The following is a 144179-nucleotide window of genomic DNA, read 5'->3' as shown; positions in this document are numbered from 1 at the left end:
AGAGGCGGAAGAAAAAAAAGAGCATGTGTTAATAACATTCTCCAACTTCCGGGAGAAGTTTCAGACTTGATGCAGCCACTACGGAGAACAGTATGGAAGTTCCTTGAAAAACTAACAATAGAGCTACCATTTGACCCTGAAATACCATTTCTTGGCATATATCCAGAGAAAAACCTGATCCAAAAGGATACATGCACCCCAGTGTTCATTGCAGCACTGCTTACAATAGCTAAGATGTAGAAACTACCAAAATGTCTATCAACAGAGGAATGGATTAAGATTTTGTATGTATGTGCTTAGTCGCTCAGTCATGTCTGGCTCTTTGTGACCCCATAGATTGTAGCCCATCAGGCTTCTCTGTCCATGGGGATTCTTCAGGCAAGAATACTGGAGTGGGTTGCCATGCCTTCTTCCAGGGGATCTTCCCAATCCAGGGATTGAACCCAGATCTCCTGCATTGCAGGTGGATTCTTTACCATCTGAGTCATCAGGGAAGCCCAGAAGATGTGGTGTATATACATACATACAATGGAATATATTACTCAGCCATTGAAATAAATGAAATAATGCCATTTGCAGCAACATGGATGGAGCTTAGCTTCCCTGGTAGCTCAGCTGGTAAAGAATCCGCCAATAATGCAGGAGACCCTGGTTCAATTCCTGGGTCAGGAAGATTCACTGGAGAAGGGATAGACTTCCTACTTCAGTGTTCTTGGGCTTTCCTGGTGGCTCAGCTGGTAAAGAAGCCACTTGCAATGTGGGAGACCACCTGCAATGGGGGATGGACCTAGAGAGGGTCATACTGAGTGAAGGAAGTCAGATAGAGAAGGAAATCCCTTATATGGGTAATCTAAAAAGACATGATACAAATGAACTTAATATACTTATTAAGTTCATTAAACTGAAACAGAAACAAACTCACAGATTTAGAGAACAAACTTATGGTTGCCAAGGCAGGAGCTGGAGGGAGGAAATGATGGGGGAAAGTGATAGAGAGTTTGGGATGGACATGTACACACAGTTATATTTAAAATGGATAATCAACAAGAACCTACTATATAGCACATGGAGCTCTGCTCAGTATTATGTGGTGGTCTGGATGGGAGGGAAGTTTGAAGGATGGATACATGTATGTGTTTGATTGAGTCCCTTTGTGTCCATATGAAACTATTACAGTACTGTTAACTGGCTATATTCCAGTGCAAAACAAAAAGCTAAAACAAACAATCAAACAAACAAACAAAAAGAAAAACACCTCTCTCACATACATTACTCCAGAAGAGAAAGGACTCTGTATTTTTTTCTTGATAGCTGGACATTATGTACCAGGTAAAAGGAACAGCTTTAAATAGGCCCTTGTTAACGTGTGGTAAGGCATGGGGTAGGGAAAGCATCCTGTAGTCCTGTGATTAGGTCTCAGTGTTTTAGTGAGTCTAAAGAGTTCACAGAGCCCCTGAACTGAGAACTTCACAAGTGTTTCTTTTCTTTTTTTTTTTTAAATTCTCTCCCTTACATAGAATAGGAAGGCTAGTGCGGGCTGAAGTTGGGTATTCCTTCCCCCAGGACAGTTAGGAGCTGATAATACCCCTGCAGTTTAGCCTCTGATTAACTAGTTTTTACCTACGACTGGCCTTCTTGAAAAGAACAAGTGCTCTGGCATATTTCAAAATGGTCCCTTTCCCCTTCTCCCTACAGGGAGCACAAGGGAATTTTTCTCACATTTACTATGGAAACTTTGAAAAACTCCTGAAAGTAAATAAAACAATATTTTAGGGAACCCCTATTACAGGGTTCCCTTGGGGTTTTTCTAACTCTCAAACTTGTTTACTCTGAATCCCTAGCACTCCATCAGTAACAGCTCAGTTTCCTACCCCACCAGTTTTTCTCAGTTGCTGCTGAGCCTGGACTCCCAGATTGGGAATTTGGCACGATCATCTCCTTTTCCAGAGCAGAAGACAATCTTCCAATGGCAATGACATCATTTCTCTTCCCTGGAGTTCACATTAAGGAAAAGAAAATTTAGTCCTGAGGGAATGCACTAGTCAAAGGGGGAACATGCCCTTTAGAGTATTTAAAGCACCAAAGTGTAGTGCTGATCAAGCACCTAGCTGGGCAGAGCCAAGTACCTTGAACACAAAAATATGCTATCTTGGCTCTGGAGTTGCAAATACCCTGCTCAGGACACCTATGCTTCCCTGAAAAACTATCTGCATCAAGATCCACTGTGTTTTCATTATTCTCTTATGCCCGTATTCAGTGGCTTTCTCTACCTATAAGAAATTCCCGTGCTTGGCAGACTGGAGAACCAGCCAACCTGTCTACACCTGAAAGAAGTCTTCAAAGGTGAAAAAAATGGGTAATGAATTAATATCTAATATATTTGAAGAATTTAGGAAGAAGAAAGAGAAGTCAAGTGATAGGATGACCATAGCTTGTGTAAAATCACTGTTTTGGGATAGGTCAGAGGTACAGATTGCCATGTCCCTGAAAGGGACAATTGTCCCAAGCAATTGTCCTCAGAGGCTTCTCAAAAGAGCTCTGGGATGGTATTATTAATTCATGTCCAGGCATAGACAGAAGATATGATAGGAACCCATGTACTAAAATCTCTGGTCTCTGAAAATACTGCTATCTGATATTAACTAAAAACGATGATGTTAAAAATGACAACAATAATAATTTAAGTATTCCCTCTATCTCACTGTCAAGTAAATTATACACTGCTGCTGCTGCTAAGTCACTTCAGTCGTGTCCAACTCTGTGCGACCCCATAGACGGCAACCTACCAGGCTCCCCCATCCCTGGAATTCTCCAGGCAAGAACACTGGAGTGGGTTGCCATTTCCTTCTCCAATGCATGAAAGTGAAAAGTGAAAGTGAAGTCGCTCAGTCGTGTCCGACTCTTTGCGACTGCATGGACTGCAGCCTACCAGGCTCCTCCATCCATGGGATTTTCCAGGCAAGAGTACTGGAGTGGGTGCCATCGCCTTCTCTGAAATCATGCACACTTAGCAATATTATTGGGTTGGCCAAAAAGATCATTTAGGTTTTTCTATAAGCTCTTAAAATACAAGCCAAAAAGAGAATTAAGCAAAGTGATTCTGAAGAAAAGCCCTGAGGAATAATACTTATAAGTGATAACTTGGGCACTCCAGGTTACACCTGATTTTGGTTACTAGTGCACAGGGCTGATATGCTTAAGACTGTGGCTACTTTAGCATTTCCATCACCATTTTGCTTCACTTAAGTCCCAAATGTCTCCTAGGTCTTGGAAACTATGCCAAAATTTCAGATATATGTTCTTGAATCTCTTAAATATTATATAAAGTTATACAATTCCCAATTTTATGCTCAAAAATTTTCTTAGTCTTCCAAAGTGACAGAACCAGTGAATGACAATTATCTTCAGATTTTCTGTGACTCTGGAGAAACAGCCACTGGGAGCTGACTGCTTACGTCTGTACCAGACAGACTCCTCTATGGAAGATGGATTAGGAATATCCTAAGTCAGAGACTTTTGTACAAAGTAGGAGAAAGTGATCTTAGAGGGAAGACCTGGAATATGTAGGCAGGATGGAATTTCTGAAGGTATTCAAAGATTTGAGGAAGAGTATCAAGGACAAAGAAAATGATTGTGTGTAAGACTCAAAGGAACGACAATTATCATTCAGTGATGATATAAGAGATCAGGAGAAATCTGTGATATAAAAAGCTAGGAAATAAAGGGAAATGTGAAAGACCAGTATTACCTAATATGCTATGATTAGCATAGTGCATAAACTACATGACAAGAATATATAAAGCAATTATTCTAATTGAATCTGTTCCTGCAAAGGAAGGAAAATGATATCAGAGAGAAAATCTCCTTTAATCCATATAGAGAAATAAGAAATTATTTACTTTTTTTTTAAGTGTGTCAGAGGAAACTATAAAGTATAATTGAATTAGTGCAACAGGGTAGATTGGGGATCATATGACAGCAATATAGTACAAATATGGTTGAATTTTTCCCTTTTTGTTAAAATGTCTTTCTTATATCTTTTAAGATTATGTTCAAGATCTTTATATTTATGCATAAATTCCTCCTGAAATTTTGGTCCATATATGCAGTCTTAATTCCAATAACCGTCTGAAAAGCCTACCTACCCTATGCCTGTGTGCTAAGTCGCTTCAGTCCTGTCCAACTCTTTGTAACTCTATGGGCTGTAGTCTGCCAGACTCCTCTATCCATGGATTCTACAGGTAACAATACTGGAATGGGTTTGCATGCCCTCCTCCAGAGGGTCTTCCCAGACCAGGGATTGATTCTGCCTATCCTGAGGCTCCTGCATTGCAGGCAGATTCTTTACTGCTGAGTCACGGGGCACTTCTGTCCCTAACCTATAGCTTTATTCAATTATATTCACTTACACTAATACCTCTCTGTATTTACATGTGTGTTGATCAGCATAGACCACCCAACACAGTCCTTTGTTTCCATCTAACTCATGTTTGTCATTTGAGACCTAATTCAAGAATTACTTTTAGGAAATCTTCTCTGACCTCTCTGCATTGTCAGTTTTCTCTTTCTGTATTTTAAAGGACCTTGCATCTAAACTAACACTTTATTTTAATTTTAACTCTCTCGATCCACTAGATTGTTAATACCTGAAGGTATTTCTCATATTAGGTTGGCCAAAAGGTTCGTTTGGGTTTTTCTGCAAGATGTTAGGGAAAAATCTGTATGAACAGTTTATCCAGACCAATATATTTATCTATATTTTAGCTTACCCAGATTTCCTTTAATAAAATATGTTCTCAATAAATGCACAATGAAGAAAAGTAAATAAGTTGTAAAATAAGAAATACAGGTGGTAATTATACATAATGAGCATAGGAGTGACTGAAAGAGCAGAATACATCAGAGTGTTGTTTCTTTGTGCATTTCACCCTAACTGTTCTGTGTTTTTGTCTCCCCACCTAGACTGAAGGTGCCTCCATCAGCACAATGTCTGTCTTTAATGACTCTGTCCAATACCCCTGCTTCCTCCTGACAGGCTTCTCAGGCCTTGAAAGCAGATATGGCTTAATTTCCCTCCCTATTTTCTTGGTTTATGCCACCTCAGTTGCAGGGAACATTACCATTCTATTTATCATCAGAACTGAGCCTTCCCTCCACCAACCAATGTATTACTTCCTGTCAATGCTGGCATTTACTGATCTGGGCCTATCCACTACAACCTTGCCTACCATGTTCAGCGTTTTCTGGTTCCATGCCTGGGAGATCTCTTTCAATGGCTGTCTGGTCCAGATGTACTTCATTCATGTTTTCTCAATTATTGAGTCAGCTGTGCTTTTGGCTATGGCCTTTGACCGCCTGGTAGCCATCCGAGCACCCCTGCGTTATGCAGCCATTTTAACCAATGATGTAATCATTGGGATTGCTTTGGCAATCACTGGAAGGGCCTTGGCTCTGGTCTTTCCAGCTTCTTTCCTCTTAAAAAGGCTTCAATATCGTCCTGTCAATATTCTCTCCTACCCTTTCTGCCTGCACCAAGACCTCATCAAGACAACTGTATCCAGCCGTCGGGTCAGCAGCATCTATGGCCTCGTGGTGGTCATCTGCTCCATGGGACTTGATTCAGTCCTCCTCCTCCTTTCCTATATCCTCATCCTTGGCACAGTTTTGAGTATAGCCTCCAGGACAGAAAGAGTGAAAGCTCTTAATACCTGCATCTCTCATATCTGTGCTGTACTCACTTTCTATACACCAATGATTGGACTATCTATGATCCATCGCTATGGGCAGAATGCTTCCCCATTTGTCCATGTGTTCATGGCCAATGTCTATTTGCTGGTGCCACCCCTCATGAACCCCATTGTCTATAGTGTCAAGACCAAGCAGATTCGTGACAGAATCCTCAAGAAATTCAACCAACAGAAAGTTTGAAAGAAACTCTAAAACATACTTTTCTCTTCCCCCTCTTTATGTTGATTTCATATTAATGTAGATTTTTTATTTTAAATATTAAAATTGATGTTTTGTTTTTAAGATAATAGTACTATTATGTGAGTTCGTGCTCAAATGTGTCTGACTCTGCCATCCCATGGACTGTAGCTCTCCAGGCTCTTCTGTCAATATTATCCAGGAAAGAATACCAGAGTGGATTGCCATTTACTGGGTTTCCCTGATAGCTCAGTTGGTAAAGAATCAGCCTGAAATGCAGGGGATCTCAGTTCGATTCCTGGGTCATGAAGATCTGCTAGAGAAGGGATAGGCTACTCACTCCAAGGGATAGGCTATGCACTCCAGTATTCTTGGACTTCACTTGTGGTCAGCTGGTAAAGAATCTGCCTGCAATGTGGGAGACCTGGGTTCAATCCCTGGGTTGGGAAGATCCCCTGGAGAAGGGAAAAGTTACCCACTCTAGTATTCTGGCCTGGAGAATTCCATGAACTGTATAGTCCACAGAGTTGCAAAGAGTCAGACACAACTGAGCAACTTTCACCTTCACTTGTCATTTCCTACTCAAAGGTATTTCCTTGACCCAGGGATCAAACCCACATCTCCTGCATCTCTTTCATTGCCAGGTGGATTTTTTACCACTGTGTCACCTGGGAAGTCCAATAGTATTATAGTAGTATGATAATACTATAATAGTAACCTGTATTTTTTCACTATACAGAATAAAAGCATGATTTTGATTTATATTCATACTGATATACTAGAGAATATGCTCACTAAATCCAGGTTAGACTATTCTTAATAGAACTATGATTTTAATAATTAGCACTAAATGTTTATGAAACTAAAAGGGTCATCAAGACAATATTCTAGTGAAGTTATTAGTTATAACTTGTAAAGTCCTTACTTTATGAAAAGGATTTGGATTTCAAGATTACTTCAAGCCTAATATAGGGACTTCCCTCATAGCTCAGTTGGGAAAGAATACGTCTGCGATGCAGGAGACCCTGGTTCGATTCCTGGGTCAGGAAGATCTGTTGGAGAAGGGAAAGGCTACCCACTCTAGTATTCTTGGACTTCCCTTGTGGCTCAGCTGGTGAAGAATCTCCCTGCATTGTGGGAGACCAGGGTTCAATCTCTGGGTTGGGAAGATCCTCTGGAGAAGGGAAAGGCTACCCACTCTAGTACTCTGGCCTGGAGAATTCCATGGACTAAGTCCATGGGGTCGCAAAGAGTCAGACATGACTGAGCGACTTTCACTTCAAGTATAATATAGACTCTGTAGTCTACATCAACAATATTTCCCACAAAATTGATATAAAAATATTTTAATATAATGTGTATTCTATATTAATGTAAAATATTAAATATATTTATATTAATATATTATATTATAAAGTCTTTGTTCAAGAGAGAAAAAAATTTCCATCAGGTAAGGCTTCTATTAAAAGAAAATTATAACTGAATGAATATCAGTACACTTTCATAAACATAAAAGAAAGAAAACTTGGGCTAAAATAATTGAACTGATTTGGTTAGCTCTCAAATAATCCAGAAACCATAGGTTCTGTGTGTAGGAACTAGGAAGGCCTTTCTTCACTGAATGATATAGATACTTCTGAGACCCAGATTTTCATCTGTTTTCTGCTTGATTTTGACCTATTAGTTATTGAAAAAAACATGTTAAATTCTCTAAATATCATAGTGGATTTCTCTATTTCTCCTTGTCATTCTATCAGTTTTACCTCAGAATTTAGAGGTTTGTTGTCTGGTGCATAGATATTAAGATTTATCTTTGAAATTATTTTATCGAAATATAATATCCCTGATATTTATCCCTGATACTTGTTCTCATTTTCTGAAATTAATATAGCTTATCCCATTTTCTTTGGATTAGTGATAGCATTGCATAGCTTTCTCCACTTCTTTACTTTAAAAAATGTATGTCTTTAGTATGGAGGTTCTTCAAAAAACTAAAAATAGAGTTACCAGATGATCCAGCAATCTCAATCCTGGGCATATATCTGGAAAAGATGAAAACTCTAATTCAAGAAGATTCATGCATCTCAATGTTCATAGCAGCACTATTCACAATAGCCATGACATAGAAGCAACTTAAATGTCCATAGACAGAAGAATGGATAAAGAAGATGTGTGAGATGTATATTCCATTTTATATACACACATACAATAGAATATATGCTAAGCCATAAAAAAGAATGAAATCATGCCATGTGTAGCAACATGGATGGACCTAGAGACTGTGATTATCATACTATGTGAAGTAAATCAGACAGAAAGAGACAAGCATCATATGATATCCCTTGTATATGGAATCTGGAAAAAAAAATGATACAAAGGAACTTATTTACAAAACAGAAATAGACTCATAGATACAGAAAACAAACTTAGGGTTACCAAAGGGGAAAGTAAGGTGGAGGGATAAATTAGGAATCTGGGATTAACAGATAAATGCTACTATATATAAAACAGATAACCAATAAGGATCTGTTGTTTCAGTCGTGTTCAACTCTATGCGACTCGGTGGACTGTAACCTGCCAGGCTCCTCTATCCGCAGGATTCTCCAGGCAAGAATACTGGAGTGGATTTCTGTGCCCTCCTTCAGGGGATCTTCCCAACTCAGGGATCGAACCCATGTCTCTTATATCTTCTGCATTGGCAAGCAGGGTCTTTACCATTAGTGGTACCTGAGCACAAGAACTATTTTTAATAATTTAAAATAACCTACAAAGAAAATTGATCTGAAAAAGACTATGTCTCAAGGAACCACTAATCTAATTTCTGGTCTAACAGATGTCCCTATTTTGGACTTTCCTATGAATATAATTTGCCAACAAAAGTTCATCTAGTGAAGGCTATGGTTTTTCCAGTAGTCATGTATGGATGTTAGAGTTGAAATAAAGCTGAGTGCTAAAGAGCTGATGCTTTTGAACTGTGGTATTGAAGACTCTTGAGAGTCCCACTGACTGCAAGGAAATCCAACCAGTCCACCCTAAAGGAAATCAGTCCTGAATGTCATTGGAAGGACTGATGTTGAAGCTGAAACTCCAATACTTTGGCCACCTGATTCGAAGAGCTGACTCATTTGAAAAGACCAAAGTGCTGGGATAGATTGAAGGCAGGAGGAGAAGGGGATGACAGAGGATGAGATGGTTGGATGGCGTCACCGACTCGATGGACATTAGTTTGAGTAGGCTCCAAGAGTTGGTGATGGACAGGGAGGCCTGGTGTGCTGCAGTCCATGGGTTTGCAGAGTCAGACACAACTGAGTGACTGGACTGAACTGAACTGAACTGATGAATGTAATAATACATAATATGTTTTGTAGCTAACATTTTATTTAGCATACTGGTGTATAATGATTCAGTACTTCAGTCCTTTTTATTGCTGAATGATTTTTGACTTTATGGTATTATGTAAATGGATTAAAGATAGAACCTGTTTATTGACTTGTATGTTGTTTACTTCTTTATAGCAAGCAGGACTTTAATCTCAAGCTCACTGGCACCAAATTGAAATTCTTTACATGCAGTCCCTGTCAATATATCCCACATAAACATAATTGTAACCACACAGAGACTGCCTGATTGGTATACTCACAAAGCTGACCCAACTTCTATTAGCTATAGATAAGACAAATCCAGAAGCTATAAAAAATTCCAAATCACTGTTGCCCTTGAGGGCTCTCTGACCCAGTGTCTACCTTCCATGAGAGTGAAAGATATTATCAAGAAACATAGTAGTGGAGCTTAGTCGCTCAGTTGTGTCTGACCTTTTGTGACCCCATGGACTGTAGCCCTCCAGGCTCCTCTGTCCATGGAGTTCTTCAGGCAGGAATACTGGAATGGGTTGCCATTCCCTTCTCCAGGGGGTCTTCCTGACCCAGGGATCAAATCCAAGTCACCTGTATTGGCAGGCAGATTCTTTACCATCTGACCCACCAGGGAAGTCCCAAGAAACATACGTCCTGCCTAATTACCCATTTGTCTCAGGAGTTTCCTTGTTCTTTTCCCCTTGGAGTGGTGGCACTGACCACTACCCCTGGGAAGTCCCGCGGTGTGGGACTTCTCTTACTATAGCTGTCCCAGTGCTGCCCAAGAAATCTAAAGTTATGCTGCTGCCATTTTATGGTTAAGCCTTTTCCTGATCCTCAAATCCTCAAACTCAGTACAATGTTTATCATACATTTTGTTTATCATTCAGATTGTTGATAACCATTTGATTTAATTCCACATTATATTATAATGCGAAGAACTGACTCATTGGAAAGGATCCTGATACTGGGAAGGATTGAGAGCAGAAGGAAAAGGGGACGACACAGGATGGCTTTGTTGGATGGCATCACCGACTCGATGGACAAGAGTTTGAGTGGGCTCCGGGGATTGGTGATAAACAGGAAGGCCTGGAGTGCTGCTGTCCATGGGGTCACAGGGAGTCGGATACGACTGAGCGATTGAACAGAACTGATTATAATGCTGATATGTATATTCTTGTATATATTTTTGTGTGGACACATTTTCATTTCTTTCAGATATTTATTTTAGAGTGGAATTCTTGGATTATACAGGAACTCTAAGCTTAACTGCTTAAAGAATTTTGCCAGACTTTTCCAAAGTAGCTTCAAATTTTATATTCTCACAGTAGTGTATGAGGATTCTAGTTTCTCCACCTTCTCAGAAACACTTGTTTCATTTTTTAATTCTGTTTTAATGAATATGTAATATTTCATTGTGGCTCTGATTATCATTTCACTAATGACAAGCCTTTTTTCATATTCATATTGACTATTTGTGTATTCTCCTTGCTGCTGCTGCTGCTGCTGCTGCTGCTAAGTGGCTTCAGTCATGTCCGACTCTGTGCAACCCCATAGATGGCAGCCCACTAGGCTCACCCTTGCCTGGGATTCTCCAGGCAAGAACACTGGAGTGGGTTGCCACTTCCTTCTCCAATGCATGAAAGTGAAGTCGCTCAGTAGTGTCTGACTCTTAGTAACCCCGTGGACTGCAGCCTACCAGGCTCCTCCATCCATGGGATTTGCCAGGCAAGAGTGCTGGAGTGGGTTGCCATTGTATTCTCCTTAAGAAATGTTTATTCAGATCTCTTGGTTATTTTTAACTGTTTTTTTTTTGTCTTTCTATTATTTTACATATTTTAGACATAAGGCTCTTATCATATACATGATTATAGGTATTTCCTACCAATTTTGGGTTTATAATTTCATTTTCTTGGTGATATCCTTTGAAGCATAAAATTAGTTAATTTTGATGAAGTCTATTTCTTTTTACTTTTGTAGCTCATGCTTCTGGTGTCCTAATAGTTCAGTTCAGTTCAGTTCAGTCGCTCAGTCATGTCCAACTCTTTTCAACTCCATGAATTGCAGCACGCCAGGCCTCCCTGTCCATCACCAACTCCCGGAGTTCACTCAGACTCCTCTGCCAAATCTGAGATCATTAAAATTTTACTCTATGTTTTACTTTAAGCATTTTACAGCTTTATCTCTTTCATTAATACATTTGACTCACTTATAAGTTAATTTTTATGTATTGTGAACTAAGATTTTTATTTTTAAAGAATAAGACTATGTTCAGGTGGCAATACGTATCAAATTTATCTACAGATTCATTAAAACCATATCAAAATCACAGTTGATGTCTTTGTGCAAAATGTCAAGCATATTCTAAAATTCATATATCCTAAAGGAAATTAGTCCTGAATATTCACTGGAAGGGCTGACGCTGAAGCTGAAGCTCCAATACTTGAGCCACCAGATGTGAAGAACTGACTCACTGGAAATAACCCTGATGCTGGGAAAGATTGAAGGCAAGAGGAGAAGGGAACGACAGAGGATGAGGTGCTTAGATGGCATCACTGACTTGATGGACACGAGTTGGGAGACTGGGAGCTGACTGTGACTCAGATCATGAACTCCTTATTGACACATTCAGACTTATATTGAAGAAAGTAGGGAAAACCACTAGACCATTCAGGTATGACCTTGATCAAATCATTATGATTATAGAGTAGAAGTGAGAAACAGATTTAAGATCAGACAGACAGACAGAGTGCCTGATGAACTGTGGACGGAGGTTCGTGACATTGTACAGGAGACAGAGAGCAAGAACATCCCCAAGAAAAAGAAATGCAAAGAAAGCAAAATGGCTATCTAAGGAGGCCTTGCAAATAGCTGAGAAAAGAAAGGAAGCAAAAAGCAAAGGAAAAAAGGAAAGATATATCCATTTGAATGCAGAGTTCCAAAGAATAGCAAGGAGAAATAAGAAAGCCTTCTTCAGTGATCAGTGCAAAGAAATAAAGGAAAACAATAGAATGGGAAAGACCAGAGATCTCTTCAAGAAAATTAGAGACACCAAGGGAACATTTCATGCAAAGATGGGCTCAATAAAGGACAGAAATGGTAGGGATCTAACAGAAGCAGAAGATATTAAGAAGAGGTGGCAAGAATACACAAAAGAACTGTACAAAAAAAGAGCTTCACGACCTAGATAATCACGATGGTGTGATCACTCATCTAGAGCCAGACATCCTGGAACATGAAGTCAAGTGGATCTTAGGAAGCATTGATACAAACAAAGCTAGTGGAGGTGATGCAATTTCAGTTGAGCTATTTCAGATCCTGAAAGATGACGCTATGAAAGTGCTGCACTCAATATGTCAGCAAATTTGGAAAACTCAGCAGTGGCCACAGGACTGGAAAAGGTCAGTTTTCATTCCAATCCAAAGGCAATGCCAAAGAATGCTCAAACTACCACACAATGGCACTCATCTTACACGCTAGTAAAGTAATGCTCAAAATCCTCCAAGCCAGGCTTCAATAATATGTGAACTGTGAACTTCCAGGTGTTCAAGCTGGTTTTAGAAAAGGCAGAGGAACCAGAGATCAAATTGCCAACATCCGCTGGATCATCATAAAAGCAAGAGAGTTCCAGAAAAACATCTATTTCTACTTTATTGAGTATGCTAAAGCCTTTGACTGTGTGGATCACAAGAATCTGTGGAAAATTCTGAAAGAGATGGGAATACCAGACCACCTGACCTGCCTTTGAGAAATCTGTATGCAGGTCAGGAAGCAAGTTAGAACTGAACATGAAACAACACATTGGGCACAGACTCAGTTCTCATACACCTCTCCTATGTCCTAATTCTCCATGCTATTCTTGGGGTTGCATCTCATGAAGAAAGACTAAAGCACTCAATACTTGTTTATCCCATGTATGTGTGGCACTTAGCTTCCTCGTCCCTGTATTTGGCGTATGCATGTTTCATCGCTTCGGGAAACACTTTCCTCCCACAGTCCATATTCTCATGCTGGACACATACCTGCTTCTCCCACCAGTACTTAATCCCATTACCTACAGTGTCAGGACCAAGAAGATTCGTCTAGGCATTTTTCACATGTTTAGGCAAAGAAAGAGGCTTTAGAAAGCATCCCACTTTTATCAGTTAGCATTGATTTGGAGGAATATTTTCTCCACTGGAATCTTAACTTTCCAACATATAAGATATGTTATTTTGGAGAATTCCCTAGTTTTTATTCTATTTCCATGTTTTTGTTTTTTTTTTTTTTTTTGGTAAATTTGGGATTTTATCCTTGTTCTGATTTTATTCCAGCATTATATGAAGATCACTTCACAAATATATTATGAAGATTTTAATATAACAAAGCAAACTGATTTATAACGTGTTTTACAGTTTTTAAAAATAATAAATCCATTGAAATCTCTTAATCCAAAGACTCAATTGTGGTTATCATTCATTGTTAGTCCATGATTAGTTATTCCTTTGTCAAGTGCCAGAATTTTGTGCAAACTTTTGTTTGTTTTAATGATCTATGCATTTGGCATGTATTGGGCCTGAAATTTTAAAGACCTTACCAAACCCAATCTTTACTCTGCCAAATATCATGACCGTAACTGACTTTTTTCTTTATCATTTGCTCGTACCTTAGTTTCCTCTTCAGTTATTCCCTTGTATAGCTATTAGAATCATGCTCACTTTCTAGTGTTGAGATAAACACAAGGCCATGATTATTCACTCAAGGTTGACATATAATAAGCTGAAATATCAAAACAGGCATTCATTCCTTTGACAGCAAGGGAGTGAGACTAAATCTAGAACACTGATGGTTTTAGAGTGTGTTTACCCACACATTCAGATTATAATTTGGGATTAAAACAATGACGCAAACAATTATATGCAAAATAAACATCCAATTTCTCTTCATTGCTGTGATGGAGCAACAAAGATCAGATATAGTCCCTCACTTTAAACAACAGAAAATGTGGGAAGTGTATGAAAGAATAGTTCTCAGAAGTTGGGTAAAAGGTAACAAAGAGTGGAGAGAAGGAGAAACATGAGGTGAGCCTGGTGATTGCCCTGGTTTATTTATTGGAAATTTATTGAGTCTTGAAGTGAGGAGAACCCTAACAGAGTCGGGTGGTCTCCCTGAATTATGAGGCAGAGTAACAGAGAGCAGAAAGTTGCACATAGACAGATATGTGACGCGTAGGACACTCCTCAGAGGTCTTCAGTTCTGTATTGATCACCGTATGTTTGTGAAGGAACTACTGAGGCTGGGAAAAAATCATCAGAAAGGAGTATATAGAATGATTTTTTTAAACTTTCTATATGACTGAGAAGAGTTTATATTCTCATAGCCAGAGTAGAGAAACTTTGCAATACACAGAACATCTGTTTGTATATTGCCTTAGCCTTCTAAATATACAAACAGATGTTCTGTGTATTGGCAATGGGGCAAATTATCCCTAAATTAAAAACTGTCTTGGTTATTGCTAACCTTGTGTAAAGAAAAATCTCGAAAGAATTAAACCATTTATATGTAATTTATTAGACACAAAAAATAAAGATAAAATTTATATTTAAAGAAATACAGAAAAAAAATCTTTTGCTCAACAGTATAAAATTTACAATGTATAAAATTCAATTAAAAAATTGTAAGACATGGAAAGATGAGTAATAGCAGAATCCACATTGATGACTCAATCCATAGAAACACATGCTGAGATAAGACTAATGATGGGATAAGTAGACAAGAACATTAAAAAAATATAAATATGATCATTATATTCAAGAATGTAAAGGAAAGCATTAACATATTAAATAGAGCTATGATTATTTTAAAGATGAAATTTAAGTTCTAGAATGAAAATTAGTATGGGAGAGATGAAAAGCATACTGAATGTATTTAAATGAGAGGGAATAGACTCAAAAGTGAACTAAGCATCTTTGAAATACTGGAGATCATCACACTATCTAATATATGCACATAACTGGAAATTTAAAAAGAGAAGAGAAGAGAAAAAAAAGTATAAACAATAGTATGTTTCCTGAATTTAATAAAACTAAGTCCACAATCCAAGAAGCTCAATAAACCCAATCTGGAAAAGAATATGAATAAAACCATAGAGAAGCACATCCTAATCAATTTGCTTAAAAGCAATGGAACTGTCTGAAAGCTGTCAGAAAAATGACATCAAATTTACAGAGAGACAAAATAAGAATGAAGACAGCCTTCTTGCCAGAAATCATGCAACCCAAAAGACAGTGGAGCTATATCTTCATAGTACTAGAAAAAGCAGAAATAGCAACCAAACACCCTAAAATGCTATACTCAGCAAAAACATTCTTCAAAAATGAGGACCAAGTAAAGACAATATCATATATTCAGCACCTGAAACAATTTAACTCAAACAGAGCAGCAATACAATATTAAAGGATCACTTACAGCAAATATAATAATAATGCATTGTGGTATTAATTACATAGGTAGAAATAAAACATATGACAAAAATAGCAAAAAGACCAAGGTGTGGGTAATATTAGTATATTCTTATAAGATTCTTGTTTTTTTAACTGTTAAGAATAATAGGATTCTTATTCTATATGCAAAATGATACATGACAGGAAAGTAGATAATGATAAGCTAAAGATGTATACTAAAATTTCTGAAGGTGTTACTAATATATACAGCTAAAAAAGGTATAGGTAATAAGTAATAAATGGTTATATTAAATCATAATTCTATTCCATTCATTAGAAATATAGGAAAAGTGGAAAAGGGGAAAAGACCAAATTAACTATAAAACAAATAGTAAGATGGTGGTAAATGGAAACATTTACTCTTCTGTTTCTCAGACACATATATTCTTTCTTTAGAATAATTGATAATTTAGAGTGTGTACTGTATCCTGGATGGTTTATGCATCATTGTAGATAGCAATTTATAAGCTGACAACTAAGACATACACACAATAGGTAAATCTACCACTTCATTAGTTTGCCAGCTTAATAGTATAAGATATAATCAAGGCATCTCATGGACATGTGTCCACTGCTGTAACTCACTGAACACCTCTTGTTGTAAAATGGGTCCCTTGTTTCTATATGGTATTATGCAAATTCTATATCAATGTATTACTGCTACTCAGTCGCTTCAGTTGTGTCTGACTCTGTGCAACCCCATGGATTGAAGTCCACCAGGTTCCTCTGTCCATGGGATTCTCCAGGCAAGAATACTGGAGTGGGTGCCATTTCCTTCTCCAGAGTGATGGTGGTGGTGGTTTAGTGGCTAAGACATGTCTGACTCTTGTGATCCCATGGACTGTAGCCTGCCAGGCTTCTCTCTCTATGAGATTCTCCAGGCGAGAATACTGGAGTGGGTTGCCATTTCCTTCTCCAGAGGATTTTCCCTACCCAGGAATCAAACCCGGTTCTCCTGCATCACAGGCAGATTCTTTACTGAGCTATGAAAGAAGTCCCCACTAGCTTCTCCAGGGTATCAATGTATTGAGCATGCTATAGTCCTTGGGATGATGAGTGAAACTCCATGGGAAGGAAAGTCAAACTCATGCTTAGAAAATATGTCCAATCTAGAATTGAAAGAGATAAATGTACCCCAATGTTCATTGCAGCACTGTTTATAATAGCCAGGACATGGAAACAACCTAGATGTCCATCAGCAGACGAATGGATAAGAAAGCTGTGGTACATATACACAATGGAGTATTACTCAGCCATCAAAAGAATACGTTTGAATCAGTTCTGATGAGATGGATGATACTGGAGCTGATTATACAGAGTGAAGTAATCCAGAAAGAAAAACACCAATACAGTATACTAACACATATATATGGAATTTAGAAAGATGGCAATGATGACCCTGTATGCAAGACAGCAAAAAAGACACAGATGTGTATAGCGGACTTTTGGACTCAGAGGGAGAGGGAGAGGGTGGGATGATTTGGGAGAATGGCATTGAAACATGTATACGATCATGTAAGAATCAAATCGCCAGTCTATGTCCGATGCAGGATACAGCATGCTTGGGGCTGGTGCATGGGGATGACCCAGAGAGATGTTATGGGGAGGGAGGTGGGAGGGGGGTTCATGTTTGGGAACGCATGTACACCCGTGGTGGATTCATGTCAATGTATGGCAAAACCAATACAGTATTGTAAAGTAAAATAAAGTAAAAATAAAAATAAAAAGAAAAAAAACTAAAATAAATAAATAAGAGAGAAAAAAAAAATAAATGAAATGCTGCCCTTTTTAGAGTATAAATGTGTAGTGTAACCAAGTTGCCACCAAACAGTTGGTCTTCTTAGAAGATGGTGCCATATTGGGGTTTATTACTCGTCTTTTGCTAAGGTTTGGGTATTCGGCACTGGCAAGAGTAGTACAAAAAAGATCTTCATGACCCAGATAATCATGATGGTGTGATCACTCACCTAGAGCCAGACATCTTGGAATGTGAAGTCAAGTGGGCCTTAGAAAGTATCACTACGAACAAAGCTAGCGGAGGTGATGGAATTCCAGTTGAGCTATTTCAAATCCTGAAAGATGATGCTGTGAAAGTGCTGCACTCAATATGCCAGCAAATTTGGAAAATTCAGCAGTGGCCACAGGACTGGAAGAGGTAAGTTGTCATTCCAATGCCAAAGAAAGGCAATGCAAAAGAATGCTCAAACTACCGCACAATTGCACTCATGTTACATGCTAGTAAAGTAATGCTCAAAATTCTCCAAGCCAGGCTTCAATAATATGTGAACTGTGAACTTCCAGATGTTCAAGTTGGTTTTAGAAAAGGCAGAGGAACCAGAGATCAAATTGCCAGCATCCACTGGATCATGGAAAAAGCAAGAGAGTTCCAGAAAAACATCTATTTCTGCTTTATTGATTATGCCAAAGCCTTTGAGTGTGTGGATCACAATAAACTGTGGAAAGTTCTGAAAGAAATGGGAATACCAAACCACTTCACCCGCCTCTTGAGAAACCTATATGCAGGTCAGGAAGCAACAGTTGGAACTCGGCATGGAACAACAGACAGGTTCAAAAAGGAAAAGGAGTATGTCAAGGTTGTATATTGTCACCCTGCTTATTTAACTTACATGCAGAGTACATCATGAGAAATGCTGGGCTGGAAGAAGCACAAGCTGGAATCAAGATTGCTGGAAGAAATATCAATAACTGAGAGGGTAACAGGAGGGAAGGTCAGGGGTCTCCAAAGGGAGGAAATAGCCTGCAAGTGTCAGACATTTTTATCTCCCTTAAGCAGCAGGAGGAAACAAACTATCGATATTTTTTTTCCTTCTCTATACAAATTTAAAAGGAGGTTTCCCTAAAATACTGTGTTGCCATGATGACACCTGGTTTCACCTGAACTTAACTATTCTCAAACCTAGAGATAACCAACCCACGCCAGTACTCTTGCCTGGAAAATCCCATGGATGGAGGAGCATGGTAGGCTGCAGTCCACGGGGTCACTGAGGGTCGGACATGACTGAACGACTTCACTTTCACTTTTCACTTTCATGCATTGGAGAAGGAAATAGCAACCCACTGAGTGTTCTTGCCTGGAGAATCCCAGGGATGGGGGAGCCTGGTGAGCTGCCATCTATGGGGTCGCACAGAGTCGGACACGACTGAAGCGACTTAGCAGCAGCAGCAGCAGCAGAGATAACCAATGCATTTCTCTTCTGGAGATGCTTATCTTAAGCTATGCTAATGTACTATGCATTTACCCCAAACTCTGTCTTCAAGTTGGTTCTACCTCTTTGCTCAGAACCTACCTGACAAACCAGTATATTATACTCAGATATTGTTCCCCTAATCTATGTAAATGAAACTATTTGTATGGTAATCTGCCCTCCTTCAAGATTCATGTTAATCATTTTATGGCCCAGGATGAACCATTTGGTGCCAAGATTATCCCCAAATGCATCTTATGGGCGAGGGGCCTGGTGCCATTTTGAGCTTTAAGAGATTCCTTTCTTTCATTAACAGACTGCTGGTGACTATATAACATCCAGCTGAAGACTGCCCCCTTCTGATGCCTATATCAGAAGCTTTCTGTATCTCCTTTATACTTTAATAAAACTTTATTACACAAAAGCTCTGAGCGATCAAGCCTTGTCTCTGGCCCTGGATTGAATTCTTCTCCTCCAGGGGCCAAAAATCCCGGCATCTTTATGCGATTCAGCAACAACCTTTCATAACCTCAGATGACCCAACCATTATGGCAGAAAGTGAAGAGGAACGAAAAAGCCTCCTGATGAAATTGAAAGAGGAGAGTGAAAAAATTGGCTTAAAGCTCAACATTCAGAAAATGAAGATCATGGCATCTGGTCCCATCACTTCATGGCAAATAGACGGGGAAACAGTGGAAACAGTGTCAGAGTTTAGTTTTCTGGGCTCCAAAATCACTGCAGATGGACTGCAGCCATGAAATTAAAAGACGCTTACTCCTTGGAAGGAAAGTTATGACCAATCTAGATAGCATATTAAAAAGCAGAGACATTACTTTGCCAACAAAGGTCCATCTAGTTAAGGCTATGTTTTTTTCCAGTAGTCATGTCTGGATGTGAGAGTTGGACTGCCGAATAATTGATGCTTTTGAACTGTGGTGCTGGAGAAGACTCTTAAGAGTCCCTTGGACTGCAAGGAGATCCAACCAGTCCATTCTAAAGTGTCCTGGGTGTTCATTGGAAAGACTAATGCTAAAGCTGAAACTCCAATACTTTGGCCATCTCATGCGGAATTGGCTCACTGGAAAAGACTCTGATGCTGGGAGGGATTAGGGGCAGGGGGAGAAGGGGACAACAGAGGATTGAATGGCTGGATGGCATCACCAACTTGATGGACATGAGTTTGAGTAAACTCTGGGAGTTGGTGATGGCCAGGGAGGCCTGGTGTGCTGTGATTCATGGGGTCGCAGAGTCGGACATGACTGAGTGACTGAACTGAATTGAAAATTAGAAAATATTTAATATCTTTAGAGATTTCAGAAGGAAAACGGGTATAGAATTGGAAGTGATTCCTTAATCAGTTTTGCATGAATAATATCTATGGACTTGTTCTGGTGAGTTTAAACCCAAAAGAGACAGTCAGATGTACGAAAAGGTGCCAACATCACTAATCACCAAGGACATGCAAATCAAAACCATAGTGAAATATCACTCACACCCATTAGGCATTCTCTCATCAACAAGCATTGACAAGGATGTGGAGAAGAAACCCTCACAGGTAGAATTGTAAATCGGTGCAGCCACTATTCAAAACAACGTGGAAGATCCTCAAAAACTTAAAACTACAATTGTCATATGATCCAGAAATTTCACTTCTGGGTATTTACCTGAAGAAAGCAAAAACAGTAATGCAAAAACATATGTGTACCCTAATATCCACTGCAGCATTATTTATAATAGCCAAGATACGGAAGCAATCTAAGTGCCCATCAATAGATGGATAAAGAGAATGTGGTATACACCTATATTGGAAAATTACTCAGTCATGAAAATGACTGGACTTTTGCCATTTTTGACAACAGAGATGGACCTAGTGGGTACCATGTTAAGTTGAACAAATCAGCCCAGAAAGGCAAGTAACATGATTTCACTTATGTGTAGAAATTTTAAAAAATGAGATAATTGAACAAACATAACAAAACAGAAACAGATTCATAGATGCAGCGAAGAAACAAGTGGTTGCCATAGAGAAGTGGCATAAAGGGATGAGTAAAATAGATGGGGGAGATGATGAGGCAGAAACTTCCAGTTATAAAATAAGTAAGTTACAGAAATATAATTTACAACATTGGTGAAAGTGAGAGTGTTAGTCACTCAATTATGTCCAACTCTTTGGGACCCCATGGACCAAAGCCCACCAGGCTCCTCTGGCCATGGAATTCTCCAGGCAAGAATAATGGAGTGGGTTGCCATTTCCTTCTCCAGGGGATCTTCCCGATCCAGAGATCAAACCTGTGTCTCTTGTGTCTCCTCCATTGGCAGGAAGTTTCTTTACCATTACACCACTTGGAAAGGTAATATAGTCAATATTATTTTAATAACTTTGTATAGAGAAAAATGATAATTGGACTTATCCTGGTGACCATTTTGCAATATGGAATCATTATGTTGTATACCAGAAGCTAATATTATAAATAAGTTATATTTTAATTAAATTTGTTGCTAAAATAAAATAATAATAATGATAATAATAATAATAATAAGATGAACTATAATTGACCATTTACAATGTACAGGATAGTGTTCTGAATGTACAAGAAAATTATAATTTATTCCCAAATTTTCTCAAGAAGGAAGGCAGTATTTTGAGTCCCTTTTTATTTTTAGGGAAACTGAGGTGTAGAAATATGTAAGTCACTGAAAGTGACATGGCTAGTATGTGGCAGGGCCATGACTTAGACAATAGCACTCTAAATCTAGGATTGAAATTTAGGCATTTATAATTAGCAGGATTTCAGAATTCGTACATGTGAAATTGTGAGGATAGTGCTAGGGAAAGTATGTACAGAAAACAGTGTGAAAAACTAATGATTAATCTGTGTCAAGACAGACATATAGATCAATGGAACAAAATAGAAAGCCCAGAGATAAATCCACACACATATGGACACCTTATCTTTGACAAAGGAGGCAAGAATATACAATGGAGTAAAGACAATCTCTTTAACAAGTGGTGCTGGGAAAACTGGTCAACCACTTGTAAAAGAATGAAACTAGATCACTTTCTAACACCGCACACAAAAATAAACTCAAAATGGATTAAAGATCTAAATGTAAGATCAGAAACTATAAAACTCCTAGAGGAGAACATAGGCAAAACACTCTCAGACATAAATCACAGCAGGATCCTCTATGATCCACCTCCCAGAATTCTGGAAATAAAAGCAAAAATAAACAAATGGGATCTAATTAAAATTAAAAGCTTCTGCACAACAAAGGAAAATATAAGCAAGGTGAAAAGACAGCCTTCTGAATGGGAGAAAATAATAACAAATGAAGCAACTGACAAACAACTAATCTCAAAAATATACAAGCAACTTATGCAGCTCAATTCCAGAAAAATAAACGACCCAGTCAAAAAATGGGCCAAAGAACTAAATAGACATTTCTCCAAAGAAGACATACGGATGGCTAACAAACACATGAAAAGATGCTCAACATCACTCATTATTAGAGAAATGCAAATCAAAACCACAATGAGGTACCACTTCACACCAGTCAGAATGGCTGCGATCCAAAAATCTGCAAGCAATAAATGCTGGAGAGGGTGTGGAGAAAAGGGAACCCTCCTACACTGTTGGTGGGAATGCAAACTAGTACAGCCACTATGGAGAACAGTGTGGAGATTCCTTAAAAAATTGCAAATAGAACTACCTTATGACCCAGCAATCCCACTGCTGGGCATACACACCGAGGAAACCAGAATTGAAAGAGACACATGCACCCCAATGTTCATCGCAGCACTGTGTATAATAGCCAGGACATGGAAACAACCTAGATGTCCATCAGCAGATGAATGGATAAGAAAGCTGTGGTACATATACACAATGGAGTATTACTCAGCCATTAAAAAGAATTCATTTGAATCAGTTCTGATGAGATGGATGAAACTGGAGCCGATTATACAGAGTGAAGTAATCCAGAAAGAAAAACACCAATACAGTATACTAACACATATATATGGAATTTAGGAATATGGCAATGACGACCCTGTATGCAAGACAGGGAAAGAGACACAGATGTGTATAACGGACTTTTGGACTCAGAGGGAGAGGGAGAGGGTGGGATGATTTGGGAGAATGACATTCTAACATGTATACTATCATGTGAATTGAATCGCCAGTCTGTGTCTGACGCGGGATGCAGCATGCTTGGGGCTGGTGCATGGGGATGACCCAGAAAGATGTTATGGGGAGGGAGGTGGGAGGGGGGTTCATGTTTGGGAATGCATGTAAGAATTAAAGATTTTAAAATTTAAAAAATAAAAAACTAAAATTTAAAAAAAAAAAAAGAAAAAAAGCAAAAAAAAAAAAAAAGACTAATCAGGGAAACTCAGTGGTTACTATAGCTTATGGTATATGATGTCAGATTCGTGATCTCTGAAGAAGAAGATTTAGCTTTCGGACCAGGGACCAGACTTGATCACTCAAGAGCTTTTGTGTAGCAGAGTTTTATTAAAATAAAAGAGGACAGAGAAGGCTTCTAACATAGACATCAGAAGGGGGACAGAGAGGGCCCCCCTTGCTAGTCTTATACTTTTTCAGTGGGCTATTACAGTAAATCAAAAGAATGTCTCAAGATTGTAAAGGTCTTACCAGACCCATTCACACAACATAACTTTAAGATGACAGGATTATTCAGAAGGTTCTTAAGAAGGAGAAACATGTCCTCAAGCAGGACACATTGCGGCTATATAATCATTGGTACAGTGTTTAAGGGAAAAACATATCCTTGAGCAAGATGAGTTGTTTTGTTGTATAATCATTAGCTCTGGGCTTAGAGGGGCTTCACTGGTGGCTCAGAGGTTAAAGTGTCTGCCTCCAACGCGGGAGACCTGGGTTCGATCCCTGGGTCGGGAAGATCCCCTGGAGAAGGAAATGGTAACCCACTCCAGTATTCTTGCCTAGAGAATCCCATGGACAGAGAAGCCTGGTAGGCTACAGTCCACGGGGTCACAAAGAGTCGGACACAACTGAGCGAATTCACTTTCACTTTCACTTTCACTGGGCTTAGAGAGAGAGAGTTTTTCCTTTTCTCCTTCTTGAGAACTCCAGACCTCTATCTCTTCCTTGGGGATCCCAGACTTATCAACCTGCCTAGGAATTGACTCTCTCAGTTATGAGGCTGGAAAAAAACAAATTATCAGTGAAGAGAAAGAGTAAAATCTAAAGCAAAAGGAAAAAAAACTTCATATTTTTAAAAACATTTTAAATTAAATTAGTTTATTCTCTGTGTAGAATGTCAGTAACACATAGAATTGGGCCATGTATTCACATTCACATGAAGGTACAATAATATATATCTTTTCACATATGTCAAGTATAGATGAACTGTTTTATTGCCACTTGTTAACTTTTATTTACATACACTTCAGTCTGCTTCTATATCCTTTGGAGTTTTCGGCCTCTAGAGTAGAATCTTGAAGTTTGTGAGCAGTCCCTGAGGGTTCAGTCCCAGAGCTCTGTGCAAAGTTGCAGTGTTTTCTCAGAAATATCTCTTGAATACTCAATCTCTAATATAAACGTGCCCTCCATGCCCTATTCAGAATGAGGGGTAAGTATTGTGCCGCTTGACGCTGTGCATAAGACCCAGGCACACATGCAAAAGATGAATCAGCTGCTGATTTCTGGTGAATAGATCTCTCTAGTAAATGGAGAGACACATGGGCAGAACAGGCTAAGAATGGATTATGTTGCCGGACTGCACTAGGTAGGAAAAAATAATGTTTTTAAATGGTGATAAGTTCATTCTTTGGAGAAGGAAATGGCAACCCACTCCAGTACTCTTGCTTAGAAAATTCCATGGATGGAGGAACCTGGTGGGGTATAGTCCATGGGGTCACAAAGAGTCGGACACGACTGAGTGACTTCACTTTCACTTTCAAGCTTATTCTTTAAAACGCTCAGAAAGACCCAAGTCATGAAATATCATCTTGTCAATCACACTACATAATATATATTTCTCTGGCAGTAGGAAGGATTGAAGCTAGTGGTGATCCTCTGTTGAAGGTGGACTCCTAGAGTTGCTACAAAATAAGCAACAGGGACTCTATAGCCTTGGCCATGGCCATGGCCGTGGCCATGATTTTTCTACTGGACAGTGGCATTTTAATTGCCCAGTTTGCTTATGTGTTTATAGATCACAAACAAGAGTCAGTGCACTTGGCAGCACTAATTCTCTCTCTGTTGGACTGAACTCACAAAAAAAGGAAAGTTTGGTTTTTTACCATGGTATGTTTTCTATATCAAAAGAGAATGAAGTAAAACTGTAACAAAGTTCAACAATGCAAGGACAAAAAGGAAGGATCTCTATGCCTTATTCTGAATTACAAGTGCTGTAGCACAACCCTGGGACAACTTTCTTTACCTCATTTTGAGTATTTTGAGTGGTTTAATTCATTCTGTAGCTTTATTTTTTAAAAATGTAGTTGTTTTACACTGCCGTGTCAGTTCCTGTTGTACAGCAAAGTGAATGAGCCATATGCATACACATATCCCCTCTTTTTTGGATTTCCTTCCCACTTTAACAGTTTAAGAAGGTTCTCTTTTTTCCACACCCTGTTAAGCATTATTGTTTGTAGATTTTTTGATGGTGGCCATTCTGACCAGTGTGAGGTGATATTTTATTGTAGTTTTGATTTGCATTTCTCAATCAGGACAGTATGGTACTAGCACAAAAACAGAAATATAGATCGATGGAACAAACTGGGAAGCCCAGAGATAAACCCACACAACTATGGTCACCTAACCTATGACAAAGGAGGCAAGAATATACAGCGGAGAAAAGATAGTCTCTTCAATAAGTAGCGTTGAGAAAATTGGGCACTACATGTAAAAAGAATGAAATTAGAGACTCCCCAACTCCAATACTTTGGCCACCTCATGCGAAGAGTTGACTCATTGGAAAAGACCCTGATGCTGGGAGGGATTGGGGGCGGGAGGAGAAGGGGACAACAGAGGATGAGATGGCTGGATGGCATCACCAACTCGATGGACATGAGTTTGGGTAAACTCCGGGAGTTGGTGATGGACAGGGAGGCCTGGCCTGCTGCGATTCATGGTGTTGCAAAGAGTCGGATACGACTGAGCAACTGAACTGAACACCATGTACAAAAATTCAAAATGGATTCAATACTTAAATGTAAGTCTGGACACTAAAAAACTCTTAGAGGAAAACAGTCAGAAACTCTTTGTGATAAACCCCAGCAAGATCTTTTTTGACCTATCTCCTAGAGTTATGACAATTAAAAACAAAAATAAACAAATGGTCCCTAATTAAACTGAAAAGCTTTTGCACAGCAAAGGAAACCATAAGCAAGCAAAAAGACAGCCTGAAGAATGGGAGAAAAATACTTGTAAATGAAGCAACTGACATAGGATTAATCTCCAAAATATGTAAACAATTCTTGTAGCTCAATATCAAAACAACAAGCCCAAATAAAAATTGGGCAGAAGTCCTAAACAGACATTTCTCTAAGGCAGACATACAGATGGCCACCAAACACATGACAAGATGCTCAACATTCTGCTGTATTTTGAAAGCATCTCTCAAGTATCTTTCTCCACACCTTTAGTTCACTGCAGAGGTAGATTCTTCTCTATTGAGACACTGATATCCCAGAGAGCTACCAAAAATACCTCCTCTAGTACCAAAATGATCTTAGGCTTTCAGATTTTTCTACCTACTTCCAGTGTATTGAGCTTGTAGGAGTAACCAAGCAAGTGTTGGCTCAACAGCAATGGTAAAATTAACTCAAGTAAAATTAACAGCTGTTCTGAGAGTACCTGATAAGCTATGGACAGAGAAAAGAGTGTAAATGACACTAGAAAACACTCCCCTTCTCCAACTGATACTCCGTGCAGTCTGTAACTCATGAACAATGGCTGTCTCTGCTCCTGGCCAGACATCTCAAGGGGTCAGTAATTTGTCTGAGAACTTGTAGCTGTGTCTCTTATGATCTGATTTGATTTCTGTGAGAGGCTACTGGGCTTGGGTCAGAATTTTTGCATGTACGTCTCTATGTGAATAATGGGGAATCAGAAGAATTCAGGCTTGAATTGTACAAGCTCCTATACACCTATATCTATAATTTATTCTCCTTATGGAGCCCTTGAAGGCAGTTTTGAATGCCTCTGTAATGCATTAACTTGTTCTCATGTGTAGTCTTGATTTTTCTAGAGTCACTTACCAGAGTATATTTCCCCAAATAGAATCACATCCAACTCTCTTTCAAAGTGAATGGCACAGTCTAATTATTGGCACTCTGCACTGAGCTTGCTGTAAAGCTTCACATTTGGAATTAGAGATCAATCAGCAGGCAGAATAAAAACTGAATATGACTCTGACCTTGTATATTAAATGCTAGAGGGAACGACTCCATACATGTGATTCAGTAACAGGCCTACTTACCTAGTAAACATGACATAAACTCTGTGCTAACACACTGAGCTAGGAATTGATGAAACAAATCATTCTCCCTCTGATCTCTCTCTCTCCCCCTCTCTCTTTCACTTTTTCTGTTGACGGGAGCAAGAGAACCAGATTCACTTTCTTCAAGAAGTAACAGGATGACATGTCACAATGGGAGCAATTTTCGCCCAATCACATTTTTCCTCATTGGAATCCCAGGTCTGGAAGAGGTCCATGGCTGGATCTCCTTGCCTTTCTGCTTTATTTATATAGTGGCTTTAGTGGGCAATGTCACAATTCTGCTGGTCATCAAGATGGACCAGACCCTCAGGGAGCCCACGTTCTACTTCTTGGTCATTCTTTCAACAATTGATCTGGCCCTTTCAACAACCTCAGTACCCTGTATGCTGGGTATCTTCTGGTTTAATGCTCATGAGATCAACTTTGGAGCTTGTGTGGCCCAGATGTTCCTGATCCATGCTTTCACTTGCATAGAGGCTGGGGTCCTGGTAGCAATGGCCTTTGACTGTTATGTGGCAATCTGTGCTCCACTCCACTACACAGCCATCCTGACGTCCCAGGTACTCATGAGCATTACTTTGTACATTGTAATTTTTACAGTCTTGCTTACCCTTCCCATGATCTATCTCATCTCCTGCCTACCCTTTTGCCAGGCTCATGTAATAATACCTCATTCCTACTGTGAGCACATGGGAATTGCAAACCTGTCCTGTGAAAACATCCGTGCCAGTGGTATTTATGGGCTCGTTGTGGTCTCTGTTTTTCTCCTGGACCCAGTCCCTATTGGCATCTCTTATGTTTATATACTCCACGCTGTTTTCCGTCTGCCATCCCAAGATGCACGGCTAAAAGCCCTAAGCACATGTGGCTCCCATATTGCTGTCCTCTGTGTTTTCTATATCCCCTCACTCTTCTCTTTCCTCAGCCACCAATTTGGACACAACATACCCAACCATATTCACATTCTTGTTGCCAACCTCTATTTGGTTATCCCACCATCGCTCAACCCCATCATTTATGGTGTGAGGACCAAACAAATATGGGAGCGAGTGCTCCATATGTTATTAAAAAATAAAACACCTACCATATTATTTTACTAAGGATTTTGATCTCTCTAGGAAAATTTGTGTGTTCTTGTCTTAACAAGTATCTCCTGGTTCTGACCTATTGCTGCCAGATTGCAACACAAGTTGGTTTGTTCCGGACTGCTGACTAATGAATTTTAGAACTTGTGGAAACTCACTGGAACTTTAGTTCAAAGGTTGATGGGCTGTCCTGAAAGGGAGTTGTGTGACCCCTATTTGTATGCTATCATGCATTGTCCTTGATAACATGAAATCTCTTCTTTTCTGGAGATGATTTACTATACTGTGTGTTTATTGCTCTGTAATTAGAGAAATGCGGTGCTAGAACTTTGACCCTGTTTCCTGTGTCCACTCATTCACTCATTCATCCATTCATGTTTTACTCAGTTTGTACTCATTTGTGTTTATTGTATGTCTTCAATGATTCTTACCACTGAGGGTAAATCAATGACCGCAACTAACAGGAACATCTATTCTTATGGAGCTTGCATCCTGCTGTACCCTTTAAAAAAGCCAAGCTGGTAGTTTCAATAAAAATTATTACCAACTCTGTATCCTGAAGTGGAAAGGTCTGCCAAACATGTAATACTCAGTGTAATGAGAAGCCAAAACAAACATAAAATTCAAATACAATTTATCATTAATGTCATCAGTGCCATTTAGGTGATTTTTTCTTTGCACTCAAGCTCATAATGTAAATGTGGTCTTGAGGTTTATTATATAGTATTGCTGTCTATGTGATGCATGCTGGACTTCTTCCTATCAATTTATTGCCTTGTTCTCTCAATCTACACTTGACCCTGAGGTATTCCATCCTCAAATCCAAGACCTCTCTTTCTAAACCCATGATCTATCCCTAATGCCTTCACTGACTTTAAAGTACAGATTATCAGATACATCTAAGAATAGTCAATTTTTTATGTGACCAGGACTTTTGATTGATTCAATAAGATTTTCCAAGACCAAATAATAAGCTTTTAGATCAACAAACTTGTTACATTACTATTTTCAAAGTGGCAGATTCATGTTGATATATGGCAAAACCAATACAATATTGTAAAGTAAAAAAAATGATAATAAAATAAAGAAAAAGAAAAGACATTTCAAACAGACACACACACACACACAAATCATTTTATTTTTCAGTCTTTTAACAAATGGAGGAGCCTGGTGGGCTACAGTCCATGGGGTCACTAAGAGTTGGACACGACTGAGCAATTTCACTTTCACTTTTCACTTTCATGCATTGGAGAAGGAAATGGCAACCCACTCCAGTGTTCTTGCCTAGAGAATCCCAGGGACGGGGGAGGCTGGTGGGCTGCCGTCTATGGGGTCGCACAGGGTCAGACACGACTGAAGCGACTTAGCAGTAGCAGCCACAACAAATAAAACTAAAGTAAAAATATAATAAATATTTTTGTTTCTACAACTCACACATTAATGACTTTTAACATTGCACTCATCTCAGAGATAAAGCTTAATAAGTATGTATACAGAATTAAAGTTGAAATTGTCACTGTTTCAATACAGCTTTTCTGCTATTTTTCCAGAGGCAAAACTTATCATGTGTTTTTCTGACATCACAGTACATAAATTTTTAGCTCTACAACCAATTGCACTATTTTAGTTATTAATTCATTTAGATTAAAATATTTTGTTTTACAACATTGATTTTATTTACCTAGCCATTGATTAATAGGTATTCATATTAATTTCCAACTAGATATATGCTGCATATTCTTTTATTTCTATGAACAGTTTTTAGATCGTTTATCCAGGGTTTATAATTTAATATAGAAGTGTTGGTCAGCAGGATTGTTAATAATTAGAACATAATTCTGCTTTCCTGACCTTTGTTTTTGATCACTTTTTTAAGTTTCACATTTTCAAATATTCCTTTTTTCTAACTTTCATGCTTCCCTAATTTAACTTTGTTTCCTAACATTAACTGCTGAAGTGTTTGCTTTCTAATCACACTAAATTCTAGCTTTACTACTTTACTACTGCGAACAAAAAAAAAAGAAAATTCAGGCTTATTTGCTTTTTTCTGTTGTGCAACTTTTAGGAATTGCAATTCCAGTGACTTAACAAAGTGGCACCCCACTCCAGTACTCTTGCCTGGAAAATCCCATGGATGGAGGAGCCTGGTAGGCTGCAGTCCATGCTAGGGGTCGGACACGACTGAGCGACTTCCCTTTCACTTTTCACTTTCATGCGTTGGAGAAGGAAATGGCAACCCATTCCAGTGTTCTTGCTTGGAGAATCCCAGGGACGGGGGAGCCTGGTGGGCTGCCGTCTATGGGGTTGCACAGAGTTGGACATGACTGAAGTGACTTAGCAGCAGCAACAAAGTGCATCTAACTCTTTGAAACTCCTTTTCTGACCTCCTGGCAGTGCTGTCTCCAGTCTAGCATTTGATCTCAGGAGTAAAGCCAGAGTGAGAATCAGAAGGCTTGGCTGATTGATAAAATAATACTGCACTTAACATGGATATTCATCAATTTCTTCAAATGGGAGATTTTTAACTCTCTCTATAGAAGTAATCTCCATTCATTTTTCCATAACACTTTGCCATAGGTTCTGTTTTTCCTGTTTCAAATAGGAAGAAGTGGTGGCAGTACGGAACAAAATGGCTTGAATTCACACAGTATCACAATAAGCCTGTGATTGTCTGCTGCACCAAATAAATGAGAACATGAAAAAAAGATACTATCACACATCATGAGTCAGATTGCAGCTTTAAGCAAAACCATGAAGATTAATTGATTCTGAGGATACCAACTCCTCAACCTCCCAGCTATTTCTGAAAATTAGAAACCAATTTTTATGGTTAGAGAGACCCACCCACTGAAATGGAAGTTAGGCATTAGGTACCTTGGAAGGCATTCAGAACAATCAGTGCCTACCACAATACATGTATTTTTAAGTGTGTATGAAGTTATAAGCTCATGTGTAAGTGAAGACTGTACAGTATGATTCTGGAAACTTTAACAGGCTTGCTGAAACATGAGATAGGCTCAAAATCTCAAAACTGAAAATGTAGGCAGTATAACGTATCAAGGGACTTCCCTGGTGGCTCAGTGGTAAAGAATCTACCTGCCAAGCAAGATAGGCGAATTTAATCCCTGGGTCAGAAAGATCCCCTGGAAGAGACAATTCCACTATTATTGCCTGGGAAATCCCATGGACAGAGGAGCCTGGTGGGCTATAGTCCATGGGGTCACCAAGAATCAGACAGGAGTTAGTGACTGAACAACACCACCACTATAATATATAGAATAATAGCACAGATTTTGGAATCAGACATTTGGGTTCAAATTTTACATTTATTGTTTCTAAAATATTCCATAGTTCAAGTTTTCCATCTGTATAAGCAATGAGCATACTATCTATATCATATAGGGCTATTTCAAAGACTAAAAAGATGAACAAAATAAAATGCACTTTGAAGATTCCTCTTATGCTTCCCTCATAATCCAGTTGGTAAAGAATGCTGCTGTGATGCAGGAGATCCGGTTCGATTCGTGAATCAGGAAGATCCACTGGAGAAGTGATAGGCTACCCACTCCAGAATTCTTGGACTTCCCTTGAGGCTCAGCAGATAAAGAATCCACCTGCAATGTGGGAAACCTGGGTTTGATCTCTGGGTTGGGAAGATCCCCTGGAGAAGGGAAAGGCTACCCTCTCCAGTATTCTGGCCTGAAGAATACTATGGACTAAGTCCATGGGGTCTCAAAGAGTTGGACATGACTGACTGGCTTTCACTTTCACTTACTTAATAACACATTAAGTAAAAGCAAACCTAGCTGGGACAATGGGATAAAGGCCTCTGATAAGAAGGTCTCGTGGGAAAAATAAAAATGTGAAAATGCAGTTGTGTATCTTTAAGACATATTAGGTATGAATAAAAAAACAAAACAAACAAAAACAAATCTTACTTCAGTTAAGTTCAATTCAGTCGCTCAGTCATGTCCAACTCTATGACCCCATGAATTGCAGCACAACAGGCCTCCCTGTCTGTCACCAACTCCTGGAGTTCACTCAGACTCACATCCATTGAGTCGGTGATGCAATCCAGCCATCTCATCCTCTGTTGTTCCCTTCTACTAAAGCTGGCAATTGCTCCCAGCATCAGAGTCTTATCCAGTGATTCAACTCTTCACATGAGGTGGCCAAAGTATTGGAGTTTCAGCTTTAGCATCAGTCCTTCCAAAGAACACCCAGGACTGATCTCCTTTAGAATGGACTGGTTGGATCTCCTTGCAGTCCAAGGGACTCTCAAGAGTCTTCTCCAGTACCACAGCTCAAAAGCATCAATTCTTCAGCACTCAGCTTTCTTCACAGTCCAACTCTCACATCCATACATGACTACTGGAAAAACCATAGCCTTGACTAGACAGACCTTTGTTGGCAAAGTAATGTCTCTGCTTTTGAATATGCTATTTAGGTTGGTCATAACTTTCCTTCCAAGGAGTAAGCGTCTTTTAATTTCATGGCTGCAATCACCATCTGCAGGGATTCTGGAGCCCTCCAAAATAAAGTCTGACACTGTTTGCACTGTCTGCCCATCTATTTCCCATGAACTAATGGGACCGGATGCCATAATCTTTGTTTTCTGAATGTTGAGCTTTAAGCCAAATTTTTCACTCTCCACTTTTGCTTTCATCAAGAGGCTTTTCAGTTCCTCTTCACTTTCTGCCATAAGGGTGGTGTCATCTGCATATCTGAGGTAATTGATATTTCTCCCGGCAATCTTGATTCCAGCTTGTGCTTCTTCCAGCCCAACGTTTCTCATGATGTACTCTGCATAGAAGTTAAATAAGCAGGGTGACAATATATAGCCTTGACATACTCCTTTTCCTATTTGGAACCAGTCTGTTGTTCCATGTCCAGTTCTAATTGTTGCTTCCTGACCTGCATATAGATTTCTCAAGAGGCCAGTCAGGTGATCTGGTATTCCCATCTCTTCATTCCCTTCTCTTCATCAATTCCCATTATCTTCAGAATTTTCCACAGTTCATTGTGATCCACACAGTAAAGGCTTTGGCATAGTCAATAAAGTAGAAATAGATGTTTTTCTGGAACTATCTTATTTTTTCCATGATCCAAAAGATGTTGGCAATTTGATCTCTGGTTCCTCTGCCTTTTCTAAAACCAGCCTGAACATCAGGAAGTTCACAGTTCATGTATTGCTGAAGCCTGGCTTGGAGAATTGTGAGCATTACTTTACTAGCATGTGAGATGAGTGCAATTGTGCAGTAGTTTGAGCATTCTTTGACATTGCCTTTCTTTGGAATTGGAATGAAAACTGACCTTTTCCAGTCCTGTGGCCACTGCTGATTTTTACTGACATATTGAGTAAAGCACCTTCACAGCATCATCTTTCAGAATTTGAAATAGCTCCACTGGAATTCCATCACCTCCACTAGCTTTGTTCATAGTGGTGCTAAGGCCCACTTGACTTCACATTCCAGGATGTCTGGCTCTAGGTGAGTGATCACACCTTCATGAATATCTTGGTCATGAAGATCCTTTTTGTACAGTTCTTCTGTGTATTCTCACCACCTCTTCTTAATATATTTTGCTTCTGTTAGATCCCTACCATTTCTGTCCTTTATCGAGTCCATCTTTGCATGAAATGTTCCCTTGGTATCTCTAATTTTCTTGAAGAGATCTCTAGTCTTTCCCATTCTGTTGTTTTCCTCTATTTCTTTGCATTGATCACTGAGGAAGGCTTTCTTATCTCTTCTTGCTATTCTTTGGAACTCTGCATTCAGATGCTTATATCTTTCCTTTTCTCCTTTGATTTTTGTTTCTTTTCTTTTCACAGCTATTTGTAAGGCCTCCTCATACAGCCATTGTGCTTTTTTGCATTTCTTTTCCATGGGGATGGTCTTGATCCCTGTCTCCTGTACAATGAGTCAAACCTCCATCCATAGATCATCAGACACTCTATCTATCAGATCGAGTCCCTTAAATCTGTTTCTCACTTCCACTCTATAATCATAAGGGATTTGATTTAGGTCATACCTGAATAGTCTAGTGGTTTTCCCTACTTTCTTCAATTTAAGTCTGAACTTGGCAATAAGGAGTTCATGATCTGAACCACAGTCAGCTCCCAGTCTTGTTTTTTGCTGACTGTATAGAGCTTCTCCATCTTCGGCTGCAAGGAATATAATCAATCTGATTTCAATGTTGACCACCTGGTGATGTCCATGTGTAGAGCCTTCTCTTGTGTTGTTGGAAGAGGGTGTTTGCTATGACCAGTGTGTTCTCTTGGCAAATCTCTGTTAGCCTTTGCCCTGCTTTTTTGTACTCCATGGCCAAACTTGCCTGTCAATCCAGATATCTCTTGGCTTCCTACTTTTGCATTCCAGTCACCTATGATGAAAAGGACATCATTTTTTTGGTGTTAGTTCAAGAAGGTCTTGTAGGTCTTCATAGAAACGTTCAACTTCAGTTTCTTAAGCATTAGTGGTTGGGACACAGACTAGGATTACTGTGATATTTAATGATGTGTCTTGGAAATGAACAGAGATCATTCTGTCCTTTTTGAGATTGCACCCAAGTACTGCGTTTCAGACTCTTTTGTTGATTATGAGGGCTACTTCATTTCTTCTAAGGGATTCTTGCCCACGGTAGTAGATATAATGGTCATCTGAATTAAGTTTGCTCATTCCAATCCATTTTAGTTCACTGATTCCTAAAGTGTCAATGTTCGCTCTTGCCATCTCCTGCTTGATCACTTCCAATTTACCATGATCCATGGACCTAATATTCCAGGTTCCTATGCAATATTGTTTATAGCATTGGACTTTACTTACACCTTCAGTCACATTTACACCTGGGTGTTGTTTTTGCTTTGGCTCCATCTCTTCATTTTTCTGGAGTTATTTCTACACTCTTCTCCAGTAGCATATTGGGCACCACCAACTTGGGGAGTTCATCTTTCAGTGTCATATCTTTTTGCCTTTTCATACTGTTCATGGGGTTCTGAAGGCAAGAATACTGAAGTGGTTTGCCATTCCCTTCTGTAGTGGATCACATTTTGTCAGAACTCTCCACTATGGCCTGTCCATCTTGGGTGGCCCTATGCAGCTTGGATCATAGTTTCATTGAGTTAGATAAGGCTATGGTCCATGTGATCAGTTTGATTCATTTTCTGTGATTGTGTTATTCATTCTATCTGCCCTCTGAAGGAAAAGAATAAGAGGCTTATGGAAGCTTCCTGATGGGAGAGACTGACTGTAGGGGAAACTGGGTCTTGTTCTGATCGGCAGGGCCATGCTCAGTAAATCTTTACTTACTATCTCTTAATAACACATTAAGTAAAAGTAACTCTAACTGGATTGATGGGATAAAGACCTCAGAGAAAAGGTGTATGACCTTACCTAATGTTTCTCAGCTTTTGTTCTGAACTTAACTCTTACTAAACTTATCATTTACATGCCCATGATTTCCAATAAATTACCATATTTGAATATATGTATATGAAAATGATTTAGAATATATATATGTAGACATATATATATTTAAGTATGTGCATGCAGATACACATATATGTTTCACTTCATATGATGTATGAAGTTTTATATTTCCAGAGATTTTACTTTAAGATTTGTGTGATATAACTGAAAGACAAGAGTGAAAAGAAACATTTAACTTCATTTTTTGTAGTCTATGCTTTATATCTTAAACCTGATCATGCTCTTTCTTAAGTATTATCTAAGATATCTGCTTAAATCTAAAGAGATTCAATTTTTGCACTCAAATACATTCTTGTCAGAATAAGAATTATGTGTACATTTGACTCAGCACTAATGGATAAATGTTACAATAAATGAGAACTTTCACCAAATGTTACAGCCTGGTGGCATAAGAGATTTCTCAGTATAGTTTACATAGGTCTAGTGTTTACAAAGGTGGTGCTGTGAGCTAAATTTTATTTTAAATTAACCACTTAAAATATGCCAGGAATTATACAGATTGCCTGATATCTAGTACTTAATTTATCTTCAAAATGCCTTATGCTTTTGGTCCAATTATCATCCCTAATTTTCCAGTTGAGGAAACTGAGACATAGAGATAATTAGTAAATCACTCATGGTGATATAGCCATACATGGGTAGTCCAGTATTTGAACTGAGTCAGATAAATCCCAGGGTTGGCTATTTTGATCATTTGTCTCTATGGCCTCTGTGACATATATATGAACAATTGTAAAAGGGGAACAATCATGGACAGAGGATAGTGGGTCCAAAGACCTTTAAAGCTAAGCATTCAATGAACTGAGATACCTGGTCAGTGCAGGGAGACAGGGAGAGCTAAGGTTGAAAATGGAGTCTCCAATGCTAGCTTACTATGTTTGAACTTAGACTACGAATTAGGTGCCATTTTGTCTAGAAAACAGCAACCCATAGAATTTGACTACAGAATCTTCCCTAGAGGAACATGAACGCTTCTCTCTATGGCATATACAAATGATAATATCTGTGTTTTTGTGCCACATTCATAACTTTCTATAAATCCCTAACCATGTTACTTTCTCTTGGGTTTCTCTTTTTCTAAATCATAGTCTGAGGGTTTTGTCAGCAATCTCAGAGGAGTTAATCTCAGAGCGCACTTTATAAGAGAAAGCTGAATTAACTCATTTTTTTCCAAACCTATAAGCAGCTACAATATTAATATAAAACTTCTCTCTCTGGACTGTATGAAAAAACATACAGAGTTTTACTATTTGATAGTTATCATGTGTCTCTCTTTCTATGGAAAAATGAAGCATCACACATGAATTTTCTTTTTATTTAGGTGTGTACTGAACTCAAATGAAAGAGGCATGATCCATCCAACGTGGCTGAGAACTACTACTTTGATATGATATACTTGATGCAGTAATCCATTTCAGGTGGGAAATCTTGCAACTTTTAAATAGAGATTGGGTATCTTTAAAAATATCTAAAATATCAAAGGCATTTAAAATCTACTTACAAGAGTAGTTATTTAGTTGGTTGATAAAGTAAAATTTCTGCTTCTGGAATAGGTTATAGGGATTGAATGAAATGCATTTATGAAGCAGGATGAAAGTCTGAGGTGAACAGTGGCATGTTATTGAGCATTTATTTATAGAGATGAACCCAAAGTAGGCATCACAATGTCTAGAAGGTTTGCTCTTCACCTGCACCCTGACAAGGGCCACTGGCAATTACTTGGAAATTTCAGTTTAAACACACACACACACACACACACACACACACACACACATAAAGGAACATTGTAAAATATAGCTATTCTCTATCTCTCCATCTCTCTTTTTTTTCTTTCTCTCACAAACACACACACCAACTTCAGAATGTATACAACATTTATTTCATTCATTCAACCTGATATATTTCCCATGGAAATATGGAGTTATACTAAGGTTAAAAACAGGAGTCTATGCTACTTTATCCTGAACTTGAAGCACTGTGCCTCAAGTTGGGAACCCAGAGAAAGTGTCTTAGCATCATTATGAGTTGGGATTTCTCCAGATTGCTTCTCCATCATTTTGAAGGCATTTCAAAAGTGCTCCTATTTCCTTCAGACAATGATGAAAAGCAATTCTCTCTTCTATTAGATTTTGTTGTTCCAGACTTTTTGTGATGCTCAAAAATACCTTCTGCAGATCCATAACAACCTGAAGCCTTTTAGGCTGTACTCTACCCATACTTCCAAAGTCTTAGCCAGGCAAAAGGAGTGAATAGATTACATGCCAGTTTTGAAGCCGTGATAAAATTATCAGGTTTTCTCAGAGGAGCTGATGTAGAGTGAACAGTGAATGCAGAATTTGTCACATACCACTAGAAACCAACATATTCATAACAATCGAAAATGAATCACTATTAAATGAAATGACTGAGAAAATAGAAACATCAATGAAAATCTACAGAAGTTTATTATCTTTTAATTATTATCTTTCTTTCAGGGATCTTTCAAGTACAGAGGTATGTGTCCACTTGAGCCTGCTGTTGGGCAGGTATCTCAGAATGTGTGTATTTTTTATGATAATATATATCTCTGATATTTTGCTTCTGTCATTTCACAGAAAACTCTTTGATCTTGGAATTTTCTGTATGACAAAATGATAAATAAATCTTTAGAGAAAGTCTGCCTTTTCTAATTATGGAAGAGTTGTGTGCATTCATGCCCATGACTACTTTTTCATCTGCCTATCTCTGTTTGGGTTATGTCTGCATTCTCATATGTGTATCCTTGGTTTTTCATGTGTCCCTTTTCAGTATGAGATTTCAAAAAAGATATAGAGAATATTAAATTATTCCATATTTCATGCTATGGTTTATGTTTTCTATTCTGCCCAGGGCTTGATGATAAACCTTAGATGATAAAAAATAGGATTAAATGTTTATAAGGATTGCATATTTTAAGACTGGACCATTCAAACGAGTATGGCTTGATTTAGAATATGAAAAGAATTAATAGATCTTCCAAAGCAAAATTCTTCATTTCACATTATATTGAAACACTAAGCTAATCATTTTCATAACCAGTACTTACTAAAATTTCTTTTTTTCTTCCTCCTTCTAGGAGTGACAGCTGCTTCTACTCTGTGACTCGGAAGGATGTTTTATCACAATAGGAGCATTTTTCACCCTACCACATTTTTCCTCATTGGAATCCCAGGTCTGGAAGAGGTCCATGGCTGGATCTCCCTGCCTTTCTGCTCTGTTTACCTTGTGGCTTTACTGGGAAATATCACAATTCTGCTGGTCATCAAGACAGAGAAGACCCTCCGGGAGCCCATGTTCTACTTCCTGGCCATACTTTCAACAATTGATTTGGCCCTTTCAACGACCTCAGTACCCCGTATGCTGGGTATCTTCTGGTTTGATGCTCATGAGATTAATTTTGGAGCTTGTGTGGCCCAGATGTTCCTGATCCATACTTTTACTGGCATGGAAGCTGAAGTCTTACTGGCAATGGCCTTTGACCGTTACGTGGCTATCTGTGCTCCACTCCATTACACGACCATTTTGACATCCCGGGTGCTCATGGGCGTCAGCGTGTGCATTGTAATTCGTCCACTTCTGCTTACACTTCCCATGGTCTATCTCATCTATCGCCTACCATTTTGCCAGGCTTATATAATACCTCATTCTTACTGTGAACACATGGGAATTGCAAAACTGTCCTGTGGAAATATCCGAATTAATGGTATCTATGGACTTTTTGTTGTTTCTTTCTTTGTCCTAAACCTAGTCCTTATTGGCATCTCCTATATTTATATCCTCTGGGCTGTCTTCTGTCTCCCATCCCAAGATGCAAGACTAAAAGCCCTAAGCACATGTGGGTCCCATATTGGGGTTATCTGTGTTTTCTATATCCCCTCAGTCTTCTCTTTCCTTACCCACCGATTTGGACACAAAATACCTCGCTCTATTCATATTCTTGTTGCTAACCTCTATTTGATTATCCCACCCTCACTCAACCCCATCATTTACGGTGTAAAGACCAAACAGATATGGGAGCCTGTGCTCCGTGCCTTTATTAAAAAATAAGACACTTACCACATTGTTTTTCTTTGATCTCTCAAGGAAGATATGTGTATTCTTGCTTTAACAAATATCTCCTGGTCCTGACCTATTGCTGCCAGATTGTAACACAAGTTGATTTATTCCTAACTGCTGACTAATGGGTTCTAGGACTTGTGGAAACTTTATTGGAGCTTCAGTTCAAAGGTTAATAGGCTGTCTTGAAGGGAAGCTGTTGTGGTCTCTATTTGTATGTCATTATACTTTGTTCTTGATAGCATGAAACTGCTTCTCTTCTAGGCAAAGAATGTATATATGGTGTGTTTTTAGCTCTTTAATTAGAGAAATGTGGTACTGGGACTTTGACTCTGTAGCCTGTGCCCATTCAATCACTCATTCATTTTTTAAAATTCTCCTAATTGACATTCATTTTGTGTTTACTGTATGTATTGAATCATTCTTATCATTGTTTTTGTTCAGTCGCCAAGTTGTGTCTGACTCTTTGTGACCCTATAGACTGCAGCATTTCAGGCCTCCTTGTCCCTCACCATCTCCCAGAGTTTGCCCAAGTTCATGTCCACTGAATCCGTGATTCTTATCATTAAGGATGATAAATGAACCGAAATAAAATGAACGTCTGTTCTTATGGAGCTTGGATTCTCTTGCGCTCTTAAAAAAAGCAAAGTTCATGGGCTTTGGCAACCTATGAACTAAGGAAGGAGAGAGGTGATCACCAGGGGATGACTGACTCATACTGCACGTGGCCAGGACTGCCGATCACCTATGCTCTGTCCAGTTCAAAATAAAATCATTACTAAATGTGTAGTTGAAGTGGAAAGGTCAGCCAAATATGTAAGATTCAGAGAATTGGTAGCCAAAACAAACATAAAACTCTTTCTCACTAATATCATCAGTGTCATTTCAGTGAACTTCCCTCTATACTCAGACCCATAATATAACGGTGGTATTATAGTTAAATTACATACAGCATTTCTATCTATGTGATACATGCTGGTCTTTATCACTTCACTGCCTGTTCTCTCAGTCTACACTTCATCATAAAATACTCCATCCTCAAGTCCAAGACTTCTCATCTTAAACCCGTGATCTATTTCTAGTGCCTTCCTGTAATCCAGTCAGTCAATGATTAGTCAACTTCTTCATGATCAAAGACTTTCAACTGATTCTACAATAAGATTTCCTTAGACCAAACAATGGGGTTTTGCAGCATCCAACTTGTCACATTATTTTCTATTGTTAACAAATTATTTTCTTTTTCAGACTTTAAAAAAATTAAAGTAAAAATGTAATAAATATATTTCTTCCTACAACTCATGAATTAATGAATTTCAACACCGCAGTAATCTCAAAGGTAATGCTTGTTAAATTAAAGTTGAAATCATTTTTGACACTGTCCCAATAGACCTTCTCTCCTATTTTTCCAGAGGCAAATTTATCGTGTGTTTTTTGACATTACAGTATGAATTTTTTGCTTTATAACCAATCATGCTATTTTAGTTAGATCATGTTAATTTAGTTAGAAACCTTACTATGTATTTTGTTTAATAGCATTGATTTTATTTACATATTCCTCTATGAATAGGTACTGATATTAATTTTTAAGTAGAAATATACTCTCTATGCTTTCATTTTCTTCTTGGTACATTTTTTAGATCATTTATCCAGGTTGTATAATTTAATATAAAATTACTGGGTAGAAGGATTGTAATCAATTATAACATAATTGTGCTTTCTTGATCTTTGCTTTTGATCACTTTTTAAAATTTTCATATTTTTCAATATTTTCCTTTTTTCATATTTTCATGCTTTCTGATTTAACTTTCCTAAGATTAGTTAATTAAGTGTTCATTTTCTAAGTACACTGGTTTGTAGTTCAGTTCAGTCTCTCAGTCGTGTCCGACTCTTTGCGACCCCATGAATTGCAGCACGCCAGGCCTCCCTGTCCATAACCAACTCCCGGCGTTTACCCAAACTCATGTCCATCGAGTCAGTGATGCCATCCAGCCATCTCATCCTCTGTCGTCCCCATCTCCTCCTGCCCCCAATCCCTCCCAGCATCAGAGTCTTTTCCATAGAGTCAGCTCTTCGCATGAGGTGGCCAAAGTACTGGAGTTTCAGCTTTAGCATCATTCCTTCCAAAGAACACTAAGGACTGATCTCCTTTAGAATGGACTGGTTGGATCTCCTTGAAGTCCAAGGGACTCTTAAGAGTCTTCTCCAACACCACAGTTCAAAAGCATCAATTCTTCGGTGCTCGGCTTTCTTCACAGTCCAACTCTCACATTTACTCTACTCTAAAAAGTGAAAGAGGAGAGTGAAAAAGTTGGCTTAAAGCTCAACATTCAGAAAATGAAGATCATGTCATTTGGTCCTATTGCTTCATGGGAAATAGATGGGGAAACAGTGGAAACAGTGTCAGACTTTATTTTTGGGGGCTCCAAAATCACTGCAGATGGTGACTGCATCCATGAAATTAAAAGACACTTACTCCTTGGAAGAAAAGTTATCACCAACCTAGATAGCATATTCAAGAGCAGATACATTACTTTGCCAACAAAACGTCCGTGTAGTCAAGGCTATGGTTTTTCCAGTAGTCATGTATGGATGTGAGAGTTGGACTGTGAAGAAGGCTGAGCACCAAAGAATTGATGCTTTTGAACTGTGGTGATGGAGAAGCCTCTTGAGAGTCCCTTGGACTGCAAGGAGATCCAAGCAGTCCATTCTGAAGGAGATCAGCCCTGGGTGTCCTTTGGAAGGAATGATGCTAAAGCTGAAGCTCCAATACTTTGGCCACCTCATGCAAAGAGTTGACTCATTGGAAAAGACTTTGATGCTGGGAAGGATTGAGGGCAGGTGGAGAAGGGGACAACAGAGGATGAGATGGCTGGACGGCATCACCGACTCAATGGACATGGGTTTGGGTAGACTCTGGGAGTTGTTGATGGACAGGGAGGCCTGGCGTGCTGCGATTCATGGGGTCACAAAGAGTTGGATACGACTGAGTGACTGAAATGAACTGAATTGAACTGAAACAAAACAAAAATTTTAGGCTTCTTTGATTTTTTCCCATGATTTGACTTTAGGAATTGTCATTCCAGCAGGTTAGCATAATGCATTGGACTCCCTTTGAACTACTTTCCTGACGTTAAAGCAGCACTGTCTTGTCTAGCATTTGATCTCAGTAGTAAAGCCAGAGTGAGAATCAGAAGGCTTGGCTGGTTGAAAAAATAATACTTCATTTAACATGGACATTCCATCAATTTCTTCAAGTGAGAAATTTTAGTTATCACTATATAAGTAATTCTCATTCATTTTTCCATAACACTTTGCCACAAGTTCCAGAGTTCTTATTCTAAATAAGAAGTGGTGGCAGTACAGAACAAGGTGGCTTGACTTCAGGTAGTATCAGAGTAAACCTGGAATTGTCTTCTGCACCTAATAAGTGAGAACATGAAAAAGAGACACCCAGACATCATGAGTCAGATTGCAGCTTAAAGCAGAACCATGCAAACAAATTGATTTTGTGAATATCAACTCTTCAGCCTGGCAGTTGTATCTGAAAATTAGAAACCAAGACTATTCTTATGGTTAGAGAGACCCATACACTGAAATGAAAGGTAGGTATGAGATGTGTTCTTGGCATTCAAAAGAATCATTTCCTACCCCTCATATATGTATTTTCATATATATAGTTATGTATAACTATATGTATATAGTTACAAGCAAAGGTATAAGTGAAGATTTTACAATATATTTCAGTAAACTTTAACATGCTTGTTGAAACATGAAATAAGCTCAAGATCTAAATACAGAGAAAGAAGGCAGTATAATACATTGAATAATAATATAGATATTGGAATAAGACATTTGGGTTCAAATTCTTTGTTGTTGCTAAAATTTTCTATAGCTCAAGTTTTCCACATGTATAATGGAAATAAACATAGTATCTATGTTGCAGGGCTGTTTCAAAAACTAAAGACATTAAGAAAGTAAAATGCACTTTGAAAATACCTCTTACCTAATGCCACATTAAGTAATATCAGTCCTAACTATAAAAATGTGATAAAGGCTTCAGATAGAAAGGTATCATGGGGAAGAAAAAAAAAAAAAACTTAAGTATGATCAATGGAACAAAACAGAAAGCCAAGAAATAAATCCATGCACCTATGGACACCTTATCTTTGACAAAGTAGGCAAGAATATACAATGGAGAAAAGACAATCTCTTTAACAAGTGGCGCTGGGAAAACTGGTCAACCGCTTGTAAAATAATGAAACAAGAACACTTCCTAACACCATACACAAAAATAAACTCAAAATGGAATAAAGATCTAAACGTAAGACCAGAAACTATAAAACTCCTAGAGGAGAACATAGGCAAAACACTCTCCGACAGAAATCACAGCAGGATCCTTTATGACCCACCTCCCAGAATATTGGAAATAAAAGCAGAAATAAAAGTAAAAATAAACAAATGGGACCTAATTAAAATTAAAAGCTTCTGCACAACAAAGGAAACCATGCTGCTGCTGCTGCTGCTGCTAAGTCGCTTCAGTTGTGTCCAACTCTGTGAGACCCTATAGACGGCAGCCCACCATGCTCCCCCTTCCCTGGGATTCTCTGAGCAAGAACACTAGAGTGGGCTGCCATTTCCTTCTCCAATGCATGAAAGTGAAAAGTGAAAAGTGAAAGTGAAGTCGCTCAGCCATGTCCGACTCTTAGCGACCCCATGGACTGCAGCCTACCAGGCTCCTCTGTCCATGGGATTTTCCAGGCAAGAGTACTGGAGTGGGATACCATTACCTTCTCCTAAAGGAAACTATAAGCAAGGTGAAAAGACAGCCTTCAGAATGGGAGAAAATAATAGCAAATGAAGCAACTGACAACTAATCTCAAAAATATACAAGCAACTCCTGCAGCTCAAGTCCAGAAAAATAAACAACCCAATCAAAAAATAGCCAAAGACCTAAACAGACATTTCTCCAAAGAAGACATACAGATGGCTAACACATGAAAAGATGCTTAACATCAGTCATTATCAGAGAAATGCAAGTCAAAACCACAATGAGGTATCACTTCATGCCAGTCAGAATGGCTTCTATTCAAAAGTCTACAAGCAATAAATGCTGGAGAGGATGTGGAGAAAAGTGAACCCTCTTACACTGTTGGTGGGAAAGCAAACTAGTACAGCTACTATGGAGAACAGTGTGGAGATTCCTTAAAAAACTGGAAATAGAACTGCCATACAACCCAGCAATACCACTGCTGGACATACACACTGAGGAAACCAGAATTGAAAGAGACATGTGTACCCCAGTGTTCATCACAGCTCTGTTTACAATAGCCAGGACATGGAAGCAATCTAGATGTCCATCAGCAGATAAATGGATAAGAAAGCTGTGGTACATATACACAATGAAAAAGAATATATTTGAATCAGTTCTAATTAGGTGGATGAAACTGGAAAGAAAGAAAGTGAAGTCACTCAGTCGTGTCTGACTCTTTGTGACCCCATGGACACCAGGCTCTTCCGTCCATGGGATTTTCTAGGCAAGAGTACTGGAGTGGGTTGCCATTTCCTTCGGAGCCTATAATACAGAGTGAAGTAAGCCAGAAAGAAAAACATCAATAAATTATACTAATGCATATATATGGAATTTAGAAAGATGGTAATGATAACCCTGTATGCGAGACAGCAAAAGAGACACAGATGTATAGAACAGTCTTTTGGACTCTGCGGGAGAGGGAGAAGGTGGAATGATTTGGGAGAATGGCATTGAAGCATGTATAATATAAATAAAAACTTATTGCTACTGAAAAAAATACTTAAGTATGTATCTTTACATAATTTTTAATTATAAGTAAAATAAAATCAAACAAACAAAAACCCCCACTAATCTTACTTAATTTACTTAAATATTAAGGGAGATTTTCTCTCACCTTAAAACAAAGTACAATAAAAATATTGGTATGAGTTCCTTGTCACCAAGAAAAAGTTGTTCTGATATTTTTTGATAACTAGGCAATACGTTTTTTAAAGTATTTCAGAGCTGACATTCTGTGACTCACTTGTGTCTAAGGTTGCTCTTGTCATGATTCTAAAACATCTAACCAGCAAGTCCTCAAAATAGATGCTCTTTATTCCCAACTAGCAGAAAAAGGGCTATGAACTTCCCTAATATTTCTCAGCTTATGTTCAAAAGGTAATTTTGACTGAACTTATCAGTTACATGCCCATGATCTCAAAAAAATGCTATGTTTGAATATGCACATATTAAACTATTTTAGAACATATATTTATGGAGATATATACACACATACACATATACATATATAGATATGTATAGACTTCCTTGGTGGCTCAGATGGTAAAGAGTCTGCTTACAATGAAGGAGACCTGGTTTTGATCCCTGGGTCAAGAAGATGCCCTGGAGAAGGAAATGACAACCCACTCCAGTATTCCTGCCTGGAAAATTCATTGGAGAGAGAAGCTTGATGGGCTATAGTTCATGGGGTTGCAAAGAGTTGGACACAACTGAGTGAATATATTTATACTTCATACTATGCATGAAAATTTAAATTTTGTAACAGTCAACTTTAAGGTGTGTGTGATATAACTGGAAAGACAAGAATCAAAAGAAATATTTAATTCCATGCTTTATATTTGCAGCCTTTATATCATCTGCTTTATATCTTAAGCCTGATGTTGTTTTTTCTTAAATATTATCAAAAATGTCTGCTTAAATGTAAAGAGATATAATTTTTGCACTCAAAATAAATTTATTCCACTGAGAATAATAACTATGTGTACATTCAATTCAAAACTAATGAAAAATGTTTAAAATAAATGCAGACTGTCCGATCAAATGTTACAGATTCTGTGGCATGAGCGATTTTTCAGTATAGCTTATATAGGTCCAAGTTTATGAAGGTGGTGTTGTGAACTAGCTCTTATTTTAATTAATCACTTAAAATATGTCAGGTATCAGACTTCCCAGGTGATTCATTGGTTGGAAATCTGCCTTCCAACGCAGGGGACTTGGATTCAATAGCTGGTGCAGGAGCATTCTACATGCTGTGGGACAACAAAGCCTGGACCCCACAAGTACTGAGCTCATGCGCTTCAGTTAGAAAGCAGCCTCTGCTTGCTGCAACTAGAGAAAGCCAGTGCAGCAAGGAAGATCCAGTGCAGCCAAAAATAAATTATTTAATTAAAAAAACAAGCCAGGTATTATATAAATGCCTGGTAGCTGATATCTACTAGTTAATTTACTCTTTAGAATACTTCTAGGCAATTGGTATTATTATCATCCCTAATTATACAGTTGAGAAAACTAAGATATAACTAATAAATCACTCATGGTGATATAGCTGGTACATGGGAAGTCCAGTATTTGAAGTGAGTCAGGTCAGTTCCAGGATTGACTTTTTACCACTTCTCTATGGCCTTTCTGATATACATATGGATCATTGAGAAAAGGAAGTAATCATGGACAGAAGATAGTGGGAGCAAAGACCCACAGATTGGAATCCCTGAAGCTAAGCATTCAATGAACCCAAAATACCTGGTCAGTGAAGGACAGGGAGAGCTAGGGCTAAAAATGGGGTCTTCTATGCTGGGTTATTCGGAGAAGGTGATGGCACCCCACTCCAGGACTTCTGCCTGGAAAATCCCATGGATGGAGGAGCCTGGAAGGCTGCAGTCCATGGGGTCGCAAAGAGTTGAACACGACTGAGCGACTTCACTTTCACTTTTCACTTTCATGCATTGGAGAAGGAAATGGCAACCCACTCCAGTGTTCTTGCCTGGAGAATCCCAGGGACAGGGGAGCCTGACGGGCTGCCATCTACGGGGTCGCACAGAGTCAGACACGACTGAAGCGACTTAGCAGCAGCAGCAGCATGCTGGGTTATTATGCTTGAATTTAGAATATAGATAAAGTACTATTTTATCTAGAAAACAGAAAGCCATAGAATTTGACTGCAAAATGAGGGACATGAACATTGATCTCTATGCCACACTCAAATAATAATATCATGTTTTTGCCCCATATTTATAATTTTCTTGATATAAATTCTTATCCATTTTACATTCTCTCAGACTTCTCATTTTCTAAATCATAGTCTGATGGTTTTGTCAGTAATCTCAGAGAATTTAATCCCAGGGCATGATTTTAAGAGTAAGCTGAATTAGCTCATCTTTCCCAAGGTATAACCAGCTATAATCTTAACATAAAACTTCTCTCTTTGTACTATATAAAAAATGGACATAGAGTTTTATTCCTTGATATCTATTGCGTGTCTCTATTTCTGTGGAAGAATGAAGCATCACAGATGAATTTTCTCTTCATGTGGGTGTGTACTGAAGTCAAATGAAGGAAGTATGATCCAAGGTGGCTGAGAACTAAAATCTTGATATGATATGCTTGATGGGGTGGGGGTGGGGATAAGGATCTTGTAAATTCTAAATGGAGATTGGGTATCTTTAATAATATTAGAAGATCTGAGACTTTAAAAATCTGCTTACAAGAACAGTAATATACCTGGTTGATAGAATAGAATTTCTGCTTCTGCAAGAGGTTATAGGGATTGAATGAAACATACATATGAAGCCCAATGAAAGTCTGAGGTAAGCAGTGGCTTGTTACTGAGAGTTTATTTCCAGAGATGAACCCAAAGTAGGCATTGCAATGTCTAGAGGGCTCGCTCCTGACCAGCACCCTGACAGTGGCCAGTGGCAATTACCTGGGAATTTCACTGTTCAATAAGCACACATACAGGAGCATTGCAAAATGCAGTTTTTCCTTCTTTCTCCCTCTGTCTCTGTCTCTCTCTCTGTCACAATAAACTGTCTCCCTCTCTAAATTAATGTTTACACACTTATTTTATTTTCTCAACATGATATATTTGCCATGGAAATATGGAGTTATACTATGGGTGAAAACAGAAGTCTGTGCTACTTTATCCTGATCTCGAACCACTCTGCCTCAAGTTGAGGTCCCAGAGAAAGTTCTTTTGTTTCATTATTTAAATTTATGGGGCTTCTCCTGATAGCTTCTCCATCATTTTGAAGGCATTCCAACAGTACTCTTCTCTATTTCCGTTAGATAATTACAGAAAACGATTATCATTCCTATAATACCTTGTTATTCCAGACAGTTTTAATATGCCTTCCCCAGACCCATAATGACCTGAAGCCTTCTAATTTGTCTCTACCCACATTTCTCTTGTCTTAATCAGGCAGGAGTGAACTCAGTCGCTAATTCTGAAACAGTGATCAAATTATCAGGTTTTCTCAGAGGAACTGATGTAGAGTGAAGACTGAATAAAGAAGTTGTCACATACCACTGGAAACAACCTCAAACACAGCAATCTAAAATGAGCCATTATGAAACGGAATCACTTCGGGAAAATAGAGACATCAGTGGAAATCTACTGAATTGTATTATTCAGTTCAGTTCAGTTCAGTCGCTCAGTCATGTCCAACTCTTTGCGACCCCATGAATCGCAGCGCGCCAGGCCTCCCTGTCCATCACCAACTCCCGGAGTTCACTCAGACTCATGTCCATTGAGTCCGTGATGCCATCCAGCCATCTCATCCTCGGTTGTCCCCTTCTCCTCCTGCCGTCAATCCCTCCCAGCATCAGAGTCTTTTCCAATGAGTCAACTCTTCGCATGAGGTGGCCAAAGTACTGGAGTTTCAGCTTTAGCATCATTCCTTCCAAAGAAATCCCAGGGTTGATCTCCTTCAGAATAGACTGGTTGGATCTCCTTGCAGTCCTAGGGTCTCTCAAGAGTCTTCTCCAACACCACAGTTCAAAAGCATCAATTCTTCGGTGCTCAGCCTTCTTCACAGTCCAACTCTCACATCCATACATGACCACAGGAAAAACCATAGTCTTGACTAGACGGACCTTAGTCAGCAAAGTAACGTCTCTGCTTTTGAATATGCTATCTAGGTTGGTCATAACTTTTCTTCCAAGGAGTAAGTGTCTTTTAGTTTCATGGCTGCAATCACCATCTGCAGTGATTTTGGAGTCCAAAAAAATAAAGCCTGACACTGTTTCCACTGTTTTCCCATCTATTTCCCATGAAGTGATGGGACCGGATGCCATGATCTTCGTTTTCTGAATGTTGAGCTTTAAGCCAACTTTTTCACTCTCCTCTTTCACTTTCTTCAAGAGGCTTTTTAACTCCTCTTCACTTTCTGCTATAGGGTGGTGTCATCTGCATATCTGAGGCTATTGATATTTCTCCTGGCAATCTTGATTCCAGCTTGTGTTTCTTCCAGTCCAGTGTTTCTCATGATGTACTCTGCATATAAGCTAAATAAGCAGGGTGACAATTGTATTATTATACTTTTATTATTATCTTTCTTTCTGGGCTCTGGGCTCTGCGCTCTGGGCTCTTTCAAGTACAGAGGTATGTGCCCACCGGTGTCTGCTCTTGGGCAGGCATCTCTGAATGTTTGTTGCTTTTTTCTTGTGATAATATGTATCTCTGATATTTTGTTTCTGTCTTTGACAGGATACTAGGCTTGATTTTGGAATTTTCTCTATGTCAATAAATGATGAATGAATTATTAGAGCATTTCTGCATTTTCTAATTATGGAAGTGTTGTGTGCATTCATGCCTGTGATTTTACTTTCTCACTTGCCTATTTCATTTTGGGTTGTATCTGCATTCTCATATGTGTATCCTTGATTTTTCATGTGTCCCTCTTTAGCTAGGGACTTCATAAAAGTTATGAGAATTGCTAAATTATCCCATACTTCATGCTATGTTCTAAGTTTTATAGGTTTGCCATGGGCTTGATAATAAACCTTCATGTATGCTCAGTCATGTCTGATTCTTGATGACTATGATTCTTGATTCAGGCTTCTCTGGCTGTGTAAAATTTCCTGGCAAGTATACTGGAGTAGGCTGCCATTTCTTCCTCCAGGGATGATAAACCTAACATGTTAAAAAAAAATAGGACTAAATCTGTATAAGTATTACATTCTTTACACTGGACCATTTAAAATACTATGGCTTGATTTAGAATTTGAAAAAAAAAAACAATAAGAAATCCTTCCAAAGCAAAATTTTTCATTTCATATTATATTGAAGTGCTAAGTTAATCATTTTTTATAACCAACTCTTACTGAAATTTCTTTTGTTCTTTCTTCTTCTAGTAGTGACAGCTTTTCCTACCCTGTCATTTAGCAGAATGTTTTGTCACAACAGGGGCATTTTTCACCCACTCACATTTTCCTCATCAGAATCCCAGGTCTGGAAGAAGTGCATGGCTGGATCTTCTTGCCTTTCTGCTCTGTTTACCTTGTGGCTTTACTCGGCAATGCCACAATTCTGCTGGTCATCAGTGTGGACCAGACTCTCTGCGAGTCCATGTTCTAGTTTCTGGCCATCCTTTCAACAACTGATTTGGCCTTTTCAACAAACTTCAGGACCCCGTATGCTGGGTATCTTCTGAGATTATCTTCTTCATGAGATTAATGCTGGAGATTGTGCGGCCCAGGTGTTTTGATCCATGCTTTCACTGGCATCAAGGCTGATGTCCTGGTGGCCACGGCATTTGACCGTTGTGTGGTAATTTGTGCTCCACTCTACTGCATGACCATCTTGACATCCTGCGTGTTGTTGGGCATGAGTTTGTACACTTTAATTTGTCCAGTTCTGCATACACTTCCCGTGATCTATCTCATCTACCACCTACCCTTTTGCCAGGCTCATGTAATAATACTTCATTCCTACTGTGAGCACATGGGAATTGCAAAACTGTCCTGTGGAAACATTTATGTCAATGGTAATTATGGGCTCTTTGTGGTCTCTTTTTTTCTCCTGCACCTAGTCCCTGTTGGCATCTCCTATATTTACATTCTCCGTGCTGTTTTCCATCTGCTATCCCAAGACGCAAGGCTAAAAGCCCTAAGCACATGTGGCTCCCATGTTGCTCTCCTCTGTGTTTTCTATCTTCCCTCAGTCTTCCCCTTCCAGGCAAAACATACCCTGCTATATTCACATTCTTTTTGCCAACCTCTATTTGGTTATCCACCCTCACTCGATCCCAGTATTTATGGTGTGTGGACCAAACAGATATTCCTTTATTAAAATATAAGAAGTATTACTGTGTTCATTAAAAAGCATTTTGATCCAGAAAGAAAACCTGTGTGTGATCCTTCCAGAAAGATGGTGTGTCTAAATTTAGTGCTATCAAACTCCATGCTGGGGATTTGATTTTGGTTCATTAATGATTCTATACTTTGAATAATCTGTAAAATGTTTCAATTTCAAGTGCTGATTCCTATTGTGGAATTAAGAACTGTTTGTATGACTTCACTCTGAATGTGGATAATATGTGCAACGACCTCTCCTAGCGTAATGTTTCTTAATACTGTTTTCCCCCCAATTTCCCCTCTCAGCTTAACAAAAGAAAGACAAGGAAATGTATAACAAGAAATTTTGTTCCCATAAAATGGTTGTAAATATATTATTTATCTTAAATGTTAATTTTAATCAAACATATGAGGTATTTAAGTTGAAATAACCGATTCAGAGACAACGTGACTACCAGAGGCTTTTTGTCTTTCTGAGAGTCCAAATTTATCACTTTAAATTCAATAATTTCTGGGTAATGAAATTGTGATTTTTAATTAATGTAAATAGTAGCACTGTATATGACATCACAGTTTTTTCACTTAATATTAAACTTAGAGATATATCTACGCTAATACAAATAAGACATAGTTATTTCCTTTAAAACTTAGTTATTTCCTTTAAAACTTTCCTTTTAAACTTCATTTGCATTTCATTTTTCCTCATCTTTTGATGACATGAATAGTACTTTAGTTATTTTTAATTTAGAATCAATGTGACATCTTTATGAATTATTTTTGTACCTATTTGAAAATTTTCTAAAGTTTCTATATTTGGAATTGTTAGAGAGTAGGCTACAGACTAAAAAGTATTGCTTTCTTGGATTGTATTTCTTATTTATTGTAACTTCCTTCCCACCTCACCAATTTTTCTGCCTAGCTTCATAAAAGTCTCATTGCATGAGTTGAGTGCACTTGACATTAACACTTTCCTATAAACCCTTTGCATTTACTACTTTATTTTTACATTAAATGTTGTCATTGCTGCTGCTTTTAAGTTGCTTCAGTCCTGTCTGACTCTACGACCCCATAGACGAAAGCCCACCAGGCTCCCCCGCCCCTGAGATTCTCCAGGCAAGAACATTGGAGTGGGTTGCCATTTCCTTCTCTGATGCATGAAAGTGAAAAGAGCAAGGGAAGTTGATCAGTCGTGTCTGACTCTTAGTGATCCCATGGACTGCAGCCTACCAGGTTCCTCCGTCCTTGGGATTTTCCAGGCAAGAGTACTGGAGTGGGTTGCCACTGCCCTATCCAAATGTAATCATTACTGATTATTTTACCTATGGCACCACCTTTAATCACTTTCAAATTTAGGACTCTGTATAGCTTTATTATATACCATTATCCCAACATCTATTTTATTATTTGGATTTGTCCATGTGTGTTTATGTGTATGTATGAAATTTCACATTTTCTTCTAATCTAACTGCGATTTGTTTTGGTGTAAAATGTAGGCAAGAAAATTAAACAATCTCTTTTCCTATTCCTAACTTGTTTTATAACACAATTGATTTATTAAAACTGCACAACTGAATTGTACTTAATCTTTCTTCATATTGCATTTCAATTTATACAAGAATATGATTTTCGTTAATAGAGTGGGCTTGTCTGCCTGTTCTTTACTCAGTATCACAATGTTTTAATCACTACAGATTTGTAATATATTTGAATAACTTTCAGAGCTGATTATCCTTCTGTAATTATCTTGTCCTCTTTTTGTTCTTTATTATAATTTTTACAAAAAGTGTTGTCACTTCGCCATAGTTAACAATATCCTCATGGAATTTTGAGTTAACTTATTCTTGGGTTCACTTACACAATATATTCATTTCTTACAATATCAACTAATAATTAAATATTCTCCACACTTAAATAAGCACAGATGATAAGATGTTCCATGGTAATTTTGCACTGTGGCCACTTAGCTAAGCTAACATTCTATTTCCCAGAATCCTCTCCCCTACTACTTTTCAGTTTAGAGTTGATTACATAAGAAATGCAGAAGCTGTGGGCACGGATGTGAAATGGTAGTCATTTTTTGTTCTGTAGTGTTCTTGCCTGGAGAATCCCAGGGATGGGGGAGCCTTGTGGGCTGCCGTCTATGGGGTTGCACAAAGTTGGACACGTCTGAAGCGACTTAGCAGCAGCAGCAGTTCTACACTTTACGGGCAATGACAGGTAAACAGTGACTAGAGAGTTCTAATTTCTCCTCACTTCCCCCAGCTCCATGTCCAGCTCTCCATCCTACCAACCCTACTGACAAAGTTATTTCAAGTTCACCACTAGATACTGCAAGTACACAGGTGTAGTAGCCACAGGTTATAAACCATCTTCCATAAATTTCTATATCTTCTTCCTTTATGATTCCATCCCAGAAGCTGAATGTACCTAGCTTTCTGCAGAAAGCAACTCATATACTTAATATGTTTAGCAAATTTGTTTTCAAAACTTTTCTATCTCCTTCTACACTTGTATCAATTCCTGTGATAAATTCTTTACTTTTTATACTCATAGTAGTTCTGAATCCTAACTAACATAAGTATATATGCATGCATGTATGTGTGTGCGTGTGTGTGTGTGTGTGTGTGTGTGTGTGTGTGTGCGTATCAAGAGTAGTTCCTGGGTAAAAAGTTCTTAAGAATGCAAATTTAGGATTAGTCCCTTATTCAATTAAAGTCATTAAGATCCCTGTTGGTAATGAGGACACTAGTGGTGCAGGGGATACAGTGACAAAATTGTTGTGTATATTATCCCTCTAAACTTCCTTAGAAGTGAAGTGAAGTGAAGTGAAGTGAAGTGAATTTGCTCAGTTGTGTCCGACTCTTTGCGACCCCATGGACTGTAGCCCACCATGCTCCTCTGTCCATGGGATTTTCCAGGCAAGAGTACTGGAGTGGGTTGCCATTTCCTTCGCCAGAGAATCTTCCTGACTCAGGGATCGAACCCAGGTCTCCCACATTGTAAGCAAGACACTTTATCGTCTGAGCCACCAGGGAAGTCCTTAACCAAGTGCTTAAAAAAGGCAAGGCTCTCAATGTCCAAGTATTTCTGCCAAAGAAGATTTTGATAAGAATAAAGACAGTATAGATTTGGCTTTTTGTAAAAAATAAGCTGGAGAACCTGAATAAAGGAAATAATGAAATCAGGGTTTTAAATATCCAGCCCAAGGTCCAGGTAAGAAAATGGAAATCATTTTTGACTATCATAAAGAAATATACATCTCTCACTAGTCCATTTATTGGGAAGAAGTAGAGTTCTAAGGATTAAAATGACATTATATGAGTATAACCCAGTGAAGCAAATCTCACGATTTGAAGCAGCTCTTCTTCTGTTTGAGGTTTATTGTCTCCCCTTGTCCGAAGAAAATGCAATACTCTCCCCTGACATAGCTGAATTAAAGTATATTGCTTATCTATCCCATAAGCTATTCCCATCATTCCTCATTGTTTCTAGAATGATGCTCTCTAATACAAATAAACTGTGGGTCACCTATGTACTTCAAGTTTTCTAATCATCACTTTACAAAAGCTAAAGCAAAATGAAATTAATTTGGTAGACTATTTAATAAAACATAATATGGAAACATTATTTAAATATAAATTCAACATAAAACATCAATTAAATACTTTACATCCTTTAAATATTCCAAGCAAATCTTCTTAATTCAGTACTTTACACTTGAAACACAGGTTGCTTCATTCACTAAATTTTCAATGACTAAAATAAAATGCAGCCTTAGAAAAACAAAGCAAAATATCGTGTTGAACTGAAATTTTTTATATTGCTTCAGACTTTAAATTAAAATGAATAAATATTAAAATTAAGTTCTGTTGCATTTGCCAGATTTCAGATATTCAATAGTCATGTATGGCTGGTGTCTAACATAATTTTAGACCAATAACTGGATTCAAATGGCAGCAGACTTTTTACTTTTTAGGGAATAAAATATACTAACCAAAAGAATTGCAAGATTTTGTCACTTTGTACAGATGGAAACCTAGGGAACATATGCCTTAGAATTTAGAATGAATTCTAAGATTATTCAATCTGAGTAGAAGGAAAATGGCATTTCAAGAGACTGAATTTTAAAATGAGAATCCAGATTCGATGTGTCCAGGAGTGGCCCTAAGACTTTATTTGGTTGGTTGACTAAAACCTGGACTCAATGATGGCTTGCAGCAAATGTAACTGAAATGCCAGCATTTCCTTGGAGGAGCTGCAAAAAGAGTTTCCAAAGACTTCAGGGAGCACAGAAATTTCAAGTGGATTTATCATGTAATTTCTGCTCAACCAGCTCCCATCTCTATTCTCAGAGGGCCTAGGAAACCTTCTTTTCACTATGGCTGTGATAAATAATATTCATGAAGAGAACCCAGGAAACCAGGAAAATATCCATTTTAACTAATTTCTATAAACCAGAAAAGATATCATAATTTTTCCTGCCAAACTACTTTCTGAATTCAATCTTGAGACAATTCTAAAACATAAAGCCCACTGAGCTGGAAGCTGTATTTCTTGGAGGAAAAATTCTGTTGAATCACTATAATACATACTGGTCTTCTTGAAAGGGACAAGAGATCATTTATCATCAAGACTGTGGATTGGAAAGGGGACCAGCTAGAGTCTTGGTGAGGCCAGGGGAGGAGTGGATTGGACACTGGTCCTGAACTGATACTAATATCTGGAGAAGCAAAATGCCACTGTGGTTCACTATTCAGAGTAGGGACACATGAAGGTCAGGGAATCAATGGAGTTTTGACTGGTGTCCATATCATAGTGAACCATAGGCTCTTGGAGTATATCATAGAAAACAATAGCACATGCACAGATGCTGTGTGTTAGTCACTTAATAATGTCTGACTCTTTGCAACCCCATGGACTTCAGCCCACCAGGTTCCTCTGTCCATGGGATTGCCCAAGCAAGAATACTGGAGTGGGATGCCATTTCCTTCTCCAGGGGATCTTCTTGACCTAGGGATCAAAACAGGTCTCCTGCATTGCAGGTGGCTTTTTTACTGTCTTGAGCCACAAGGAATGTCTCTACATTCATAGATAAATTGCAGAAATTAGTTCTACCATTAAGAAGTTAAAATGTTTACTCCTGCAACATCTCCATTGAACTTGTTTCTCAACTATATGAAAGACATACTGATCTTGGGTAGAATCCATGGTGCTTGGGTTCAATCACATTACTATGCTGTCTTTGAGGAGGTTAAGAGTTCTCATGATTCCAGGAAAGGAGTATAGTTGGTTAACCTAGGCTCAGGCACATATCACTGATTTTGAATAACTGGTATATTATCCCCAGAAAAGGGCAGAAATCTCTAGTGGATTTTTCTACTTAGTGTAGGACCTGGCTTAAAACAGGGACTTTTGGACCCTTCACTCTTTAATGAATGTCACTCTAGGGAGTTTCATTTAGAGGCTTTCCTTTGGGGAGCATCGTATTAAGGATAAAAATTTCATTCTCTATTTCAGCATACATGAAAATGTAGAGATGAAGATAGACTCAGAAGCACTTAATGTGCACAGTTTGGTCAGTCTTTCACACCTTTCCCCAACCCACAGACAGAATGACAGACAGAGGGGAAGAAAGGAGAAAAGACAGAAGTGCCACAAAAGGGGGAGAGCAGTGGGGCTGAGACTGAGTTCATGAGATGATGTTCAATATTTACATATAATAGAAAAAATATCACTTTATAACTAACACCTGTTTGCATTTTCATCTTTTCAATCATTACAAGGTCAGGTGTCTCAAAATAGGTAGATTTTTCATTGATTTATATCAGAATGAAGTACAAGAGAAAGAAATCCTAGATGTGTCTTCTCATATCCCAGTGCTAAAGTGGTTATAACTAAGCCCTTGTGACTAAGCTGATGAAGAGTCCACCTTCAAGGCAGGAGACCTGGGTTCGATCCCTGAGTTGGGAAGATCCCCCGGAGAAGGAAAAGCTACCCGCTCCAGTATTCTGGCCTGGAGAATTCTGTGAACTGTATAGTTCATGGGGTCGCAAAGAGTCAAACACGACTGAGTGACTTTCACTCACTCACTCACTCATGTGTATATATATATATATAAAAAACAGTAGAAATAGAGAAATAGTCTGGTGTATTTATTTCTGATCACTGTTATGTGCCAGGCAAATGAAGGATCAACTCCATATTCAAAGAGTATTGTGCTGTATAAACAGTTTCCAGCATGTATGGATACTAAAGGGGAAAACAAACAAACAAAATTATGTCTCTAAAAGTCATAAAGCTTTGCTAATGCATTTCCCTGTACACTCTTGGCTTTTGACACTACTTGGGTCCAGAGTTTTCAGGTTCTAGTTCCTTGGAGGGGGGCATGTATTATACATCAGAAAACTAATGATTTCCTGAAATCATAAAGAAGTCCCCACATGAGTTAAAATCTCTGAGACAGGCAGCAAACCTTGGGTCTACTTCATAATTATCTCTGTCACTCAAAACTTAAAACTCTTTCAGGAAACTAAACATTTAAGGTATATTTTTTCTTTTTATCAAAGAAATCTTACAGAGTACTTATATTTTGTTCATTACTTAAACAACAGAATACAAAAATCTCAATTAAAATACTTTCTGAATTGTACTTTAAGCTTACCATTCAAAAAAAAATCCTTAAAATATATTTTAAAAATTCACTTAACTGATATGCCAGGCTCAGTACTATATCTCTTCCTATCTCTCCAAATTTGTAAGACATTTACTCCTGTTTTTTCTATTTACCTAAATCTACTTCTGAATCTTACTGAATTACTGTTCTCTTACCTTTAAGAAAATTATTGTAAATCACTCTAGAACATATCTGTGAGAGCTGGGAGATTCATTTTTGCTATTGTTTATTATTCCCCAAAATTTAGACTAATACAGATTCTCCTTAAACACAAGAAAAAATATTCCTTAACAATAATTTGTGTAAAAGCTACTTGTATTTATTTTACCATTTGCTAAAGTAAGCAAACCTTTACCACAGCATATATGTGTTTGTCTGTGAGTGCATATAGTTGACCCTTGAACAACATGGGTTTCAACATGGTCACTTATTACTGGGTAGTTTTCAATACATATGTGCTATAGTACTACACCACCTATGGTTAATTGAATTCACAGATGCACAACCAAAGATACATATGGTTGACTACAGAGTTATATATGGAATTTTGACTGCATGGGAGTCAGTACCCCTAAAGTATGCATCGTTCAAGGGTCAAATATAGGTAGCCGTGTATATATACATATATATCTACATAGAGAAAGAGAGTTACGTAATTATATATGTGTATATATATTTATATATACAGTTATACAGTTATGTGTTTTATATATATATACAAATCTTCAGCTAGCCATACCTCTTGATAAACCCATCATAAGTCAAAAATGCATATAATACATCTAACCTAGCAAACATCATAGTTGGGCCTATCCTACCTTAAACCTACTCAGCACACAGTTACATTAGCCTACAGTTGGGCAAAATCATCTAAGACAAAGTGTTTTTTTGTAACAACATGTTGAATATCATGTAATCTGAAGGAGATCAGCCTTGGGATTTCTTTGGAAGGAATGATGCTAAAGCTGAAACTCCAGTACTTTGGCCACCTCATGCGAAGAGTTGACTCATTGGAAAAGACTCTGATGCTGGGAGGGATTGGGGGCAGGAGAAGGGGACAACAGAGGATGAGATGGCTGGATGGCATCAGCGACTCGATGGATATGAGTCTGAGTGGACTCCGGGAGTTGGTGATGGACAGGGAGGCCTTGTGTGCTGTGATTCATGGGGTCGCAAAGAGTCGGACACGACTGAGCAACTGAACTGAACAGAACTGATACTGAAAGTGAAACACAGAATGGTTGTGTGTGTACAGGATAGTTTTAAACACATAAGTTGCTTCTATTTATATATATACACACATATTGAGAGAGAAAATTGGAAGATCTCACTGTTTACAACATCATATAACTTCTGCATAAATATCTATTCAGTTATAAAGAAGATATTTGAGATTAAACAAGGAGTTATTTGATAAGAAACAATGTTTGGTTGCCAGTTCTGTAACTTTTTCTGCCCAATAATGATTGCATTTTTAGCCCGCCAGCCATGATTGCATTTTTAGCCCGCCAGCCTCCTTTCTTAGCTCTCCATGCTCTTGGCAGAAAGCACTCATTTTAAAGCTATGGGGCATGATCAATGATGTGTCACAAAGAAGAAATTCTAGTAAAATTATTCTTAAGATTATTCAATATCCTACTTTTCAGTCTCGACTTCCTTCCCTCCCTCTCTTGTTTCTATGAAACAAAGATTTAGAGTAATAAAATTAATTCAGTTTTCTTTAAATTCCAATTATAAGTTTTCTTAAGGTAGATTTCAATCAACCTGGTAAAAAAAAAAAACAACAACAACAACAAAAAAGTTTACTGATGAGGTTTTTTTTGCTATTGGGATAAACAGATAATTGCTTCTTTCTAGTACTGGTAAACATCATGGTAACAGACTGGAACTTCCCAACATGGATCAGCACACATTTGCAATGAACACATTATATGAAATCACAAGAAAGATGCCTCTTTCCAATGGCACCCAGTTTCACCTCTCCTCCTTCCTGTTGCTGGGAATTCCAGGACTGAAAAACATTCACATCTGGATTGGCTTTCCTTTTTGTGCTGTGTATCTGATCACACTCATAGGCAACTTCACCACGTTGTTTGTCTTCCAGACTGAGCACAACATTCACCAGGCTATGTTCTGCTTCCTGCCTATGCTGGCTATCATTGACTTGAGGCTGTCCACAGCCACCATCCCTAGGATGCTGGGCAGATAATTCAGATGCAGGGAGATAATTTTTGATGTCTGCCTCATTCAAATGTTTTTCATTCACATCTTTACTGGCATGGAGTCAGTAGCCCTTCTTGCCATGACTTATGACTGTTATGTAGCTATTTGTAACCTTCTTCATTATAGCACTTCTGACTGGGCTTCCCTGGTGGCTCAGTCAATAAAGTATCTACCTGTAATGCGGGGGACCTGAGTTCAGTCCCTGGGTTGGGAAGATCCCCTGCAGAAGGAAATGGCAACCCACTCCAGTACTCTTGCCTGGAAAATTCCATGGATGGAAGAGACTGGTGGGGTTGCAAAGAGTCGGACACAACTGAGCAACTTCACTTGTTCACTTGTTCAGTACAGCACAATCCTTACTAAAAAGATAGTATCTCTTACTGGTTTGAGGGTGATAGGGAGATCAGTCCTCTGTGTATTTCCTTTTGTATTCCTCATCTTGCAACTGCCCTTTTGTGGACACCAAGTCATCCCCCACATGTACTGTGAGCACATGGGTCTTGCTCATCTGGCCTGTGCAAGGATCAGGGTCAACATCATATATGGTCTGGGGACCATTGCTCTCCTGGGATTTGACATAATGGCCATTGCTCTCTCCTATGTTCAAATTCTTCATGCTGTTTTCCATCTCCCCTCCTGTGAGGTCAGACTCAAGTCTCTCAGCATCTGTGGTTCCCATGTATGCATAAGTCTAACCTTTTATACCCCAGCCCTCTTCTCTTTTATGACACATTGATTTGGCTGAAATGTTCCCTGCTACATCCATATTCTTCTGGCCAATCTCTATGTGGTTATTCCACCAATGCTTAACCCTGTCATCTATGGAGTTAGGACCAAGCAGATTCATGAAAGAGTGCTCAGAATATTCATCCTGAAATAAATAGCAAATGAATACCATCAGTTTTAGTCCAAAAGATTAAATGTTAACATGTATACATCTGAGAAATGAAGAGAGGCCTTGAAAATGGCAAATAGGTGCAGCCATGATTACTTACTGGAAAGGATGTCTTTTAAATGTGGATCTTATTTACTTATGGAGTGAGAGAATAACCTTTGAATTCTAAATAGTGTGAGTGAGTGAACATTCTATATGATTGTTTGGAAGGTGGACAAGAGATATGTTCATGATTTTCAAGATATACGTCATGTCTTTTGTGACTAGGTCAAGTAACAGAAGATATTTTTCTATTTTCTCTATGGGTACCAGGTATTCCTCTTCCTCTCCTATTCATTTTTCTCTCTACCTCTTTTTTTTCCTAGAAAAACTCATTTTAATTTCCGTATTCAAGTGAGTTTTATGACCTCTTGAAAAAATAAATTTTCTTTTAAATTACGTATGGGGTTGTCATCCCAATCACTTTAGTACTTGGATCTTCTAAAATTCTTAACCCAGCCCTGAATACAAAGACTCTAAGAACAAAAGGTTAAGGAATCAAAGATGAAAGCTAGTATACTCACAACTATTTATATCCCCAAAGCTTTGACATTCTGCAAGAGCATGCCATTTCCCAAACACTAACTTCTCTTTACAAGGTTATGATTATTAGCTGGGATTTGAAGCTCAATAATAATACTGCCAGTTAATGTGAAACTCAATCATGAAAACTTGAGATTTTTGTTTTATGAAAACAGAGAATTGAAATTCTTTTATGCCATAAATGTGCATTCATAGTCCATGAACTATGCTCTGATTTTATTTAGGGATAGAATATTTTCCTGTCAGACCCCATTCTTCCCATTTCTTGGCAGAAACATGGTATGGAGTGCATCTCTTGGCTTCCTGCTAGTGTATAGGACATTCCTGAACAACCCACTCGCAGTGCCTACCAGCCCTGCTGTAGGACATGATTTCTCCTGGTGCTGTTCTTCACTTCATATCCTGTACTTGATGGGAGTATGTGACATGCTGCTCCGACACTACAATTAGTGTTTGTCTTTATACTGGTGCCCTTACTTACTGCATATGTCACTTACGGCAGCAGTTTAAGGGGTTCGGCGGAGCTGGAGAAACCATGCATTCAGGAGGCATGTGCAGTTGATAACATACCAGTTTACATGCCTTATGAAGGCAGTCAGGAGACAGATCTGTAGGCTTGCTTCTCCATATTCTGATACCATGAGCTAATGAAAGAACAAGGTTTAGGGGGTCTTAGTGTGCTAATGGAATTCCCAGGTGGCTAAGTTCATAAAGAAACTGCCTACAATGCAGGAGACATCAGAGATATAGGTTCAATTCCTGGGTTGGAAAGATCTCCTGAAGGAGGGCATAGAGACCCAATCCAGTAATCTTGCCTGGAGAATCCCATGGACAGAGGAGCCTGGTGGGCTACAGTCCATAGGTCACAAAGAGTTGGACATGACTGAAGCGACTGAGCAACAATACTGCTCATCCTTGGGTCAACTGAGCTTGCAATTTCTCTTTAAACTAGTTGCTCTAATAATCATATGGTAAGTAGGTTTGATCACTCATCTTTCTGAGATCAGGTACTTGATTTAAACACAGAGTCACTTATATTTCTGAAGTCTTTCAGCATCATGATGATTGGGACATAAACTCTGGGTTGAGAAGTTTGAAAAAATCCTTTATACATCATTTTCACTTCCTTGTTCTTTTTATGAAACTAAAATTCCTGATTGGAAAAGCAAAATTTTTTCTAGATATGAGGATGAAATTTTAAGAGGTGTTTTGAATTAATTGTGGAAGCTATAAACAATTTCATTGTCCCCAATGTCAGAATTTGAAAATAAAAAAGATTTTGCTTTACCTCAATCTAGTTCAGTCTTTATTCTCTTTCTTCTTTTCTTTCTCCTCTTCCTTCTTCTGATGCTTATCTTTATTCTTTTCCTCTATCCTCCAAATTTCTGTCAGTCAGTTCAGTTCAGTCACTGAGTCTTGTCTGACTCTTTGTGACCCCATGGACTGCAGCACACCAGGCTTCCCTATCCATCACCAACTCCCAGGGCTTGCTCAAACTTAGGTCCATTGAGTCGGTGATGCCATCCAACCATATCATCCTCTGTTGTCTCCTTCTCTCTTGCCTTCAATCTTTCCCAGCATCAGGGTCTCTTTCAATGAGTCAGTTCTTCACATCAGTTGGCCAAAGTATTGGAATTTCAGCTTCAACATCAGTCCTTCCAGTGAATATTCAGAACTGATTTCTTTTAGGATTGGCTGGTTTGATCTCCTCCCTGTAAAAGGGACTCTCAAGAGTCTTCACCAACAACACAGTTCAAAAGAATCAATTCTTTGGTGTTCAGTCTTCTTTATGGTCCAACTCTCACATCCATACATGACTACTGGAAAAACAATAGCTTTTACTAGATGGACCTTTGTTGGCAAAGTAATGTCTCTGCTTTTTAGTATGCTGTCTAGGTTGGTCAGAGTTTTTCTTCCAAGAAGCAAGTGTCTTAATTTCATAACAGCAGTCACCATCTGCAGTGATTTTAGAGCCCCCCAAAATAAAGTCCGTCACCATTTCTGGTGTTTACCTATCTATTTGCCATGCAGTAATGGGACCGGATGCTGTAATTTTAGTTTTTTGAATGTTGAGGCAATGGCAAACCACTTCTTGCCTTGAGAACACCATGAAGAGTGTGAAAAATTTCTTCAGCCTTTTTCAATATGTGTTACTATAGCTCTCTCTCCCTGCCTTACCCACTTCTTCCTAACCTAATTTAGTTCTCCATTTCATTTACACTCGAAGTACAAACAACTTTTTTCTTATTGGTTTTAATGAATAGTTGACTAATTGGGTTAGTAGAGTAACTAAACAGAGGAAGTATAAGTAAAAGAAAGCAGTCAAGTAAATGAAAAAATTCACTCCTATAAATACTAGAAATTCTGCATGTTTAAAATTAAATACATAGCCATCTCATTAACATATTTCTTATACAGTTTATCACATTTCACATGCTAGCAAAGTAATGCTCAAAATTCTGTAACCCAGGCTTCAATAGTACCTGAACTGAGAACTTGTAATGTTGAAGCTAGATTTAGACAAGGCAGAGGAATCAGAGATCAAATTGCCAACATCCACTGGACCACAGAAAAAGCAAAAGAATTCCAGAAAAACATCTATTTCTGCTTCATTGACTATACTAAAGTCTTTGATTACGTGGATCACAACAAGCTGTGGAAAATTCTTAAAGAGATGGGAATACCAGAACACCTTACCTGCCTCCAGAGAAACCTGTGTGCAGGTCAAGAAATAACAGTTAGAACTAGACATGAACAATGAACTAGTTTAAAATTGGTGAAGGAGTTCATCAAGGCTGTCTATTGTCATCCTGCTTATTTAACTTATATGCAGAGTACATCATGTGAAATGCCAGGCTGGATGAAGATCAAGCTGGAATCAAGATTGCTGGGAGAAGTATCAACAACCTCAGATATCAATGCCACCCTAATGGCAGAAAGTGAAAGAGGAAAAGCAGAGCCTCTTGATGAAGGTGAAAGAGGCTTAAAGTTGGCTTAAAACTCAACATTCAGAAAAATGAAGATCATGGCACTCAGTCCCATTATTTCTTGGCAAATAGAAGGGGAAACAATGGAAACAGTAAGAAACTATTTTCTTGGGCTCCAAAATCACTGAGGATGGTGACTGCAACCATGAAATTAAAAGACGCTTGCTCCTTGGAAGAAAAGCTATGATTAATCTAGATAGCATATTAAAAAGCAGAGACATCACTTTGCTGACAAAGGTTCATATAATCAAAGCTATGGTTTTTCCAACAATCATGTACAGATGTGAGAGCTGGACCATAAAAATAAAAGGCTGGGCACTGAAGAATTGATGCTTCAAACTGTGGTGCTAGTGAAGACTCCTGAAAGTCCCCTGGACTTCAAGAAGATCAAACCAGTCAATCCTAAAGGAAGCATCCCTGAATATTCATTGGAAGAACTTATGTTGAAGCTGAAGCTCCAATGCTTTGGCTACCTGATGCAAAGAGCTGAATCACAGGAAATGACCATGATGCTGGGAAATACTGAGGGCAGGAGAAGGGGCAACAGAGGATGAAGTGGTTGGATGGCATTAAAGACTTAATGGACATGAGTTTGAGCAAACTCCAGGAGACAGTGAAGGACAGGGAAACCTGTAGTGCTGCCGTCCATGGGGTCACAAAGAGATGGACATGACTGAGCAACTGAACAATACAAATTGATGAATGTGCTAATTAACTTGACTTTGGTAGTCATTCACAATGTGTACATATGTAATATCATCACATGCATACATTTAAAAATCACATTGTATAAGCTAAATACAGACAATTTTTATTTGTCAAGCATACTTTCATAAAGCTGATAGCCTGAGTTAAGTTAGAATTCGATATCCACCAGATAACCTTAAAATTAAAGCGGGGTAAAATTATTTTTAGCAAAGAAAAACAAAAACTCACCACCAACAGAACTGCATAAAGGAAATAAGACCTAAGTTTATGTAAGAAGGAACACATACCAATAGAAATAGTAGATATCGGGAACATTTAAATGGATATTTACTGTCCTATGTACTTATATGTATACGAGTTTTAAATTTTATAAGAAGTAACTTAAACCAACAATAGTATATGTCAGAAAGCATACATGGACTAAATTTTTTTAAGATCATTTATTAAACAGAAAGTGATAAGACTATTAATTTATATTAAGATTTGATAAGTTGTTGGCATTTGTAGGGCAATGTCTAAAGTAATTTTAAAGTTATTTATAAAATAAATACACATGAGACTTATGATAGTAATAAACATAATTCAGAGAGCAAAAGCTTTGTTGTGAAAGATCTATAGTTCAGGTTGAAGTAATAATGGCAAACATAAGCTAATAATTTAACAAAACAAATAGCTGTAAAAGTGTCAAATGTGCTTGAAATAGTAGCATACTTAAGATACTAAAATTGCCAGACTGGTTTAAATATAAACTGTTTCATATGTGAAAAATGAAACAATTATCAGGATATTAAAAGGCTGAAAGAAAAAAGGATGACTAAATGAGTTTTTATGACTAATTTTAAACTCTGCAAGTTCCACAGTTATAGAAAGTGACATAGTCACCATTTTATTCCCGGTAGTTATGAAAATAGACACGCAAAGTGATTATAACTATATTGAGAGAAGAAAGAAGCTCGGTAAAACACCAAATGACCCACCAACAATGGATACATTAAAAACTTCTGACATAAACATATCAACCAGATATTGAGAAAAAATTTTAAAAAATGATATCATTTACTTGATGCAACTACAAGGGACAAAGAATATGCAGCACTGAATGCTGATAAGTGGTCTGAAGAGCTGATGGAAATTAAATGCAATTCAGTTCAGTTTAGTTCAGTCACTCAGTCGTGTCCAACTCTTTGCAACCCCACGGACTGTAGTATGCCAGGCTTCCCTGTCCATCACCAACTCCCGGAGCTTACTCAAACACGTGTTCATCTAGTCAGTGATGCCATCCAGCCATCTCATGCTCTATCGTCCCCTTTTCCTCCCACCTTGTATCTTTTCCAGCATCAGGGTCTTTTCCAAAGAGTCAGTTCTTCATATCAGGTGGCCAAAGTATTGGAGCTTCAGCTTCAGCATGGGTCCTTCCAATGAATATTCAGGACTGATTTCCTTTAGGATTGACTGGTTTGATCTCTTCCCTGTACAAGGGACTCTCAAGAGTCTTCTCCAAAACCACAGTTCAAAAGCATCAATTCTTCTGTGCTCAGCTTTCTTTATGGTCCAACTCTCACATCCATTAATGATTCCTGGAAAAACCACAGCTTTGACTAGATGGACCTTTATAGGCAAAGTAACTTTTCTGCTTTTTAGTATGCTGTCTAGGTTGCTCATAGCTTTTCTTCCAAGAAGCAAGTGTCTTTTAATTTCATGGCAATTAAATATTTACAAAAGAGACCCAATATAGATGCATATTTAGCATAATTTTTTTGAAAAAAGTATTTTTCTACATTTCATGAAATTGCATATATAGCCTTGTATGAGTTAGATGTCATTCTATTTTTTTTTCAGTTTTAATATTTTCTTTACATGGTCATAAATCTGCTTAGTTCTGACTCCATATATGACAGGGTTGAGCATTGGCGGTACTATGACATAAAGATTGGCCAGGAGTATATGGATATAGCGGGGAACATTTTGTCCAAAGCGATGTGTCATGAAGGAAAAGAGGGCTGGAGTATAGAAAGCAAGAATCACAAAAACGTGAGAACCACAAGTGCTAAGGGACTTGAGTCTGGCTTCATGGGAAGGAAGATGAAAAACGGCATAGAGTATCTGAACATAAGAAAGGGCAACAGCTATGATGTCAAACACTAGATTAAAAATTGCACATAAGCCATAAATAATATTGATCTTGATACTGGCACAAGATAGGCGAGCAAGACCCATATGTTCACAATATGTGTGAGGGATGACATAACTCCCACAGAATGGCAGTCGTAAAATGAGAAATACAAACGGAATCACAAAAATAAATGCCCTTCCTAAAACAGCAAGGCCAATCTCAGAAACAACCCTGTTGGTGAGGATGGTGCTATATTGGAGGGGGTTGCAGATGGCTACATAGCGGTCATAAGCCATTGCCAAGAGGACTGCTGACTCCATAAGTGTGAAGCTGTGAATGAAAAACATCTGGGAGAGGCAGGCTTCAAAGAGGATCTCCTTGAGACCAAACCAGAAGATCCCAAGCATCTTAGGGACGGTAGCTGTGGAGAGACCCAAGTCAATGGTAGCCAACATGGTCAGGAAGTAGAACATAGGCTGGTGTAGACTGCTCTCAGCCTGGATCACAAATAGGATAGTGAAGTTCCCTATCAGTGCAGTCAGATACACAGCACAAAAGGGAAAGCCAATCCAGATGTGGAGTGTTTCCAGTCCTGGGATTCCCAGCAACAGGAAGAAGGAGGGGTGAAACTGGGTATCATTGGGAAGGGACATCTTGCTGAGCAATGCGTATGTCTTCAGGACTGTAGACTCACACAGTCTATAGGCCACCAGATAGTTTTCTGTAGCTTTGACGACCTAAAGATAGTATAAGAATACTTCATTAGCTACCTTCTCTCATTATCACAGTCATCACCAACAGACAACCCTCATTTTGACCATTTAAAAGTTCTGCAGTCTCTAAATACAGTTATGGACATGAATTCCACTTGATTGAATGGCAATACAAGGCTTAATACACAAGATGGATAATAACATTTCAAAAAGCATGTGGATTCATCAAAACTTATAACAAAATAATAAAAATTACTTTAAAAACTAAAATGGATTCATTCATTAGTATTTAGTCATGAATATTACAAAATAAGGTAGGGATAATAATGAAAACAGCAACATCAACTACCAATTACTGAGGTGCTCCTACTATTTGTAAGACTTTTTGCAAAAATTACACTTAATATTTGAAAAAAACACTTTTTAAGAAGGGCACATTTTACACATAAGTTGTCTAAAATTCAGTGCGTTTAAAAGATTTATGAGAAGTTTAAAATGTTTTCAAAAGAATATCTGGGAGATTAGGCTAGAAAGAAAATTAGTGAAAGAAAATGGAAGAAAAATAGAAATAAAAGCTATGCCTTATCTATGTTTTACTGCACACAAACACATAATATTTCACACATATTATACAAATACACAATCATTTTTAAAACTCACAACATCTACCTGAATAAAATATGTTAGTATTTCTTATTTACAGCTGAATCAGTCACGATTTTAGGAGTTTAAACTAGATGTCAAAATGCCAATCAAAAATGAGAGAGACAAAAAATTAGGAATATTGTTAAATTAGGCACATGACAATTCAATCATTTTCAAGGTTCCCTATATCTTTCTTTACATCTTCATGTAGTTTGCTTATAATATTTGATAGGAGATTTCCAAAGCATCTATGCATTCATGCATTTAATTATTTTGTAGTGAAAAGTCTCTCTTCTGATTATTTGAAGATTCCATGGCAGCAATTCCATGTAATTGTGTTAATTACAACCACATTTTCAGTAAGTAAGAGGATATTATTTAGGTACTGATATAAAGAGGGGAAAAAAAGAGTGTAATAAACATGATATGGAAGAAGCAGTTGAATATGAATGGTAAACCTGAAGAGGAGCAAAGTTAGCAGAAGGAGGCACTCTGTGGCAGTTGTGACAGAAACAGTCTATTTCCCTAGGGTTATGTCAATACAACAGACTTGTAAATACTTTCAAAGGGTATGGCAATGAATGACAGGAGGAGTGAAAGCAGAATTCATTTATGGAGGCAAGATGTTCTGTGAATCCCATGGGTGAAAATAAACAAAAAATCAAAAACATTTTCCTTTCTTTTCCAGTATACAAATATGCAACAGTTTAAAAGCTAATGACAGTTTACTTTGAGTACTAAAGGGTAGATTTGATTGCCAAAGGGTAAAAATAAGCTACTTCTCTGGCTTTTCTAAGAAGGAAGGAATAATACTATATTATTTGACTGATAATTTAAGTGAAAATTATATCTCCCTGGACATATATAATCATACCCTATGGTGGTGCAGAAGGTAAATATCAGGGAAGTAGCCAGAAAGTGGTATGATTAAACCAAGTGGAAGACACATATAGACAAGGAACACACACACACACACACACACACAAATTAGAGTAGAAACAAGGAGTAGACAGAAAGGAGTAAGATGTGACTTGTCAGCTAAATAAACTTTAATGTTCCTGTGGACATTAAATAGTTTTGCTTCAGTCAGTCAGTTCAGTTGCTCAGTCGTGTCTGACTCTTTGCAACCCCATGGACTACAGCACGCCAGGACCCCTGCCCATCACCAACTCCCAGAGTTTACTCAAACTCATGTCCATTGAGTTGGTGATGCCATCTAACCGTCTCATCCTCTGTTGTCCCCTTCTCCTCCCACCTTCAATCTTTCCCAACATCAGGGTCTTTTCCAATGAGTCAGTTTACACTTTAACGCTCCTGTGGACATTCAATAGTTTTGCTTAGCTGATTGTTAAAGAGCAAATTTTGTAAAACCCCAAGAACAATGTGTAACATCTATGGGCATGTGAAAGTGGGATGGGATAGTAAAGGTAGTCTTTACCTGTTGACAAGCCTTCCGGAATTACACAGTTTAGATGGGACAACAGTTTACAGTGAGATGGATGTGTGGAAGGAAGGGTTGTTAGTGATCTTGGTTCTTGTCACTGAAATTGAGGACACCTACAATCTTGTGTTTAAACCATTTCAAACTTTCATTCCTGCCCAGAGGTATTCTATCCATTTGATGTTACCATGAGAACACCCTCATATTTTCTCCTTGACTCCCTTGGATTTAAATTGGTAAAAATACTGGTGTTATGTCCAAGCCTCTGATGGACAAAGCACATAAACAATAATGGAAAGTTACATCAAACAAATTTTAAAAACTCCCTTCAAGACATAATTGAGATATATACTCAGGGTAATGGTGAATGACCTCATACAGACTAAATATCCTTTTCTTCTGTGTTCTTAAACAGTGTAGGCTAATAGTGTATACAGTGAAATACTATACATATGAACAATCTACAACTGCATGTCCTAACATGTAGGTATATTACCAAATGATGATGAGAGAAAGAAATTAGCTATTTATATAAAAGTTAAAAATAGTAAAAACTATTCTAGAGTCTAAGAAGTCAGGATAATTGTTACTTTGTGGAATACTGGTAGTCAGCATGAGTGGGACTCCCAGGGTGTTGATAATGTCTGTTTATTTACTTATACACTGGTTATACAAATGTAATCACTTTGTAAAAAATTGAGCCATGCTTTTATAATGTGTACCTTGTTTATGGATATGGAAGTTCAATAAAATATTTACAAAATATGAATTCTTTAGTGCTGACAGAATATGTCATTTATTTATATCCTTGATATCACTTAGTACAGTATATTTCATAAAGTAAGAAATCAATATTAAAATGATTAATGGTCATAAAGACATCCTAGGCTGGACATAATTTGAGCTCTAATCTTGTTAATAGTTCCATGCATGTTATGTGTTATTCATTAAATACACATTATTGGGTGTGTTCTGTGTTGGAAACTGTCCTGAAACATTTCAAATTTGAGGTTTGTTACAATCATGAATAAAATGTTATGCAGTTGACCCTTGAACAATTTGGGGGGTGTGGCACCAACTTTCCTTGCAATCAAAAATAACATGTAACTTTATTGTTACCTTTCCATTTCTGCAGTTTTACATTCTCTGATTTAACCAACCTTGGATCATGTAGTACTATAGCATTTATAATTGAAAAAAAAAATAAAAGTACAATTAGACTCACAAAATTCAAAGATCAACTGTATATAATCCGATGCAGTACTAAAAAACAAAGATATTCAAAGGAAATAAATTTCTAAAAATTCATAAAGCTATTCCACAAATATGGAAACAAGTTCTACATCAATATTTGAATTCAATCATGTAATCTACTCTTAAAGGGCTTCCCTGGTAGCTCAGATGGTAAAGAATCTACCTGCAATTTAGGAGACCCAGGTTTGACTCCTGGACCAGGAATATCTCCAGAGAAGGGAATGGCAACTCAATACAGTATTCTTGCCTGGAGAACTCCAAGGACAGGCCATGTGGTATTAAAATAAAATGAAATAGAGTTTCTCAAAATTATAAGACATCCTTAGTCATACATACATAGCACCTCTCAATAGCAGGATCAAGTGCTTCCCTGTAATTGTCATCATTGTGTGAGGAAGTTCTATAAATGTATTTCTGTAAGCTCTAGAATAAGTCTTATGACATTGAACATTTCATCTTTTATTTCTATTTTCATCTTCACATTTTCCTTTAAAGACATCTGTTCCTCTGATTATTTAGTAAATACTGGTAATTCTTAACCATCAGCTTTAGCTCCTGTTATTTCTCATTTAACTTAATATTTCTAAATAATCTTATCCACATCCATTGCTTTAAAAACTTTCTTTATAATAAAGATTAAAAAATAAATGTCACTAGTCCTCAGGACTGTGACAAATTCAGATTCATATAACCAAATTCCTGAGTAACTACTTTCACATTTTCACATGCAAAAATATTACAAATAATATATTTCTATAATTTAATCCCCAATCCTGCTTCTACAAAACTCCAACTCTAACTTCATCTTAATTGTGCTATTATCAGTCTCAGCAAATGGTATTACTATTCAGTGATTTGGCCCATCCAGAAATATGAGCATTGCTCTTTTCCCTCCCCCACTTATGGAAAAAAGATCAAGACTTGATTCTATTTCTAAAAATGTCATTAAATATAGTACCTCATCTGCATCCTAACTGGGATGGTTTAAACAATCTCTATTTTTTATAGCATAGTACTTTCCAGTGTATAAGAGCACAAGCTCTACATTCAGACTAGTTGTGTTAAAAGCCAGCTTCATGAGTATTCACTCTAGAGTTGAGAGAAAGTAAGAAGTATTACTTCTTAGCTTTGTGGGTCTGCACAAGAACTTTAATATCTCTGTACCTCAGTTTCTTCATGTAGAAAATAGAAATAAGAATTGTAAATAAATCCTTAAAATTAACCTCTATTTAGAACACAAAATTCTTTCAAAACACTTTGAACTGTATTCCAAAGATACTAGCTATCCACCTTTCTTTAGATATCAGGCAGACATTTTTTTTCTGAAATGTATGCTGGATAGATTTAGGCTGAAATCCAATTAAATGCCTAGGATTATATGGTCCTTCCTAAATGTGATAATATTCTTTCCCTAAACTCCATCATTTGTCTCCTTTCCTCAAAACTTATCCCATATCTCTTTTCTTTCTCTTCCATTCTTCTTTCCTTTCACCCATCATTGTGTCCTATAGATGCAGTCTGAGTTGGGGGACAGAGAAGACTCAGTAACTAAAACTGTCACAACATTGTTAATCAGCTATACTTCAATATTAAACAAAAAGTTAAAACAAACAAACTCACCAGACTAAACACCAGGATCAAATCCTGTCTGTTTTGTCTCAATCTGCTCAGTCTTTATGAGAAGATTTTCCAGAGAAAATCTCCCAGAGCCAGTTTTGTAAAAGGACATAAGGTCTCTGAGGATTCTAGTTTCTAATCTGGCCCTGAGACATGATTAGAAAGCCATGATTACTAAGAAAAAGAAGACAGAAAAAAAGTGAGGTTTCTTGATTACCTTGTGAATCTCCATTAACCTTTCACTAACCTGCTCCATCTTACATCATGCAATAATAAATGGAGCTCATTCTCTTACCATCTCAGATCTTCATTTAAGGAGACAGTACAATTCTGTGTTCCAAAACAATGATTCTCACGACAAAACACTTCTGTTGTACTATTTATTTATTTATATGTTTACCAATTAAAAGTGATGTTGGATCTATTATTTAACCTCTTCATTTTATTTTACTTATTTTTCAATTGTTCTTTATGTTTTACTATAGTAACTCACTTCTCATTCATAGTTAACCTCAAACCTAATAATTTACTCCATTTTTTTTTACTGACTTTGCTTGCTTGCTTGTGAAGTTGCTTTAGTCGTGTCCAACTCTTTGTGACTCTGTGGAATGAATCCCACTAGGCTCCTCTGTCCATGGACTTCTCCAGGCAAGAATACTGGAGTGAGTTGCCATTTCCTTCTGCAGGGGATCTTCCCTACCCAGGGATTGAACCTGCATCTCTTGCAACTCTTGCCTTGGCAGACAGGTTCTTTACAACTAGCACCACCTGAGACTCTTGGTCTTATTGACTTTAACCCTGCAATCAAAATTTGAGTTATATTCAATAGGCAGAATTAATAAAATTTTAATGAATTTTTCAAATATATCAATAATTTTAAGTAGATGTTCATAATGTGTTTTAGATGTTTCAAATTAGTCTAATTATTATATAAAAATAAAAACTTTATTAGTGCATTTATTGACTTACACAGTCTTTTTGCCTTTTTTTTTTTCCTCAGAAATAGCAACTAACTAATATATCACAATAATAGGACTTGCAGAGGCTATGTAATGCTAATAAACATTTTGTGGGTATTTGACCAATACCCACAGTACTCAAAATCTTGTTTTTAAAAGAGGGTCCAATGTGTGGGGGTTAATAATTTGCTGTGCTTGAGTTTTTCAAACACTTTTATCTTTGAATTTGGAAACAGTGACAGACTTTTATTTTTTAGGGCTCCAAAATCACTGTAGACAGTGACTGCCACCATGAAATTAAAAGAAACTAACTCCTTGGAAGAAAAGCTATGACAAATCTAGACAGCATATTAAAAAGCAGAGACATCACTTTGCCAACAAAGGCTCATCTATTCAAAGCTGTGGATTTTCCAGTAATGATGTCCAGATGTGAGAGGTGGACCATAAAGAAGACTGAGAGCCGAAAAATTGATGCTTTTGAACTCTGGTGCTGGAGAAGACTCTTGAGAGTCCTTTGGACAGTAGAGTTCAAACCAGTCCATCCTAAAGGAAGTCAGTCCTGAGTATTCATTGGAAGGACCGATGCTGAAGCTAAAGCTCCAATAATTTGGCCACTGGATGCGAAGAGTCGACTCACTGGAAAAGACCCTGATGCTGGGAAACATTGAGAGCAAGAGGTAAAGGGGGTGACAGAGGATGAGATGGTTGGATGGCATCACAAACTCAATAGACATGAGTTTCAGCAAACTCCCCAGGACATAGTGAAGGACAGGGAGGCCTGGAGTGCTGCAGATCATGGGCCACGGGATCCCCAAAAGTTGGACACTGCACTGACTGAGTGACTGAATGACAGCAATCTTTGACTTTATATTCTGGAATTGAAATCTTACGTGAAAATGAGGCAGATGATAGGATTTGAAATCAGACATATACCTTCATACCTGCTATACCCATTGTGTCAGACTCACATACATTCACACCTGCTATACTCCTCCTATCTTCCAAGAATGATATTTTGCCACTTGTTACCCTACCCTGGCCCACAGACTGCTGCTGCTTTCTCTTGCCCTTGGCCTGCTTCAAATTCTGAAGTTATCCACATTGGTAACCAGTACTCTACTTCATAAGACAGAGGCCCTCTGTTCCTGTGCAAGTTTTCTCTTACCCAACAGTTATCCTCACACCCCAAAGAAAGAACAACAGGAGATAAAAAAGAACACCATAATTGCTTGAAAGAGAGAAATCGTTGTGAAATGAAAATATCTCCTGCCATTACCAATCAATACGAATGTCACCACCATCAGCAGTTTCTGGCCTCCAGATGTGAATGACGGATCCCCAAACTGTGATCCAGCAGATTCTGCCGCCACCACCCCAAGATGACTGCAGAGGAGCTGGGGAATGCAACAGAAAGCCATCTGCCACTTCAAAAGGTTACCAGGGAAACAGGATTGGCTCCAGATAGCTGAGGTACATATGAAAGGAATAAATTCAGTGAGCCCAGAGGCTTGCATCGTCCCATACAAAGAATGCTAAACACCAATATTTGATGTTCAGACTGCCTGCTCCTTCTGTTGCAAAGTAGCACAGAGCTTGACTTCCCCTTCTGCCTTCTTGGAGCAGGTTTCTGAGTTACTAGGGTGCTGACTCCTGGCCTCAGAGTCCTAAACATTCCCACCAAATAAAAGAACTCTCTACTTTTAGGTTAAATGTCATTTTTTTTTTCCAGTCAACACTATCAAAGAAAAACAAAGCTCTTTTATTTCTCTCCTGCATTTTCAACAAGGACTCTGTAAGGAGTGTGTAATTTCCTCTCTTTTGTCTCATGGCAGCAAAAATTTGAAGCAACAGATGGAGCAGTGTTACAGCTCAGTTTCATTTAGAAAGCAAAGGAAAACACATCCTCAAGGTGTGAGGGCAGGTTGACCCAAAAGAGAAGAGAAGAGGAGAGAAGAGAAGAGAAGTCCCTCCTCCTGAATTTTGGCTCCTCTTATTATATGTCTTTTCCTCCTCCCTCTGGCCCTGCCCTACGTAAATTGGGCTAGCCAAGAGGGCTGTTTGTTTTACCTGAGGTCCTCACTTAGGTCCTTGGACCTTCCTTTCTATTCTTTTGGGCTTTTCCCTTCTTTGTCTTTTAGCCACCTCCATTCTGCACTCCTTTTTCCTATTCTAATTTCCTAACAACCCTAGGAACTTCACTTTGCACTGGGCTTCTCAAATTCTGCAGCCAGCAGTGGTTAAGACTGAGGATCATACATAATATCCGGCAAGTTCAGGGCACTGCTATGGACTGAAAGTTTATAGACACTTCATGTGTTGAATCTCTAACCCCCAATGTGATGGTATTTTCAGATGGGGTTTTTGGAAGGTAATTAGGACTGGAGCAGGTTATTAGGGTGGGGCTCTCATGATGGGATTATTTGCCTCATAAGAAGAGCTTCCCTGGTAGCTCAGATTGTAAAGAATCTGCCTGCAATGTAAGAGTCTCAGGTTTAATACCTGGGTTGGAAATATCTGCTGGAGAAGGGATAGGCTACCCACTCCAGTATTCCTGGGCTTCCCTGGTGGTTCAGCTGGTAAAGAATCTGCCTGCAATGCGGGAGAGCTAGGTTCAATTCCCAGGTTGGGAAGATCCCCTGGAGAAGGGAATGGCTACCCACTCTGGTATTCTGGTCTGGTCATAAGAGTTGGAAATGATTGAGGGACTTTCACTTAAGAAGAGAAATGGCCATATGTGGATAGCAAGGAGGCAGATATCTACAAGCCAGGAAGAGACCTCTCACAGAGAGCTGAATCAGCTTGGCCCTTGATTTTGCCCTTACCTGGTTTAGAAATGCCATTGAACAAACTATAGAACAGCTATGATTAGAATCTGAGCCTTTGTTTGTACAGCTTCTACATCTTCTACTGAAGCATTTTAATTCTACATGCAGATTCTAGCCTCAACTATTTGCTATGATGACTTTTCATCACAATGAGGAATTAAAGTGATGAACATAATTTATAAATGGTCCCCCTTTTCCTCTCAAACTATTTTTTCTAAACAACTTTTTCCAGATTCTTCTGAGGAATACACTTGTTCTCTCCTTCAAATTCCTTTGAGTTTTACCTGAATACACCTGAATGCATACTGTCTCCCCACTTTTGTATTTCACAAAATAAACACACTAACAAAAACCTAGAAGAAAGAAGGGAAGAAGAGGTAATTATTTGGAAGGAAAATCTTTTGCTAAGCGGAAAGGCTAGTAATGAGGAGAGCTGTGAGAATATTTGCAGCCAGAGCACTACCTAAGTCAGTTGTTGGAACCCAGCAAGTATTAAGAAAGAGAAGGAAGACAGAGATCTAGCTGTATTTTGATACTTCAACTCAGAGTGACAGAGTCCTAACTTTATGGCGGCTATCCAATTGTGTTGGCAGATTGAGGTATTACTGCCAAAAGGAATTGAGCACCAGTGAAGTCAAAGAGAAGAGCGGAAAGTACCCATACTAGATACTTAGTTCAAAACCTTATAACACTGTGAAACAGATGGAAATTCCTAAGTAAGAGTTGAAATCTTAGAACTTACAAGTGGGAAAGTATACAAATGTCTGGTTATAGAACTGGAAAACAAGCAAATGTATAATATCACCCTTTGAGGATTGTAGATCATCTGGAATTATCTAAATACATGTGAAAAGGATTATACCAGCACAAAACAGCTTATAATTTGATTTTTCTCAGCTTATCCCTATTCTCTTTATCCTACCCAACATCCTGCTAAAGCTGAAACAGCCTTAGTCAAGTTGATAAATGATCTCTGGTCACCAAACCGAAGCAAATGCCCCTGCCCTCATCATAATACAACTCTCATCAACATATGAAACCGTTGACCATTCTTTCATTTTAATCTTATTGGTGTATATATCCAAAATAAATTAAAACATGATACTGAAAAAGATAGCTGCTTTCCCATGTTTCTTGCAGCAAAATTCAGAAGAGTTGAGATATGAAAAAAAAAAAAAAAAACACAACTAACTGTTTGCCCACTGAGGATGGATAAAGAAGATGTAGTGTATATACACAATGAAATATTATTCAGCCAAAATAAAGGAGAAAATCCTGCAATTTTTGACAACATGGATGTACTGTCAGGACATTAAGCGAGAGATAAGTCAGACAGAGAAAGACAAATCCTATATGATATCACTTATATGGGGGAATTTAAGAGTTTGATTCGTAGAAACAGAAAGTAGAACAGTAGTTATCAGGGACTAAGGATGGGAGAACTGAGGAGATGTTGGTTAAAGTTACAAACTGGTAGTTAGAAGATGAATAAATTCTGGGGATCTTATGCACTGTGCAGTGACTACAGTCAATAATACTGTATTATATACTTAAAAATGGGCTTCTCAGGTGGTGTTAGTGGTAAAGAACCCACCTGCCAATATGGGAGACATAAGAGAAGCGGGTTCAGTCTCTGGGTTGGGAAGATCCCCTGGAGGAGGGCATGGCAACCTACTCCATAGGTTCTTGCCTGGAGAATCCCCAGGGACTTCCTGGAAGGCTACAGTCCATAGGTTTGCACAGTCAAACACTACTAAAGCAACTTAGAGTGCATGCATACATACTTTAAAATCTCTAACAGATTAGTTTTTAAATATTCTCACCATAAAAAAGTCGTCATGCATGGATATGAAAGTTGGACTGTGAAGAAACCTGAGCACCGAAGAATTGATGCTTTTGAACTGTGGTGTTGGAGAAGACTCTTGAGAGTCCCTTGGACTGCAAGGAGATCCAACCAGTCCATTCTGAAGGACATCAGCCCTGGGTGTCCTTTGGAAGGAATGATGCTAAAGCTGAAACTCCAGTACTTTGGCCACCTCATGTGAAGAGTTGACTCATTGGAAAAGACTCTGATGCTGGGAGGGATTGGGGACAGGAGGAGAAGGGGACGACAGAGGATGAGATGGCTGGATGGCATCACTGACTCGATGGACGTGAGTCTGAGTGAACTCCGGAAGATGGTGATGGACAGGGAGGCCTTGCATGCTGTGATTCATGAGGTCGCAAGGAGTCAGACATGACTGAGTGACGGAACTGAACCGAACCATAAAAAAGAGATAATTGTGTGATGTGACAGAGTATTACCAACACTAATGTAATAATCATGCTACAGTATGTAAGTGTATTGAGTAAAGTTCTACACCTTAAACCAACACAATGTTTTAGGTCAATTATATCTCAATAGAAATTAACTGAGATTGTGAGGATAAGGCAATTTGCACATGGATTGTGATATCATGATTTATAATAAGAAGTATTCAGCTTCAGTCCTTGTTTCTGGCACAGAGCACTTAAAACTCTTGGAATTTCCTAAATGATAAGAGCCATAAAAGTGTCTTTTTTATGTTAATGAACTGACTTTTAGGTCCTCACCTAAAATGAGGGTGTGGGTGGGGGAGATGGTTGCTTGCAGAGATAATCCTGTAATTAAGAGGATTGTAACTTTCCATCATCTCCCTCTGGGAGGGGAGACGAGCTAGAGATTGAGTTCAATCCCCAATGGTCAATGATTTAATCAAACATTACCTGTGTAATAAAGCTCCAATAAAAACACAAATGATGGGATTTAGAGAGCTTCTTGGTTTGTGAAGATGTGGAAATTTGAGGAGAGTAGTATGCCTAAAGAGGGCATTAAATTCCAAGGGTTTTAGAGACTCTGTGCTAGAAATAGGGACTAAAGCAGTGTTCTCTTAAGTAATTTTTTTCTTTGAATTCTGTAAGCTGCTCTAGCAAATTAATTGAACCCAAAGAGGAGGTCATGGCAATCCATCCCGGTATTCTTGCTTGAAAAATTCCATGGACAGAGCAGCTTGGCAGGCTACAGTTCGTGAGGTTGCAAAGAGCTACGCGCAACTGCAGTGGCTTAGTATACAAGCATACAAGGAGAAGGTCATGGTAATCTCTGATTTATAATCAGTCAGTCAAATGTACAAGTAATAATTTTAACTTGAAATTTGCCACTGAAGTCAAAAGAGTGAGTTTAGAGTTTACAATCAACCTACAATCTGGTCTGTATGCTGGTCTGTCAGAAGCAGGGATGATATAACTGGGCTTGTGACTGGTATTGGAAGTAAGGCAGGGGAAATCTTGCAGGAATGGATTTTGACCTGTGTGATCTGATGCTATCTCCAGGTTCATGCACGTGTGCTCAGTCACTCAATCATGTCTGACTCTTTGCACTCATAGACTGTAGCCCATGCCAGACTTTATTTTCCTGGGCTCCAGAATCACTGCAGATGGTGACTGCAATCATGAAATTAAAAGAAGAAAAGCTATGACCAGCCTAGACAGCATATTAAAAAGCATAGACATTACTTTATCAACAAAGGCCTGTCTAGTTAAAGCTATGGTTTTTCCAGTAGTCATGTATGGATGTGAGAGCTGGACCATAAATAAAGCTGAGCGCCGAAGAATTGATGCTTTTGAACTGTGGTGTTGGAGAGGACTCTTGAGAGTCCCTTGGACTCCAAAGAGATCAAACCAGTCAATCCTAAAGGAAATAAGTCCTGAATATTCATTGGAAGGACTGATGCTAAAGCTGAAACTCCAAAAGTTCGGCCACCTGATGCAAAGAACTGACTCATTGGTAAAGACCCTGATGCTGGGAAAGATTGAAGGCAGGAGGAGAAGGGGATGACAGAGGATGAGATGGTTGGATGGCATCACTGATTCGATGGACATGAGTTTGAGCAAACTCTGGAAGTTGGTGATGGACAGGGAAGCCTGGCATGCTGCAGTCCATGGGGTGCAAAGAGTCGGACATGACTGAACTGAACTGAAGACTGTAGCCTGCCAGGCTCCTCTGTCCATGAGATTTTTCAGGCAAGAATACTAGAGTGGGTTGTCATTTCCTCCTCCAGGGTATCTTCCAGACCCAGGGACTGAAGCCCCATCTTCTGTGTCTCCTGCATTGGCCAATATCAAATCAAAATGGTAGCTATACAATACTAGAAGAGAGATCCAAATTTAATGCAGCCATTGCTTTATACATCATGTGGCCTAGATCAGGCCCAGCCATCTCAAGGAGTTAGGATAAAGAGCTTAGAACCAATCCGAAGAACTCTGTTGTGAAAAAATGTTCAACAATTTTGGAATATAAAAAAAATAATAATAATTTTCCCTTGAAAATAAACAATACTGAATTTGAAAGTCTAGGCCCAGGATCAGGATGTGGGCTACTTATGTCTGTTGATGTTCTATTTCACTGAAAAAGGAGTTATTTCAGATCTCAGAGATTTATTGTTCTCTCTCCCAAACTTAGAGTGTTCCCAATACAACCAAAGTCTCATTCTGGAGTCTGTGTCCACCAAACCATAAAACCTCCCACCTAAGCAAAGGGAGTTCAAAAGGATGCTAACTTCTCTAGATATCTCTTCAGGTAAGTTACTTTTTAGAAATGAAGATCTTTTTCTGTGATCAGCTGAGCACAAGAAAAAGAATGGTAGGTGGTAGGATAGGGGGAAGCAAGCAAAGCTTTCCGACTAAGGGGAGAGGATAAGGGAACTGACTATAAGAATGTGTTGGTATAATCCTTTATGTACACTTGAGCAATTACTGCTTTCATTTTTCTAATACATTATTAAACATTCTCTGTGTGCAGCTCATATATCTTTTGATACTTGTGACATTCTTTCTGTGCACTAGAGCTCTTTGCTAACCTGACTCTTTATCTATTTACTGATCTATCGAAATTCTCTTTGTGTTTTCTTTCTCACCATCAACCCTTTCTAAACCAATATAAAGATTGGAGAAATGCCCCTATCCTGAGATTATATTCAACACAGGGAGAACTATAATTGAACTTAAACTATTCAGAAATGATCCCTCATCAGTTACATCCTAGTAAAACACAACCAAACAACTTGCTGCTGCTGCTACTGCTAAGTCGCTTCAGTCGTGTCTGACTCTGCGCGACCCCATAGACGGCAGCCCATTAGGCACTCTTGTCCCTGGGATTCTCCAGGCAAGAACACTGGAGTGGGTTGCCATTTCCTTCTCCAATGCATGAAAATGAAAGTGAAGCCACTCAGTCATGTCCGACTCTTCACGACCCCATGTACTGCAGCCTACCAGGCTCCTCCATCCATGGGATTTTCTAGGCAAGAGTACTGGAGTGGGGTGCCATCGCCTTCTCCTAGTTTCCTCCAACTAGAACATAGTCCTAATCATTTCAAATAGGACAATCTCCAAGTATATAATGCAAATATCTGTGAAAATGTCTAAGGATAAGGGTAATCAGATGTACTTATATAAGGAACTCTTTCAAAATATTTATATGCAAATGAACTATCAGGATTTAAAGTCTGCCCTGATATGAGAATTAGCTAACAAGTTGAGATATGCAGAACCAAGTTCACTATAGCTGTTTATTTCTCACGTTCTCATCAATAGGTTAATCAGTAACTGTAGCTACCTTTTTGATGAACACATTATGACCCATGGAAACCTTGCAACAACCAGTGATGTCAACATTTTAACCTCATTTCGTAGGGGAGGAATTTCAGACTAAAAGAAAAATAATTATTTAATTAAATTCAAATGGCAATGAGCAATAGCATTTGGCTTCAATTCCTAATAGCTATGTCTAAAAATTATGCTGTTTCCCAAACAGTAAGCTCTAAGTTAGCTGAACTCAGGCCACAGAAAAGAAACTTGATGATAGGATTCTACTTTGTTTCTTTCCCAAATCCCCTCAATTTAAATATCATTCATTAATATAACATTGTTAATCAGCTATATTCCAATATAAGATAAAATTTTTAAAATTCAATAAATAAATATGACTCCTTATAACATCATCCTTCTTGATATTATGTATTTTTCCTACATAGTTCTTATTTCTTTCTGCATATCCCCTTTCTTTTTTCTCACTTCTATAATTTGCTTGCTTTTGACTAATTATCTTAATTCACAGTTTTATTTCCTTCCAGTATCTGGGATCAAAGTCTCCTTTGTAAATTTCTCATGCAATGTGTCCAAGGCTCAAGCAGCAATGTGCCCTTTCAACACACACACACACACACACACACACACACACACACACTTTCATGCCTAGAAACATTGTTCTAATACAGTTTATCTATCTAATGCAATGTCTCCCTGTTTTGCATCGGCATATGGCCCTTTTTTATGTATATGTCAATCCATCTCTCTCTCTATTGAGAGACAGAGTATGTGAGTGTGAAAGAGAAAGAAACAACTCAATTACAGTGTGCTCAGACTTATTAAGGTGATATATCATGGTGACAACTTTGTATAGTAAAAATAATGGTATATTTGGATTCAGAGAGTGAAGTGTATAACTCATTTTACTGGGCCATTTTGTGATCTTTTATAAACCTGAACATTAACATTTGTGTGTATGTATATATGTATCTGTGTTTCTGTCTTGACAGGAAGACACAAATAGCAGGCTCCACTTGCCTACAGTCAGAAGAGAAATGAAGAGGGAAATATACATTCCATACTAAGCAGACCCAGTTTAAGAAGATCATCCAGAGATGACGTTTCCCGTGGTTTCATTGATAAAACTTCATGAAAGGTTATTTTATGATGTTAGAACTAACAAGAGAGGAGAGACCAGAAGATGACTACGATATGAGGAATAGTTTTGGGTGGTTTAAATAGTGAAAGGCCAGCACAGATCCAAAACTGTCTTACAAAGTTCTTGTTACAGTTGTAGTTCCTTTTAATAGTGTATTGTGTATGTTTAAGTTAGAAATGTGGTATATTCAGAATAATAATGGTTGTCATTTTTTAAAAGAGAATTTTTTTGAGATATAATTCACATACCATATATTTCTCATTATGTATAAGATGTATTCTTACCTTGTATATAAAATATATAGTCATGAATCAACCAGTTTTTCTATAAAATAACAAAAAGTTTTCAAGAAATATTTTGTGTACCCAAGTAGCAAGGGAACGACTTATCTTAAAATTATTTTATTAATTTGAATGGCCTATTTGTATGACTCTTTCAACCACTAACATTTTAAGTTCCACCAGGAAAGATACCTTGTTTAACTCATCTTTTGCATTCAGTCTTAGCATAGAACTCAGTGCGTATATGGTAGATACACAGTCAATGTTTGTTGAACTAAAATATAAAATTCAATTGAATGGATTTGAGGAAGTACATTAAATCTTGTGGCCATGTTTTACCATTAAATTTCATAGACTTTCAGGACTCTATGATGCAACAAAGCCAGCAGTTATAGTACAAGTTTCACTGTTTTTTTCATTTTCTCTGTAGGATGAAACATGTTCTCTGACTGAGAAGATCTTGGTCTCTGAAATATTTCACTGCAAAAAGACGCCCAAATGATGGCCTCACTCAATGCCACACTATTTCATCCCTCCTCTTTCCTTCTTCTGGGGATACCTGGACTGGAACATATGCATATATGGATTGGTTTTCCTTTCTTTGTTGTGTATCTGACAGCTGTACTTGGGAATATTAGCATCCTTTCTGTGATTCAGACTGAAAGTAGTCTCCATCAGCCCATGTTCTTCTTCTTGGCCATGCTGTCATCTGTTGACCTGGGCCTGTCCACATCCACCATCCCCAAGATGCTTGGCATCTTCTGGTTCAAGCTGAGAGAAATCTCCTTTGAGGGTTGCCTGGTCCAGATGTTCTTCATCCACCTATGCAATGGCATGGAGTCGGCTGTGCTCGTGGCCATGGCCTGTGATCGCTGTGTGGCCATCTGTAACCCTCTTCACTACACACTGGTGCTGACAAACAAGGCAGTAACCATCATTGCACTGGCAGTCCTCCTGAGACCTCTGACTTTCGTCATCGCCTTTATTCCGCTCATTCTAAGGTTACCATTTTGTGGGCACCAAATCATACCTCACACTTACTGTGAGCACATGGTATTGCCCGCCTATCCTGTGCCAGCATCAGGGTCAACATCATCTATGGCTTATGTGCTATCTCTATCTTGGTGTTTGACATTGTAGCCATTGTCATCTCCTATGTACAGATCCTCCGCGCTGTATTTCAGCTTCCTTCCCATGATGCCCGGCTCAAAGCTCTCAGCACCTGTGGTTCCCATGTGTGTGTCATGTTGGCTTTCTACACTCCTGCATTTTTTTCATTCATGATCCACAGGTTTGGCCGGAATATACCACGCTATATCCACATCCTTCTGGCCAATTTCTATGTAGTCATTCCACCTGCTCTCAACCCTGTAATCTATGGTGTCAGGACTAAACAGATTAGAGAGCATGTGCTGAAAGTATTTTCCAAGAAAAAAAGCATAACTCTGGTAAAGAATCAAATCTAAGAAGGGAGTGGCACTCTATGGTCAAAATGAAATATTTGGAAGCAATAGAGGCCTATCTTAGAAAAGGCGTGTCAGCTTCCTTCACAAACCCAAAATTAGAAAGAATCATGTCAAATGCATTTATAAAGGTGTTTTATAATTTCCACTGTTTGAAAGTAATTCAGCCTCTTCACGTGGAAGAAAATCAACACTTTGTTTTGCTTCTACTATGACTGAAAAAAACACATCACATTCCATAGTCACCATCAGATTGAAACTAAACCATGCTGCCCCCACTGCAAAAAAACACAAGCAAACAAAAAAGGTCTTTATATCTTGATTTAAACAAAAATAAATGAGTTACTGTGATCATTGCTAGTTCTAAAATAACAGATGCTGGAGCACTTCCCATATGCCTGGAATCACTATTAAAAAGAATGCTGCTCTTGACTTTGCTATGTTAATGTGAGAGGATATGAAATTGACACTGTGTATATGCTATGTGTGAAGATGAGAATTTTCCATGAACAAAACCGAGGAAAGTTGACAATCTTTGTAAATACATAGTTTTCTTTTCTTTTCTTTCAAGCTGCATTGTGTTGCTTGTTTAATGGATGAGTTCTTACAGAGTCTTGCTTGCTGATACTTCTTTTCAAAGAAGCTCTTATTTTTCAAGCAGTTTGCCTCTGCGTTTTCTGCCATTTTGCCACTCCATAGAAAAGTTTTATCCTAATAGAATGTTGGAAGCCTTAGATTTCAAGTCCAGTATTACCCCTGAGTTTGTGTGTGTGTGTTTAAGATGAAATTTTAATTCCATGTGTTATCACTCACTATTTCTATTTCTATATGGCTTTACTGACATTATTTGTAGAAAAGATTTAAGGGAAAATATGTTTGTAAATCTTGGCCAATGAAACTAAATTTTTAGCTATATTTTACTGCAGAACTCTCAGAGCTTTTAATTAATAAATTATTCATTGTAAACTTGGAAATTATCCTCCAAGCATACTATGACACTCATTCTATAGAAGGCACTTTAGGAAAAAAGTTCCACTTATTTTTATTGCAATGGAAAATATAATGTCATAAATTATTGGAGTTTTCATTAATTAACATCACACACTGAACTTGGGTTTATTCAAAAACAACCAGTTATGCTCTGGATTTTCTAGAACCTTACTGTGGTTCTAGAAAATTAATTATCCACTTATTCTACTTATGAAATGAACTCTAGTTATACAGCCTAATTTGTTTTCTTGAGTGATTTGGAAAGTATTTAGTCTGTTTGTATGTTTTGGTTAATTCATGAAGAACTGGTATTTAACCTTTATAAGTTTGGTAGAATTCACCAGTGCAGCTATTTAGGCCTGGAGACTTCTGTTAGAAGTTTGCTCACTACAGGTTCAAATCTTTAAATTGGTAAGGGACTACTAAAGCCATCCATTTCCTCCTGCAATTTCTTTGAATGTCCTCAGTGAATGAGTCACAGGATTCATATCTCTCTAACTTTACCTTTTACTCAGGCTGAGGGCTGGTGAGAAGGTTTTCTAATGTCTATCCCAGTATCAGCTTTGGATCACCCCTATATTCCTGTGTACCAGACAAGACCAATCTCCAGGCTCTCCACATACCCTCAGGAACAGAGCACAGTGCTTTGTTACTTAAACCCATCGAGTCTGCTGGTGGGAGCTGGAGGATGGGGTTGTCTTCTGATTGTTCTGTTTCAGCCTGTCTCAGGCAGGTGCAGTGTTCCTGGATATTTAAAGTGCAGATTTCTCTGTGATTCTGCCCCTCCCTCAGTGCTGCAGGGGACTTCTGATGAACCTGCTTCAGCCTGGGATTATAGAGTCTGTTTCTACTCCTTTACCTCACAGGCAACGGATCTTCACTTGATACTTAGGGGACAGGAACTGGGTGACGTATAGTCCCCATCCTACAGCGGATGCCATTCCCATCCTCCAAGTCTGTTCCGTGATGCAAGCCTTCTCAGGCCTCTAGTCCTACTTTCCAAGAGTAGGCTTTCCAGGAGTACCTGGCTGAGCTCTAGGGAGAAAAACCTGAGTGGGTCTAAATTCTCATTTGTGTCGTACACAGATGGCCCTCAGCCATTCTATATTCTCAGTAGGTTTACACTTAGTTGTGAGGAATTCGCTTGAAAATTTTAACCAGTTCTTTTTTACAGGCTTGTATGGCGTATGGCATCTTGGCTGGCGAGCATGGAACTATGTTTCATACATCTTTGGCTCTGCCTATCTTCTCTGAGGTTTTGTGTTGGTTAGTTGCTCTCTAATTTCAGTCATCTGACATTTTCAAAAAAAGTATGGATTTTGATTATTTAGCATTTTTTTAAGTTTTTAGAGACACATCTTCTAAGTTTCTATATTCTACTGAAAAGCTATAACTCCTGGTAGGAATTTTAAACCATGTTATATCCTTTAAGTGGAAGGTCCTTTATGTGTTCATTCTCAGTTTCCTACAACAGTATTTCTCAAAGCTTGGACCACTGAATCATAAGTACTCAGTATGATCTATCAAAAGAAAATAGGATTTTATTTATGAGACATGTGACGGAAGTTCTGAATCTTAATAGCTTTAGAGTAGGTCTGAGCAATCTGTATTCTTAAGAGACATTAAGCCTCCTTAATCTTGAGAACTATTATTCTCGAAAGTTGAAATTTGATTATTAATCAAAATGGTTCATTGCCAGAGGGGGGAAAAATCAGACAATCGTTAGGAAGTGAGCTGTTTGAATGTAGAATTGGCTAACGCAAAACTGGACACTTCCCTTTATCCAACACACAAGTGCATGCATGTGCACACACATAAACACACACTTACACACACACAACTGACTTGACCTAATCCACACTGGCTTTTAATTATCTATCTAATGTTCCTGATGTCCTATCCTTCTGGAACACTTTTATGATTTTCTAAATCCCATGCTGTTGCTGCTGCTGCTAAGTCACTTCAGTCATGTCCGACTCTGTGCGATCCCAGAGACAGCAGCCCACCAGGCTCCCCAGTCCCTGGGATTCTCCAGGCAAGAACACTGGAGTGGGTTGCCATTTCCTTCTCCAATGCATGAAAGTGAAAAGTGAAAGTGAAGTCGCTCAGTTGTGTCTGACTAGTAGTGACCCCATGGACTGCAGCCTACCAGGCTCCTCTGTCTATGGGGTTTTCCAAGTAAGAGTACTGGAGTGGGGTGCCATTGCCTTCTCCATCTAAACCCCATAGCCTTGGCTAATTACCTATTTTGTATTAATACTTCTATCATAGCACTTGTCACACTTACATAGCAATGTGTAATATAACTAGGTATAGTGTAGTGGCTAAGAATGTAAATCTATATATGGAATTACTGTGAGATTAGAAGAAAACTATGGTTTTAGAGCTGGAAAAGACTTCCAATTCTAGCTCCTTGACTCACTAACCTGTTGAATATGCGTTTGTTAAGCTATTTAACATATGGATATTTATGATAACTAACCCTAGAAAATATACGAGTTAAGTCATTATGTATATAAAATACAAAATGAAGAGCTTGGAACCTAGCAAATGCTTAATAAATGCTGATTAACTTCCCATTTTTAGCTTGAATGGTGAAGTACTTGACTAAAATATTTCCCCATTGGTCAACTAATTTCTCTGTGCACAACTGAAGCTGAATTTTAGTTGCATCTGTAGATTACCTAGGGAACTTGAAAATATGAATGCCTGAACATGATGCCTCATAGTTTTACTTTCTCTAGATTTTCATTTACATAGAACAATACAGCATGTATTCTCTTGTGTCTGACTTATTGGTTAGCATAATGCCTATGAGATTTACCCACGGGAACCTGTGTGGTGTGTGCTCAGTTGCATCTGACTCTTTGCAACCCCACAGATGCCACCCACCAGGATCCTCTACCCATGGGATTTCCCAGGCAAGAATACTAGAGTGGGTTGTCATTTCCTTCTCCAGGGGGTCTTCCTGGCTCAGGGACTGAGCATCTTTTGCATCTCCTGCATTGGCAGGCAGACCCTTTACCACTGAGCCACATGGGAAGCCCCATGTGAACCTTTAAGACATCAAGAAAAGTAAAATTATTTAATGACAAAGAGAAAAGATAACAGTTAAGGATAATTTGGTCAACAATGAGCCTATTCAACTAATAATAGATTCCAAAAGACTGTAGGAGAATAACTTGAAAAGACTAATAAAATGTAATAACTAGAGAATAGAACTGCATAGTTAGAGAAGTGCCATTCAAGAAGAGGGTGAATTGAAGAAAATTTTGGTGAACAGATAACAGAGAAGGTAGCACCAAGAGACTCTGACTAAGACAATATTAAAGCATATGCTTGAGAATGAAGTACATTTAGTAAAGAAGGAAGAACTGGGGCAAAAAATAGAAATTTCTAAATCCAGTAGTAAATTTTATACTGTAAGCCAAAGATGTGATTATATATCATGCTGATTTTAAATTTCTCTTATTTTTCACCTCATATGATTCTCCATTTTTGAAATAATATTTTATTATTTTGACAAAGAGCCTTACTTGGTAATATACCTGCCTTAATGCCTATGACAACATAGATGTAATAATGTAATAACCCATCTTTGGATAAGTTACTTCCCATAGAAAAACCTTAGCCCTTAAACAATTAAAAGAAGTTCTTGATGAAGAAACCACACATTCATTGCTTGCAGATTTTTGGATCGCAGACATTCTGACTGGTGTGAAGTGGTACCTCATTGTGGTTTTGATTTGCATTTCTCTAATAATGAGTGATGTTGAGCATCTTTTCATGTGTTTGTTAGCCATCCGTATGTCTTCTTTGGAGAAATGTCTATTTAGTTCTTTGGCCCATTTTTTGATTGGGTCGTTTATTTTTCTGGAATTGAGCTGCAGAAGTTGCTTGTATATTTTTGAGATTAGTTGTTTGTCAGTTGCTTCATTTGCTATTATTTTCTCCCATTCAGAAGGCTGTCTTTTCACCTTGCTTATATTTTCCTTTGTTGTGCAGAAGCTTTTAATTTTAATTAGATCCCATTTGTTTATTTTTGCTTTTATTTCCAGAATTCTGGGAGGTGGATCATAGAGGATCCTGCTGTGATTTATGTCTGAGAGTGTTTTGCCTATGTTCTCCTCTAGGAGTTTTATAGTTTCTGATCTTACATTTAGATCTTTAATCCATTTTGAGTTTATTTTTGTGTGCGGTGTTAGAAAGTGATCTAGTTTCATTCTTTTACAAGTGGTTGACCAGTTTTCCCAGCACCACTTGTTAAAGAGATTGTCTTTACTCCATTATATATTCTTGCCTCCTTTGTCAAAGATAAGGTGTCCATATGTGTGTGGATTTATCTCATGTCTGATGCAGGATACAGCATGCTTGGGGCTGGTGCATGGGGATGACCCAGAGAGATGTTATGGGGAGGGAGGTGGGAGGGGGGTTCATGTTTGGGAACGCATGTAAGAATTAAAGATTTTAAAATTTAAAAAATAAAAAACTAAAAAAATTAAAAAAAGAAACCACACATTCACAGTTAGATAATATAATGTTGTTCAGATATTAGTTATGAATAAAAAAGATTTAGTTCAGAGACTTTGAAAAATTGAAAAATTTAAGAAACCTGTTTCGTATCTTCTTGGTCCTTACCCCATAGATGATGGGGTTCACCAGGGGAGGGACTAGGAGATAAATGTTGGCCACAAATATGTGGACATGGGGCGCCACATGGTCCCCAAACCTGTGAGTAAGAAAAGAGAAGAAGGCTGGAGTATAGGACACTAAGATTACACAGACATGAGAGCCACAAGTACCCAAAGTCTTGAGTCGGGCATCCTTGGATGGGAGATGGAAGACAGTGTAGAGTATGAGGACATAAGAACAAATGATCAATATGAAGTCCACTCCTCCTGTAAGAAAGGCAACAGTGAGGCTATAGGCTCTGCGGATTCTGGTCTCAGCACAGGCAATCTTGATGAGGGCCATGAACTCACAATAGGTATGGGAAATGATATTTCTGCAGTAGGGAAGCCACCGTAGCAAGAAAGGGTGAGGAAAGAGAAGTACCGTGCCCCGGAATACAATTGCTAGACCGATGCACCCAATTGTAGAATGTGTCAGAATAGATGCATGTCTTAATGGATTACAAATGGCTATATAACGGTCAAAAGCCATTGCCAGGAAGAAGCCAGACTCCATGGTGGAGCAAGAGTGAATCAGGAACACTTGGGTGAGGCAGGCTTCAAAGCGAATCTCTCCATCATGGAACCAGAAGAGGCTGAGAAGTTTGGGCACAGCTGTAGTGCACACAATAAGGTCAGCCAGAGTTAGCATGCAGAGGAAGAGGTACATTGGTTCATGGAGGCTAGAATCTGTCTTGATAATAAAGAGAAGAGAGCAGTTTCCCAGTAGGGCTAAAAGATAGATCACACAAAAGGGGATGGAGATCCAGATGTGAGCAGTCTCTAATCCAGGAATGCCGATGAGAATGAAGGTTGATGGATAGATATCAGTCTTATTATATGCTGACATAATCATCAGATGTTTTAGTTTTCCCTTCATGGATTTTCATCTAATGCAAACAAATCATAACATAAATTTTGAAGCCTCTGGGAAGTTAGCCAAAATGCAGAGAATTATGGTCTATGGAATAAATACAATGTCTGTAAATATTTTGATAGAAATTATTTCATTATCTGTCTGAGTGTGGAATATTACTTCAGAGTTATAAATTTCAGTGTGGCTGCTCTGTAGATGCTAAATGAGAAAAGACATCTAGGTATCAAAAAACTGGAGTTACATATATGAAATAAAAATCTTCCATTAAGAAGAAAGGGATATCAGTTGAAAGCTGAAGACTATGTGAGAGTCATGGGTTTGGATGACTCAGTAACAAACATGCAACTGTAAGATACAAAGCAGAGTGAAACAGGAGGGGTGATAGAATATTTTGAATGGAAAATAAACTTTATTTTCGATTTTAGTTATAATAGTTTGGGCACATGCCAAATTATAGGGGGTGGGTGGCTTTGAGATTTAAATATTGTAGTTCTGGGGGACTGTTGTAGAATAAACAGAAGGGGCTTAATTCAGACCAACATGGGATTCATGCAGAATGATGGCAAGAGTGAGCCTGATGACAGTGTGTCAGAAAATGAACAGCTCATTGTATTGCTCATGACCCACATCTGGCCCCAGAATTTGTGTTTGCGCTAGTAGGTAAAAATTACAATATTATTATAACCTGTATTCTGAGCTTCCTTCACTTTTTGGCATTGCTGTTTAGTCATTAAGTAGTGCCCAACTCTTTTGCAACCCCAAGGACTGTAGCCGCCAGGCTCCTCTGTCCATGGGATTTCCCAGCAAGAAACTAGAGTGGATTGCCATTTCCTTCTCCAGGGGATCTTCCCAACCCAGGGACTGAATCCGTGTCTCCTGTATTGGCAGGGGGGTTCACTGAGCCACCAGGGCAGCCCTACCCTTGCTTACCTCTAGGTTTATGTCTACATTCATTGAACTAAAACGAGTTTCTACAAACTTTCCCTTTTTGATCTTCAAATGAAATTTTATATCCTTTTATCTATAGTTGTGTTTCCATCAACATTCTCCTATTACTCATGCACTTTAAGTTTCATTCTTTCTATTTGTTCTACCTCTCTACACAAGTTAAATCTATTTCCTGGTAGAAAATAAGTGGATAAATTGTACAGTGAAAAATTCATACAGAAGTGAATGCAATTTTCCAATTATTTAAAACAGATTTTATCCTTACGTGCAATCATGAAATTAAAAATGAAAATATGATAGAAATCACAGTTTATATTTTTATCCAGCAGAATATCATGATGATTGATATCAAGCATTAGAGAGGTTTGAGCTAACAAGCAGCTAGTATGCATAATTGGTAGAAGACAATTGACCTGTTAGAGAAAAAATTGTTTAGTAACTATTCTTATGAAACAAAAGGTTTGGCAGTTCAATTTAACAATTTGCCATCCAAGGAATAATGCTCATATATACATACTGAGGGAAGTATTCTTGCCTGGAGAATCTCAGGGACAGAAAAGCTTGGTGGGCTACGGTCCGTAGGGTCACCGAAAGTTGGACATGAGTGAGTGACTAAGCACATAGACATAGAAGTATATACAGCAATTCTCATTGTAAAAATGCCTATAATAGAAGAAAAAATCAAGCATCCAAAATGTCCATCAAAGTAATATCAAGTTAAAAAATCTGTAGCATATTATAGAGTACTCAGAAGTAATTACGATGAAGTTATTTATACATATTTACATATAAAATATCCAAATGAAAAATGAAACAGAAATTTGATTTTTCCATTAACACAAAAACACAAGCAAAAATGAAACATGTATGTTTGTGTGTGTGTCTGTGTGTGTATTTATATACACACAAAACACATTTATACTAAAGCTTTTATAAACACAGAAAACAATCAAGAAGGGTATACTTAGGAAGCATAAATTTAGAAAGAGCTTAAATTTGGGACTGTGATAAGAATATAATTTAGCTGTATCACTGTGGTTACCTCTTTTTAAACGGCATCAGTATAGTCGATAAATTGATGTACTATATATACTTTAAGGTAAGTAAATAAATAATGCAGAGTTGCAATGGTATTCATTATAAAAATATAAACCATGAAATTACAGAGGAGATGGGGCTTTCCTTCTCTTATAAAATATTGAAACATTTCTCTAACCTTTTAAAATATCTTTCCCACATCTCTCATAGAGAACTTGTCACTTAGTTTGTGAAAGTGGTGGCCCAGCGTCTTTGTTCTTCATGGTGGTATTTTTTCCACATAAAATCCCTCAATAACCCAAGAATTTACTCACATATCACTCCTCTGGGATTACTTTTCTAGTTATTTTCAACCATCATTTGATATCCCTCCTCAGCGTCCATATGATGTGTACACTTACATGTCTTTATTTCGCCATACTGTGTTTTTATTTCTGTACATCTTTCACATTTATTATGGTACAAATTCTTACTTGACAGAGTTCATCTCTTTTCATATATTTCTTTGACATTTCAATGAATGAATGAATGAACAAAAAGAAAAAAAAGAAGAACGTAAGGGAGTGTAATTTTTTTCTGGTAAATAATTTTATTTAAACTTAAGACAAACAATGGAATCACTATAAACTGACTCTGGTTCACACTAACCCCCAAACACTATAGTACATTAACAGTTTATACTATTTTCATATTATTTATACTGTTCATACTATTAAAATTTTTAATACTACTTTAATATGTTTATTTTTATCATATTACATATTTAAGACATATCCAAGAAAGTAAACGGAGATGGCAACCCACTCCAGGACTCTTGCCTGGAAAATCCCATGGACAGAGGAGCCTGGTAGGCTGCAGTCCATGGGGTCGCTAAGAGTCCGATGCGACTGAGTGAATCCACTTTCACTTTTCACTTTCATGCATTGGAGAAGGAAACGGCAACCCACTCCAGTGTTCTTGCCTGGAGAATCCCAGGGACAGGGGGAATGGGCTGCTGTCTATGGGGTCATGTAGAGTTGGACACGACTGATGCGACTTAGCAGTAGCAGCAGCAATAAATTAAAAATACAACAAAAAATTATAAAAATGAAATACAACAAAATTAAATTATATCAATATTTTTTTCTTTGTCTGATTATAGCGGGGCGGGGGAGAGGGAATGGAGGAGAAGAAATATCCGATTTTGAGGAGAAACAAAATAAATGAGCTATAACATCTTCTGGCAAAATTCTGCATCTCAGACTTTCTCCATGCTGTTAAATATTCTATATAATTTTTTATTCTTGTTGGTTTTTTAAACTTTTTATTTTGTATTGGAATAGAGCCAATTAACAATGCTGTGATAGTTTCAAGTGTGATGCATTGATACATGAAAAAATGTTGTTACAAAATAAGAGCATAGTAGATCCTGATATTATAAATCAAAACCCAAAAGACCTTGTATTGCACACTTAGAAGAGTCAAGAACATGGATGTACATATAAGTGAAAGATACTGTATAAAATAAACACACAAAAAAGTAAAAGAGAAAAAAAAAAGTTCTACATCTCTATCAAGCTTATAACAAAAATAAAATAAATCAACATGAACTGAGCTTCTATTAGATATTATATTTCTTTATACTGAGGGCATTGTCGTACTGAATCCTTAAAGGGACTTTCTAGATAGGTACTCAAACATATAATACAGATATGAATACAAGTAAACGATGTTTACTCTAGGTTCCCAAATCTCTTCTACAATGAATTCAAGGAGCTAGAATTGGAATCCAAGTGTAATTACAAGGTTTGCAATTTTGTAAAATGTTATAAAGTTTATATTAACCATTAAAAGGCAAGTGCTGCACAGGATTCTGTAAGTATAAAATGACATAAGGCATGTTAGACAGTTTGGGGCAGCATGGAGAGTTATTCAAATACCCGAGATCTCTAAGGGTTGTTCAGAACATAGGGCTGATAAATCTGCACTCCCATCCTTTCTTCATTGCCTTTTTCTGCAGGCCTGATCTAAGTAGAGAACCCCATGCACATATTTATTCTCAAGGAAAGCTGCACCCTGAATCAACTCACATCAGAGTAAAACAGAGGCCACCTATTCAGGGGTCATAAATCCAAAGGGGCTCAGTTGCTCCAAGAAATCTTACACAAGTCTGTTTTTCAACAGCCTGTTTACCCTGATGAGAGTCCTGAAACCTTCTCTCTGGCTATTGTCAAACTAGCCTGTGACACAAATGAGAGCAAACTGCATTGCCTTACCTCACCAGGGGTGCTTCTGGGATGAGGATGAGTACCAACCTCAACTGAAGAAAACTTCATAACTTACAGCTTTTCATAATGAGCTCAGTTATAGACATGCTTCCCATTTTCTGAGGGTCCCATGGGCATTGAGTGGGAATGGTCTCCCTATAGAGTCAGGGAAAGATAACACTGGGTGTTAAAGACCTGAGTTCAGAAATCAGGTTGTAAATCTTTGGAGCTGACATCTTCATAACAGGAAAATCCAAGAGAGGGGAGAGGGAAAGATGAGTCTTCCTCAGTTTCATGGAGTCTATTTTTCAGCAAGATTGCTTGCATCTCAGAATTGCTTGCATCTCAGAATTGCTTGTTTTTAAAAATAAATGCACAAATCTAAAAAGTAAAGATAATGTCTAGTCCCTTTGTTTTAAATAATGCCTTTTTAATTTTTAATATAAGAAAAATAAAGAAAACTAATTTCAATCCTAGTCACCTTGATATTTAAATTATATATCATAATTTTCATATTTACTTGATTTAAAATATTTAAATATTAGACTAAATTTTATAGCATAACCTATCTCGACATGATATAAACTTTATTACTCTCATATTAATCAGAATAAATTCCATTGATTTTTTTTAAATGCACATCATGGTGATTTGATATAGCTATATATCATGGAAGGATTTTCCCTCCTCCCACATCTAGTTAATTAACATATCTGTAACCGCACATATTTATTTGTATGTGAAAACATTTGTGTGTGTGTGTGTGTATGAGAGAGAGCATTTAAGTTCTAATCCTCAGCAAATTTTGATTATATAATGTAGTAATATCAACTATAGTCTTTAAATTAGGTGCTAAATCCTCAGACCTTATACATCTTATAGCTGAAAGTTTGTACCCATTTACCAATCTCTTCCCATTTTTTCCCCTAACAGCCCTTGGCAACTACTTTGTACTGTATGTCTATTTCTATCACAGAAAATTTATTACATGAAACAAATGAAAATGTGACTTTGTTGAAAACTGAATAGCATTTAAACATTATTGTGGAAACTTTGACGTCTTTAAATAAGCCACTGAGATTTATTGCTTGATTTTACATGTATGTATTCCAGGCTAGCTTTTGACCTTTAACTAATTTTTGAATCTTTATTGTGCGTGACAGTCTCACTAATTTCATTCATTATACAACTTGGAATTTTATCATTTAAATTTAGTTATATTCTTTATGTTATTGTTAGTGTGTCTTATATACATTACATATACACTTGAGAGGGGAACAGGCAGGAAGGCCAGGGGTCTCCAAACGGAGGAAATAGGCTGCAAGTGTCAGATATTTTTATTTCTCTCTTAAGCAGCAGGAGGAAACAAACTAGATTCATATTTCTTCCCCTTCTCTATGCAAATTTAGGACAGTCCCCTGGTGGCTAAGATGGTAAAGCATCTGCCTTCAATGTGGGAAACCTGGGTTCTATCCCTGGGTTGGGAAGATCCTCTGGAGAAGAAAATGGCAACCCACTTCAGTACTCTTGCGTGGAAAATCCCATGGACAGAGAAGTGTGGTAGGCTACAGTCCATGGGGCTGCAAAGAGTCAGACGTGACTGAGCAACTTCACTTTCACTTTATAAAAATTTAAAAAGAGGTTTCTCTTACAATTCTGTGTTGCTATAATGACACTCAATATGCCAGCAAATCTGCAAAACTCAGCAGTGGCCACAGCACTAGAAAAGGTCAGTTTTCATGCCAATCCCAAGGAAAGGCAATGTCAAAGAATGCTCAAACTACCGCACAATTGCACTCATCTCACATGCTAGTAAAGTAATGCTCACAATTCTCCAAGCCAGGCTTCAGCAATACATGAACTGTGAACTTCCTGATGTTCAAGCTGGTTTTTGAAAAGGCAGAGGAACCAGTGATCAAATTGCCAACATACACTGGATCATCGAAAAAGCAAGAGAGTTCCAGAAAAAACATCTATTTCTGCTTTATTGACTATGCCAAAGCCTTTCACTGTGTGGATCACAATAAACTGTGGAAAATTCTGAAAGAGATGGGAATACCAGACCACCTGACCTGCCTCTTGAGAAATCTGTATGCAGGTCAGGAAGCAAGAGTTAGAACTGGACATAGAACAACAGACTGGTTCCAAATAGGAAAAGGAGTACATCAAGGCTGTATATTGTCACCCTGCTTATTTAACTTATATGCATAGTACATCATGAGAAACGCTGGGCTGGAAGAAACAAGCTGGAATCAAGATTGCCGGGAGAAATATCAATAACCTCAGATATGCAGATGACACCACCCTTATGGCAGAAAGGGAGGAGGAACTAAAAAGCCTCTTGATGAAAATGAAAGAGGAGAGTGAAAAAGTGGCTTAAAGCTCAACATTCAGAAAATGAAGATCATGGCATCTGGTCCCATCATTTCATGGGAAATAGATGGGGAAACAGTGTCAGAGTTTATTTTTTTGGAGGCTCCAAAATCACTGCAGATAGTGACTGCAGCCATGAAATTAAAAGACACTTACTCCTTGGAAGAAAAGTTATGACCAACCTAGATAGCATATTCAAAAGCAGAGATATTACTTTGCCAACAAAGGTCCATCTAGTCAAGGCTATGGTTTTCCCTGTGGTCATGTATGGATGTGAGAGTTGGACTGTGAAGAAGGCTGAGCACCGAAGAATTGATGCTTTTGAACTGTGGTGTTGGAGAAGACTCCTGAGAGTCCCTTGGACTGCAAGGAGATCCAACGAGTCCATTCTAAAGGAGATTAGTCCTGGGTGTTCTTTGGAAGGTATGATGCTAAAGCTGAAACTCCAATACTTTGGCCACCTCATGCGAAGAGTTGACTCATTGGAAAAGACTCTGATGCTGGGAGGGATTGGGGGCAGGAGGAGAAGGGGACGACAGAGGATAAGATGGCTGAATGGCATCACTGACTTGATGGACATGAGTCTGAGTAAACTCAGGGAGTTGGTGATGGACAGGGAGGCCTGGCGTGCTGCAATTCATGGGATCACAAAGAGTCAGACACAACTGAGTGACTGAACTGACTGATAATGTCACCTGGTTCTATCTGAAACTTAACTTTTTTCAAACCTTGAGCTAACCAATGCATTTTTGTTATGGAAATGTTTGCCTTAAGCTGTGTTAATACACTATACATTTACCCTAGACTCCATCTTTGAGTCAGTTCCACCTAAAGTTTCAGATCCTGTATGTTTTACTTGTACATTGTTCTAATCTATGTTAATAAAACTATTTAGTTGCTTGGAAATCTACCTTTCTTTAAGATTCATGTCAATCGTTTTATGGCCCAGGATGACTCACCTAATGCCAATGTTATCTCAATGCCTGTTGTGGGTGAGGGGCCTGGTGCTATTCTCTGAATTTTGAGACATTTCTTTTCTCTAATTAGCAGACTGCTAGTAGCTATATAATATCTGGCTAAAGACTAGCAGGGGGCACTCTTTCTTCCCTCTTCTGATGTCTATGTCAGAAACTTTCTCTATCTTTTTTATACTTTAATAAAACTTTATTACACAAAAGCTCTGAGCGATCAAGCCTCGTCACTGGCCCCAGATTGAATTCTTCTCCACTGGAGGCCAAGAATCCCGGTGTCTTACGTGGTTCAGCAAAAACCTTTCAACAGCACAACCCCATTATTTGGGAATTCTATAGTTGCAAACTTGCCTACTCTCAAGAATTTATTTGTAACCTCAAATAAATAGTTATGACATTTTCACAGTCATCTATAGACATGCAAAGATCTGGGACAAATTAAATTGCCTGACATGTACATTCTCAGCTGAGGTGGACTTTTCATTTCCTCTTTCATGTTGTAAACAAGTATTATTTTTGCATTCTATTCAGTGCCACATTTTTATTATTTCCATGTTTCTTGTTGATAATCTTGCTGTTTGTAATAGCTGTCAAGTGTAGTGAAATGCACTAAAATAAATAAATATTTTAAAAATTTACTTTTGAAGTGTACTAGAATAAAATAATATTTACCTGCATTATCCTTCTGAGTGAGTTTGTTTCCTGGAACACATGGCTACAGCAGTGCAAGAAGCTTGTAGGAACCCAGATCTGCGTTTCCTCTATGAATGATATTTTCCTACATTTTAATTCAGTGACCATGTGATTTTATGGAAAATAACTGCTGAGAATAATAAGAAAGGACTATGCCTGTGCATGAATACCTATTATATGTATATGTACTCCCTCACCCCTGCCACACACACACACACACACACACACACACATTCATCCGGAGTTGGGCTTACTCTCTCGTTCCCCCATAAGAGAACTCAGGTTGAGGGAATTTGTTGGTGCAGAGCAGTGCCAGTCTGAGGAAAGGTGAGTCGATGAGGGTAAAGTGAAACATTTCTTCTTACTCTTGCCAATCTGTTTTGTCTTGTTCTTTGCTCCACTGGGGTCCTATAACCTCCCATCTAGATTTTGGGACTCTTATTTTCATCCATTACTGGTTGCTGAGCAGGTGTTTCTGCGAGGGAAGAGTACAAAGACCTGCTATTCAGTCACCTTCCTAATGTAAACCTGACATCAATCACTGCAGATGGTGACTGCAGCCATGAAATTAAAAGATGCTTACTCCTTGGAAGAAAAGTTATGACCAACCTAGATAGCATATTCAAAAGCAGAGACATTACTTTGCCGAATAAGGTCCATCTAGTCAAGGCTATGGTTTTCCCTGTGGTCATGTATGGATGTGAGAGTTGGACTGTGAAGAAACCTGAGCACCGAGGAATTGATGCTTTTGAACTGTGGTGTTGGAGAAGACTCTTGAGAGTCCCTTGGACTTCAAGGAGATCCAACCAGTCCATTCTGAAGGAGATCAACCCTGGGATTTCTTTGGAGGGAATGATGCTAAAGCTGAAACTCCAGTACTTTGGCCACCTCATGCGAAGAGTTGACTCATTGGAAAAGACTCTGATGCTGGGAGGGACTGGGGGCAGGAGGAGAGGGGATGACTGAGGATGAGATGGCTGGATGGCATCACTGACTCGATGGATGTGAGTCTGAGTGAACTCCGGAAGATGGTGATGGACAGGGAGGCCTGGCGTGCTGTGATTCATGGGGTAGCAAAGAGTCAGACACGACAGAGTGACTGAACTGAACTGAACTTTGTTTCTTTTCCTTAGAAACCAGGGTTCCCTAATGACTCTCTTTTTTTCTAGCTCAAAACCAGATTAGAATCTTGAATCCTCAGAGGTCTCTTTTGTGCTTTATAAAACTGGCTTTGGGGAATTTCTACTGAAAGCTCCTCCAGGCAAAAAGCAGTGCTCTCATAAAGACTAAGTGGTTTAAGACAAAACAGAGACAGGATTCCATCCTGGTGCTCTGTCTGGTGAGTCTTCTCTGTCTCCTAACTCACAGTGTATCCAGAGGCCACAGTGATGGACAAAAGGCAAGATGAGAGAAAAAAAGGAAGAGAAGAGACACAAGATAAGTTTGAGGGAAAGAAGACTGAGACAGAAGTTTAGAGAAATGGATAAGACCATATTTAGGAAGGAGCATGTAATCATAACATACACATTTGGACTTCAGCCTGAATCTATCCTGTGCAGTTTAGAAAAATCACTCTCCTGACATCTAAAGAATGATGGATAGCATGGTATCTTTGAAGTAGGCTCAAAGTGTTCAATATCTATCTAAAACCAAAAGTACATTATATTTAGGGCTTTAACTTTATTCCCTCTTTTATAGATGAAAAATGCTTGTCACTTACTTTCCTTTGATTACACTGTAAATAAGTCATAAATCTGGGTTTCAACACAATTAGTCTGACTGCAGACCTCATACTTTCAAGTACTGTAAAGTACTGTGCTGTAATAAATCCAAGAAATGATAATGATTTAAATTAATTTCATTATGAATGAGACAAATGCACTGATTTTTAAAATACTGAAGAGGTAAAATTAGTTGTACTTTTTGATAATGTGTGAGAGAAGAGGATGTTATTCAGATATTTTTCTTTCTTTTTTAAATTTAGGTATAATTGACATATAATGTTACATTTCTTTCAAGTGTACAACATAACCTACATCTTATGAAATGATCACCACAATAATCTGATTAACATCCATCACCATAGATAGTTACAACTTGATTTCTGGTCTAGGAATACAAAAAAAAAAAATTAAGACTCTGTCAACTTATGTTAATGAATCACAGAAAATTTTGCTTCCATAATTGAATTCTACTTTCAATTATCTATATCACACATTTTTAGAGTATTCACTATTGCATTTCAAGGCCACAATATTATGGAAGAAAGAGTTTATTCTTAAAGACATTTCACAGAGTGCCTCCTACAAATAACATCTATTGCTTTCAGCTTCCCTTGTTTTCATGTTTGCCATTTCCTCCTAGGAGTTGCCTGCTTTCTCACACTTATCATCAGGTCTAGATGATACCTGATTGTCTTAGTGAAACTGTGATCATAATTTCCATTGCTCTTCTGGCATTTTCCAATAACACAAAATGATGAAAAGACCCTTCTTACTACAAAACCACTATCAGTAATGAGTGATCAAAAATTTTAAAATACTCATCTAACCATTGCCATAAGTAAAGTTCATGAAAATCTGTAAAAACAGCTTTAGTAATTTTGAAAATGGTATACCCACTTTGCTCAGAGCAGGCGTCTATTTAGTTTTTTCTTCAACATACTTGCCATGAATCTTAAACTGTTACAACTATGACCTCCCTAGATTATAATGAAGATATGACATCTTGTATTCAGATGGATGTGGGTTTAAAAGAGATGATGTGTCTGTTTGAATGCATGTAGAGGAGAGGGAACTATGTACATATGATACGGGTTAGGCATGTATTAGCTTTTCCTTATTTCCATTCTGTTTTAATTTCAATTTAGTGTTTTCTCCTCTATTTTCTTTCTATAGCTCTGTAACTATAAAAATTACAAGTTTTGACAAGTCTTTTAAACTATATGAGGTTTAGATCCATACGTAAAGATGGGATTAATGTTCTCCTATCTGTGTTTATAAAGATTAGAGATAATATTTTCACATGTTCTGTAGCATTGGAATTAGTAAGCAAGTACCTTAATGAATGGTAGTTGATGCTGCCATTTTAACTGCACTTTAACTGCATATTTTAATATTAATGAATAAATATTAACAAATGGCTTACCTGAATCCTTTTATAATTATTTTGAATCTTTTAGATTGCATCTTAATGAATATGTATTCATTAGTGATTATTAGAAAAAATGCTTTAATACCTGTGTGTTACCATCTAATCAAATGAAACTACAGACCATTTCAGAGGCTGGCAAAGCCCTATGTAAGTCAATATTGAAAATAAATTATGTTGGTGATGATAAGAGAAGGTAATTAATGAGTTGTTAATATTAAGGCAAAATTTTAGCATAATACCAGTGATAGAACCATTGCAAATTAGCAGAGAAGAAAAGTGCTAACAAAGATGAATACATTACATAGAATTTTTTATGACAATCCACTACAAAATTTCTAAAACCTTCTCAAGAATTCGCTTTTTCACACTATGTTTATGTATTGATACTACATTTCTTATTGTGTGAATTAACTGAGGAAGTGAGTATACTCAAATGTATGGTATTCTTATTTTCTTTAGGTTTAAAACATTGCAGAGTTTTACTCAGTACCCTGAAGATTGGTAAACACCCATTTGTAAGGAACATGGACTTATGCGCTACCAAGCAGGATGTCCCTTCCCAATGATACCCAGTTTCACCCCTCCTTCTTCTTGTTGCTGGGAATCTCAGGACTGGAAGCTCTCCACATCTGGATTGGCTTTCCCTTTTGTGCTGTGTACCTGACTGCACTGATAGGGAACTTCACTATCCTATTTGTGATCCAGGCTGAGAGCAGTCTACACCAGCCTATGTTCTACTTCCTGGCCATGTTGGCTACCATTGACTTGGGTCTCTTCACAGCTACCATCCCTAAGATGCTTGGGATCTTCTGGTTTGGTCTCAAAGAGATTCTCTTTGAAGCCTGCCTCTCCCAGATGCTTTTCATCCACAACTTCACTGGTATGGAATCAGCAGTCCTCTTGGCAATGGCTTATGACCGCTATGTGGCCATCTGCAACCCCCTCCGATATAGCACTATCCTCACCAACAGGGTCGTTTCTACGATTGGTGTTGGTGTGCTGGTGAGATCGTTTATTTCTGTTATTCCATTTGTATTTCTCATTTTACGGCTGCCCTTCTGTGAGAATCAAGTCATCCCTCATACCTACTGTGAACACATGGGTCTTGCTCGCCTATCTTGTGCCAGCATCAAGATCAATATCATCTATGGCCTAGGTGCTATTTCAATCCTAGTGTTTGATATCATAGCCATTGCCCTTTCTTATGTTGAGATACTCCATGCTGTTTTTCGTCTTCCTTCTCGTGAAGCACGACTCAAGTCTCTCAGCACATGTGGTTCCCATGTTTGCGTAATTCTTGCCTTCTATACACCAGCTCTATTTTCCTTTATGACACATCGCTTTGGCAGAAATGTCCCCCGTTATATTCACATACTTTTGGCCAATCTCTATGTTACAGTGCCACCAATGCTCAACCCTGTCATATACGGAGTCAGAACCAAGCAGATCTATGACCGTGTGAAAAAAATGTTATTACAAAAATAAGGAATTAAAATGGAATAGCACCTAATATGGAGAAGGCAATGGCACCCCACGTTGGACACAACTGAGCGACTTTACTTTCACACATTGGAGAAGGAAATGGCAACCCACTCCAGTGTTCTTGCCTGGAGAATCTAAAGGATGGGGGAGTCTGGTGGGCTGCTGTCTATGGGGTAGCGCAGAGTTGGACACGACTGAAGTGACGTAACAGCAGCAGCACCTAATATGTATGAGATGGAACTTTTGAGCAGGGAAATAACTCATTATATTAAATTATGTACATTTAAGTGTGATTGACAAAATATGTATTTTGACTCCCTTCTGTAACTATTTTAATGAGTTTAGAAACTGAAAAAATCTAAGCTTTGTTATCCATTCAAATGGTAAGTGAAAGTCTGTGACAGTCTTTATATATGATATTTGATCACTGGTATCAGTAGATTTGAAGTAGAAATATAGAATGTACCTTTTTTTTGTATTATATCTTTCATGTGCATTTTTTTTGATGATTCTCACTCCCTCTTTATCTCCAAGTTGCCCTGTAACTGTTTCTCCCCTCTTACTTTGCAATCCTCTCTTGTTTCTCCTTCTTTTTCTCATTTTCTCTACCTTTAGAACTCAATCATTTTTATTTTAAGGACTTAAATATGATATCCTTTGATTTCATCATAAATATTATAGACATCCAAAATTGTGTTATAGATTAGGTACTTATTTTGCACATAAAATTGAACTAGGGAAATGAATGCCTATAAAAGCTTCATTATAAATGTTTGTGTAGAGTTTATCACAGATATATTTAGGTTTCATAAACCAAACTATGACATAAACGTAAGTAAAGAAACCATCTACAGCCTAGAGTGGTTGACTACATTCACATTCTTAGTTCTATATGTTCTATAACTTATTTTTAGACTAATTTTGTAGTTGCTGTTTCCTTTTTTTATTAACAGACAGAACTTGTTTGGTCCTAGTTCTGTCTTTAATATACATATTTCAATGATCCTCAGTTTCCTTATTTTATAAGCATTGCCATAGTTTTATTTCAAAGGTTAAACATGAGACTTAATTACATTGCATAATGTTTATACAGTATAGTACCTGCATTTTTTTTATAGTAAATAAAAATAATTATTAGCCATTAACATTATCATCAGACTTCCTTGGTGGCTCAGTGGTGAAGAATCCACCTGCCAATGCAGGAGATGTGAGTTTGATCCCTGAATTGGGAAGATCTCTGAGAGAAATAAAATGGCAACCCACTGCAGCATTCTTGCCTGGGAAATCCCATGGACAGTGGGACCTAACTGGCGACAGTCCATGAGATTGCAAAAGAGTTGGACATGATTGGATGGTTAAACCACTACAACAGCATTATCATCATTATCATTTGTGTTATCATATTTTGTTATTGATGCTCACCCTTGACAACAATGTTTCTATTAGAGATGTTTATGGGTTTTTATTTTATTATTAGCCTTATACAAAAAACCCTGAAGCTGTAGTGATACAACTAAAGTACGATTAGTGTCAAATTTAATATATATTATCCATAAATTTAATTTATATTTTTTACATTTATGTTTAGTGTTACCTCTTAGTCTTTAAAATAGAAATGTGTAATTTGGAAATAATTACATAATTTATTTTTCTCTTTATCCATATATAGTGTGAGGAAAGTTATCTCCACAATCTTCTGTGATTTCATTTATATCTGTTACTTTTAATCACTGAAGTACCTTTATCACTGGGCACTTTCAATCGTCCAGATCAGCTGATTTTATTTCATTTGTTGTTGTTGTTTCATCACTAAGTTGTGTCTGCCTTTTTATAACCCCATGGACAGTAGCCTGCCTCTATCCATGGGATTTCCCAGACAAGAATACTGAAGTGGTTTGCCATTTCTTCTCCAGCTAATCTTCCTAATCCAGGGATTGAACCTGCATCCCCTGCATTGGTAGGCAGATTCTATACCACTGAGGCACCAAAGAAGCCCTTTTATTTCAGAATTATCTGAAACATTTTCATTTTTGCCTCTGATACTACCATCTTACTCTTTCTAGCAATCAGCATATGACATTTGTACTTTTGCTACATACTCTATGCCAAAAATCTCTCCCAGTTTCAGTTTTGCTATTACATTTAACATTCTTCTTGGTCATCATTTTGTAGAGGTATGCCTAGTCCTTAATAAACTCCTCTGCAATCCAAATATACCTACTTTATAAGACTTACTGACTTGCCCTCCCTTCCCCAACAACTAAATACTAATATGACACCAATTTTCTGACATTTATATTTTAAAATCTACTACTCAAATGAAATCTTATTTCAGAAAAACACTGGTTTACATGGGAATGAATTTTTATATATTAACAAACTCTAGGGAAATTTCTTTTACACTATTTAAAGTAGAATAATGCTTACCTTTTTCATTTATTATTTATTCAGGGTTCTCTTACAACTTAATATAATATCTTGCAATGACTGCCTATCATCCCCTCTACTCCCAGATCACATGAAATTTAATGCTACTTACCTATTAAGTGACTCACAAGCTACTCAATAAGTGTCTGCTGAATGAATCAATCTAAGAATGAAAGAACTGATTGCTTATCAGTCATAGCATAATACAAGAAAGTTGATATCAAATATATGTATTGATATAAATTATTATGCCAGAAACTACTGAAACAGGCTGGGTAAAGGATACATTGTATTGAGAAGAAAAGAGTAACTGATTTAACTATGAAAGCAGGGAGGAAGTAAGTTAGCAAAGCTTTCCAATCCAATGAATTTATTCATGCAAAATAGAATATAAATTGGCAAATTATTTGTGACAAGTAACAGCAACATTAGGTAATAATTGTCTTAAACATGTTTACAATTATCATCCTGGTTAGGATGTCTCATCATTACAAATAAAAAAAATCTTAGTATAAATTTACTTCAGTGTAATGAAATGTGCTATTTTGTGTAACAATAAGCTCAGTGAAGAACAGGAGCAGCTGCCCAAAATGTAATCAAGGTTTCAGTTTCTATGTAGCTTTTTAGGAACTAAAAAAATTATCTCCATAGGGATATTGAAGTCTTCCTTTCATGATTGAATGCCAAGTTTTAATTTTTCTATGATTAAATATTATACTTTTAACTTTATGCTCTCATTATGTTAAAAATACATTTTGATTTATGACTTTGAAATGTTAGAATAACATATCTTTTCTTTCTTTGGTTCCCATTCATTTCATTTATCTAAATACATTCCTTTTATAATTTTTATGTTATTTATTTTTTATTATCTTACACCCAGTAAGACTAGCACTGCATGGGGAAAAAAATTAAATTCTTTGTCTTATAGAAAAATCATATGTCAATAAATTATTGATGACTGCTAAGACATGGATGTGGGAAGGGAAGATACATGTGTCAGTGACTGATGCCCTAAACTGCATTTTTATATTTAATAACATTGTGTTGCAAAATTCAGCCAGTAAGAGATTCTGTTCACTTCATTCTGTTCACTTCATATGCATAGGTTTTGATGGTATTAGTTTTGTGTCTCTGACTTCCTATTAACAATATATGCTTGCATTGGGGGACAGGTGTGGACTAAAGACTATGTCTGCCTCCACATCAGTCCCTTTGCCCCAGGTACAGATAATGGAATTTTCCCCAAGAGACTCTGAGTTGTTAATCTTGATTCCCATAGGGGGTATGAGTTGGCTTTGCTTTCAGACATGACCCCAAAGATCCTAAGTACAGGTAGTATAAAACCATATTCTCTTTCGTAGGTGTATTGGAGCTCTCCAGCCCTATTCCTCCTGAAGGTAAGTTGCTTTTGAAATGTGTGATGGAGATGGATAGTCATTAGAGACCAGTGTTCAACAGTGAAGGAATGAGCTACAGTTGAATTTATTAAACTCTGTATCACCACTGTAGAAAGATTTTCTGACAGAAAAATTTTTTCAGTGGGTCATGCTGAAACAATTTAAATGTTTAAATAATCACCTATAAAGGGAACTTAAATTATGGTATAAATGATGATCTCTACTGCCAGGGATAATTGCGTATTTGGGCAATTTGTGTATTATAATAATTTAAAAATAAGATCATCATAGACCCAGAGTTAAGTGCTAGTTTATAAAGCTTATTACCAAGAGGGAAGCAGAGAAGTAAGAAATCTGAAGATGGAGATTAAATACAGTCTAGAAGGATTTACTGGCTGGGGATTCTCTACTTTAGTCATAACATTATTAAAACACTTACCCAAATTTAGACTTTTGTCTCTCACTTTCATCAAGAGTTGATTAACCTGAGACTCCCTTCCTCCCTTTCTTCTTTTTTTATCCCATCCTTTCTTCCTTCCTTTTTACTTCCATTTTTGTTTTCTTCTTTCCCTTCTTTAAGCTTCTCTTTTCCTTCCTCCACCCCTTTCTTCCCACACTCCTTGGCCCCCTTCTTCTCTTCAGTAGTGCTGTACAATCTCTTCTTGTTTTTTGTTTCAGAAAGAAAGAGGAGAGAAAGAAAAAGGGAAGAAGAAAGAAAGATGGAAGAAAAGAAGGAAAAAAGAGATGACAGAAAAGAAAGAGAATGAAAGACAAGGTGAGGAAGAGAGAAAGGATGGAAAACCATACCTACATTGTGGTAAATTAGGAGTCCAGGTTTCATCAGCCTGATTAGAAAGGTGTTTTTATTCTCTGAAATCATCTCCTTTCAACAAAATTTTCACTGCTCGCCCTCAAACTCTCCCCAACACATGACAAGGAACTGTAAAGATTTTAGATATTTTGAGATATTCTTAGCATTATGGCAGCCAGTAGAAACCCTGGAGAGTCTTTAGTCTATATATCCCATCAGACTATTAATATCAAAGAGACACATGTCTCCTGGAGGTTATTTCAGGCTGTAACGTTTCCTCATTTTGTGCAACTATCTTCATACTCAATGTACAGTACAACTTGTATATCTTTGTATACCTTTTTTCTATATCTGTGGTGTATTACAGTGTGTCATTGGGGTTTATGGATAAATACGAAAAGATAACTAATGAAGCATATTTCTTCATTTAGGATATGGTATTCAGTGTAAATATTGATATTGAATAAACTGGTTTCAGAAATACTGCTTGATATGCATCGCTCTGTATATCTTGGTACAACTCTGTTCCCATATATATATATATATATATATATATATATATATGGTTTATGTGCAGGTATCCGCATCTGATGTTCTGTGATTTGGTGTTGATATGTTTAATTAAGGTATACTTCATCTTCAAAAAGACTAAAATCTCAATATAAACATAAACTCCTTCACGTTCCATGAATGAATTCTATGTCTTATGTGAGGTTTGAGCAAATGAGCATAAGCTATTACTGCCTAATATTCAGATAAAGTCTTTCATAAAGTTAATTTTCCTTCCACTGAAAAACAGTCTGTCTGTGACAATACCTGCTTTTGTACGTAAATTTTAGCATTAACTTTAATAATAAAAATAGAGATAAAAATTAAACCTACCGGTGTGAGTTTTTATCACTCTTATTTTCACTTCCAGAGATGGTCAACTCTTTGTCTTCTCATCGATGGCAAGATGCTCCACACCAACACTTCCACTTTCCACCCAGACACCTTTTTCCTTGTAGGCATCCCAGGACTTGAGGATGTCCATGTCTGGATCTCCCTGCCTTTTTGCTTCATTTACTTAATGGCTCTGCTTGGCAATGCTACCATTTTGCTGGTTATCTGGTCTGACCACACTCTGCGGTATCCCATGTTCTACTTTCTAGTCATCTTATCAGCCATAGATCTGGCCCTCTCCACATCTGCAGTGCCCCGGACGCTGGGGATATTCTGGTTTGATGCACATGAGATTAGTTTCTCAGCCGGTGTGGCTCAGATGTTCCTGATACACACCTTTACAGGAATGGAGTCGGCAGTTCTGCTGGCGATGGCTTTTGCCCGCTACGTGGCTATCTGTGCACCACTCCACTACACAACCGTCCTGACGCCCCAAGTACTAGCAGGCATTGGTATTGGTATTATAATGCGCCCAGTTCTACTCATGTTTCCCATTCTTTACCTAACCCATCATCTGCCCTTCTGTGGGGCTCGAATTATTGCCCACTCCTACTGTGAGCACATGGGAATTGTCAAGTTGGCCTGTGCCAGCATTCGGATTAATGCCATTTATGGACTTTTTGTGGCTTCTTTCCTCATTTTGGATGTGGCCCTGGTTGGAATTTCTTATGCCTACATCCTCCATGCAGTTTTCCGCCTCCCATCTCGAGATGCTCGCCACAAAGCCCTGAATACGTGCGGGTCCCATGTAGGGGTCATGTTTGTTTTTTATACACCTTCTCTATTCTCCTTCCTCACCCACCGTTTTGGCCAAAAAATTCCACCTTACATTCACATCCTTGTTGCGAATCTCTATGTGGTCATTCCACCTGCCCTCAATCCTATTATCTATGGTGTGAAGACAAAGCAGATTCGTGCACATGTGAGTCACGCTTTCAGCTCAAAATAGGGTTGTTTCCTTAGTTCTTGAAGGCATGGATATAACTGAAATAGTAACTTTCAGTCTACTGTAGACTGATCATCTTTTTAAATGTTTCTTATATCAAAAGGTCTTGCAGATACTAAAAGAACAAAATTTTTGGTCTTAAATCCTTTCCTTTTCCTATTGGTATTGAGTATTTATTCTTCTGAATAAATTACATTTATTCATTACAGCAGGGAAATATTCCACTGGAAATTCTTTCATTTTTAACTATGGAGATTGAGTGAAACTCCATATCCATCTATTTGAAAATGACATAGCATTTCAGTAGGGAAAAATTAGTTTATTATATATGCCTTGGTTTCCTCTGAATAAAATAAATACATTTAAATATAAAATTTTAAAAAGATCTTGGGAGAGCTTATCAATAAATTTTTTAATGTATCTGATTTCTTTAAGAATGATACTGGCTATTAAACGAGTTGTTAAAAGCATCTCAAATTCTTTCCTTTAATTTCAGTTCTCTTTTCCCTACTCTTCAGGAGAATCTATAGGCAATATATGCCCTCACTATGTCACTATACTTCTGTCTTTCTGGAGGCATATGAAATGAAAGAACCTGGAAAAAGTACTTATATTAAAGCATGAAAATTTTGTTATGAGAAAATTGAATGTACAGAATTCTAACAGGTGGATTTTGAGTCAGGTTAAACAAGGTGTATGGAGAAGGCGATGGCACCCCACTCCAGTACTCTTGCCTGGAAAATGCCATGGATGGAGGAGCCTGGTAGGCTGCAGTCCATGGGGTCGTGAAGAGTCAGACACGACTGAGCAACTTCCCTTTCACTTTTCACTTTCATGCACTGGAGAAGGAAATGGCAACCCACTCCAGTGTTCTTGCCTGGAGAATTCCAGGGACAAGGGAGCCTGGTGGGCTTCCGTCTATGTGGTTGCACAGAGTCGGACACAACTGAAGCGACTTAGCAGTAGCAGCAGTAAACTAGGTGTGTTTTGTGTGTGTGAGGGAAAGACGTTGTTAGTTTAGTCACAAAGTCATGTAGGACTCTTGTGACCCCACAAACTGTAGCCCACCGGGTTCCTCTGTCAGTGCGATTCCTCAGGCAAGAATATTGGTGTGAGTTTCCATTTCCTTCTCCAGGGGCTCTTCTGACCTGAGTATCAAACCCATGTTTCTTGTGCTGGAAGGTGAGGTCTTTACTACTGAGCCACCAGGGAAGTGGAAGAGGGGTGGATACTTTGGTTTATCCACATATGTTTAACATATTTAGGAAAGCTTTTACCTAAATAGGCCACTTCTCCTCCAAAGACCTCTTTATTTGTGGAATATAGATTGTATTTATCATTTTGGTTGATACTTTGCAAAAGTAGTTGACTTTCAGGCATTCGGTAGAAACAAGTTTTGAAAGTCAGCTATTATAAAGGAATTTGATGAATATTCTCACAAATACATTTTGTTTTCTTATAAAAACATTTTTCCACTATGAATCTGAGGCATTTAAGGCATTATTGATTAATGTTTCTAAATTAGTTGTGGCAGAAACTAATCTCATCAAAATAATGAAATAGAACAAAAGACCAATTGTTTAATAAGAGTCTAGGAACTAATTTTCTGATGGTAAGCTCACAATATGATAAGAGAAAAATGGCTGCACAATTTTATAATATCATTAAATGTATTAGAACACATATTTTCAGAGATTGGAAATGGGAATGATAGGGTATATATCAGCAAGGCACAGGGATTGAAGATTCAGAAAAATCTTTCTTGAAGGAATTAATGTAAGGTGGCACAAGGCACATCTAAATATGATATATTTGAAGAATCTGTTTCTTGTAACACCTTAAGTACTTAAATGCTCTCTTCTCTTAGATAACGGAAGATATGCAAAATGAATTTTAATTATGTCTTTTCAAGAGTTCATCCAAGAGCAGTCTTTTGAGTGTTTTTGTTCAATTGGATGTTGTATTTCATTTGTGGCACAACTTAAATTTAATATTATCAAAGACAACAAAAACTAAAACATTAACTTTTATTATTAATAAGTTATTAATTTACTCTTATTAAATTGACTTTAAATATTCATTTAATGTGTGATCCCACTTTTAAAGTCACCCAGGATTACTGAAATCATTTGCAAAATAAATGCAGTATCTATCTTTAGAAGGAAACATGTACATATTTCTGGAGATTGATAGGATTCATATGCATTAATCAGTAAGCCATGACATTCTCTATTAAAACTTTAAGAGTAGCTTTATAGTCAAATCAAATCTAACAGTGCTTTTACAGTTTTAATGTTGACTCCAACCACACAATCAAAATTATGTCTGCATTTTTTCCCTTTACCTAGATGACTGTGACTAATGGTAAGAAGCAGCTTTTTGTTACTTCTGTCTTTTAAAATCACTTTTACCTGTAAAAACAAACCACTCAAGCGCTTGTCATTTTCCTTAGGCATATATTCTAAGGAATAATTAATAAATTATTAAAATAATAATTTAATATTAAATAAAATAATAATAAATAAAAATTAACATGTATTAATCCTACCCATCATCTGATAACCTGAAACTAAAGATTTTTAGGAACTGAAGCACATGACATCATATGAGACAACTTTCTAAAGATATCTGAACCAGGGCTGTTGATGTTTGTCACCAAACCTTTGATGATGACATTATGGTTCAGATGATCTCCAGTATCTATGATCTTGATAACCTATGGACTTTAGACCAGAAGTGGCCCAAGTGTTCTTCCTCTAATCTTTCTTGTTACCCGAATGAGCCCTGAATATTTACCTAATCTGCATACTTTCCCTCTAGCATAAAACAATGTACCAGGAAAAGATCTTTCCTGGCATTTGAGGGACAAAAAACTGCTGAAACTGGGAAACCTGACTCTTGATCAGCAGTGCTTTAGAGAATCTGAATAAAAAGGGGAAATGTAAAAAATAATGATAATAAATGGAAACCTTAATTAAATAGAGTCAGGAAACTAGAAGGGGGAATGCTCATCTCTTGGAGCAAGAGTAGAATCCAACAGGAAGAAGCAGTGCTCTTCTTTCTTGGCAAAGATTAGGCCATTAAAAAGCCATAGACTCTTCATTTACTGTAGCCTGACTAAAATTCCTTTTTTTCTTATGTACATAAAAATGTTCTCCTTCCCTTGCTTTGTGGGACCTGGCATATGGTTCTTTATAGATTCCAAATCATAATTATTTGCTGACCATTAATAAACCCATTTTTGTTGGATAAATATCTGGCAGTCTAATTGTTTTAGGTCAATATATGTTATTGAGAAATCTGTTACTTAGACTTCACATTTTGGAGTTTTCCAGTTAACTTTCTATTATTGATTTGTAATTTAATTCAATTTTTGTCAACAGAACTTTTGTATAATTTGAATCATTCATTGATAAGATGTTTTATAGGGCAGAATATATTTTATCTTGGTAAGTAGTATCCCGGCACTTGAAAATAATTTGTACTTGGCTCTTTGGGGGGGACTGTTCTAGTAATGTTAATTATATCAAGGTGTTTAATAGTGTTTGTGATCTATTTATATTCTTATTGATTTTTTTTTCTGCTTGTTATACCAATTATTTATTTTTCTCTGCTTGTCATATCAACTATTGATATTTTTAATTATGATTTTATGTATGGATCACTACAGTTCTATCAGTTTTTTTGCACGTATTTTGAAGGTACTAAAGAAAGTGTATTAAATTTTTGTGATCGTGAGGTCTTTAAGATAAAATGACTTCTTTTAATTATAAAAAGTCACTCTTTATCTCTGATAAGAGAGCTACTTGGAAATTTACTTTTTCTAGTATAGTCACTTTCTTTTGATTAGTGTTAGTACACTATAAAGTTTTCCATCATTTGATCTGAACAAATTAATTTCTTTATATTTAAAGTTATATTCTAACAGAGCCTTCTAATAGTTATAGTATCAAAAGGTGTGATATTACCAAAAGGTGTGATTTGCCATAGATGTGTGGAATAGAGTGAAAGCCCACAAAATCAACCATACACATAGACTCAGTTGATTTTCAATGAGAATGCCAAATCAATTCAATGTGTGAAGACATTCTATGCAAAAAATAGTCCTGGGAAAACTAGATACTCAAATGAATAAGAATTAAATTGGATCTATCTCGCACCATGTAAAAATTTAAGTTAATTAATAACCTAAATATTAGGGCTAAAAAAATAAAACTCTTAAAAAAAAATTTAGGACTAAGTTTTCATGACCTTGGCTGTGACAATAGATTCTTAGAACATCGAAAGCGTGAGTAACGAAATAAAACTAAATAAATTAGACATCCTCAAAACAAAACCAACCAACAACAAAAACAATTTTGTGCATCAAAGCATGTTATGATGAAAAAAAAAAAAAAACTCCAGAAGGGAGACCAGAATATATAAATATAATATCTACCTCTCAACAACAGAAAGGCAAAAAATAAGACAAAATAAAATAACTAGTTAAAAAATGGATTGGGGGGGCTGTATAGACATTTTTTAAATAACACATACAAATAGCTAATAAGCACATGAAAAAAGGCTGAACTTCACTAATAACTAGGGATATTTAAATGAAAACCACAATAAGCCAGGATTTCACACCTACTAGGATTGCTTTAAACAAATAAAGAAGTAAACAAAATAACAGGTGTTGGTGAGGATGTGAATGAATTGGAACTCTTATGCAATGTTGGTGGATATGTAAAATGGGACTGCTGCTAGAGATATTATTTCAAACTACTTCAAAATATCAACCATAGATTTGTTGTGTGCCACAGTAATTCTACTCTTAGGTTTATATGGAAACGGAATTGTAGGTCAATGTTTGTTGCAGTATTATTTACAATATCCAAAAGGTAGAAACAGTCCATTCACCACCAAGAAATGAATAAACAAAAGCTGATGTATACCTTGAATGGAATATTTTGTTGTTGTTTGGTCACTAAGTTGTGTCTGACTCTTTGCAACCCCATGGACTGCAACACCCCAAGTTTCCCTGGCTTTCACTATCTACCAGAGTTTGCTCAGACTCATATCCATTGAGTCAGTGATGCCATCCAGCCATCTCATCCTCTGTCACCCCCTTCTCCTCCTGCCCTCAATCTTTCCCAGCATCAGGCTCTTTTCAGTGGGTTGGCTCTTCTCATCAGGTGGCCAAAATATTGGTGCCTAGCATCAGTCCTTTCAGTGAATATTCAGGGTTGATTTCCTTTAGGACTGACTGATTTGATCTCCTTGCTAACCAAGGGATTCTCAAGAGTCTTTTCCAGCACCACAGCTCAAAAGCATAAATTCTTTGGCTCTCAGCCTTCTTTATGGTCCATCTCTTACATCCATATACAACTACTGGAAAAAAACTAGTTTTGACTATATAGACCTTTGTTGGCAAAATGATAACTCTGCTTTTTAATGTGCTATTTAGGTTTGTCATAGCTTTCCTTCCAAGGAGCAAGCCTTAATTTAATGGATGCAGTCATCATCTGCAGTGATTTTCGAGTCCAAGAAAATAAAATCTGTCATTGCTTCCACTTTTTCCCTTTCCATTTGCCATGAAGTGATGGCATGGTATGCCATGATCTTAGTATTTTGAATGTTGAGTTTTAAGGCAGCTATTTCACTCACTTCTTTCCCCATCATCAAGAGGCTCTTTAGATCCTCTTCATTTTCTTCCATTAAAGTGGTATCATCTGCATATCTGAGGTTGTTGATATTTCTCTCAACAGTCCTGATTCCAGCTTGTGATTCATCCAGCTTGGCTTTTTTTTTTTTTTTTAGATTCCCTTCATGGATCATAGCTTTGCTGTGGCAAAGACACTTGCATAAATCAATGAAGCTATGAGCCATGCCATACAAGGCCCCGCAAAATGGATTATTACGGAAAAATAGTCACTTAGAAAAAAGCTTGAAAGTTTCTCACAAGGCTTAATATAGTTTTACCATATGATCCATCAATTATATCCCAAGAAATTTATCCAACTGGCTTGAAAACTATGTCCAAACAAAAACCTACATGTGGATATTTACACCAACTTTATTCATAATTGCCAATAACCAGCAGAATCAAGATGCCCTTCAAAAGATAAATGAATATCCAAACTGATACGTCTATTGACCATAATATAATTGATATTATTCAGCATTATTAAGAAATGAGATATCAAGACATAAAAAGACATAGATGAATCTTAGATGTATATTCCTAAATGAAAAGAAGCCAATCTGAAAAGCTTCATATGGCGTGACTCTAAAGAATATTTCAGAAAAAGCAAAACTATAGAGACAGCAAACATATCCATGCCTGCCAGGAGAAGGAGGAGTGAGGAGATGTTGACCGTGTGAAGAACATGGGAACTTTCAAGTTAGCGAAACTATGTTATATGATAGTGTAATGGTGAATATATGATGCTACACATTTGAAAAATACATGAAATTTTACAACACAAAAGATGACTTAAGTGTATGCAAATTAGAAAGTCATTTAGGAGTTCAGAGAATCCCATGATAAAATGCAAAATGTAACAGACACAATGTACTACAAATGTAGGTTAAAACCTCACTAAAGTTGGTGGAGGAAATTGTATCAACCTAAATAACTTTGGACATGAGTGGAGTCTATGAGACTAAAGGCAGAAAGGACTGTATACATAAGTGCTGTACCCTAGCAGATGCATTTTTGCCCACAGGGTTATAGGTTAATAATTCTATCATATTTACATGTAAATGCTGCTGTTGAGCAATTATTCAAATGGATGGCACGTGGTGGGATCCAGATTTCTCATTGTTGGAGTGGTACTTTACAGATAAGCATGAGAGGATACTAGAATAATTCATTTGGTAATGAACTGGAGTTAGAGACATCACAACAGTATATTCAAATAGATGATAGATGTGTAGATCTTTATAGATATGTATTCAATATAACATGTACAGGTTAACATATACATATATACTTCCTTGCTCTGTCAGCTGAGAGGGTCTTAAAGCAATGACATCCTAGTAGTAAAGCAAACCTAGCCTTTTCTAACACCATTATCAAAGTAAAGAAACCAGTAATACTTAGAGAAATATCATATTCTAAGTTTGGGGTAGGTGATATGCAAGATAAGCATTATAGCATGATGCAGCGCCAGAAAATAAAGAAGTCTACCCACCCCCCAAATAAGAACCTACAATTATAGGGGTGTGTCAAAGAGACATAGTAGTCAACTGAAAGAGTTTCCAATAGCCACAGTTAAAAAATGTGAGAATATAAAGTAATACTGAGTATAACCTACAGTATAAATATGATTCCATATTGGTATAAATAAATGATTGAATACATAAGCAAATGGGAGAAATAGATATATCTCATAAAAAAAGTCCAAAACAATATATGAGGATACCCTGTCCTCAAGGAAGAGGAGCATCACACCTCACTTAAAGGTTCCACATTACTTACTTTGAGAGAGTAATTTCCTTCCACAGAGCAAACCTGGAAATGGGTGAGAAAAAAGATCCTGACAAACACTGCCTCAGATGGTAAAGCCATGAGAATAGTAAGTACCCTTATGTCCTGATATCACATAAATATAGTCTAGTCATGAGGAAAGTATCAGACTACTCTCAACTGAGGAACATTTTACAAAAATCTGACCAGTATTTCTAAAACCAATCAAGTCATCAAAACCAAGAGAAGCCTGAGACACTGTCATAGCCAAGAGAACCCTAAGAGATCTAACTAAACCAAACTAGTAAATGTCATTTGGTATCCTGGATGGGATCCTATAAGTGAAAAAGAACATTAGGTAAAACTAAGGGAATATAAATAATATTTGAACTTTAATAACATATGAACTTTGATTAACACTGGTTCATTAACTGTAACAAATAACCATACTAAAGTACAATATTATTGATGGGGGGGGGGATTATGAATGGGTCAAAACTGAGAGATCTGTTTACTGCATCTGCATTTTTCTTTACAACTGTTCTATTTTTAAAGTTTATTTAAAACTTTTAAAATATTTTATAGAAAATCAATTAGTCAGAAATTATCTTTCAGACCTTCAAGAGGGAAACAGGACATAATCTGTGAGAGATAAAGACTTTTAATATACTGCTGATATTATGAAAGATGAAGACTGACGATTGAATAAACAAAAAAAAGATGAATATCCTAGATAGAGACTCCAGAAATACGTAGATTTATTAGATTTATTTGTCATACGATAGTGCTGACATTGCAGATCTCAGTGTCGGTCTCCAAAATTCATGAATTCCAAAGCTTTCTAAAAACTTATGCTTCTGCAACCAAAAACCCAAGGTTTTCAGGTAAGTTAAGGGTGTGAGGGGATTCCCAGGTGGTTCAATGGTAAAGAATCTGCCTGCCAATGCTAGAGAAAGCAGGAGACACAGGTTTGATCCCTGCATCGGGAAGATCTTCTGGAGGAGAAAATGGCAATCCACTCCAGTATTCCTTGGGGAAAATCCCCAAAGACTGAAGAGTCTGGAGGGCTACAGTCTGTGGTGTTGCAAAGAGTCTGACATGACTGAGCAACTGGGCATGCATACAAGGAAGTGCAGACAAAGATTTGTTAGACAGCCTACTTTCCCAGCTTAGATGCATAGCTAAGGCAAGAAACAACATGCAGCTTTTACTCAGTATTAATTCTGTTGTTCTAAAAGCCATTTATTTGACCCAGTTATTTTTTCATTATTGGAAATAAGTCTAGGCAAGGAATATGATGACATTTATTGACTCCCCTATAATTCCAGGTGTGAGTTCTAGGAGACATCTTCATGGTAACTCCAATCAGTATGAGCTTCCATAGAATATCACAGCTTGAGAATATTAAGTATTAGCTAAGTAGCTCAACACATAGTTACAAACTTCTTACTATATATCAGGAAATGTTTTAAGTGTCACACAAGAATCAGCTCTTTTAGTCTTCACACCAATATTTGTATTTGGTATTATTCTGTTCATTATAGAGAAGAAAATGTAGACACAAATTTTAAATTTCTTGCCTAAACTCTTATGTCTATTAAGTAAGGGAGATGAGATTCAAATCCATACAATCTGTCTCAAAGTCCATCCATTTAGCTAATTTCCTATATAACATATTTCTTTTCTTAGACCTCTGCCTTTTTATCATTAAATTTAACCCTGTCTTATTTACTGTTAATAAGAATAATAAAGAAGAAAGTATTTGTGTTTGAAACAATTGGTCATTGTTTTATTATATTATCATTCCCATTTACGTTCTAACATATACCTCATGAAGTGATGGCTACTAGCTGAGCTTCAGTTTTTTGAGATCATATTTAAAGTTGAATTGTGCTTAGCATTGGGGTGTGCAAGGCAAATAAGTGGAAAGTGAGCCCTCCTCAAAGCATCTCCTACTTAGAAATAAGACAGTTCATCAGTAGTCACCTCAAGCTTGGGAATCAGCATCCAGATACAGGACTTTTTTTCTTTTTCTTTTCTTAATCATCAATGATGTTATATATTTATGAAGCATCTAGCTCTGTGTCTCTGGACACTTCTGTTCTCCAGAGAGCACTAATGTTTGGAGACACTCCATTTTAAAGGCAGTGTTTACAGTATACATCTCCCATTGTAGTCAGAGTGCGTGAAATGTAAACATTCTGGAGCAGTTGAACTAGCTAATTCAGAAAGCTTTTCTGGTAAGTCTGGCCTTGGGGCCAGAAAGGATGTACTAAGACAAGGAACCATTTTATTATGGTCATTTCATTGAGATTTAAGATGAGCCAAAATAGATGACAGAAATGTAGAAAAAAAGGAAAGCTAATTGACTATAGAAGGTATCACTCCAAAATGTAACAAGATGATAATTTACATCGATTCAGAGCTGTACTCCAACAAATATTTTATTAAAACATCATTCTTAAATATTTGGATAAGTGATGCATGTGTGCATATGCGAATACCTTCACAATTCCCTGTATTGTCTTTCTCTATGTCTTTGTCATTTATCTCACTTTTTCCTTTGCCTGTTGTGGTTGTATCTTCACCTTCAATCTTGTCTCCTTTGCTTTCTCTTAGCATTTTGCAATTATTTTGCAGAACTTAACCTTGTATACTCCTCTAGCCTCTATTCAGCTCTCAAGATAAAAAGACAAGACAATCACAATCTAGTTAACTGAAAAGTTTTGACCTTCTAAATTACAATTCCTCTTATAAATGGAGTAAACAAACAAACAAAATCCACATGTCAGTTGGTAGTTTTGCACGATATATGTGAAATTCATGGAAGTTTCTGCCTGAGAGTTGGAGAACAATTAGGGCTCCAAGAATTTCTGAACTTCAAGAGTCTTCAAACAACATGAAATGTTTCATCTACATAAGTCTATTTATGTATATATATTTTTTCTTATCTGTTCTTTTTTTAACAGAGGAGCATGGGCTTAGGGAAATCCTGAGAAAAATGTTAATAGCTAATGGTTATATTTACCACATAACTTGGTAGCTCAGCTGTAAAAAATTCCTCCCGCATTGCAGGAGACCCTGGTTTAATTCCTGGGTCAGGAAGATCCCCTAGAGAAGGGATAGGGTACCCACTCCAGTATTCTTGCCTGGAGAATCCCCATCAACAGAGGAGCCTAGTGGGCTAGTCCATGGGGTCGCAATGAGTCGGACACGACTGAGCAACTAAGCACACAATCATTCTACTTTCATGTACTTCTTTAGAAAGGTGCCAATATACATCTTTAAGTGCTTAGAAGATATACATGTAATAAACAAAAGATTTCCCATAAGTAACTCCAGTTGAGGAAAGGGATGAAGCACTACAAAACCTGTAAGTATCATAGTTCTGGGTGGAATCAGTGACTATATTTTGTTTTGAGAATTCAAAGAAGGGTAAAGGGCATATAAAGTCAAGGTTATGAGATACTGAATTATGTACCATTTTACTAAATGCACACATATTTTTAACACATTCTAACTCATAAATGCTTATGTACGTTATCTTATTTTGCAGCAGTTCCCAAATGACAAAAACATTGAATCAGAATAACTTGAGGAGCTTCACAGAAATCATGAGGTGCTATACTATACCTAATGATTCAAAACTTCCAGAGTTTGGACTTAAAACTTGTATTTTTATGTAGTTGTCCACAGGCTGTAAAGGATGAGAAGCCACTGCTGTGTAATCCCTCTTTCAGTATATTTATAGGAACCATGTGGAGAGCTTTGGCCTACTTTCTGACTACCTTAATCTTTAAAGAAGCAGTTCAACTGTTGTACATTAACTGCCTGGCAGAATGCAGCCTGATGTGAGCAACTGATACATCTTCGAAATCTCCTCTTTCAATTTCTAAGCACAGTGCTAAGTAAATATTTGCTAGAATACGCGACAAGATGGTAACACTCTACACTAAAGAAATGTGACATATTTTTGAAGGATCATCACAATCTGACGCAGAGAAATGAGATAAAGTGTAGGCATCAAAGAAGAGGGAAAAGGTTGAAAAGAGTGATCCAGACTTCTGTGTGATCCACAAAATCCAAATGTTATGCTCTTCTCAACTATGATACTTTAATACTGAAACTTTCCTCTTCTATATTAAAAATTCCATCACCTTGACTCTCTTTCCAATTTAACTTCATATGCTCTACTTTTTTGTTTTCAGGACTATGTCTTAAATGTCACTTTGAATAATTACTTAAGAAGCTGCATGCTGCTGTGAACCAAGCTCTTACGATTTCATCATTATCTCTTCTGCTATTTTCAACAATCAATTGTAAAATCTAATGGTGAGGCCAAGTCAATTCTATCAACTATTCAGTACAGTCTACCCAAACTACAATGGTGGTGTTTCTGATGAAAGAGATATAGGAGTTGATTGAGTGGCTTTCTTTTTTTTTTTATTTTTTTTAATTTTTTTAATTTTAAAATCTTTAATTCTTACATGCATTCCTGGGTTTGGTACTTCTAAAAAGATTTTGTGCAAGTTCTATCTTCACAGGTTGTGGCAATTAACTATGAGATGGTAATTGCCTAGGATAAAAGGAAAATATACCTGTTACAATTCCAAAGAAACCATTTTATTATTGCTTTAATTCTTAAGCTATAATTGAACTTCCCTAAGAGGAGTAATGATGCTTAATTTATCTGTGCACACCAAATATCTGGCCATTTACCTGATAAGCTATCGATCTTTGATAAAAGTTTAATTAAATTAAATTAACAATAAAATATAAAAGTATAAAATTAAATAAATTAATCATTAAAATTATTGAAGAGATTAATGAAAATAAATGTAATGTCTGATAAGCTACATCAAAATTAAACAAGAATGATGTATTTTAGTTTCCATAAAGGTCACATAATTATGTCATGATGGGCTTGGTGACTAGAAAAGACCACACATATTTTTGTATAATTCTGTAGGAAATCCATATAACTGGACAAGAAGTGCTGGAGCCTCTCAATGAATGAGACATCTGGTATGAAATGTGCAGCTGTCACAGTGCCAGAGAAGCATGGTCCCTCCTAATGACACACAGTTCCAACCCTACTTTTTTCTCCTTCTGGGAATTCCAGGGCTACAAGGTATGCATATGTGGATTGGTTTTCCATTTTGTATTGTATATATGACTGCTCTACTGGGAAATATTGCAACTCTTTATGTGATTCAAACTGAACGAAGTCTCCATCAGCCCATGTTCTACTTCCTGGCCATTCTGTCATCTATTGACCTGGGCCTGTCCACATCCACCATCCCCAAGATGCTTGGCATCTTCTGGTTCAAGCTGAGAGAAATCTCCTTTGAAGGCTGCCTCGCCCAGATGTTCTTCATCCACCTATGCACTGGCCTGGAGTCGGCTGTGCTCGTGGCCATGGCCTATGATCGCTATGTGGCCATCTGTAACCCTCTTCACTACACACTGGTGCTGACAAACAAGGTGGTATTAGTGACAGCATTGCTCATCCTTCTGAGACCCTTAGCTATTGCAATTCCCTTTGTTCTGCTCATCCTGAGGTTACCCTTCTGTGGGCACCAAATCATCCACCACACTTATTGTGAGCACATGGGCATTGCCCGCCTGTCCTGTGCCAGCATAAAGGTCAACATCATCTATGGCTTATGTGCTATCTCTATCTTGGTGTTTGACATCATAGCCATTGTCATCTCCTATGTCCATATCCTGCGTGCTGTCTTCTGCCTACCTTCCAGGAGTGCCCGGTTAAGGGCACTCAGCACATGTGGCTCCCATGTCTGTGTCATATTGGCCTTCTATACTCCAGCATTCTTCTCCTTCATGACCCACCGTTTTGGCCGAAATGTTCCTCAGTACATTCACATTCTTCTTGCTAACTTTTATGTTGTCATCCCACCTGCTCTAAATCCTGTTATTTATGGGGTGAGAACCAAGCAGATAAGAGAAAGGGTAATTAGAACTTTCAGAAACAGATTATGAAACTTGCTTTTCAGAGATGAAGAGGCTTGAGTAGGAGAAAACAAAACTTCATCTCTCTGCCGATGATTGAAATAGTACAATGTCAGGGGATGATGATATTCTATGTATAGATTTACAAAGTATTTCACTCATTTTAGAAACAATAATCCAAAAGGGACAGTAATAAATATTTAATATATGCATAGATATAATCACATACAAATATAAACAACTGCGTAAGTTAAAGAGAAAAAAGCACATGAGGTTGGCAAAAATTGACTAATATTAATATAATAACACTCACTTACATATATATATTATGATCCAGACTCATAACACATATTATGAGCCATACTTCATAACTTTTAAAGTATGAACTCCTTGAATTCTTGTAGCTATGATGAGAAGTAGCTACTAATTATTCCCTTTCTATAGCTCAGGAAATGGAGATAATAATACGGGATGAAAAGGAGTGTATATAGAGGAGGTAACTGGAGAAATCTATCTATCTGAAAAGACAGAAGGGTTAAGCATGGGGAGGTAGCTGTGTTTTAAACAGGACAAAACCTCAAAGTTTTCTACCAGAGAAAATATTATTCCAAACTAACAAAGGCAGAGTTTGAGAAAAAGTGCAAAGGCAACTATTTTTTTTTTTTGTAGTTTTCTTGTTTGATCTTGACCCATGTCAGGATAAGATCATGCCCTCATGATTTGGCTTGAAGTGACAAAGTCTGAAAGTAAGACTGAGCAGTGGAAGGGAAGAGGAATAATTTAATAAAACTAGTTTTTACAGCTAGTGAAACATAACATAGAAATATTAAGCAAAATGTTTATGTATTCATTAAATAAAAAGCACATATGCCCTCAGACTTTTCTTTACCAGAAGTTTTAGCAAAATATTCAATGAAACTGTGAAAATGAAAGCACCAACATAATATGGTAGATCTACACCTTAGTAGAAGTGGTATGTGCCATGCTGTGTGTTGGGCTCAGTCAGTTGTGTCCAAAACTTTTTGTGACCTCATGGACTACAGCCTGCCTAGCTCCTCTGTCCATGGGATTTTCCAGGCAAGAATACTAGAGCAGGTTGCTATTCCCTTCTTTAGGGGATATTCTGACCCAGCGATCTAACCAGAATCTCCTGTATCTCCTGTACTGGCAGGTGGATTCTTTACCACTGAGCCACCTGGGAAGTCAGAGTGGTCTATGAACAAGTAATTCAACAAGTACCAAGAAAAAGAACTCATGCAGTAATAACAATATACATTAATATTATATTGGGGAAGTAGCATTTTCAAAATTGGAATAGAAACTTCCTTATTTCTCAACTGAGTAAACCAAAATATATGACATGAACATATTCAAAGACTGTGGAACAAAAATAAGTATATAGGTTTTGCATGTAAATAGATGTAGACACTACTGGTAAGAAAAACTGATTCCTTATATAGGGTACAGGGGTAAAAGTACCCCCAAATTCCATATGACATAAGAATCATAAAAAAACATTAAGACACAAGAGGTAATAAAAATAATAATAATGGAATTTAACATTCTTTGAACAATCACAATGTTATAGAAACTATATGTAGTTCTATAGGTAGTTCAAGTTTTAAAAGTAAGTAGATATCTAGGAGTGAAGTGACTTACACACAGTCACACAATTATCATGTAACAGAACTTTAAATTTAGTTTCAGTACAGTTTCTTTAGCTTCTATCCTATGATTTAATATAGAAACAGATGATGACACAACAGACAAAGAAAGGTTAAGTAAACATATAGCTGTTGAGAACAAGATGGCAGAGGAGTAGGTGGATGTGGAGTACATCTCTCCCCATGGATACGTAAGAAATACACCTTCAGACACAGAAGTGAATGCAGAACACCAGCTGAGGGCAGACAGGAGTACCTGACCAGTGGAAAAGAATATGCAGAACCATGCAAAACTCAGTAGGATGAAGGAATTAGAGGAAAGAACAGTGTAAGTAGGACTGGACCTGCTCTAGTGGATGGGGGAACTGAAGCAGGGGTCTGATTCCCTCACTGGGGCAATTGTCTAAATCAGAGGAGAAACATTTAAGGCTGCGAGTGAAACAGCTGATCTGTGGCAGCCTAAAGGAAATGAGACTCAGAGAGTTCTTGCCACAGCCATACATACCCCAGATAGGCATGCAGGTCCCCTAGATGGTTCAGTGGCTGGGAGTTGGAGTTTAGGGATTGTAGAACAATCCCAGGGTGAAGGTTACTGTTAGCTTTGAAAAGACAGATCGAGGGGATGTCAGGGAGGAGACTGTGGTGGGAAATGTCTGTGGAGGAAAGCCAGGCAGCCATGGGAGGAAGGCAATACTGCTGAGTCATGTGGGGGGGTGCCACCACCATAGCTTCTCTCTCCCCACACGCATCGGCAGCTGAACAATAGAGAGGCTGTCCCATCAAACACCTGACTGCACTGAACTACAGAGTAGGACCCCACCTAGGGTGCCCCTTTACATGCCTGAAGTGCAGATCTAAAGACTAGGACCTCAGTGAGGGGGGACCCCTCTATGTGCCTGATGTGCCAAACAACTGAGAAGGACCCCAGGTAAAGGAGACCTCTGAGTGCCTAAACAGGCGGAACTATAGAGAAAGACTGGCCAAAGAGGCCTCTGAGCGCTAGATACAAGGGGTTCAAAAAAAAGACTCTGATAGGACCATAACTCCTGCGGCAGAGGCAGCCCATGTCCCTGCACACTTGGCACCGTCAGGGTCCCTGCAAGGCAAGCAGCTACACCACCTTCATGGTCAACCCTCACTGGTGCAGAGCTGCCATAGGCAAAAAAAAAAAAAAAAAAAAAATCTTGTGTCAATGCATACAGGGTCGCTTCAGTCGTGTCCAACCTCTTTGTAACCGTGTTGCCTGAGGCCTGCCAGGCTTCTCTGTCAGGGGGGTTCTCCAGGAAAGAATACTGGAGTGTATTGGTCAATACTGGTTACCATACCCTTCTAGAACACTATGCTTCTTGCTGCCCCAGCTGCCAACTCCCCTGAGTGCTGTCAGAACTTCTGCAACCCAAGCAGCTTCACCACCTCCACACCTGACCCTCACACAAGTCCTCCAGCTCAGCCTCAGGAGCAAACCCCAGTGGAAAACCCACATGCAGAGATGGAAAGAAACCACAGTTGAAACCCAGAGGCAGTGTGGCTAAGGAAGAAGGCCCAAAACCTTCCCACCAGCTGAATAAGCTTCAGATTAAATCCACATGATCAACTAGACAGACTCTGTGTCCAAGGAACGTATGAAAGGACCTAGAGGGCTCCCACAAAACAAAACACACTAGTTCTGATAGCTGTGGACATTGGAGGCAAGAGCACACAGGAATAGGACCAGATTAGAATCTCAGTTGCACCCATAGCAGATCCAGAGATCAGCACAGTGTTGAAGGGCATCCTAGGGAGGTGAGGTGGACTCTGACTCCCAGTGAAGGAAAGGACTCTGACAGCAGTGACTCAAGAACATTTATTATCCTTATGTTTTGACTTGTTTTGTAGATTACTTTGGATTTTCTTTTTCCTTTTCTTCCCCTTCTGTTGTAGCTGTTGATTTTATTGGCATTAAGAAATCTAATTATTTTTTGAGTTTTTTTTTTTTTAAGTCTTTTTTGCTGTTGTTGTTTATCAACCTTTGCCTCTAAGGGCTTCCCTGGTGGCTCAGAGGTTAAAGCATCTGCCTCCAATGCGGGAGACCCGGGTTTGATCCCTGGGTCGGGAAGATACCCTGGAGAAAAAAAATGGTATTTCCTCCTCCAGTATTCTTGCCTGGAGAATCCCATGGACGGAGAAGTCTGGTATGCTACAGTCCACAAGGTCGCAAAGAGTCGGACACGACTCAGCGACTTCACTTTCTGCCTCTAAATTGTGCTTTTGCAGTTCTGTGGAACATTTTTTCCCCTTTCTTCCTTTCTTTTTTTTTTTCCTTTTCTCTTTTCTTTTTTAAATTTTAACTTCCAATTTTTTTTTTTTAATCTAGCATTATTTTTTTCTACATTTATCCTTTGGTTTGCTTTCTTACAGTTCTTTTCCCCTTGTAGTTAATCTTTAAAGTATATAAATCTTCTTAACCTACTTCTATTTAACTTTGCATGTCTATTCTTTTATCTCTGCTTTCTTTCCTTTCCTCTCGACATATTTGTTAGTTTTGTGTTCATTGCTTTATTCTCTACTTGTCACCTTTCTTTAGTTTTGTTTTCTAGTTTGCACTTTAGTTATTTTTGTTCTTAACTGGTAGATATAATTTTTGGTTTCCTTTGTTCACCAGGCCAATCTATTATACTTTATATTTGTTGGGCTGTTTTTATTTTGCTTATGTATATGAATATGTATATGTGTATATTCCATTATCTTAATTATTATTTGCCTGATTTTGTAACTGCCATTTATCTGGGGTTTCTCTTTGGTTTCTTGTTTTTGGGTATTTGTTTTATTCTCACTTAATGCTGTAACAAATCACTTGTGGAATCTTTATTCCTGACCAGAGATCAAGCTCTGAGTCTTTGGAGTGAGAGCACTGACTCCAAAACCCTAGATTACCAGAAAACTAAGCCTAGGGAGTATCAAATAGTGAGAACTCACACAAAGGAAACCACCTGATTACAAGACTGGGTATCGCCCAACCACCAGTAGCACCCTTTACAGGACACCTTATCTAAACAACAAGCAAAACAAAAATACAAAACTATCACAGCAGACAGGATTACCACCTCACTCAGCCTTGCCCATCAGAGGAAAACCAAAAACAGACAAAAAACCTTAGCACAAATCTCACCATATATGAAGCTTACACAAACAACTGGACCAACCACAGGAGGGCAGAAACCAAAAGGAAGAAAGAATTCAACTTTAAATTCTGAGAAAAGTTGACCACAAACATAATAACTTAAATAATGAAAAGGCAAGCAATACTATACAAATGAAGGAATAAACTAGTGACACAGAAGTTCAAATAAATGAAGAGGAAATAAGCAAACTACCTGAAAAAGAATTCAGAATAATGATAGTAAAGATGATAAAAAACAAAAACCTTGAAAATAGAATGGAGTAAATGTAAGACTCAATTAACAAAGAACTACAAGAATTAAAGAATAGACATACAGAGAAAAACAATACAATTACTGAAATTAAAAATACTCTAGAAGAAATCAATAGTAGAATCTGAAGTAGAAGAACAAATCCATAGGCTGGAAGATAAAATGGTAGAAATAAGTTCTGAAGAGCAGAATAAAATAAAAAGAATGAAAAGAACTGAGGATAGTCTCAGAGACCTCAGGGTCTCTGATATCAAATGCACCAACATTTGAATTATAGGGGTCCCAGAAGAAGAAGAAGAAAAAGAATGAGTATGAAAAAACTTTTGAAAAGATTACAGTTTAAAATCTCTCCAACATGGAAAAGAAAATAGTCAATCAAGTCCAAGAGGCACAAAGAGTCCCATATAGGATAAACCCAAGGAGAAACATACCAAGACACATACTAATTAACCTAACAGAGACTAAACACAAAGAAAGAATATTAAAAACAGCAAGGGAAAAGCAACAAGTAACATACAAGGAAAACCCCACATCTTTAACAGCTGATCTTTCAGGAGAAACTCTGCAGGCCAGAAGGGAATGTCAGGATATATTTAAAGTACTGAAAGGGAAAAATCTACAACCAAGATTACTGTACCCAGCGAGGATCTCATTCAAAATTGATGGAGAAATAAAAAGCTTTTCAGAGAAGCAAAAGTTAAGAGAATTATGTACCACCAAACCAGTTTTATAACAAATGTTAAAGGGACTTATATACTCAAGAAATGCAAGAGAAGAAAAAAATGTACAAAATCAACCCCAAATAATTAAGAAAATGGCCACAGGAACATATATACCAATAATTACTTTAAGTGTAATGTATTAAATGCTTCAACCAAAAGACATAGACTGGCTGCTGCTGCTAAGTCGCTTCAGTCATGTCCAACTCTGTGCGACCCCACAGATGGCAACCCACTGGGCTCCTCTGTCCCCGGGATTCTTCAGGCAAAAATACTGGAGAGGGTTGCCATTTCCTTCTCCAATGCATACATGCATGCTAAGTCACTCTAGTCGTGTCTGACTCGTTGCAACCCTATGGACAGCAGCCTACCGGGTTCCTCTGTCCGTGGGATTCTCTAGGCAAGAATACTGGAGTGGATTGCCATTTACTCCCACAGACTGGTTGAATGGATACAAAAACAAGACTCATATATATGCTGTTTACAAGAAACCCACTTCAGACCTAAAGACACATATACTGAAAGTGAGAGAATGGAAAAATATATTCCATGCAAATGGGAAGCAAAAGAAAGCTGGAGTAGCAATCCTCATATTAGACAAAATAGACCTTAAAAAAATATTACAAGAAATAAGGAAGCACACTACATAATAATCAAGAGATCAATCTAAGAGGAAGATACAATAATTGTAAATATCTATGCACCCATCTTAGGAGAACCTCAATACATAAGATAAACACTAACAGACATAAAAGGAGACATTGAAAGTAACACAATAATAGTAGCAGACTTTAACATGCCCTCACATCAATGGATAGATCATCAAAAGAGAAAATTAATAAGGAAATACAAGTCTTAAATGATACATTAGATACATTCATTGATATCTTCAGGACATTCCATCCAAATGCAAAATACACCTTCTTTTCAAGTGCATATGTAACATTCTCCAGGATAGACCACATCTTGGGTCACAAATCAAGCCTCAGTGAATTTAAGAAAATGGAAATCATATCAAACATCTTCCCCGACCAAATGCTATGAGATTAGACATCAATTACAAGAAAAACACTTAAAAAATACAAACACATGGAGATTAAACAATACATTTCTAAATAACCAACAAATTACTGGGTAAATCAAACAATTTCTAGAAACAAATGACAATGAAAACACAACTCAAAACCTATGGGATGCAGCAAAAGCAGATATAAGAAGGAAGTGTATAGCAATACAATCCTACCATAAGAAAGAAAAGTACTTGTAGCAATACTTGTAGCAATACTTGTAGCAATACAATCCTACTTTAAGAAAGAAAAATATTGAATAGACAAGATAACTTTACACCTAAAACAACTGGAAACAACTGGAAAAAGAAGAACAACGAACCTCAAAATTAGCAGAAGTAAAGAAATCATAAAGATCTGAGCAGAAATACCTGAAAAAGAAATGAAAGAAACAATAGTAAAGATTAATAAAACTAAAAGCTGGTTCTTTGAGAAGATAAACAAAATTGACAAACTCTTAGCTAACTCATCAAGGGAAAAAAGAGAAGAATCAAATAAACAAACCTAGAAATCAAAAAGGAGAGGTTACAACAGACAATGCAGAAATACAAAGGAGCATAAGAGACTATCAAGAATAACTATATGGCAATAAAATGGATAACCTGGAAAAAATGGACAGATTTTTAGAAAAGTTCAATCTTCCAAGACTGAACCAAAAAGATATAGAAATTATGAACAACCCAATGACAAGCACTGAAATTGAAGTTGTGATAAAAAAATCTCCCCATAACAAAAGCCCAGGAGCAGATGGCTTCACAGGAGAATTCTATCAAACATTTAGAGAAGAGCTAATGCCTATCCTAAAACTCTTTCAAAAAATTGCAGAGGGAGGAACACTTCCAAACTCATTCTATGAGACCACCATCACTATGATACCAAAACTAGATAAGACAACACACAAAAAGAAAACTACAGGCCAATATCACTGCTGAACATACATGCAAAAATCCTCAACAAAATTTTAGCCAGCAGAATTCAGCAACACATTGAAAAGCTCATACACCATGATCAAGATGAGTTTATTTCAGGTATGCAAGGATTCTTCAATATATGCAAATCAGTGTGATATACCATATTAAAAAACTGAATGATAAAAACCAGATGGTAATCTCAATAGATGCAGAAGAAGACTTTGACAAAATTCAGCAACTATTTATGATTAAAACTCTTTAAAAAAATGGGCATAGAAGGAACCTACCTCTACACAGCAAAGGCCATATATGATAAGCCTATAGCAAACATTATTCTCAGTGGTGAAAAACTGAACCCATTCCCCCTAAGATCAGGAATAAGACAAGGGTGTCCACTTTCACCACTATTATTCAGCATAGTTTTGGAAGTCCTACCTACAGCAATCAGAGAAGAAAAAGAAATAAAAGGAATCCAGATTGGAAAAGAAGAAATAAAGCTCTCACTGTCTGCAGATAACCTGATACTGTACATAGAAAACCCTAAAATGGTGTCAGAAAATTACTAGAGCTAATCAGTGAATTTAGCAATGTTGCAGGGTAAAACACACAAAATCATTGCATTTCTATATACTAACAGAAATCACTTGCATTTATATATACTAACAATGAAAAATCAGAAAGAGAAATTAAGGAATCAATCCCATTTACTACTTCAAAAAAAGAATAAAACATCTAGGAATAAACTTACCTAAGGAGACAAAAGAACTGTACACAGAAAATTATGTCACTAATGGGAGAAATCAAAGATTACATAAACAGATGGAGAGATGATATTCCATGTTCCTGCATAGGAAGACTCAGTATTGTGAAAATGACTATACTACCAAACACAATCTATAGATTCAATGCAATCTCTATCAAATTATCAATGGAATTTCTCACAGAACTAGAACAAAAAAATTCAAAATCCATATGGAAACACAAAAGGCCCCAAATAGCCAAAGCAGTCTTGAGAAAGAAGAATGGAGCTGGAGGAATCCTTCCTGACTTCAGATTATACTACAAAGTTAAAGTCATCAAGTCAGTATGGTACTGGCACAAAAGCAGAAATATAGACCAATGAAACAAGATAGAAAGTCCAGAAATAAATCCATGCACCTATGAGTACCTTATTTTTGACAAAGGAGGTAAGAATATGCAATGGGGCAAAGAAAACCTCTTCAATAAATGATGCAGGGAAATCTGGACAGCTACATGTAAGAGAATGAAATTAGAACACTTCCTAACACCATACACAAAGATAAACTCAAAATGGATTTAAGATCTAAATGACAGACCAGAAACTATAAAACTCTTAGAGCAAAACATAGGCAGAACACTTGATGGCATAAATCAAAGCAAGATCCTCTATGATCTACCTCCTAGAGTAATGGAAATAAAAACAAAAGTAAACAAGTAAACAAAAATAAAAACAAGTAAAAGCTTTGCACAGCAAGGGAAACTAGAAGCAAAGTGAAAAGACAACCCTTGGAATGAGAGAAAATAATAGCAAACTAAACAACTGACAAAGGATTAATTTCCAAAATATACAATCAGCTCATACAATTCAATACCAGGAAAACAAACAACCCAATCAAAAAGTGGGAAAAAGACCCAAACAGACATTTTTCCAAAGAAGACACACAGATGCCTAGCAAACACATGGAAACATGCTCAACATTGCTCATTATTAGAGAAATGCAAATCAAAACTACAATGAGACGTCACCTCACACAGGTCAGAATGGCCCTCATCAAAAAGTTGACAAACGATAAATGCTGGAGAGGGTGTGGAGAAAAGGAAATGCTCTTGCACTGTTGGTGGGAATGTAAATTGATACAGTCTTTATGGAAGACGGTATGGAGATTCCTTAAAAAACTTGGAATAAAAGCACCATATGACCCAGCAATCCCACTCCTAGGCATATACCCTGAGGAAACCAAAATTGAAAAATACGCCAATATCTCATTGTTCATTGTAGCATTATTTACAATAGCTAGAACATGGAAGCAACCTAGATGCCCATCAACAGATGAATGGATAAAAAAGTTGTGGTGCATATACACAATGGAATATTACTCAGCCATAAAAGGAACACATTTGACTCAGTCCTAATAAGGTGGATGAACCTAGAGCCTATTATACAGAGTGAAGTAAGTCAGAAAGAGAAAGAGAAATATCATATTCTAATGCATATATATGGAATCTAGAAAAATGGTACTGAAGAATTTATTTACAGGGAAGCAATGGGGAAACAGACATAGAGAATAGACTATGGGCATGGGGAGAGGGGAGCAGAGGGTGATATGTATGGAAAGAGTAACATGAAAATTTACGTTACCATATGTAAAATAGACAGCCAATGGGAATTTGCTGTATGACTCTGGAAACTCAAAAAGGGGCTCTGTATCAACCTGGTGGGGGGTGGAGGATGGAGAGGGAGATCGTAGGGAGGTTCAAAAGAGAGGGGATATATGTATACCCCTGGTTGATTCATGTTGAGATTTGACAGAAAACAACAAAATTCTGTAAAGCAATTATCCTTCAATAAAAAAATAAACAAATAAAAATAACATTTAGCTGTCAACATGTTTTACAACTTGAAATTATATAAAATAATGAGCATGTGTGCATGCGTACTAAGTCACTTCAGTCTCTTAGGACTCTGCAACCCCATGGACTGCCAGGCTCCTCTGTCCATGAGATTCTCTAGGCCAAGTACTGGGGTGGATTGTTGTGCCTTCCTCCAGGGGATCTTCACAATACAGGGATCATACTGGATCTCTTATGTCCCCTGTATTATCAAGCAGGTTCTTTACCACTAGTGCCACTTGCATAGCTGTTAATTCTGGAATGTAAGTGAAAAAAGGGAATATTATAAATATATATATATATATATATAAAGATATATGCAATGAAGATAAACTACATTCAAAAATATTCTGGCTAAGGGACAAAATACAAAATGAGTTAGTTCTTGATTGCCTAGATTGAGGTTTAAACCAAAATGGTTCATAGTCAACGCTTGAGTCAACACTAGATCTTCTCAGTCCCTGAAGAGATGGACACAGAACGTCCCTCTCAGGGGAGATACAACCTTTGTATAAAGTGTTCCTCTTAGGGACTGTGGGCAAGAAGGCCAGCCTGACACACAGGAGGAGGCAGCACATTTCCTTGGGAAGGTAGCCCAGGTCATACTTTATACTTGTGTGTATGAGGGGTCTTCCACAAAAGGCTCATACTGGTGGGGCAGCTTAGCGCTGTAGACACTGAGGAGAGTTTCTAGAGGTCACATTGGGTAGAATCACTTGCAGATATACCACAGATGACATGCCAGGCCCCTACTGCTACAGAGAAGGAGCATCCTGACGCTGTGTTCTGTACTTTCCCTGCAGATATGGGCCTGGGTAAGTAATTAGAGTCCAGAACCATGCAAATCAAAGTGATAGTCAGTAAAGTGACCTCTAAAATAGTTGCTGTATCATATGGGCTGTAAGGCCTTAGGGATGACTTTTGCACTCTGAGCTACAAGACAGGGATGCTAAATATTTGCTTTCTCTGTGTATTAACCTACATTCAAGAATCAGATTCTGTAAAGGTGACTGCTTTCCACAGTTTGTGTGATAAAACATGAGTTGACTGACAGCATCCAATTTTGTTCTGAGTTGAATCTAACTCACATATTCTATATTTTAGAATGAAAAGCAAGTATTTTTAAATTTATCCCAGGTAGAAAGTCTTTCAAAAATGAGTATCACTAAAGGAGTATTAAAAGTTTTGTCATTTGTTCCCTAAGTACAATGTATACCTGGGATATTATAAAGAGGATTTAAAACACAGCTCCTCATCTAATTAGATGAAAAAATTAATTTTGAACTTGAAATGAATGGTGGGGCTCAGTTAACATATTCCCTCAGAAGGGGCCATGTGTATACTGTTTATAACCTATTGTGTTTTATCAGAAAATCAAACAGTAGCATTGAGTCATATTTGTGGATAATAATGTCAGATTATTTCAACTAATGTTACTGAAGGGGCCAGTGTTAAGGCATGTTTATGTTTCACATATATAACATCTTATTTTATTACCACAAGAGCCATTTGAAGTTGATACATGATTATCTCAGACTAGACAGTTAAAATAAAGCTCAGGGAATTATTTTCCTAAGGTCATCAGAGTATAGGAGAGTGAAGACTTAAAACCATGTTTTGTTGGGTTAAAAAAGAGTGTTCCCAAATACCAAACAATTGATTTTTAATCAACCACAATAGGCAGAATATTTAGACTTAATATAGGTTGTTTCTTTAGTTTATGTTCTTTGACCTTAATTTTTTAATAGTATAGTTAGATTTTAGGATATTTAGCTCTCAGCAGTAATTGAGTGAGATAAATGATTCTATCTTTAAAATAAGCTCCAAAATTAAATGTTTTATTAAATCAAATATTCTACAGTTTGCATTACAAAATGACTAGGTTTATATTTATGCTTTTTAATATGAGTCATTTTAAACATATACGATCAATAGACACACATAATACTCTTATCAGCAATTTCAAGAACTATATATTGAATTTTCCTTCAGATCTAAATTTGATTTTTTAAAGTAAAATTTACACACATTTACATGTATACACTTTATCTGTATATTTTTAACAAAGGTAATGGCATATCCATTTATATCCTGCTGCTGCTGCTGCTGCTAAGTTGCTTGAGTCTTTTCCTACTCTGTGTGACCCTATAGACGGCAGCCCACTAGGCTCCCCAGTCCCTAGGATTCTCCAGGCGAGAACACTGGACTGGGTTGCCATTTCCTTCTCCAATGCATGAAAGTGAAAAGTGAAAGGGAAGTCGCTCAGTCGTGTCCGACTTTTCGCGACCCCATAGATTGCAGCCTACCAGGCTCCTCCGCCCATGGGATTTTCCAGGCAAGAGTACTGGAGTGGGTTGATTTATATCCCACATTCTTATAAATAATTTTTCTATCATATCAAAAATCTTCTTACGTTTCTTCCCATTCTGTCCCTGAAACCACTGAGTAGGTATCTTCAGCACTTATTTTATCTATATAATCTAGAACTTCATAGAAATAAAATTATTTACTTAATACTCTTTAGTAGTAATTGGTAACTCAGTATGATGATTTTAGGTTCATCTATGCTGTTGCACACATAAGAAGCAAATCCAGCTTTGTTGCTGAATAGAGTTGCATTATGTAAACATCCCAAAACTGATTTGTCTATTCACTTGGTGATCAGTAGTTGTGATGTTTCCATTTGGGGGTAATTATGAATAAAGCTGCTATGAACATTCCTGCACAAGTCTTTGTGTAAACATATGCTTCAATTTGTCTTGAATAAACACTCAGGAGTTCAATTATTTCAGGTAATTTAAGAGAATATGTTACTCCACATTGTTACCAAAATTTGATTTTGTCATGGTTTTTAATTTGATCATTCTAGTGCTTGTGTAGTAATATATCATTATATATTAAACGTGTAATTCCTGATGCCTAATGATTTTGAGAATTTGAATGTCATTTGTATATTTTCTTTTGCCAAATGTGAGTTTAGGTTGCTTTATTTTTCCATTGTTTGTTTTTCTTATTTATTAGTTGTGTTTTGCATGTTTTCAACATGAATTTCTTTTCAGAGAGTAGAGATATGAATATTTTATTCCAGTCTTACTCTCTAAATTCACATTCTCTACAGTAAGTTTTAAAATTTCATGTAACATGTAATAGCTTATGTCTTACGGTTCTTGCTTTCTGTGTTCTGTCTTAGAAACCATTACATTCCATCGGGTTGCAAAGATATTCTCCTTTTTATAAATTTTACAGAATTTAAGTTCTCTGTGTTTTTTTTTTTTAACCTAGGTCTATTTTAGAAGTATAATTAAAATTTTGCATATGTTGTGAAGTTGGAGACAAACTTCTGTTTTTCCCTCATAAGTATATTCAATTGCACCAGATTACTGGAAGAAACAACTATCCTATTTTCAGTGAATTACCACATTTTTCACTTGATAAAATATAACTGAGTTTGTAAAATGTGTTCATTTCTTTTCATCACCTTCTATTTATCTATCATTGCACAAATGCTATAAGTTTTGATTACTATAGTTTTATAAGTTGGAAGTTCTATAGTATGTTTCATCAAGTTTTGTTATTCTTTTCCCAATGAAGATATTCTTAAAATAAGTTAGATGAAGCTTAAATTTCTTGGAATTCAACAAAGCTGTTCTAAACTTACTGATGAATTTAGGAATAACTGACATCATAACAGACTTCAGTCTTTTAAACTATACATTAAAAATTTTTTTTAAGTCTTTTAAAATTTCTGTCATGTTTTATAATTTTAACTACTTTATTGCTAAGTTCTCCCTGTTTCTGATGTCATTGAAGGTGATATGTACTTTTATAAAACTGTAATTTAAAATTTCAATTTCCAATGTTTTGTTAAAACAAGTATAAAATATATTCTTATACTTGAGTAATTGATAAAGTAAATTACTGGTTCTAAATTAAGAGTTCATGTACATTTTTCTTGATGTATTGACCTTGTTACTTCCAGTGATATATTAAATATAATTGATGTTTGTTGATATTCTTGGCTTTTTCCAAATCCTAAGGAAAAAAATTTCAGTGTCCCACCATTCATTATGATATTAGCTGGAGAATTTTCATCGATTCCTTTTGCCTAATTGAACAAGATTTATGCCTTGCCTTTTCTATTGAAAACTTTTCTTTTAATATAATACATAAATATTGAATTAAATGACTATTTTCCCCACTTCTTTAAAATGATCACATTTGTACATGTATAGAATCACAGCTTTTTATTGTAAAAGTATAAAAATACTAATAATTCTGCAACCACAACATAAAAGACAGTTTCACTAAAATGCAGATTTAAACACAGTCTATTAAGCCAAATAAAAAAAAAAGTAACACCTAGAGAGACGGGACTATGACAGGCAAATAAGCCTAAGAAGTGGATGTTTTATTGACCACAATGACAATTATGGGGCTTCCCTGATGACTCAGATGGCAGGAGACTGGATTCAATCCCTGGGTCAGGAAGAAGAGAATGGCTACCCACTCCAGTATACCTGCCAGGAGAATTCCATGGACAGAGGAACCTGGCGGGCTACAGTCCATGAGTTCTCAAGAAGTCAGACACGACTGAGCAAATAACACTACTGACCATTAGAAGGAAAGATTCCTAATCCAATACTTACACTTTAAAAAAAAATAACATTTTGGAGGCTTTTCTTTTTTGTACTGCTCAACTAGGTAACCAAGGTAACTTGAAAATATTATACAAGTTACGATTATTGAAAGGATTTTCACTTGATATTAGCATATGTAGGTAAGCATTCCACAAAAGAATGAGCTCAGAGATGATTCAGTTCAGTTCAGTTCAGTTCAATTCAGATGCTCAGTTGTGTCCAACTCTTTGTGACCCCATGGACTAGGGGTCAGGCCTCCCTGTCCATCAGCAAATCCCAGACTTTACCCAGACTCATGCCCATTGAGTTGGTGATGCCATCAAACCATCTCATCCTCTGTCGTCCCCTTCTCCTCCCACCTTCAATCTTTCCCAACAACAGGGTCTTTTCAAATGAGTCAGTTCTTCGCATCAGGTGGCCAAAGTATTGGAGTTTTCACTTCTACATCAGTCCTTCCAATGAATATTCAGGACTGATCTCCTTTAGGATGGACTGGTTGGATCTCCTTGCAGTACAAGGGACTCTCAAGAGTCTTCTCCAACACTGCAGTTAAAAATCATTAATTCTTTGGTGCTCAGCTTTCTTTATAGTCCAAATCTCACATCCATACATGACCACAGGAAAAATCATAGACTTGATTAGATGGACCTTTGTTGGCAAAGTAATGTCTCTGCTTTTTAATATGCTGTCTAGGTTGGTCATAACTTTCCTTCCAAGGAGCAAGCGTCTTTTAATTTCATGGCTGCAATCACCATCTGCAGTGATTTTGGAGCCCCCAAAAATAAAGTCTGAGACTGTATCCACTGTTTCCCCATCTATTTGCCATGAAGTGATGGGACCGGATGCCGTGATCTTAGTTTTCTGAATGCTGAGCATTCAGCCAACTTTTTCACTTTCCTCTCTCACTTTCATCAAGAGGCACTTTAGTTCTTCTTCACTTTCTGCCATAAGGGTGATGTCATCTCCATATCTGAGGTTATTGATATTTCTCGTGGCAATCTTGATTCCAGCTTGTGCTTCCTCCAGCCCAGCATTTCTCATGATGCACTCTGTATATAAGCTAAATAAGCAGGGTGACAATATACAGCCTTGACGTACTCCTTTCCCAATTTGGGGAAGTCTGTTGTTCCATGTTCAGTATTAACTGTTGCTTCCTGACCTGCATATAGGTTTCTGAAGAGGCAGGTCAGGTGGTGTGGTATTCCCATCTCTTTAAGAATTTTCAACAGTTTGTTGTGATCCACACAGTGATGGTTATGAATCATTATACCACACTAACATCAGAGAAGTGCAACTTATAAAATCCAAGTGGAATATTAAACAGTTTAAAAATAATTTGAATATCTTTGAGAGTTAAATTTAAAAGGACCCTAATTTCCTTCCATTATGTTCTCAATAATTTTAACATTACTCTACTATATAAATGTATACAGTGGCATCCAACAACCATACTTATATTTCCTCATGTCTCCCCAGAAATACTGAAGAAGACAGCAGACCATCCTCCAAGAATTTTCAGCAGAATGTCCTTTCTTAATGACACCACCTCACATCCTTCTGCCTTCCTTCTGCTGGGTGTACCTGGTCTGGAAGATTTCCATATATGGATTGCTTTCCCTTTCTTTGTTGTTTACCTGGTAGCCCTTGTAGGGAATGTCACAATCCTGTTTGTAATCAAGGCAGACCAGAGCCTTCATCAACCCATGTTCTACTTCCTGGCTCTTCTCTCCTTTATTGATCTGGGTCTGTCCACTTCTACCATACCCAAAATGCTGGCCATCTTCTGGTTCAACCATAGGAAGGTAAGCTTTGAAGCCTGCCTCATCCAAATGTTCTCTATCCACACCTACACTGGCATGGAATCTGTTGTACTCCTGGCCATGGCAATTGACCGCTTTGTTGCCATCTGTTATCCACTGATGTATACCACTATCCTCACCAACAAAATGGTAGCCATCATGGCCTCTGTTGTAGTTGGGAGGCCAGTCCTCCTTGTCATCCCCTTTTGTCCTCTTCTTAAAAGACTTCCCTTCTGTGGACACTATATTATTCCTCATACCTATTGTGAGCATATGGGAATTGCTCGTCTAGCCTGTGCTAACATAAGAGTCAACATTATCTATGGCTTATTTACCATTGCTGCCCTGATCTTTGACTTGCTCCTCATTGCCCTCTCCTATGTTCAGATCCTACAAACTGTTTTCCACCTTCCTTCTAGGGATGCCAGACTCAAAGCACTCAGCACATGTGGTTCACATGTCTGTGTCATCTTAGCCTTTTACACACCAGCGTTTTTCTCCTTTATGACACACCGATTTGGTAGGAATGTCCCTCGCTATATTCATATCCTCCTGGCCAATTTGTATGTGGTTGTTCCTCCTTGTTTAAATCCAGTCATTTATGGGGTCAGGACGAAGCAAATTCGGGGCCGGGTTGTGAGAATATTTTTCAAGAAAGAGTGACCCAACATATTTAGAATTTGGTAAGTTTGTCCAGGCTAACCTTTATTTTGAATATTTCTCAGGGTCCCTAAGTTGAGATTATATAAAGGCCACTAAGGCATTACTTCAGCCTTTATTACTCTAACCTCATATTAAAAGTTAATTTTTACTTTGACTTTCAGGAGATTATACTGATTTTTTTTCAGAGAAGATTGTGGAGCCAAGTAAAAGTTGTAATAAAATTGATTGAAGTTAAATTACCCTTAATGATGAAAAACTGAATATTTTCTATCTACTAGTTTTTCTAGCCAATGCATTAAAGCAAAGATATGTAATTTAAAAAACAAAAACAAAACTTTGATGTTGGAAAGAGAAAATAAACTCTATTTCTTATGGCATGGTTTGTCCAGGCAGAAAAATCTTATGTAATATAAAAAACCATTAGAACTAATAAAATATAGGTTTAGTGAGTTTAGAGGCTATAAGGTCACAATATAAACATTTGGATTTCTTACATAAATGACATCCCATTAGAAATGAAATTAAGTATTATTTTAAACAGTTGAAAAAGGAGACATATTTCAGAAAAAAACACATATATATGACCTACATAGAGAAAACATATAATCACTGCTACAAAAGATTAACAAAGACATAAATAGAGATATAAGCAATTTTTCTTGATACAGTGAATATTTCTATTCTCCCCAAGTTGATATACAGATTTAATCATATTCCAATTGAATTTCTAGGGGGATTTTTGAGGGTAGTGATTGAAAGTCTGGTTCTAAAATTTATATGGAAGTATAGAAGTGAAAATAATCAAAATAAATTTGAAAAATTATGCAACAAAGCTGAAGAATATACATCAATAAAGTTAGTATACTAGTGGCATTGTTGATCAATATATTGATCAATATAGAAGAAGCCCCCAAACAGAGCCATATATAGACATGGTTAATTGATTTTTA

At 37.5% G+C, this 144179-nt stretch overlaps 10 protein-coding genes and 2 pseudogenes across 10 annotated transcripts; 10 read left to right on the top strand and 2 right to left on the bottom strand.

Moving 5' to 3' along the window:
- The first annotated feature begins 4986 nt into the window (after positions 1-4986).
- On the top strand, positions 4987-5928 carry LOC138420642 (olfactory receptor 51G2-like). The gene has a single exon (XM_069553959.1). The coding sequence runs from the start codon at positions 4987-4989 to the stop codon at positions 5926-5928; it is 942 nt and encodes a 313-aa protein (XP_069410060.1).
- Positions 5929-27590: 21662 nt separating this feature from the next.
- LOC138420168 (olfactory receptor 52J3-like) lies at positions 27591-28553 on the top strand. Its single transcript, XM_069553313.1, has one exon. The coding sequence runs from the start codon at positions 27591-27593 to the stop codon at positions 28551-28553; it is 963 nt and encodes a 320-aa protein (XP_069409414.1).
- Positions 28554-39154: 10601 nt separating this feature from the next.
- LOC138420416 (olfactory receptor 52J3) lies at positions 39155-40090 on the top strand. Its single transcript, XM_069553624.1, has one exon. It carries the CDS (start codon positions 39155-39157, stop codon positions 40088-40090), a length of 936 nt encoding a protein of 311 aa, XP_069409725.1.
- Positions 40091-51292: 11202 nt separating this feature from the next.
- On the top strand, positions 51293-52194 carry LOC138420167 (olfactory receptor 52J3-like; annotated as a pseudogene).
- Positions 52195-60820: 8626 nt separating this feature from the next.
- LOC138420445 (olfactory receptor 52E2-like) lies at positions 60821-61975 on the top strand (annotated as a pseudogene).
- Positions 61976-68091: 6116 nt separating this feature from the next.
- LOC138420382 (olfactory receptor 52E2-like) lies at positions 68092-69039 on the bottom strand. The gene has a single exon (XM_069553572.1). The coding sequence runs from the start codon at positions 69031-69033 to the stop codon at positions 68092-68094; it is 942 nt and encodes a 313-aa protein (XP_069409673.1). The 5' UTR covers positions 69034-69039.
- Positions 69040-85376: 16337 nt separating this feature from the next.
- Positions 85377-86344, top strand: LOC138420166 (olfactory receptor 52E1-like). The gene is given in 2 exon segments (XM_069553312.1): positions 85377-85926; positions 85929-86344. Coding segments are annotated over 2 exon segments (966 nt in total).
- Positions 86345-91903: 5559 nt separating this feature from the next.
- Positions 91904-92881, bottom strand: LOC138420613 (olfactory receptor 52D1-like). Its single transcript, XM_069553921.1, has one exon. It carries the CDS (start codon positions 92879-92881, stop codon positions 91904-91906), a length of 978 nt encoding a protein of 325 aa, XP_069410022.1.
- Positions 92882-104843: 11962 nt separating this feature from the next.
- LOC138420375 (olfactory receptor 52E2-like) lies at positions 104844-105785 on the top strand. Its single transcript, XM_069553564.1, has one exon. It carries the CDS (start codon positions 104850-104852, stop codon positions 105783-105785), a length of 936 nt encoding a protein of 311 aa, XP_069409665.1. The 5' UTR covers positions 104844-104849.
- A 5590-nt stretch (positions 105786-111375) lies between these two features.
- On the top strand, positions 111376-112311 carry LOC138420423 (olfactory receptor 52J3-like). The gene has a single exon (XM_069553631.1). The coding sequence runs from the start codon at positions 111376-111378 to the stop codon at positions 112309-112311; it is 936 nt and encodes a 311-aa protein (XP_069409732.1).
- A 12508-nt stretch (positions 112312-124819) lies between these two features.
- Positions 124820-125758, top strand: LOC138420377 (olfactory receptor 52E1-like). The gene has a single exon (XM_069553566.1). It carries the CDS (start codon positions 124820-124822, stop codon positions 125756-125758), a length of 939 nt encoding a protein of 312 aa, XP_069409667.1.
- Positions 125759-142290: 16532 nt separating this feature from the next.
- On the top strand, positions 142291-143229 carry LOC138420370 (olfactory receptor 52E4-like). The gene has a single exon (XM_069553559.1). The coding sequence runs from the start codon at positions 142291-142293 to the stop codon at positions 143227-143229; it is 939 nt and encodes a 312-aa protein (XP_069409660.1).
- Positions 143230-144179: the final 950 nt, after the last annotated feature.

The sequence above is a fragment of the Ovis canadensis genome, chromosome 15, assembly GCF_042477335.2.
Source record: "Ovis canadensis isolate MfBH-ARS-UI-01 breed Bighorn chromosome 15, ARS-UI_OviCan_v2, whole genome shotgun sequence".
Classification (NCBI taxonomy): Eukaryota; Metazoa; Chordata; class Mammalia; order Artiodactyla; family Bovidae; genus Ovis; species Ovis canadensis.
The sequence above is the reverse complement of the archived record's forward strand: the minus strand, read 5'-3'. Positions and strand labels throughout refer to the sequence as shown.

What these genes read in the sequence shown, in the direction of transcription:
- LOC138420642 (XM_069553959.1), top strand. Translation starts at nt 4,987, where the DNA reads ATGTCTGTCTTTAATGACTCTGTCCAATACCCCTGCTTCCTCCTGACA.
- LOC138420168 (XM_069553313.1), top strand. Translation starts at nt 27,591, where the DNA reads ATGACATGTCACAATGGGAGCAATTTTCGCCCAATCACATTTTTCCTC.
- LOC138420416 (XM_069553624.1), top strand. Translation starts at nt 39,155, where the DNA reads ATGTTTTATCACAATAGGAGCATTTTTCACCCTACCACATTTTTCCTC.
- LOC138420382 (XM_069553572.1), bottom strand. Translation starts at nt 69,033, where the DNA reads ATGTCCCTTCCCAATGATACCCAGTTTCACCCCTCCTTCTTCCTGTTG.
- LOC138420613 (XM_069553921.1), bottom strand. Translation starts at nt 92,881, where the DNA reads ATGAAGGGAAAACTAAAACATCTGATGATTATGTCAGCATATAATAAG.
- LOC138420375 (XM_069553564.1), top strand. Translation starts at nt 104,850, where the DNA reads ATGTCCCTTCCCAATGATACCCAGTTTCACCCCTCCTTCTTCTTGTTG.
- LOC138420423 (XM_069553631.1), top strand. Translation starts at nt 111,376, where the DNA reads ATGCTCCACACCAACACTTCCACTTTCCACCCAGACACCTTTTTCCTT.
- LOC138420377 (XM_069553566.1), top strand. Translation starts at nt 124,820, where the DNA reads ATGGTCCCTCCTAATGACACACAGTTCCAACCCTACTTTTTTCTCCTT.
- LOC138420370 (XM_069553559.1), top strand. Translation starts at nt 142,291, where the DNA reads ATGTCCTTTCTTAATGACACCACCTCACATCCTTCTGCCTTCCTTCTG.